The 127,374-nt window shown below is 36.3% G+C and overlaps 4 protein-coding genes and 2 pseudogenes across 6 annotated transcripts; 3 read left to right on the top strand and 3 right to left on the bottom strand.

Moving 5' to 3' along the window:
* Positions 1-32,541: 32,541 nt before the first annotated feature.
* On the top strand, positions 32,542-34,060 carry LOC143563093 (cytochrome P450 94B3 pseudogene; annotated as a pseudogene).
* An 8,583-nt stretch (positions 34,061-42,643) lies between these two features.
* Positions 42,644-46,029, bottom strand: LOC143563084 (SWI/SNF complex component SNF12 homolog). The gene is made up of 2 exons (XM_077050710.1): positions 44,492-46,029; positions 42,644-42,744 (listed from the first exon to the last, which is right to left on the bottom strand). Exons 1-2 carry the CDS (start codon positions 46,027-46,029, stop codon positions 42,672-42,674), a joined length of 1,611 nt encoding a protein of 536 aa, XP_076906825.1. The 3' UTR covers positions 42,644-42,671.
* A 2,270-nt stretch (positions 46,030-48,299) lies between these two features.
* On the bottom strand, positions 48,300-56,883 carry LOC143563085 (putative aspartyl aminopeptidase; annotated as a pseudogene). The gene is made up of 11 exons (XR_013140599.1): positions 56,790-56,883; positions 56,558-56,693; positions 56,399-56,477; positions 51,595-51,797; positions 51,402-51,471; positions 51,224-51,325; positions 50,985-51,140; positions 49,716-49,889; positions 49,550-49,627; positions 49,336-49,476; positions 48,300-48,682 (listed from the first exon to the last, which is right to left on the bottom strand). The product of XR_013140599.1 is annotated as a putative aspartyl aminopeptidase (transcript).
* A 22,339-nt stretch (positions 56,884-79,222) lies between these two features.
* On the top strand, positions 79,223-81,516 carry LOC143563086 (mitochondrial pyruvate carrier 1-like). 2 transcript variants are annotated; one of them, XM_077050712.1, is made up of 4 exons: positions 79,223-79,367; positions 79,501-79,555; positions 80,598-80,733; positions 81,325-81,516. In XM_077050712.1, the coding sequence occupies exons 1-4, from the start codon at positions 79,275-79,277 to the stop codon at positions 81,362-81,364; spliced, it is 324 nt and encodes a 107-aa protein (XP_076906827.1). In that variant the 5' UTR covers positions 79,223-79,274; the 3' UTR covers positions 81,365-81,516. The 2 variants fall into 2 exon arrangements, with proteins under 2 accessions (XP_076906827.1, XP_076906828.1); XM_077050713.1 differs by lacking the exon at positions 81,325-81,516 and having other exon boundaries at positions 80,598-80,737.
* Positions 81,517-99,718: 18,202 nt separating this feature from the next.
* Positions 99,719-104,685, top strand: LOC143563094 (transcription factor GTE10-like). Its single transcript, XM_077050719.1, has 10 exons — positions 99,719-100,840; positions 100,913-100,961; positions 101,016-101,171; positions 101,559-101,614; positions 102,491-102,551; positions 103,012-103,092; positions 103,165-103,277; positions 103,798-103,864; positions 103,987-104,117; positions 104,294-104,685. Exons 1-10 carry the CDS (start codon positions 99,719-99,721, stop codon positions 104,528-104,530), a joined length of 2,073 nt encoding a protein of 690 aa, XP_076906834.1. The 3' UTR covers positions 104,531-104,685.
* A 1,151-nt stretch (positions 104,686-105,836) lies between these two features.
* On the bottom strand, positions 105,837-117,039 carry LOC143563095 (uncharacterized). The gene is made up of 8 exons (XM_077050720.1): positions 116,506-117,039; positions 115,423-115,593; positions 108,821-108,919; positions 108,620-108,721; positions 108,436-108,534; positions 108,172-108,285; positions 106,862-107,134; positions 105,837-106,152 (listed from the first exon to the last, which is right to left on the bottom strand). The coding sequence occupies exons 1-8, from the start codon at positions 117,037-117,039 to the stop codon at positions 105,910-105,912; spliced, it is 1,635 nt and encodes a 544-aa protein (XP_076906835.1). The 3' UTR covers positions 105,837-105,909.
* Positions 117,040-127,374: the final 10,335 nt, after the last annotated feature.

The following is a 127,374-nucleotide window of genomic DNA, read 5'->3' on the forward strand; positions in this document are numbered from 1 at the left end:
TACTCGTGACACTATTTGGGTGTCAATATTTAATAAATACATTTTCATTGCGCACGCGCAGAACACAAATCGTAAAGTAACATAAATCATATCATAACTCAAAATATTCAAATAACATAATTTGTCTTGTTACATTTTAATCTAGGTCCAAAGAAAAAGAAAACATCCTACGTGTCCTTGAGATTCCCAAAAGCAGCTACAGCAAACCTGAACATGTGTTAAAATAAAACGTCAACACTTGCGTGTCGGTGAGAAATCAAGTTTAATAGATATAAATAGATAATAACAAACACTGCGCGCAACATGTGCTTAACTGGGGTTTAACATAGGGTGTAATCAGATTGTGATCAAGCCTAAATAGATCATAGCTCATAGTTCAATCCGTGCTCCCAATCGAGCACAAAAACAAATAATCATACGTGCATGTGTAAACAAAACAAGAAAACCGTAAACGATAGGTCTCCCGTGTTCATCTAATGGATCCATGAAAACTTCGGAATAGGCCGAACAAAGCGGTTAATGATTCACACATACAAATAAACAGCCAAGTAAACGTCCATGACACATGGGGTTTTGCGCACATAAATTTCATAAACAAGTTTAAGACTCAAGTTGTACGAACACATGAACATCCCAAAACGTTAAAAATAAAAGGGGATTAAGTACGAGATTACTCACTTGTAAACGGTGCGTTGAAAGATAATGCAAGAATCCAATTTTTAAACAAGCACAAGTTAACCTATAAATAAGAGGTTATTGGTTTAACGATTGGTTTTTATGTCTTGAATATATGCAGTAAGTATCGATTTTTGCTAGTTAAACAAATAAAAATATATATATTTATATTTACCGAGATTCTGGGCAGAACAGAAGAGAAGACGGAGGCAAAGAGAGGAGTGGCGTCGCTGAAGATCTACGGCAGAGAGCAAAGGGAGAGAGATTTGGGGAGTGTTTAAGTGTAGTGTGTGTAGTGTTAATAAACAAGAAATTAGCTTAATTTATAGGGAAAACCCAAGGGAACACAGTCCCTGGAAAAGGGGAAAAGATCTTATCAAATCAAGCAAAAGATATTAAAAAGCACAAGAAACCAAAAGCAAAAGATATTGAAAGATATGCCGGCAGCTGCAGGGGATGGGGAAAAGCTGACAGGTTACAGATCAAAGTATGGGAGGTGTCAGATAAAGCACTGTTCAAGACATGCAAAAGAAGATTTCAAAAGATTATGTCAGTCACTTTTTCTGTCAACCAATAGGATTGGTGCGCATGCTGCGCCGAAAGTGGCTTTTCGGACAGATGTCTGAACTGACCTACAGTGCTCAAACAAGAGATAAGATATTTCAAAAGCATACAGGCTGACTCAAACTGAAGAAAAGACTTAAGGTCTAGCGCGAGAAGACTCGAGCGCGCGCGAGGGCGAAGGCAGACAGAGAACAATCCTTAGCGCGCCGCGGGAAGAACTACAATCCTTAGCGCGCCGCGGGAAGAACTATAATCCTTAGCGCGTCGCGGGAAGAACTACAATCCTTAGCGCGCCGCGGGAAGAACTACCATTCTTAGCGCGCCGCGGGAAGAACTACCATTCTTAGCGCGCTGCGGGAACAGTTCGCCTCGCGTATCGCAGGAACAGTTGGTCTTCGCGCAGGCTTCCTTGTAAGGAGTCTGGCGCGTAGAGCTGCGCAGACATCCTTATGCGGGAAGAACCAAAGGACAAGCAAAGAGTTAAGAGAAAAAGGGTTCAAGGCTTAAGGGTTAAGCAGAGGGGCGGGACGGCGACAAGAGAGAAAGAGGCGGGACGGCGACAAGAGTGAAAAAGGCGGGACGGCGACAAGAGAGAAGGAGGCGGGACGGCGACAAGAGAGAAAAAGGGACGGCGACAAGAGAGAAAAAGGGACGGGAAGGCGGAAAAGAAATTATTATTATTAGTAAGTAATATAAAAAAATATATATATATATATATATATGATTTATTTAATGTTAAATTTACAAAGATTAATAATCAAATTTTAAATCATAAAAAGAATCGGATTCGAAAACGGGTACCTGGGTCGGGTCGGATTGGGCAGTTGTCACAGTCTCCCCTACTTTAAGAAATTTCATCCCGAAATTTATCTCGAAGTAGGTTGCGCAGAGAAAAGGTGCGGGTACTTGATCTTCAACTGATCTTCCCTTTCCCAAGTGAACTCGGCTCCGCGCTTGGACTGCCAACGAACTTTGAAAACAGGGATGCGACTGCGCTTGGTTTGCTTTACCTCGCGATCCATAATCTCAACAGGCTTCTCAACGAAATGCATAGACTCATCAACTTGAACTTCATCAAGTGGTATGTGGAGGTTCTCGTCAGCTAAACATTTCTTGAGATTGGATACATGGAAAGTTGGATGCACATTGCTGAGCGCGGGCGGCAGGTCCAGTTTGTAGGCAACTTTTCCCACCCTCGCAAGAATCTTGAACGGACCAACATAACGAGGTGCAAGCTTACCTTTCTTCCCAAAGCGGACAACACCCTTCCAGGGCGACACTTTGAGGAGAACAAGATCACCAACTAGAAATTCGAGAGGCTTCCGCCTGCGATCTGCGTAACTCTTCTGTCGGCTTCTGGCAGTCAGCAGATGATCACGGATCTTGGCGATTTTATCGGTTGTCTCTTGAACTAGTTCGGGTCGTGTGATTTGAACTTCACCCACTTCGTTCCAACAAATCGGCGAGCGGCACTTTCGACCGTAAAGTGCTTCAAATGGGGCCATACCGATGCTGGAATGATAGCTGTTATTATAAGAGAACTCGATCAGAGGTAGGTGTGAATCCCAATTACCTCCAAAATCAAGAACACAAGATCGAAGCATATCCTCAAGGGTTTGGATGGTTCGCTCAGACTGTCCGTCAGTCTGAGGATGATATGCAGTACTCATGTCCAAACGAGTTCCTAACGCAGATTGGAGAGATTTCCAAAAGCGAGATATAAAACGGCCATCGCGATCGGATATGATGCTCAAGGGAGTACCATGACGGCAGACAATTTCTTTGACATAAAGATGCGCAAGTTGTTCAACACGGTAGGTTTCACGAATGGGCAGAAAGTGGGCAGACTTGGTCAATCGATCCACTATTACCCAAATGCTATCATGTTTGCTTGCGGTCAAGGGTAACTTGGTGATAAAGTCCATTGCTATACTTTCCCATTTCCACGTAGGAATTTCAAGTTGTTCGAGCAAACCAGATGGGCGTTGATGTTCAGCTTTTACCTTAGAACAAGTTAGGCATTTAGCTACGAACACAGCAATATCCTTTTTCATACCAGGCCACCAAAAAGAAAGGCGCAAATCTTTGTACATTTTGTCAGCACCAGGATGAACGGAATACCGAGTTTTGTGTGCTTCACTCAGTATGACAGAGCGAAGATTCTCATCATTGGGGATCCAGATGCGATTGAGATAACAGAGAATTCCATTCAGGCTAGGGACAAGATGCGCTTCTGCACCACACGCTAACTCGGCGCGTAGGTTGCCTTTGCTGATCGATGCGCGCTGCGCGTCGCGAATGCGCGATTCAAGATCGTTTTGGATCGGCGCGAAATGAAGCTGCGTGCGCGGCAAGATACAGTTGAGTTGACTGGGTTTGCGGCTGAGCGCATTGGCTACCACATTAGCCTTTCCAGGGTGATATCGGATCTCACAATCGTAATCGCTGATGAGTTCGTTCCATCGGCGTTGTCTCATGTTAAGTTCCTTTTGATCAAAAATGTGCTGAAGGCTTTTATGGTCTGTGTAAATGATGCACTTAGTCCCATAGAGGTAGTGTCTCCAGATTTTTAAGGCAAATACAACTGCACCAAGTTCGAGGTCGTGAGTCGTATAATTCTTTTCATGAATTTTGAGTTGCCTAGACGCGTAAGAGATAACCTTGCCTCGTTGCATAAGTACACAACCGAGACCTTGGTTGGAGGCATCACAATAAACGACAAAGTCGTCGGTACCCTCAGGTAACGCTAGAACAGGAGCTTCGCACAACAATTGCTTGAGCGCTTGAAAGGCTTCTTCTTGCTTCGAGCCCCAAATATACGGTTTGCCTTTGTGCGTTAATGCTGTTAAAGGCAAGGCGATTTTTGAGAAGTTCGAAATGAATCGCCGGTAGTAACCAGCTAAGCCCAAAAAGGAACGGATTTCGGTAGGAGTGGTCGGTACAATCCAGTTCTTGATTGCTTCAATTTTGGATGGGTCGACATGAATACCCATCTTGTTTACAACATGACCAAGAAACTGTACTTCATCAGACCAAAATTCACACTTGGAGAGTTTGGCATAGAGTTGTTCGGTTCGAAGCTTTTGCAACACCAACTGAAGATGTTGTTCATGCTCGGCCTTGGTTTTGGAATATACCAGAACGTCATCGATAAACACGATCACGAATCGGTCCAAGAAAGGCCTACACACCCGGTTCATTAGATCCATGAAGACAGCGGGGGCGTTGGTTAAACCGAAGGGCATGACCAAGAATTCAAAATGACCGTAGCGGGTTCGAAAGGCAGTCTTGGGAATATCCTCTTCGCGGATACGCAACTGGTGATAGCCAGAACAAAGATCGATTTTGGAGAAACAAGAGGCACCTTGGAGTTGGTCAAAGAGGTCGTCAATACGCGGTAAGGGATACCGGTTCTTGATGGTGAGCACGTTCAGCTCGCGGTAATCGATACACATGCGAAACGATCCGTCTTTCTTTTTAACGAACAACACCGGAGCACCCCAAGGCGAAGAGCTAGGGCGAATGAATCCTTTATCGGTCAACTCTTGAAGTTGACTTGCAAATTCTTGCATTTCAGCGGGTGCAAGTCGATAAGGAGATTTGGCTACGGGGGATGCACCAGGGACAAGATCAACACGAAACTCGACTTCACGAGCGGGAGGTAAACCAGAAAGATCATCGGGAAAGACTTCAGGAAAGTCACGCACGATGGGAATTTCATGAAGTTTCTTCTTTCCTTCATCGGGTTTGACCACATGAGCTAAGAACGCGACACATTTCTTCCGCAGAAGTCTTCGGGCTTCAGAGCATGTCATAAGTTTAAGACCGTTAGATGGTTTCTCGCCGTAGATATGAAGATCTTGACCATTTTCCCGAGGAATGCGAATCAACTTCTTGGCGCAGATTACTTCGGCGCGATTTTGCGAGAGCCAGTCCATTCCAATAATCACATCAAAACTTCCAAGAGGCATGGGAATGAGGTCGATTAGAAAATCATGTTCATTAAGGTTAAGCATGCAATCTTTGATCACGGAGTTTATTAAAATAGTTTCACCGTTAGCCAATTCAACTGAAAAGTTTTCGTTTAAGTTTACTCACGGTCGCGCAAGTTTTTGTTCAAATGCGCGAGAAATAAAACTCCTATCGGCGCCAGTATCAAAAAGTATAGATGCATATTGCCCGTTAAGTAAAAATGTACCATTAACCACGTCATTATTCGCTTGCGCTTGGTGCGCGGTTATATTAAAAGCTCGTCCGCGCGTCACTTGGTTTGAAATTTGGTTAACCGGATTAGCTTGCGTAATTTGTACTTGCAGTCTCGGGCACGCGTTCCGGAAATGACTGGGGTCACCGCAGTTATAGCACGACCTGGGTCGTGGATTAGGGTATGTTGGTTGTGGGTTTAGCGGGTAAGTTGGTGGTGTTTGCGCGATTGGGTTGGCGGGAAGGACTCTACAGTTCTCAGCAGTGTGACCAGTACGGCCACATCGGTTACATTGTCGACACGGGACTTGAATTGGATGGTGAAGTCTACAAGTTGGGCAAAAGGGTTGGTTTCCTGTGTAAGGTTTCTTAGTTGACGGGGCAGGGAGTGCGGGATTGGTTAAGGCATAGTTATGGACTACAGGGGGTGTTGGGTAGGTTGACAGTGGGTTAGGAGCGTATACTGGGGGTTGGTAGGCGGGTTGCTGGACAACGAGCGGGTTGGTAAGCGCGTAGGCTTGATGATTGGGTTTGCGCCTGCGCTTGAGGTTGTTACGGTTTGAGGGTTCTGGCTTGGTTTCTGTTGGTTCTGGGACAGTCTTGGTGAGTTTGGTCTTCTCGGCTCCCCGCAGGAACAGGGTTCCTGCCCTGACATGGTTGACGCTGAGCACAGCGGCCAACTCGATGGCGTCAGAGAGGGTTGCTGGGTTCCTGGCCCATACAGAATCTTGAATTTCCATGGGGAGACCCCCAAGAAACTTCTCGATGGCTCGGCGGGAAGGGGTAACTAGGTGCGGGACAAGCAAACTTAGTTCGTGGAAGCGCGTAGCGTACTCGCGCGCTTCGCCACTGTACTGCTTCAAGTTCCAAAATTCCTCCTCAAGGCGCTTTATTTCGTTGGGAGGGCAGAATTCTCTAGTCAAAAGTTCCATGAATTCCTCCCAGAGCATGCTAGAAGCAGCCTCTGCGCCACGCGCGTGAGCTACTCCGTTCCACCAAGTAAGCGCCCTTGATTCTAGGACACTTGAGGCGTATAATGTTCGTCGGTCTGGAGGGCATTGGGTATGGAGGAAGGTGTTCTCAATTTTCTCGAGCCATTGGAGCATTACGGTGGCTCCTTCAAGCCCTGTGAATTTCGGAGGGTTACCCGCATTAAAGGATTTAATATTGTATCCAGAGGGGTTGGTATTATTTTGGTTTAAGGCTTGGGCTATTGCGGCGGCCATTTCCTGGGAACGTTGCTGCCTACGTCTGCGCGCGGCTTCTCTCCTTTGATAACGGGCTGATAGCGGAGGCATTCTATAAAAGTTTTAATTTTTTTGTTAATATCTTGGTATGGGAAATCGTTTTAGCGCAAAGTATATCGTCGTAAAGCTTGTTTCGGGGAGTTAATTGCTATCAAATTTTGAAGTAAAATATGAATTTAAATGCAAACTTAATACAGGTAATGAATTCGAATTGAAAATCGACAATTCATGCATCACCATGACTTTCCGAATTCTCAATTTAAAATATCGAGTAAATGAATATTGGAGATTGACAATTCATGTATCACCATGACTTTTCAAATCTTCAATTTAAAACATAAAGTTAATGGGGATTGAAAATCAACTATTCATGTATCACCATGACTTTTTCGGATTTTCAATGCTAAATCCCAACAACAAACGAATATGTAAGTAAAGAAATAAATTGAAATTTAACAATAAAAATCGAAAGATCGTGAATAAAACATGAAATCATGTGCTGCGTATGCGCAAGCATATTTTATAAATATCGAGTAATTAACAATTAGCGCGCAAACATGAGATATTTCTCATGCGCGAGAAGGGACTCTTAGGTATTCTAGGTCGTTACGTCTAACCACCTATCCTAAAGTCACGGAGCTCTGATACCAATCTGTAACACCCCGACCGATGGCGGATTATACATCGGGGCGCCACGTATTTGTTTCATTACTCGTGACACTATTTGGGTGTCAATATTTAATAAATACATTTTCATTGCGCACGCGCAGAACACAAATCGTAAAGTAACATAAATCATATCATAACTCAAAATATTCAAATAACATAATTTGTCTTGTTACATTTTAATCTAGGTCCAAAGAAAAAGAAAACATCCTACGTGTCCTTGAGATTCCCAAAAGCAGCTACAGCAAACCTGAACATGTGTTAAAATAAAACGTCAACACTTGCGTGTCGGTGAGAAATCAAGTTTAATAGATATAAATAGATAATAACAAACACTGCGCGCAACATGTGCTTAACTGGGGTTTAACATAGGGTGTAATCAGATTGTGATCAAGCCTAAATAGATCATAGCTCATAGTTCAATCCGTGCTCCCAATCGAGCACAAAAACAAATAATCATACGTGCATGTGTAAACAAAACAAGAAAACCGTAAACGATAGGTCTCCCGTGTTCATCTAATGGATCCATGAAAACTTCGGAATAGGCCGAACAAAGCGGTTAATGATTCACACATACAAATAAACAGCCAAGTAAACGTCCATGACACATGGGGTTTTGCGCACATAAATTTCATAAACAAGTTTAAGACTCAAGTTGTACGAACACATGAACATCCCAAAACGTTAAAAATAAAAGGGGATTAAGTACGAGATTACTCACTTGTAAACGGTGCGTTGAAAGATAATGCAAGAATCCAATTTTTAAACAAGCACAAGTTAACCTATAAATAAGAGGTTATTGGTTTAACGATTGGTTTTTATGTCTTGAATATATGCAGTAAGTATCGATTTTTGCTAGTTAAACAAATAAAAATATATATATTTATATTTACCGAGATTCTGGGCAGAACAGAAGAGAAGACGGAGGCAAAGAGAGGAGTGGCGTCGCTGAAGATCTACGGCAGAGAGCAAAGGGAGAGAGATTTGGGGAGTGTTTAAGTGTAGTGTGTGTAGTGTTAATAAACAAGAAATTAGCTTAATTTATAAGGAAAACCCAAGGGAACACAATCCCTTGAAAAGGGGAAAAGATCTTATCAAGTCAAGCAAAAGATATTAAAAAGCACAAGAAACCAAAAGCAAAAGATATTGAAAGATATGCCGGCAGCTGCAGGGGATGGGGAAAAGCTGACAGGTTACAGATCAAAGTATGGGAGGTGTCAGATAAAGCACTGTTCAAGACATGCAAAAGAAGATTTCAAAAGATTATGTCAGTCACTTTTTCTGTCAACCAATAGGATTGGTGCGCATGCTGCGCTGAAAGTGGCTTTTCGGACAGATGTCGGAACTGACCTACAGTGCTCAAACAAGAGATAAGATATTTCAAAAGCATACAGGCTGACTCAAACTGAAGAAAAGACTTAAGGTCTAGCGCGAGAAGACTCGAGCGCGCGAGGGCGAAGGCAGACAGAGAACAATCCTTAGCGCGCCGCGGGAAGAACTACAATTCTTAGCGCGCCGCGGGAAGAACTATAATCCTTAGCGCGTCGCGGGAAGAACTACAATCCTTAGCGCGCCGCGGGAAGAACTACCATTCTTAGCGCGCCGCGGGAAGAACTACAATTCTTAGCGCGCTGCGGGAACAGTTCGCCTCGCGTATCGCAGGAACAGTTGGTCTTCGCGCAGGCTTCCTTGTAAGGAGTCTGGCGCGTGGAGCTGCGCAGACATCCTTATGCGAGAAGAACCAAAGGACAAGCAAAGAGTTAAGAGAAAAAGGATTCAAGGCTTAAGGGTTAAGCAGAGGGGCGGGACGGCGACAAGAGAGAAAGAGGCGGGACGGCGACAAGAGAGAAAAAGGCGGGACGGCGACAAGAGAGAAGGAGGCGGGACGGTGACAAGAGAGAAAAAGGGACGGGAAGGCGGAAAAGAAATTATTATTATTAGTAAGTAATATAAAAATATATATATATATGATTTATTTAATGTTAAATTTACAAAGATTAATAATCAAATTTTAAATCATAAAAAGAATCGGATTCGAAAACGGCTACCTGAGTCGGGTCGGATTGGGCAGTTGTCACAATACATTCCCCATCATAACGCGTTTTGGGCGCTTAATGGTAGTGGATGAGAGGAGAACTCCACAGTTAAGCATGCTCAGGTGGAAGTAGTATCAGGATGGGTACCTGGGAAGTCTCCACCTGGGCAACCTAAAGCAAATCCGTGAGGCGATGGTGGTACGTCCCGCCCAAAGCGGACAATATTATGGTGTGGCGGTAGCTGGGCTATTACAATACGTGTATTATATATACAAAAACCACAATCTGCTACCACCACCCACATGCCTCCATCACTACCTCCTCTTATTCCCCGACCCACTTCATCTTTTCTTCTTCCCGGCCACCAACTTCCGGCCACCGTGGATCTGAACACACAATGCCGCCGCATTAACCGTACACACCCACACAAACCCCCATTTCCCATTTTCTTCCATCGGCTTCAACTCTCTTCTTTCCCGTTGCTAGAGTAAAATCAAAATCGCCCTAATGATTTTAAGGTATGATTAAGGGAAGACAGAGATGTGGATGACTATAATTTTGTGATAATCAAACCGCCCACTATCAATTTTGTTTCAATCTGCTCTAATTTCAAAAAATGGAGTCAAAAATTGGAGTGGACAGTCAAAATTATGATATGATTCAACTTTAATAGTAGCGGTAGTTCGATGGATGTGGTGAGGTTGTTGTGGATTTGTGGTGGTCGCGTTTCAAGAAATGGTGGTGTTAGTTGTCACATCCCAACCTAAGGCGGAAATGCTGGGGCGCGATTCGATTGCTCACAGCTCGAAGATACTATCATAAATAAAATGTGAAAATATCTATGAAGTTAATTATTTCCAAATGTACACACAATATCCAAATATAGCAAAACAATTCAAACAAATGTATATAACAAATTTAAATTATATTTGTCTTTGATAAAACCCTAAGGTCTTGCTAAGTGTCCATACTTCAACTTCAATTCAATGGCAACCTGTATATGCGTAAAAAACAGAGCTTGTCAACAACTCATGTTGAGTGAGTTTATCACCAGTAATAAAATAATGTTAATATAATAAATAAGAGAAATAAGCAAAACGTAATAAATGCGGTAATGAAATCAAACCATGAGCAAATAAGTTGTCGATTAAACCATTGCCAAGCGAATCGGGCGTTGGTCAATAATATGAGAACCCTATACAAGGGGATATGCGGGACCTCTCCGAACACGAATGCGGACATAAACAAGTAAGCACATAACAAGTATATTTGATCAATCACATACAATTATACGTTTGTTATTGCTTGATATATATATATATATATATATATATATATAATATGATATACGCATATGTCCTCAAAACATAAGGAAATGATAAAACTCACCTTAGATTAAAGGCAAGTGAATATATTAAGGTTTAAGCGAGTTAATAATTAAGCGAGTCGTCCACTACGCGTCAAACGAGATAAACAATCAGAACCTGAAACTTTGAGATATGGCACTATAAATAAAAATGAACTCGTTGCCGCTGGAATCAATCCAAACGGAACTTTAGAACTCAAGTTATGTTATATTTAAGATTTAAGCAAGATGGTACTGACCAAAATCCGAACAGCGATTCGGAAGTCGGGTTTTGGTCAGTAGCCTTAAAATTTCATTACGAGAATAAAAGTCTTCTGGACCGAACGTTGAATCCGACCAGAAGTATGAGAAAACGTAAAGTCAAACTTGTTGATTGTTTTGCCCTTTAACGGGTTTTAAGCAAATTGACCAGTCAATACCCTTCAACCACTGAAATTGATTGAAGGTTATTGACTAGGAATATGTATGAACGATTTCTATGTTTACAAATTACCCGGAAAAAGAGAAAGGATCAAGAGAAAATCCTAAAGCAAGCAAAGTCAACTGAACAAACTTGTATCTTCAACAAATAGGCAAAAACCAAAGAGCTTATGATGAGCAGAGGCAAGTGATGACTGGGGATGTTTATTTAGGGTTTAGTAAAAGTTTGTGGTAGAGATTAGATGCTTTGTTTATATAGAAAACACTAAAACGAACTAATTAAGGTAACCGAATATGTATGTAATGACTAAATCAATGAAATAGGCTGTAGATTTCGTTCTTGATCAAGGGTTATGTATATGAATATGTATTTTAGTTATATTAGTTTTGTTGGACCTTAATTTACTTGATTTATGCCTAAAATAGGTTATTTAGATGCTAAAAACGAACTAGGAAACAATCAAAGTTAAACGATCTGTGCAGACACCTCGTCGCGCTGCGTGTCCACCTAGGGTGGTTCCCGTCGCGCAGCGCCCCGGGCCACATATGGGATAATTTTCATTTTCATACTTAGTCCCTAAAGTTTGATAATTGGTCATTTATTGAATCTTTTATGAAGTAATTAAGGAATAAACAGTATTGTAACATTTCGGGTTTTCCGTACTTTCGGGTTTTCCATACTTATATTTGTATTTGTTTATCGGGTTACGAACATTATTTGGATCTTTTACGTTAATAAATTTATGCAATTATTATTGAAATAATTATTTTTATCTTAGTTTATAATTCCACAACTTTCAATTATGCAGAATAGCCCTTAAAAACCTTTAAAATCCCTTAAAAACCATTCCATTTTCGGGAACTACAGGGACTAGTTTTGCCAATTCTTTCCTATTTTCGATTAAATTAACGAAACTTAAACTCCAAGAAATGTTATGGCTGGTCCAATTTCGTTTTATTGGTGTCCAAGCCAAATTTTATTAGTGAGGGCGCGTTCGTTTCACAGACTTTTTTTAAAGGAATTGGAATTGAAAATGAAATTAGAATTGGAATGGAATGGAATGTTTGAGAATCCCTATCATGTGTTTGGTTGGTTAATATGTATTGGAATTGAAATCTTCTTCATTCTCGGTTTTTTTTTTTTTTTTTTTTATTTTAAGAACGAGGCAAAGGCGGAAACGTTTTAGTTTTTTTACATTTTTCGTTTTTGATGTATATTTTGAGTTATGATTTTTTTATTAATTTTTTAAATTTTCTTTGGAGGGGTTTTATTGTTAATAAGAAAATCCTTTATTTTCCATAACAATCCTTTAAAATAGGTGGGATTTTAAAATCCCATAAAATGTGGGATTTGATGGGACTTAGTTTCCATTCCCATTCTTTCATTTAATGAAACGAACATATCAATTCATGGGATTTAAAATCCCATTCCTTAGGATTTCTTCCAAATCCTTGAAACGAACAGGACCTTATTGTACAAGATTTTCTCATTAAATAGCTTATTTTGTTTCCTAATTTGTTTTTAGCAACCAAATCGCTTATTTTAGGACATAATCGAGTGAATTAAGGTCCAAGAAGAAGGTATTAACTAAATTTATAAGTCCATACTCTAAAATACTTATCATGAACGAAATCTACAACTTATTTCATTGATTTAATCATTAAATGCATATTCGGTTTCCTAAACGAGTGAATTTACTAAATATAGTTCGTTTTTGTAATCTCTATATAAACACATAATAATTCTCTGCCAGAAACCTGTATCCTAACCCTAGAGAGACCCCCTAGCCATCACCTACCTCTGACCATCACAAAACCCTTCAGTTGTTGCTTATTCGTTGAAGAAACAATGCTTGTTCGTTTGACTTTGCATGCGTATGGACCTTTGACTCATCGTTTCTCTTGATCCTTTCACTTTCCGGGTCAGTTATAAATATAGAAATCGTTCATATATATTCTCTAGTCAATAACCTTAAATCAATTTTGGTGGTTGAAGGGTGTTGACTGGTCACTTCGCTTAAAACCCGTTAAAGGGCAAAACAGTCAACAAGTTTGACTATACGTTTTCTCATACTTCTGATCGGATTCAACGTTTGGTCCAGAAGACTTTTATTCTCGTAACAAAATTTTAAGGCTACTGACCAAAACCTGACTTCCGAATCGATGTTCAGATTCTGGTTAGTACCAGCTCGCTTAAATCTTAAATATAGCATAACTTGAGTTCTAAATGTCCGTTTGGATTGATTCCAGCGGACACTAGTTCGTTTTTACTTATATTATCATATCCTAAAATATTAGATTCTGAATTAATCATAACATTTGACATATAGTGGACGACTCACTTATTCATAGCTCGTTAATTTCAATTATTAATCACTTGTCATTAATCTAAGGTAAGTTTGATCATTCCCCTTTTTATACACTGTTTTCAAACATTTTGGGGGCATATGCGTACCTACTCGTATTTTCTATTCTATATATATACACAAAATCGCAAACATAATCATTGTGTGAATATCATTTGAATGCTATTTGCTAATTGCTACGTGTTTAATTGTTTACTTGACAACATTTGGAGATTCTCATTAGTATGATCATACGACCGTCTTAGTAACCGGAGCCGGATTCACTTGGCGAAGGTAAAACGACAACTTTAGTCATTGTAATCAATGCCCGATCCGCTTGGCAACGATTCATTGGCACACTAGCAAATCTTGGTTTTGTCTTTGGTTGTGTTCATAGTTGATATATGATTTGATTGATACTATCACATGGTTAGTTTGCGCATTTATCACTTATCATTAATCAATTATCTATTATATATATATATATTATTCGTTGTGTTAAAATTGGTGATCATCTCACTCAATATGTGTTGTTGAAAAACTCCATTTTCTACGCATATGCAGGTTGCTTGTATTGAAGATTGAAGTTGGACACTTAGACAAGACCTTAGGATATAAACAAGATAATCATTATTTGAGCTTACATTCATGTATTTAAATTGTTTGTTATATTTGGATATTGTGTGTATTCTTTCAATAAAATAATTAATTAGATATTGTCACCTTTTATGTATGATAGTATCTTCGAGCTGTGAGCAATCGGATCACGCCCCGGCATTTCCGCCTTAGGTTGGGGTGTGACAAGTATATAGAACACGAAGGGCCTAAAGTGAACATTATAAACTTAATTACTTATAAATACTTGATTTGTGATAAATAATAGAGATCAAAAACGCGTCCGGGTCGGGTTATATGCAAACGAATACGGTTTGAAAAATCCGAGATGTTACATTAGTGGTTGCCGCCAGAGGGTGAGGGTGGGGAATACAAAACGTTGGTGGTGTCAAGGGATACATGTCATTGCGACGGCGGATGTGATTAGGGTGGTAGAAATAGGAGATGGTGGGTGGGTGGGCGGTGGTGGAAGAGACTATGGTTAGTGTGTATGTATGTGTGGGGCACATAAGCAGTCAATACTTGTGCCAAATAAGCGGTCCAAGTTAGCAAAAAACTAACGGGGTTAGTGTTCAGTTAGTTTGGGATTGCTATAGGAAAATAAGTTGAAAGTTGGGATTGCCATAAATTATTTTTGAAGTTGGGCTTACTGTAAGGCCCCGAACCGGTAGCCCTACTTTAGCGTCGGATTTACTCATTTACACAGTTCTTGCAATCAGAGTTAATTAAAACTTTCGCGGAAACGTTTACTTGAAGCATTCGTTACAAAACATTCAATCTCTTCTTTGATACTATAAAACAAATCGTTATATTTAAAACATCTTTTCTTCCATCTTAAGATGCCAGCCGTTCAATCCATGCCATGTGCCATCCTCATGCTAGTTCTTTGGTCAAATCACCTGCGTGCATACTAAAAGTCAGCTACGCTGAGTGAGTTCTAGTTAATCAAGCAACTTATCATACAACCACTACATGCATCATATACGTATCTGAAGACACGTAGTCCACTATCTAACCTGCTCACCTTACCACTTAGCCTTTTATTTACACCTACCACCTTGCCACTTTGCCACTTTAATAACGTATAACGTTATGCCACTTTGCCACTTTAATGACGTAGTCACGCATAGGCTTACCCTACCACGTACTATCGTCATGCCACTAACACTCTTACTACACTTTTGCCACTTCTAACACGCTCTACCTCTACTTGTCTGCAACATGCTTCATATCATTTACATAATAAGCAAGTTACATCATAGCATTCATACGCACTAATAACCACTTGGCAATCACTATCCTTGGCGATGCGTGCAATATCCGAAGATCGTTCACGCACCAACAAGTATTATATAATAGCTACCTCGTATAACATCTATAGCATACACTTACCACTTAAGGTAAGTGTATTCACACTTCACATCGAGTATGCACACAGCCCCGAAAACATAACAAGGAAATGGGGCTAGAAACTCACCTGAACTCTGCTTCTTCCTCCGATAGTTGTAAAATCCCTTCTTTAACTGAGCTCGGCTGACTGTATAAGTTATACGTATCAATTAACTATCACTACTCATATCATCTTTCTAGTCTTAATTACTACCCACAACGAACTGGGGTCCGGGGGCAGCGCCCCTGGCAGCGGGGTCTAGGGGCGGCAGCCCCTAGCAGGGTCCAAGGGGCAGAGCCCCTGGCTGGGGTCGAGCTGCCATGTCAGCTTGGAAAAATTTTATTTACATTAACTGTCTTAACACATTTTTCATTAGGTTTTTAATTTATTTTCTAATCGAACTTGACTTTAGGCGAAGTTAAACCTTAGGCGAACTTAGCTTTAGGCGAAGTTAAACCTTAGGCGAACTTAGCTTTAGGCGAAGTTAAACCTTAGGCGAACTTAGCTTTAGGCGAAGTTAAACCTTAGGCGAACTTAGCTTTAGGCGAAGTTGTCATCAGGCGAACTTAGCTTTGCAGGCGAAGTTGTCATCAGGCGAACTTAGCTTTGCAGGCGAAGTTCATCAGGCGAACTTAGCTTGCAGGCAAAGTTTTCGGCTGCAGCTACTGTTAAATCTTAAATCCCTTAATCATCTTCGTTTCTTAACCAAATAACTCGATTTAGGTATCCACGGAATCGTCTGACCAGCGCCTACAAACCCCAACCATCAAATCGACCTAACATCGATGTTTAAAGGGTGCGATTTAGGCATATAGGTTACGGGTTCTTTTATCAATCGATTAACCCATCAAATCATAACCATTTTCAGTAAGTTTAGCTTTGTTGGATTCGTTTTTACCATACAAACACAGATCTATCATTTCTATACTAATCCAAACCTAAACGAACAAGTTCTCGATATAAACGTACCGTAAATGAGTCGAACTACGAACACGAGCTGGTCTTGTTGCTTTGGTTCGTCACGACGATCTAGCACCAACAAGCTCGGGTCCTCGCCTTTGGATCTTGGCTCTGGTCGTGTGTGTTTTGGGTGTGTAGAGATTAGGATGGATAAATGGATGGAATGGAAAGGATTGGGGTTTAAGGGGGTATTTATACTCCCTTAAGCCCATGGACCGAAGGCCCATATTTCCTTTTTGGTCCATATCTAATCCCATCTAATTATCCTACTAAGTCTTCATATTTTGCTATTATTATTATCGTTCCACTAACTCGTTTATTTCACCCGACAAAATAATATATTAAATATTACTTTAGAAATTTCGGGATGTTACACTTACCGTCGGCCAATAGGGCAAAGTTGGAATTATGAAAATCCAATATTCCTTTATTATATGATAGATTTTATTCACTCAAGAGGGTTGCTTTGGCCAATTAATCTTATGGCGAAAACTAATGCAGTCTTAATTTTCTGATATCAAGTATAGAATAATAGAAATCTATTTAATTTGCTTCCGATCTGTATACTTAATCTACCTATACTATTAAAGAAAAACAATTCTTTTATATGTCATTCAACTAGAGTAGCCAACTATGATGCCAAATAATACTATTATCATTTAAAAATTACTAACAAAGTTACCCATTTAACTTTACATGTTGTACTAAATGAGGTTCTTATATATTTATGAATTACAAAATTTTATTTATCATTATTTATATTATATGAAGTCATAAGGATGTTATTACGTATATTATTAAATTTAACTTTTTTGTTGTATTTTTTTAACCAACCGTGTATTAAACGAGCTATATCCTAGTTTGTAGCTAATATAATGATACACTAGGATAGTGTCTGTGTTACACACGGGTGGAACATATTTAAAACGCTATATATATATATGTGTGTGTGTGTGTGTGTCCGTGTGTGTGTATTATAAATTTAGTAAAATGCAAATGTCATATGTATATAAAAAAAAACTTTTATATAAATTATGAGACATTAAATTGTTATTTTTATTCAAATACAAAAACAAACAAAGATTAACATAGATAAATAAAAAGTTAAAACATCTTTATAACTTATAACATGAGTAAAAAAAACACATACTAATTATAACATAATCTTTTAACTAAATGGTACATAATGGTATATAATATTTTATAACTAGGTTTTATCCCCCGTATTATGGGGGTTGTTTTATATTTTTCATTTTTTAATATTTATGTTTGGGATTTTAATTTTCTTTATTGTAAGAAAGTTAATAATATACTTAGGGCGCGTTCGTTTCACAGAATTCGTGGGAATTCAAGGGAATTGGAATTAAATCCTATGACATGGCATGCTCGTTTCGCTAGAATTGGAATCTTAATTCCATTTTTGTTTGTTCGGTCAAAGAATTAGAATTCAATTTCTTCAAACTCCTTTAAATAAATGAATTTCAAATCCTTCCAAAATGTGAAGGAATTCATAGGAATCTTTCCTCGAGTGTTTTTTTTATGAAGACAACGAATAAAACATTTTGTTTTTAATTTATATTTTTAGTTATGAATTTATTATTATTTTTTAGGGTTTTTTCATCTTAATAGAAAACATCTAAAAAATTCAAAGAAATAATAACACAAAATATAAATAAAAAACAAAAAAACTAAAATGTTTTCACCGTTATCATCGTAAAAAAAACGATTTAAATTCATTTGTGTAACATTCGTTACTTTTTAAACCCAAAAACCCGACCCATTTTAAATTTTTTCGGTTTTGATTTTTATATGTTTATATATATTATAATGTTATTAATTAATTTTCGTTGCACGTTTTCTATGTACCATTTTTCATCGATTATACTTTACTTGCTATTATATTATCATCAACGAGTCATTTTATCTAGCGATTTTTTTCTAAAAACGCCACACCAAAAAAAAAAAAACTTTTACATTAAAAGTTTTATTAACTTTTCTAAGCTTTAAGCTAAGGACATTTATTATTATTATAACTTTTCTTTGAGCTATAAAAACATAATGTTTTTTTTTCAATCGATTTTTTTACAAACTTGAACGAATCCCAACAAATCATTTCTTTCAACACCAACGAATTTCGATTAATAAATTACGACACTGCTCCTATAACAACTTTCATACCACAACCCATTCTCGAGAAAACAAGCATCACAAGCTACCTTTTGTTGTTATTTCTTTCTTCTTCATATAGATCTATTGTTCTATATATTATACTGTTTGGGCATTATCGAAATAATTTCATGTATCGATTTCCTTCGAAGATTTGTTCACGAAGTTAATATTGAGTTTGGTCATTCGTTAATTAGCGAACTATTTTCATACATATTGCATTTTGAACCGGCTTACTTTGTTATTTCAATCCGTGGTCAATAATCGATTTCCCATGAACTTAATCGTTTAAGTTGGGACTATGAACATGTTTATATATGTTGAGTTTATTGTTACACGAATCATTTTAATTGTTCGATTTGATCTTATCTTCTCAATGTTTTATGCGAATTGTTTTGTTATTCTTGATTTTAATATTTCATCAAGTTGATCAATGTTTTATGTTGATCTTGAAGTTTCAAGTATTTATTTTTGACTTCAACGTTTTATCAACTTAAGACGAATGTTACACTTTGATCTCGAAGTTTCAATCATTATTTTGTGATTCTCAAAACTCAATGTGGCCTTCATTCACATTGATATTTTATTTACTGGAATTTTCATTTTTTTAACGAGTCATTATTGACTCCAAGAACCTACTCTATACTGATATTTTCGATATTAAAATTTCGTTTATTTATCTTATTCTCGAACCCAATGCTTTACCTACTTTCGTGTTTGTATGTGTTGGCTCAATGCCATTGTTATTTACTTTGTTATTCTCGAAACCAATGTTTCGTTTAATTACAACGGTGTTCGTGACCTTGATGTTTTCATTCATTCTTCTTATTAAGTTACGCTTATTTCGTTTAACAATTCGATAACATTGTTTATTTTGTTTAAATCGCAATGGTTTCACTTATTTATTTGACCTAATGTATTGCTTATTCTTAACCTCAAGGACTTGTTTATATATTCATGTCACTCCCAATCCTTATAATTTATTATTTTTAATTTAAAAGCTTTCATATAAGAATTTATTTTATCTTAACCCACATAATGGGACGGATTATGTGGACCATCCGACAATAAAGGTAATTATGGGTCGACACGTAATTATCCAATTCCTCGCATGGAAGACATAATAAGTACGTTGTGTGCAATAACTCGAAACTTGGAATGATTTTGGAAGACAGGACAAATGCAGTACAATAAGGGCATGGTGGATACGCCGTTGGTACATCCTATATATAAGTGTCCTTGCCATATTCCCATTTGTGGCGTCTTTCGAGTCATTCAAACATCGACGTTATTGTTTTTTCTAATTTAATTATGTATTTGCAAAATTGTTAAAACTTTTTAAACAACTCCATGTGTTAGTTGTTTTCTTTTAAAATTTTATTTTGATTTTAATTTCGGGACGAAATTTCTAAAAGTTGTTAATCCTGTAACATTCGTTACTTTTCAAACCCGAAAACCCGACCCATTTTAAATTTTTTTGGTTTTCTTGGTTTTAAACGTAGACTGGTTTTAAACAATTAGATTCTAGGGTTTTCTTGGGAGGAAGATGAACCGGTTCTTTTTATACTTACATTTCTGTTCTTGTCTTTTAACCAATAATGAAAGCTTGGTCTAGTGGTTTAGTCATATGAATGAAAACCGGAGGACCCGGGTCATGGCATATTTTTTTGGTATTTTATTATTAACCTTTTATAATTCAAAATAAATTATTAAAAAATTATTAAAAATCATATAAAATCATTTTAATTTAAATAAAGTTATTTATAAACTTTTCATCCAAAAACCAAGTTTTCCTTATTGACTAAACGTCGTTAAAACTCGTTAGTATTATTTATTATTAATTCCGTTTCGTTAACTATAACCTCAATCTTGTTAATCTTTATAAATACACTAGCGATATGGTTTTGTGACAAAGTTCAACCGTTAAACCGACGTTCCATAAGCGCTACAATTCTCTTTCTCATATTAGTTGAAATAACATTTAAATAATATTATATTATAATATTATATTTTCTCGCTTTCGCTAACTTTATATTCTTCAAATACGCTAAATCATATTCGGAAATAAAGTTGTATTTTTTTTAAAACGACGCTTCGTTAATATAACTAAATTCCCTTATTAATAATAAATTATTATTTGAAATGATATTTAATTAATATATTTCGTTAAACCGTTAAAATTAGTTTATAAATTCCATCAAGCTAGATTTAATTCATTAACGTTTTCATTTAAATTCGTTAAACTATATTTTGTAGCTTATAATTCGTAAACTTTAAACCCGTTAGAATTATAATTAGTTAGTTTTAATTCGTTAGCATAAATATTCTTCGAGAAGCTTGATCACCATTTAAAAACCATACATTATAATATCGTAACCCTCTCATTAGTATTGAAGCTATAATATAAAACCTTAAAATTTCCGTTAAGACTTAGAATAATTATCCCCGCCTTAAAATACTAAGATATATAGCACGTCATCTTTAAAACCAAATAATTAACCTGTATAATCCCGTTAGCTAGTCTTTAAATTTTTGTATTTATTTTTTAGTTATAGTTTGAGAAGTTCAATCGTTTCGGGTTCTTTAACGCACTTCGGTTGCTTTCGGTTTTCGTTGCAATGTTATCTTCAATTTCAATGTGAGTTTCTCACAACCCCTTTTTTTTAACGTTTTCATATTTTGGGGTGGCATATGTATCCTACAAAACTTCAAGTATTTATGATTTCGATTACAAACTACAGTTCACTATAAGGACTTATCACACCCCAACCAATGAAGGCGGAAACATCGAGGCGCGACATGATTGCTCATTGCACAATGACACTATAAAGTTACAATATTTAAACAACTCATTTAAATCCATATCATCATAAATAACACAACAATTGTTCATACAAAATGCCAAATAGATAGATAAACAAATAACTTGTTCTTTTATTTTCAGATATCTTAAAGCCAAGATAATAAGTTTCTTCAAGTAATCCAATCAAGCTAACATCAAACCTGTAACATTGCATAAAATAGAGTTTGTCAACACGAAGGTTGGTGAGCAATTTTCATAGTTTTGGACAATAAGTATATAGTATGAAATCCACAACTAGTATATGAAAACAATAAATAATAGCAACAATTTAGATAATAAAACCGTCAATAAGAATACATTGACAACAATAATGAAATCGTCAATAAGAATACATTGACGACATCTTTCTATATGGGGATACCATATATACTCGGAATTAACGTATGATCATACTTTGATGAGGCTACCCGCCTTAGCATTCAAGAATTTGCACATAATCATGTAAAGCATATAACACCAAATCGAGCATTTATTTAAGTAAACATATACAATACGTGTTGTGGTTTAAGACTCAAGTATAAATCATTTGAATTTGAATAAGTATGCAATGCCACCCCCAAAATGAAAGATGGAAAACGGGGGATGAAAAGGTACTCACATTAACAAGTAACTTGAAAGATAGTGTCGTGAATAATCGGAGAGATCGGTTTAACGAGCAAGACCTATATTAAACGGGTCTTGTGTTAGTAGGTAGTCTTGGAAGGGTTTAAAATAAAATACATGACAAATAAAGTAAATAAATAAAGTTTAGGATTTAAAATGTAAATATTTGAGAAATTAAAGAAACGAGTTCTGTAAAATAAGTTTACTAGAAACCGGGTCTCGGTATTCTATTCATTAGTTTTTTTCTTTTTTTTTACTCAACCTATGTTAAGTAATAATGTGGGTTAAAATGCGATATTGCAAAACCCTTGGTTATAAGAATACCCAAAACGAGGTTTAAACGAGTGTTCGGGTTTGTCGGTTTGAGACTTGATAATTGACCAAGCTCACAGTTAACTTCCCAAAATAATAAATGTTATGAGATAACTTAATAAAATCAAAATAGACTTAACCAAGTATGTAGTTCTATTGTGAAGAACCTTAACGTTCGTTAAGCGAGTATACGACCTTATCGGTTCGAACTTGTTATAAGATCAAGTTGGTTACCGACATGCCAAGTATGTTTAGAAACTAACTAAAATTGATTTAAAATATAATCTTGAAGAAAAATATGAGTTTTGGTGGCTAAAAACACACTTGTGTGTCTTAAGCGAGTGAACTCGGTTTAGTTCGGTTTTTGGTTCGGTCCTTGACTCGGAATAAGACCGAGGATGGTTACCACATACCCAATTACCATGGAACTTGTAAAATAACTTATAAATAATAATATTCAAGTTTTACATTCAAAAAGTTAACAATAAAGCTTTTAAACAAAAGTTCGGTTTTTGGTTCGGTCCTTGACTCGGAATAAGACCGAGGATGGTTACCACATACCCAATTACCATGGAACTTGTAAAATAACTTATAAATAATAATACTCAAGTTTTACATTCAAAAAGTTAACAATAATGCTTTTAAACAAAAGTTCGGTTTTTGGTTCGGTTCTCAACTCGGGATGAAACCGAGGCTAGTCACCACATACCCAATACCATGGAACTTGAAAAATATGAACAATAAACTAAAATATGTAGAAGTTAAGCAAGTATAACAAGTTATATGGTTAGATTTGTTAAATATATAAACAAGGGCTACAAAGTCCTCCCTTGTAACCTTGCCTTACTAGCCCGACATTTCAACCGGCCGAGACCGGAGAAATGAAAGACCGAAGGTAAACAAGGAGTGTATATTATATATATGTTGTAACATCAAGCTTTAAGTGTTGAGAAGTTAGTTAAAATGAAAGATTAGCTTATGAAGAACAACCTTAGAATTCAAGAATTTGAGAGAGAAATGAAGAAATGAGCAAGCACAAATGAAGAAGATGGGTGTGTATATATAGAGTAAGTTGAATGGGTCTTTCATAAAGGGTGTTTCATGAAAATGGGTTGGTTATAGACCCAAGAAGCACAAACTACAAATGGGTCCTTCAAGTCTCCATTTTGGTAGTTTTAGTCCCTGGAGTTCGTTTTGAGCGTTTTCGGGGAATTTTAAGAACCGAAAAGGGTGTTTTTTTTATCCAACAACTATAAAACAAATATTTAACATACAATTCATCATTTTGATAATATCGAAAGGTTCGGGATACAAAACGGGTCGGGTTTACATTAAGAATACAAGTATAAAATAACCCGAAATTGACAAATGTCACAGGACTTGTGTGCTACTTGATTACTTGCTCATTGGTTTCCTCAATAAGTATGATCATACGCCCCCCTTTGCACTCCGGTCCATTTGTATCGAGTGGAAAAGAGCCTCATTATCCGAGTACGTTGGTTGTTACCAACTGGAAAGGACCTTACTTGCGCGATTTCCCGAGTACGTTGGTTGATACCAACTGGAAAGGACTTTACTTGCTCGTTTATCACTTTTCCATGAATTGTATGATTTTTATGTATGTATATAAAACTGTGGGAACTCACCAGCTATGTTCGTAGCTGACTTTATTTTATACATATGTTACAGGTGTAAAGATACGATGATGAAAGTTAGAAGACACATAGCATGCCTATAGGATATCCAAAAAACAACTTATCATTTATTTATTTGTTGTTTCAACTTGTATTATTTGATAAACTTGTGTTACATGATGATTTAAATGAAATAATGTTATTATGGTCACCTAATAGTGTCACGTGTGTTTGAGCAATCTTTACGTCACACTCAGGCGTTTCGCTTTAGCCGGGGTGTTACAATTTGTAGTGATAGATTATAATTCATTTGTCAAACGAATACATTAAGTATGTAATTGGATTTCAATTCCTTCCAATTCCAATTCCTATTGGAATGTTTAGATTCCAAATTCATTTCTTTCCAATTCCAAATCTTATGCGGATTCCAATTCCAATTCTATTCCATTTTGTGAAACGAATGCGCCTTTATGGTTTGATGATGAAAGGGTTTCACTAATAAATGATATCTTATAACCCCTTTAAAAGTTATCTGGATTTGGTGACCCATGACACTCTCATTTTTGTTTTTTAATATTTATTTTTTGAATTTTAATTTTCTTTATTGTAAGAAAGTTAATAATATACTTAGGATTTGATGATAAAAGGGCTTCACAAATAAATGATATGTTATAACCTGTTTAAAAACTATCTGGATTTTGGTAACCCACGGCTCGCTTATTTTTTTACTATAAAATTGTTTCTTAATTATAAATAATATTTTTTTTTTAAATGGATATTAATATTTAGTATTTTCCTATTTTATAGGATTTTCATATAAAATATTTGGTAAGATTAATTTTTAATTTAATGAGATGTTATAACCCGTTTAAGAGCTATTTGGGTTTGGTGAGACCCATAACCGTGAATTCGGGTCAAATGCATGAGAAGCCTCCATTTATAAATAAAGCAATCTGGTGACTTGAGAGAATTTAGGGAGCAACCAGAGAGCTTTTAAAGCTTAAGTTTATATTTATATATATTATATAAATATGGAATTTATTTGGAATTTCAAAAAAATGATATACAATTGGTTATCGAGAAGGGTTTAGGGTTTTATTTTAGGCATGCATCTTGAAATTTGGACATAATTATTTAGACATAATTAAAAATTGATCAAATTAAAAAAAATTTAAACTTTTTCATAATTTATGTTTTTCTATTATCTTAAATCTTCTTTGAATTTTTTATTTTGGAGATTATATTTGTTTCAATAATGGAAGTTTTTTTTATTATTATGTTGTTAAATTATATAAGTAGGTTTTACAATAATTATATTTAATTGTTAAAAGTAAATATATTTCATATACAAAATTGTTACAATTTTAATTAGACTCTTAAAAATTATTACATTAACTTAATAAATAATGTCTAATCGACATTAGATAATAAAATGAAATTTTTGTTGAAATTGAAGAGTAAGGAAATGCTTAAAAGTTTGTTGCTAATTGGTCAAACTCTGTATTTAATCGGGTTTATATTTGTTATGAATTTAAGCATATATTAAGCAATTATAAATTGGTCAAATAAAATTTGTAAATTTATTGCTATTAACATTTATCATATTTGAAGAAAGTTTTTATTTTTTTAATTTGACCAATTTATATTTATGTATAATATCCAAATAAATGTCTAAACTAAAATTCCACTATAAATTGTTTGAAAAATCAAAAAAACATTCCATTTTTCTGATCAATATATATATATATATATATACATACATACATATATATATATATGACGATTTCTATACTATTTTTTATTTGCATCAGCAACTTTAGTGATTTCAATTTATTCCTTGTACGGATTGTTTGTATTAAAATAATATACATCGATACCTACTATAATTGTTCAAATTTCATATTTAATGGTGTTTAAATATGATATGAATATTAAGCATAAATTAAGCAACAAACCATTGTAAATTAAATAACTCTTTAAACAAAATTATAAAGACTATCTAAATTTTAAATTTAAATAAATAGTTGAAATCATTAATTTGTATTTAAAACGGAATTTTGTAATAATCCAGAAAAATAACTTATGTAAAAACAAAATTAAAAAGAAGCATTCACAAACATAAAAATGTATACATTATTTTTGACATTTAGGCATAATTAGAAAATGATCAAATATTAAAAATGGAAGTAATGTTGAGATTGGAGAGTATTAAAAAAATTTAAAACTTTGTTGCAAGATTGGTTAAATTCCGTTTTAAAAATGGGTATAAATATATTATCAATGTTAAAAATAAATTATTGATATTATATAAAACCGAAATAAACAAATGGGTATTTTATTAAAATGTAAAGTTTGATGATATTGAAAACTATAAAAATCTTTTCAATATCATTAAAATTGGTGAAATAATGTTCTCTGAGATTAAATATAAATTATAATTATTATGTAAATTAATTTGAATTTAAATACAAGATTGATTAGAATGACTATCTTCATTTTAAATTGAAGTATAAAATTATCTAAAAACAGAAATATATAAAAGTGCATTTTATTATATTAAAAATTTTAATTTAACTTTTGTTTTAGTTACATTCATTACTTTTTAGTTTGATGTATTAAATCGAAGGTTAGGGTTCAATTTTATGAATAATAAAAAAAATATCAAAACAATAAAGTTGTGTTCTGCTAATTTTACTAAATAATATAACAACAATTAAAAAAGTTAAAATTAAATTGGTTAATTGGAAAACTTCCAAAAATTATGGAAAGGATTTTGATTTTTGAAACATTAAAATGGGAGGTTTATTTTTATACATTAATTTTGACATTTAGTCATAATTATAAAATGGTAAAATATAAAAAATGGAAAGTTATATTTTATACATTAATTTATACCCGCATTTATTAAATCGAATTTGACCAATAAAGTTGTATTTTAGAAATATATTAAATCAAAATGACCAGCAACAATAGAAGATTGATTATATAAAAATGATTTAAATTACATGAATAGTGTAACATACATAAATAAATAAATAATTATTACTTAACATCTATTGTTGTACAAAAACAACGCCATTTTTACAGCAAATAATCCTTCCTTGAAATTAGCTATTCTATCAAGTTGGGCGGCCATAAGCTGAAATGAAAAATTAAAAATGTATATTTTGGTTTAGTAACAATTAACAATGGATGTACCAAAATAATGTACAGAATAAATCCGATAACAATTGTAATCACAACCTAAATAAACCACTCATTGTATGGAAGATAGAGCAGTGCCGCTATAAGCTGAAATCATTAAGATTAAAAAAACGTTATAAAATATATTATTTTGGCTAAATTAAAAAAATATAAAAGTATAATTTGGTTTAGTAAGAATTACCAATAGATGTAACCGAAATAATTAACAAAATAATTGTATGGAAGATAGAGCAAGTAGATAAACTTCAACATTTCCATTGAATCTTGGATTTTGATGTACAACCTAAATAGATTATATGAAAATCATATATTAATTAAAAATAATACAAACAAAAAACGACAAAGAAAATGAATTGACAATGACTAATGAATATTATATGAGAATCGTCCATCAGAGTAAAAAAACTACCTTACCGGAAAAATGGAATAGATGATCGGCAGAGGCTGGTAATCCGCAAGAGAGAGAGAAATTAAAATGATTATTAGGGTTTCCAAGTTAAAGTTTATACAATCGGTTTTTAATGTTAAGGTTTAAATATTTATTGGTTGATTAAAATTAAAATCGGTTTCAAAAATTTGTGAAAGGAAAATTGTTATGGTCAATTATTAGATTAAATTAAATGGCTAATATGTGAAAATTAGATTTATGAGAAGTTGATGAAGTGACAGCCTAAGTGAATAACCTAGTTGAATACCATGTGTACAAAATTGTGTTGTTTTATTAGGTTAGAAGATTTTTCTAATTTCATATTATGATATACACTACGGTTAAATTTTGTGACTAATTTGTTAATAACAAAAGTTTACATGGTATTTACTCAAATGAATTTGGAATTGACCAACATTCAATCCAAAAATAAATAAAAAAAAATAAGTTTAAAACTAGGGCTCTTTAAAAAGCTCGAGGCTCGAAGCTCGGGCTCGTGGCTCGCTCGAAAAAAGCTCGATTAAACCTAGCTATAAAAAGTTGATTTGAAACATCCTGAGCTGATTTGGATCATTTTTGTAACCGAGCCAAAATCGACTCTGGCTCGGCTCGAGTCATGGCTCGGCTCGTTAACTCGATCTTAAGCTCGTATAACTTCAAAATCAAGCTAGAGCCTAAGTTACCCCGTTTAATTTCGAGCCCGAGCTCAAAAACACCCTAGCTTGACTCGGGCTCGACTCGTGAACAGCCCCATTTAAAACTAATAAGAAAACTGAAAAATCAGATTTATAACAATAGGCTTCCAATTTTTTTTAAAGTCATTTCGAATTATGTGTGATTAAATACATAATTTACGTTACTATGAAGATATAATGTTTTATTAAATAATATTTATAAATTATAAAATTGCAATATGCTCGTTCAAAGTAAAAACTCACAAGTGACAAATAAATTAGCTTTTGAAACATGAATATTTTATGAGTTCCGTCCAAAGTAAAACATTCCTATGTGATTTAACAAAACTGAGATAAACTAAAAAGGATGGATGCAACAGAAGATCATTTGATTAAACGGTAGCTCTATGATTTCTCAAATTTCTTTATGAGAGGTAATAGCTTCGAGTCTCATTTAAAGAATTTTATTCTACATTATGTTTTTCGGATGGAAAAATGACCAATTTGCTAGAATAAATGATGTAGTTTTGGTTTTGGAATTTCCCAGTGTAACTATTTTTTGTTTTTCTTTTGCTTTTTCTTTGCTTTGTTAGTTTTTGTTTCTAGCTTCTTGTTAGTGCGTTCTCAATGGGTTTCTATACCTATCTTTAATTCTAAAATTTTAAAAAATCACCTAAATAACCACTCTATCTCATTCTTTATCTCCAAACTTTATTTCTAAATTTTAGTGTAATGGCACAGGAAGCCTTCAAATTTAAAGCATTGTCACAACACTTCATTTTCAACTACCTTTCTATAAAAATATATTATAAATCAATTTATATTAAAAATGATAATAAGATAAAATAGTTAATAGTTAAAATTATAAATAGAAGAAAGAGAAAAATAATAAAAAAAGAATATAGAGATGAGAATGAAGAATGAGTTAGAGGAAGTTTTAGAAAATGATGTATAAATTAAAGAAATTATGTTTTTTAGTTAAATTTTAAAGATGAAGAACCCATAATTGTTTATGCACCCATAATTTTAAAGAATTTATTATTATTAAATTTTAAAGATGGAAATGAAGAACTTATAATTGTTTATGCACCCAATACAAATTGCCAGGATAATCCTGGGTGTACGGAAGAGATGCACAAATTGGTTTTCAACTCTAACCGGTTCGGATTGGAACCAGACCGATTCGTGGTCAAAATGGTGAGAGCAATTCTTGATGAAACAGGTTCATGTTAAAACCAGTTTTAGACATCTATGAACTTAAACTTGTTAAATAGGTTTGGTTCGGTTTAAACTGGATTTATACAAAAATCAATCTTAAACGGTTTAACTTAAAAAATGGTTAGTGGATATTCATTGGTAGAAAAATAGCAATTATTAGCATTAATTATTGATGGTCAACAAATATTAATTCGATTTCAACTTTCCAAGAATAAATAGTATTATTATCTTAATTATTGATGGCCGACAAATAAATTAACTTCTAAGAGCATTCTAATCCCTTTTTCAATTTTCAAATCCAAAATTACATTAAAACATATTATATTTTTTCTTTTATTCTTAATTAAATAATATTTTTTTTACTTTTATCATTATATTTTCTCTCCTCCACTCTCTTTCTCATTCACTCACAAGCACTTTCAAAATATATTAAAAAATTTATAGAGTGTTACAGAAACTTTTCAAATATACAAAAAAATCACTACATTTTCTCCTCCCAACTCACAACACATTAAACCACTCTTCATATTATAAAAACACCACTCATTAAATTTAATAGACGGATTGTGAATGCTTTAATGCCAGGTAATATATAGTTGGGTGCATAAACAATTATGGATAAGCCTTAATTAAATTAGTATTTATAGTATTCTACGACTAATGCTAGGTAATATATAGTTGGGTGCATCCACATTTCTACAACTATTTTTAGAAAATATTTCGAAAATTACATGGGTGCATAAACAATTATGGATAAGACCTAATTAAATTAAAATTTAAGATAATTTGTTGAGCATTAAATGGATTCTGTTTTTTATTTTTTTTAAAACGCTGACTTTTTTATATCCAGGCTATCACATTCTCTGAATTTATAGACCCCACTCATTAAATTTAATAAACGGATTGTGAATGCTCTATTACCGAGGTAATATATAGTTGGAGTAGATCTGCATTTATAGTAATCTACAACTATATTTAGAAAATATTTCGAAAATTACATGGGTGCATAAACAATTATGGATAAGCCTTAATTTAATTAATATTTGAGATAATTTATTGAGCATTAAATAGATTCTATTTTTTTTAGAACGATGACTTTTTTGTATCCAGACTATCACAATATCTAAATTTGTAGAGCCCTAAGGTTTCACTCTTGCCAGACATTGTTGTCCTACTTGGGTCCACGCTAGCTTTAAAGTTTGGCTTGAGCGATCCTCGGAAAACCATACCGTCAGCTGCTACTTCACAGTCATTATATGGTGGGATGAAAACCCATATGGGCTTGGAATCTGAATTTACAACCTTAAACAAAGTCTAGCTCAAATCCTTCATTTCCAATATCTATTCAAATGAACACAAGTGAGGATTAAGCTTGGTCTCCACTATAAAAGACATTGAATGCATGTTTTATGCGTAAATTATGATTATTATTATTATTATTATTATTGAATTTAATTATACTGCATTTAGTTGTGAAAATTATTATAAATATATTACTTACATAAATAACTTAATGCTAAACAATCAGGTTCAAACTGGTTAAAGCTAACCGAGCCCAACCCGGCAGGTTACAGCGGTTAAACCCAGTTTATGTAAAATCAGGTTAAAACCATTTGGGTTATAATACTTTTGTTTTCAAGTCATTTTTGTGAGTTAATTGCCCGTTTGCCCCCTGTGGTTTGTCAAACTAGCACGTTTGCCCCCAGTGGTTCCGAAATAGCACCATTGCCCCCTGAGGTTGTTTTTTTAGTACCCGGGTGCCCCCAAACATGAACGTCCGTTAGTTTTCACCGTTTGGTGTCAGAAAGTTAGGGTATTTTCGTCTTTTAACTGCATAAAGATGGAGGAATGCTCTTATACTACTACATACCCAGCAGCAGCTTGACCAGCACTTTCACCACCATCCCCAGCAGCACCAAATTAATGTTCCAAATTAATGTTCCAGACCAACTCGTAACCGCCAAACAAACAAGACCCACTTGTTTTCAAACTCTAATTTCGTGCCATAACTTCAATTAATCAGAACCAAAGATTGGGGTAAACGACAACCGCCAACTCCGGCCACCACCATCGGAGCCGCCCGCCGATCTCGCTACCCCCAACCATCAATTCTGGTTCCCCAACACAATTTTCGTCAAATCCAATACCCGAAATCAAAATCAAAATCAACATTCAAGTCCAAATCGTGACGGTGGTAGTTAAATGGTTATAAAATTGCAAATCTATTCCCGATTTTGCACCCCACCACTTAAAGCGTCTCTCTTTAACACGATAATGAAACTCAGGTGGTTCAATCGATCATGGTAGCGAGCATTTGTGTCGGAATCACGTGATGGCAGTTGTTGGCAACTGAGGTGATGGGGCTTTAGCCGGCTGCTGTGGTGATGTGGGTTTCTGGTTTGGTTTATTGATCATGATTCAAAGGTTTGTGGGTGAAGATGGTGGAAGACCGGGAGATGGTGGTGGTGGAGTACTGCAGAGGGGATTAAAATGAGAAAGAGAGTGATTGATGGATTATCATAGTAATTCTAAAAGACGAAAATACCCTAACTTTCTGACACCAAACGGTGAAAACTAACGGACGTTCATGTTTGGGGGCACCCGGGTACTAAAAAAACAACCTCAGGGGGCAATGGTGCTATTTCGGAACCACTGGGGGCAAACGTGCTAGTTTGACAAACCACAGGGGGCAAACGGGCAATTAACTCCATTTTTGTTAAGGACTTTCAATGTTTAAAAAAGGAAAAAAGAAAATCCATATTCACTATTTAGGCACGTTTTTGTAATGGGAAAAACATAAACACCAGATATTGCGGCTTGCATGAAAAACATGTTTTTAATAATAACTTGTCCTTATCAAAACTAAACCACAAGTACTGTAGCACTCTCTCCACTTCACTTCATCATCTATATATATAACCATTCCATTACCACCCTGAACCATAAACCACCACCCACCCTCATCCACCATGTTTCTTCTCTCTCTCCTCCACTTTCTCTCTCTAGTTTCTGCACTTGTCTTCTTGTTCCATTTGCTTCAAATATTAATAACATCCACATCCACCAGCACCACCGATAATGGCCATAAATCATATCCATTCATTGGTTCATTCATTTCCTTCAGCCGGAACAGCCACCGGCTCATCCATTGGTTCACCGACCTCTTATCCGAGTCACCGTCACAAACCATCGTCTTGAATCGGTTCGGTAGCCGAAAGAACCAAATGATCGTCACCGCCAACCCCAAAAACATCGAGCACATTCTAAAAACACAATTCGAAAACTACCCGAAAGGCAAACCGTTTACCGATCTCCTCGGTGACTTTCTCGGGATCGGAATATTCAATGTTGACGGAAAGTTATGGAGCACTCAACGCAAATTAGCGAGCCACGAATTTAGCGCGAAATCGTTGCGCGAGTTCGTGGTTAGTGTACTTGAAGATGAAGTGACCAAAAGGCTTATTCCGTTACTCGAAAACGCGGTTGAGAATGGAGAGATGGTGGATATGCAAGATGTTCTTAGAAGGTTGGCTTTTGATACAATTTGTAAAATATCGCTCGGGTGGGATCCATGTTGTTTGGATTACACCCGAGCTGTCCCGCCACTGGTATCAGCATTTGATGTAGCGGCGGGGGCTAGCGCCATGCGTGGCACGGCGCCAGCGAATTGGGTGTGGAAAGTGAAAAGGTTGTTAAATTTAGGACGGGAACGACACCTTAAAGAAGCAGTTGGTGTCGTTCACCGTGCGGTGGATGAGATAATCCGTGAGCGGCGAGAACATATGGACGAAAGCGAGAATAATAGAGATTTGTTATCGCGGTTTATATCGTCCGGTCATGGGGACGAGCTCGTGCGGGACATGGTAATAAGCTTTTTAATGGCCGGAAGAGACACGACATCTGCAGCGATGACGTGGCTCTTCTGGTTGTTGACACGCTACCCGAGTGTCAAACAAGACATTATAAAAGATGTCACATTTCATGATGGTAAACTAACATTTGAAGATTTGAAAAAAATGGATTATTTAAAAGGGTGTTTATGCGAGGCAATGAGGTTGTACCCGCCCGTGGTGTGGGACTCGAAGCACGCGGCAAAAGCCGACGTGCTGCCAGACGGGACCGCAGTGTACAAGGGGAACCGGGTGATGTACTTCCCATATGGTATGGGGAGGATGGAAACATTGTGGGGAAAAGACTGTTTGGAGTTTAGACCGGACCGGTGGTTTTCTGAACCGGGTGGTTTCAAAATGGAAAGCCCGTATAAATTTCCGGTTTTTCAAGGCGGTCCGAGAGTTTGTTTGGGAAAAGAAATGGCGTTTATTCAGATGAAGTATGTGATGGCTTCGGTTCTAAGCCGGTTTGAGCTTGAACCGGTTAGTTTGAAAGAACCAGTTTTTGTGCCATTGCTCACGGCTCACATGGATGGTGGGCTCAAAGTTAGGGTTCGAAGGAGAAGTGGTTCGGACTTGTAATTTAGGCTTCATATTTTATATCCTTTTCTCTCTTAATTTTATCCAATATTAAAGATATTTAATATATAAGTATTAATGTATCAAACAGTTGTTTAGCTAGATAAAAGGTACATAACTGTATAATGAAGATAATACAGTACTCTGGCGCGTTTGTTATAATACATGATTTTTTAAAGATGTTTCCTGTTTAAATCATGTTTTTATTAGTTTTCTAAAGATCATCTTTTACTATTCTATGACTAGTTTACATATGACATGTGTAAACCGATGTTGGCCCTAACTCAAGGTTCAAACCTGCAAAATCACGAAAACAAAGACGAAAGAAATGGGAATTAAAGAACAAGATTTCAAACAAAAACAAAGTTTTTACCTTGAAACAAAACCTACAATGCTATTTAAAAGTAAACTAAACTAAAACCAAACCTACATGGGCTTTTAACTCTAACAAGATAAACATGCCAACAATTTAAATAAAACTTTTAAACTAATCTAAACTTATTAATTAGATAATTCAAACTCTTAATTAAAAATTAAACTTATATTTATTAAGGAATAACATGTTAAAGAATTAAACTTTTAATTATCTTTTCTCTCTGTTTTACTTACTACCGCTTTCAAAATATGTTAAAAAATTATAGAGTGTGAACAATAACTTCTCAGTTATACATAAAAATCACAATATTTTCTCTATCTTCCACTCACAAAAACCCAAACCGCACCCTATAGGGTGAGCAACCTAATCGCCATAACCGTTAAACCAAACCATAACCGAGATAACCGAACCGATTTAACCGATAACTGACATAAACGGTGGGCCGGTTTAATGAATTTTTAAAAACCGCCAAATACGGGTCGGTTTTGGTTAAAGATAATTCCAAAACCGCTATAACCGAACCAACCTATTTATTTAACCAACAATATGTTTAATATGTTCGGGATTAACTTCCACAAAACATGTTGGATTATATCATTTTGATGTTTTTGGTTCAACGTTTGTTATCAAATTAAGTTGAATTTCATTGTTGGATTATATAATGTCATTATTTTTTGAATATTTGGTATTAATATTGTGGATTATATACCTTTAAGATTATGCCATGTGTTTTTGTAATAACTGGTACCAAACTTTTTGGCTCAATTACATTGTTTTGGTTACGGTTAACCGACCCATAACTGACTCACAATTATCTACAAAACTGATTAACCAAAACCGCCATAGCGAGTCGGTTATGGTCGTGGTTATCCATTAACCGACATATCGGTTATGGTTATGTGTTTTACTCAAAACCGTCCCATACCGACCCATGCACACCTTTACCCTATATTATAAAAACCTTCCTCATAAAATATGAGGGATAAGATGTGAATGCAGTTACAACCATATTCTAAAAATTGAGTACACACTCATATATAAAGTATTTATTGTGAATGCTTTTAACGCATTCTGTGTAAAACATAGTATTGAATTGCACTTTTAATTATTGAGTCATCATTCTTATCTATGCATATTTTATCCTTAGTGTTATTGGGTGTGTGAGATGTGAAACCATTAGCAGGGCTGTAAACGAACCGAACGAACACGAATAAGGTCTTGTTCATGTTCGTTCGTTAAGAAATAATGTGTTTAGGGGGAACGGTTCACGAACACTTACCGAACGAGATTTTATGTTCATGTTTGTTTATTAAAAAAATTAATGTGTTCATGAACGGTTCACGAACACAAACGAACACAAATAATTCGGCAGAACCTATAGATTGAGATCAATGTGAATAATGAAAGCCTATAAACGAATCGAGTGAACACGAACAAAGGCATACTCGTGTTCGTTCATTTAACTTTAAAAGAACACGGACACTTAATCGAACAAATATTTATGTTCATGTTCATTTATATAAAAAGGGACATTTGTGTTCGTTTGTTTAAAAATCTGAACGAACATAACTAAACAAAGATAAACGAACATAAATGAACACAAACAAACATAAATGAAACACTTAAATGAAATCAAATTAACAAATATAAAAACCTTTAATCAGATTACCTATCTAGATAATATTTAATTATATTCTATTAATACATTAACAAACATAAATAAACGAACATAAACGAACGTTCATGAACATAAATGAACGAACAGAACATGTGTTCATGTTCGTTCGTTTAATTAAACGAACACAAATTTTTTGTTCATGTTCGTTCGTTTATTAAATAAACCAACATAAATGAACTTCCCGCCGAACGGTTCACGAATAGTTTCCGAACGTTCGGTTCGTTTAAAGTCCTAACCATTAGATAGTGTCACATTAGAATTAGTGCTTTAATGTTTCACAATATCCTTCAAGGTGTTCTAGAAGGGATTTTCTATACACACTGGCCCTTCTAGGAGGCACCGATCAATACTCCACGAATAGGGCTATCACGAATAGGGCTATCCGTGGCGTATTGAGTGGTGCTTCCTAAAATAGCGTGTTTTTCTTTTGTTTTTTCTATTCTTTTTTGTTTATAATGATTAATTTGTTTTATAAAAAACTATTTTTTTATTGATTTTCGTTACCAACAATATGAATAAAACAATATATATATATATATATATATATATATATATATACACAAAACCATTACAACTTCTTCGTACATATAATAACAAAATGCAAATATCTATCACCACCGTCGTCGTCGCCCACCGCGTGAGCGTTTGACGCTTGGCGTGCTCGCCTCGTGTCAAAACGTGGCGGTGTTAGTCTGTACTCCTCACTAGGCTGCAGGGCGGTCCCCCGCTATCATCCAGGCCATTTGACGCTGGAGGTGTAATATCCCTTGCTCTAGGAACCATAATCGATCATCAGTGGCCGCATCCAAATGCACGGCGTGATATGTACGCTGAACGTGCCTCGGCTCTGACAATTAATATCAACACGATAATTTATTGGCAATAATTAGAATAAACAAACAAATTTAAAGGATAATAAAACGTACCTCAACTGGCTTGTATGGATGCTCAACGTCCTTTGCATCCGCAATGTCCTTGGATCTACATCTCCAGCGCCACCAATGACGGAGGGTCGACAAGTGGGACCGAGGAGTAAGCGGGAGCACCTGAGTAGTCACGAAACGGTCATGCCTGTCAATCCTCCAATTTATGTGCATTCCCGTAGCCCAAAAACAATCCATCTCGCGCGCGGCAATATGTGACATTCGTCATTTTTGGTTGTATTCGTTTTTGTATTTCTATACCTAACCCGAGTTTTGTATTCGAACCCTTTTATTAATAAAATAATGGAATCATGTTTTATCTTATCTAGTTATTGTGTCTTGATGTTATAATATCAGTATAGTGCCTTATATTGCTTAAATCATGCTTGAAATCGCATTCTTGAAAGTTCAGGGGCTAAATCTGTCAAAAATCAAAGTTCTTCTGGATACCCACCCGCTGCTCTATGAGACAGGATCCCCTCAAACTGGTTGCGATACACGACCAGACTGCAGTTCAACAGATTTTCGTTTGTTGTTCGTTTACGATCGTTTAAGCCCCAAACTCGTGTTTCTTCCGTCCAAATCGATCAAGGCCTAACTCATAATTATATATCTGTAACTAAACTAGTTTTCATCTCAAAATATATTAATTTAATTATAAAACTTTAATTGAATTCAAAATCAACCAATAAACCTTTTTGAATGAAATTCTATTGGTCGAGCTTTGCCACTCTCTAAAGTTTATCCCTCCCTGAATATTTGGCCTATAAAAGCAACTCCATTACACCCATTTCAGTTGCTCTTCTACTATAATATTTGGCGATGGTAAAACTCAAATGTTGTCGGTCCCGAGCATTGAGGCGGTAACTCGACACGAATTCGATTACGTTCGTTACGATATAGGAGCTAAAAAATGAGGGGGATGGCCATTGGGTTGGTGTCAGTCGGTAAAGTCATGCGCTAGTAAACCCGAGAGTTTTCGGTTACGGGCGTTGAGGCTGTGAGTCCACACGAATTCCGTCGGCTTACTTCACGTTCGTTACCTTACCGGAATCAAAACAAGCACAAATTCGCATTCGATCTGCGAATTTGGTTGGTTTCCGTCACGTTCGTTACTGTACCGAAACTAAAACAAACAAAAAAAAACACAAAATTAACGTACGATCATCTTTATTATGTTTGTTATGGTACCATAACACCAAGTGGTCCAATCAGGACTTAGCGACACCAAAATCCTCAATTGTATATAGTAATAATTTGTACGAAAATTGGATTTTAATAATTCCAACTTTATGTTATTGACCAATAATAATCCCAACTTTGTTTATTCCCATTAGTGGTCCCAAATTTAAAAAAGTTGGCTCTCAACGGTCCCTCATTAAAAAAACCTAAAGGCGTTAAGTTTTTTTCGAATTTCAAACTGATTTTTTAGGGATTTTTATTGGAAGAATCATACGAGTCGATTGATGTAAAACTTAGCTCGAAACGATACTTCAAGCAGTTTAATGTTTATTAATTTTAAATTCAAACACCCGATTTGAAGCACTAATTAAGCCATTTGAAGCATCATTTCGAGCTAAGTTTTACGTTAATCGACTCGTATCCTCTTTTCGATCAAAAGCCCTAATAAATCAGTTTGAAATTCGGAATAAACTTAACGCCGTTAGGTTTGTTTTAACGAGGGGCCATTGAGAGCCAACTTTTTTCAAAATTTGGGACCACTGGTGGTAATAAACAAAGTTGGGATTATTATTGGCCAATAGCATAAAGTTGGGATTATTAAAATCCAATTTTCCTAATTTGTAATACCTATGAACTAATATCAACTATTATAATAAACAAAAACCTATTTGTGTCACTTGGCACCTAATTAGACTATATTTATGCCACTTAGCAAGTTTACCAATTTTTTTTATTTAAATAAAAGGATAATCAAAATAGTAAATGGTTTCCTAACCAACCTTTTCTTTAAATATGTCTCTCTTATTATGAATTAATTTTTTAGTAATTAATAGCAATAACTAATAATAATGGTGTATCATTGTAAGGTGATGCTATTGCAACTTTTGAGACTCAAAAAATAGAAGTATCTCCACCGGACATGACTCACATGAGTGCATATTATTCTTCCATGTATCATCATTATTATTTAAAAAAACAAGATTAAAGGACTTAGCTTAAAGAATCAGTGCTTGGTTTTTATCATTTCAATATTACAGTAATCTTTATAATGAATCATATTATATATACAAGTGTCCAGTTAAAAACTAATTTGAAATAGAAAATTATGAGAATCGCATACACTTATACATCATGCATTAAAAATATAATCACATGTAGTGAAAGAGAGTATATATGCCTATATTTGTACCACTTTGCAAGTTTTTATTTTCAATCATTAAAACTTTTTTTCTTTAACAAGATCTAAACATGAGGCTTGAGGAGTGGCGAACAACCTTAGAGACAAAAGGTTTAAAGATTAGCCGATCTAAGACGGAGTACCTCCACTGTGATTTTGGTGGGATAAACGACAATGAAGACGCACAGATTACAATTGAAGGGCAGGTGGTCCCGCAGGTAACGAAGTTCAAGTATTTAGGATCATTTGTACAGAGCGATGGGGAATTAGACAGTGATGTGACCCACCGAGTTCAAGTAGGATGGTGTAGATGGAAAGCAGCCACAGGTATATTGTGCGACAAGAGTTTCCCGACTAAACTAAAGGGAAAATTCTATAGGGTGGCAGTTAGACCTGCAATGCTATATGGAACAGATTGTTGGGCCATCAAGAAGGCACAAGTGCGGAAGATAGAGGTAGCAGAAATGAGAATGCTACGTTGGATGTGTGGGCACACAAGGCTAGACCGAATAAGAAACGTTGTGTTTCGCGAGAGATTAGGGGTGGCGAACATAGCAGACAAGATAAGAGAGTGGAGATTGAGATGGTTTGGACATGTAAAGAGAAGACAGACGACGAATCCTGTTAGATCCGTAGAAAACATTACTATAGAGGGGAGGAGGGGTAGAGGACGACCGAAATTGACTTGGGATGAGAGGATTAGGCATGATTTGATAGACCTAAACTTCTCAGAGGACATGGTTGAGGATAGGAATTCGTGGAGAAGTAGAATTAAAGTTAAGGATTTTTAGAGAGAATTGAATACCTTAGGGCTTAGACTTAACTTATTTAGGTCACATACCATAATGGTATTTCCCTTACATATATTATTATTATTATTATTATAATTATTATTAGCTTTTATATAGCTGTTAAACTGTGATCTTATTATTAATATTATTATAATTAGTAGTAGTTTTTATATAACTGTTAAACTTTGATTTCCTTTATTTTGCTTCATACACATGTACTTAGAGCCGAGGGTCTCTCTGGAAGCCACCTCTTTATTCCTTTGGATAGAGGTACGGTGTGCCTACATCCCACCCTCCCCAGACCCTACTTATAGCTTTGCTGTCGGTGAGATTTTACTGGGCATGATTGATTGATTGATTGATTGAAAACTTTTTTTCTTTAAAAAAAATAATCAAAATTGGTAATGGGTATCTCGTAACCAACCCTTTGTTATTAAAAAAATTTATATTAATTTCCATATAATTTATAACACACATGCTGACTTTTCGTGCCTCCCTAAATCATATCTGACATAATTGATTTTCTCCCTAAATGATATCATACACAAAAAATTATAGTTTGAAATCTTATCTAGAGAATAAGAAATCAATCACATAATCTCAAGCTATTCCATCTATCAAATCTCAGGTATGTAGATTTATCTGTAAATATTTTCATGATTTCTCTAAAACTTGATAATAAACCTCTAAGGTTTACGATTTGTTTACCTGTTTGATTTTGGTTGAATTTATGATAATCTAGGTCAACGTCTTAAATATTTTACAATATTATTGAATTTGTTTAATAGTATTTTCTAATTTCTATCAATATATATGTGTTTTTATTGATGATTATGTTGCATCTTCTCATATCAATAGATCTTTGAACCCATCGGGTTTCCATATAATTTTCAAATTGGGGAAAAAGTTGATGAGACTTTACAACATTAATAAATTTAATGTAAATGTTACCCTTATGACTTATTTTGAGAACCGATAATAATGCATTTGTAGAACATATCTACTTTGTTGATATAACTGATAAACTGTGCAATAATTTTTTATTTTTTTTATCATAAATGAAACGGTGCTACAGATCTATGTATTACTTCTTATTTGTGTAACTAACTTATCTGTAAAGTTAACGTACATTATTTCTTGTAAAAATTATATAAGTAAAATAAATAGATATATTCATTTATGAATAATCATATGTATTTCATAGTTTAGCATGAGTAAGTTTCTTTTGGTTAAATATTATATTGGGTTGTTCATTTATCATAATCGTCTGATCATCTTTTTGTAGTTTCTCATATTTTGTTGTAAATCAAACATATATAATTTAATGTTACTAGCATAAGCAAGTACACCTTACAAACTTTTTCAATAGAACCAAGTTTCTTTAGGGTTGTGATGCATCAAGAAATACTTTATATGGAAAACATGTTAGTACATTTTTTATACTATTTATTAATTAAAATATTTGATTAATGATATTATTTTCTTATATAATTCAGGTGTTATTAGCTAGACATGCACAATCATATATAAATATTTTTTTTAGATTTTTGATAATTTTATCATGATTCTTTTTTTCTTTTATAATTTGTAATTTATTCGATTTTATAAATCTTTATATTCAATTATTAAAATCAAAATGTTATCTATCCAACCCGTGTATCACACGGGATACTAACCTAGTTTTATTTTATAATAATTCATCATGAACGGTAATTCCATACTTTTTTTAACAAATTTTTTTTCACTTAAAATCCTTTTAATCTTGTAACTTAAGAATTTGAACTCAAGAGCATACCACTGGTGACCAGACCATGAGGCCATCCTTGATTTTATTAATTTTCTGTAGTCAATGTATTTTAGTAAATACACATCAATTTTTTTTTATTTTAGTGAGGATCAATATATTAATTAAAATTAAGTGCTTTTAAAGATGTTACAAACTAATATTATCGGGTATTCAGTATCAACTAGACAACTACCCACCTACCCCAACTCCAACTCTCCCCAAAATCCTCAAAATTAAACGTCAATGGATTTGGGCCTTTGTGGTTTCAATTAAACAAGGGAAATCGAACAAGTGCGTACAGTACACAACTAAACTAATACAAAAATCATATGGACGTGAAAAAACCAGTCATACACGAACATACCAAATACATGCGCGTACGTGCATACTATAATATGCGCCAACATACATACGACATGATTTAATGTATCTCATAAGATCATCTTTAACGATCCGTTAGTGGTTCAGTTTACACATCAATTTTTAACGTGTCGGGCATCAAACCAAACCATATAATCTGAAACCTGGTTGACATGTTTCGATTTAAACGGTAAAGCACACCCCATATGAACATAATAGGAAATCCCTAAAGACTGGATCAATGAAAGCAAGAAAATAGCATACAAACTCATAGTTTCCCAATCTAATAATAATAAGTTTGACAACATTTGTGACTATCTGAATCTATGGAAACAATGGAACTATGTGCTTCCCGGTGCATTGCTTCCTGTGGTCGGTTTTCTGTTCAAGTAACGAACAACAGCGTCGTCGACCCTGTTAAGTTAAATGCACAAAAGTATGTTACATAAATATATATAGAAGCACGTTAAATACAAAACCACTTTTAAGTAAAGAACTATGGAAACAAAAAAATTCCGAAGTAAAGAAAAATGTTGCATTTTGTTAATATCTTATTTTCAATCTTCAAAAGTTCAAGAAAAAAAGGTAAGAAGATGGGTTAAAAAACTGAAAATTGAGATAAAAATAGATCACCTAACTTTAATCAATTAATTTACTTAAATCTTATTCTAAAACACGCAATAATCACGTTTAAAATGCACACTTTTTATAACCACTTTGCATCATGTGGGATAACTTAAATGCAATTTTGTCATGTGCATCAGCTATATGGAAAGGAACCAGTAGATGTAGGCCTAGGGCTGTAAACAAGCCAAGCCAGGGTGGGCATGGGCTCAGGATCAGCTATTTTACAAATCAAGCCGACCCAGCTCGTTTATTGTAACGAACTGAAATGTTGGCTAGAGCTTGACTCATCAAAAGCTCAAGCCAGCTCGTAACTCATCGAGCCGGCTCGTTAATTTTTTATTTTTTTATTAAATTATACTTTGATAGTTTGACATATGGAAAATCATATTTTTATATTTGAATTCTGGGTTACTATTTTGGATTATATTATAAACATATTAAAATCAGGGATTTACTCTTAGAGGAGAAAAAACGAGAATTTCAATATTAAAAGTCATCATCATCATCATCGTACTCAATATATCCCACCAATAGCAATGCTATGGTAGGGTCTGAGGAGGGTAAGATGTAGACAGCCTTACCTCTATCCCATAGGGATAGAGAGGCTGCTTCCGGTGAGACCCCCGGCTCGATAGTAGTTTTGCATCAAGCCTTGGACATAAGGCACATAGCACTCAATCATCGGGACACCGGCTGATCGGTGCATGAGCCCTTGTCTTTCGGCTATCAACGCCACCACATGATGCCTGATTAACCTTCCGCCACTTTTAACGTTATTTTCACGAGATTAGTAAAATAACGTCAAAATTAGTGCAATTTTACTTTTGCCCACCCAAGGGTTCACACATATATACATTATATGCGCGCACCGCAAGCAGGGCGTATCAATATTAAAAGTATATTCAATATTTTTTATTCTTTTCATTAAAAAAATGTCTTACTGCTTTAATTTGCACGCACACAGACGTACGTGTGTGTGTGTATGCATGCATATGTATATAAACTTGGCCTTTAATTTAAACGAACCAGCGAGCCACAAGCCCAGCCGAGCTTGGCTCATGCTCGGCTCGTTTAAGGATCAGTGTGCTCATTTCAAACGGGCTTGGCTTGTTTATACATGAGCTAATTTCGGGTGAGCTTTTTTCGAGTGAGCCGCGAGCTTTTTAAACCACCCTAGATATGACGGTTTCAACTAATTTACTTATAAATGGAACTATTCGGGTTGCATTTTATGAATTATCTCCAACAGATCAAAAAAGTTGAAGTTGTTCAAAGTGCATGTAAATTGTTATCATTTTCTTATAAAACATTATACAATTACTGAAGTCATATATTTTCCAAATCATGTTGGATAACAAATTTATTTAAAGATCACGAACAAAAGTGTTTCGGGTCAACCCAACTCGCCCATTCCAATGATACAAAACGTACCAATTTTGACCCTTTACCCAACCCGTCAAACCCACCCAATTTCCCGTGCCCACCTCTAATACTTAAATAAATATAAATAAATAGCAGAAACCAAATAGCTCACCATGATTGATTATAAAACTCAGCTCGTTGCTCTTTTTCAGCATTCCGTGTAGCATCACCTGCAGCCGTCTTCAAATCCTTACTCTGTGACTCAACCAACCCATTAATAAACTCACCCGGTGACTCACTAAACCCTAGAAAAAAAGCCTGTCTACGCCTATGTTCATGAATCTTCTTAATAGCCGAGCAAATTACTTCATCACACGCATCAATCTCTTTGTGTTTCTCCAACTTTTCCAAAAAATTAGACACATCTTTATCTAAATTAAAAGGAACATCAACACGAACATCATAACACGTGTTTCCAACCGGATTATTATCACCCGAAAGCTTGATTTTGTGCTCCAAATGTATTGGCCCCGGTTGAGTCAAATGTTGTGAAATCTTTTGTGAAACCATTGAAAACTTCACCTTTTCTTCTCCAAATAGTTTTTTAAGTGGCAGGTCACACGTGAAATATGATGTGTCATCTGAGACTTGAAGGTTTTTGACTTTCACATAATGCCAAATCGCAGAGAGGACTCGTGAACGGGTCTCGATCTCGAGCCCAAGAATCTCACTCAAAGCGGGTGAAAGTTTCAATCTTTCAGGTGTGTAATTCATTTCTAATCGGATAATAGCAGTGAATTCTTTGTCCCCTTTTCGTTTAACGTCAAAACCCTCGTTTAGGTTTAAGGATCTTGAACTATCCCATAATATCACGTGGTTATCCGGGTAAAGTTTTTGATCCAAGTAAATAGTGACTTTCTTGAAAAAAGATGAAAACTTTGGGCTTGTTAAAGACGGGTTTTGCAAAAGGGGTAACGGGTCAGACAAATCCAACCTGTTATCCAATATCTTGCCAGCAATCTTGAGAGACCATGAAGGTGGCTCAAGATTCTCGGATTGTGTGTGTGTTTGGTTCGCAAACGTGTTGAAAACGTAAATCCTAAGCGTTTTCTGCACGTGGGCCGGGTTCTTGACCGATTCTTGAACGTCAACCTTTTTTCTAGCTAACGCAGCATCAACCCGACTCTCGAATTCCAATAACTTAGTGTAAAGCGCCGATTGGGGCAAAAGAGCAGCTACCTTTTCTGGTATTTGGTACTCGGGTGGGGCCCGTTTTCGCCTACGGGGAACGGGTGCAAGCTCCATGGTTTTCAAAGGCGAACTAGCTGCACCACCAGAAGCACTTGAGGGGCGAGAAGACGGTCTTTGACCACCCGATCGTTTCGCATTCATCGGTGTAACCGTTGACGGTGACGAAACACCCACAGTAACACTATTACTATTATTATTGTTATTATTACCAACCCCTCCCATCAAATTCTGCTTCTGGGACTGAGCCAATTGTGCTTGAAACCGAGCATGAGCGGCTCGCGCATGAGCCTGAACCTGTGCCTGCACGTATTGAGACTGCGCTAACGCCTGTGCCTGCGGCTCGGACATCTGGGGATGCTTGACGGGCGGCGGCATAGACTGAAGTTGAGCCTCGGAATTACCAAGCCCACTTGAACCCTCGACGTTTTTCATCAAATTATTATTACTACTTCCTGCCATAATAATCAATTAAAGAAAACCCGTTATATATTTCGACGGATTAATCGAACGGAAGTAAATAAAGAATGGTTTGTGGGTAATCTAAATTAGGTGAAAATCGAGACCCATTTTGAATGGATTAAGGGTTGTGGGTGTGTGAAACTGAAACCCTAGAATTGAGTGAATAATAAAGGGTGAATTTGGGACTTACAGGCAATGGTTGGTGGTGGATTTGCGTTGACAATGAATGAATCTGAATCTTCTTCTTCTCCGGAATCTATTTTTTTCCGTCAGTCTCTTCTTCTTTCGTCGTCTTTTTGGGGTTTCAATAGCACTTGTGAACTTCCTAAACTGCCCTTGTTCCACCCCTGGACCTTTTAAAACAAATTATTCAAAAAATAAACTTATGTAGTTAATAATATCGTGTTGTGTTAAACAGTTTACTATTAATTTTTTAAAATTCACACTCCATCTCTCATCCTTATTGAGATATTTCTATAATTTAATTAAACTACATAATTTTTTAAAGTCTTCTCTTATTTTCCAAAAATTTCCCACATCTCATTCCTCATATCTAACCCAATTCAATTAAACAATACTTGTTTATTCTTAATTACAATTTTTGTCCCTTTAAATTAATAAAATTATGGAATGCGTCATTTTTAAAAATAAGTTTCATTATTTATCATTTATTTGCATATTTTCCTTGGTTTTAGTCCTTTACACTAACGACCACCACCCATTATTTTAGTTAAGTCACCAGCACATGAGAGCATTTTAGTCTTTTTAACCTTTTAAGGGCTATTTATGTAACAAGCTTAAAGATTTCGTTCCAACTCAAAAATAAGAGGGGCCGTATATGTTAAAAATAAAACCCTTCATCTTCATTCGAGTAAAGCCCCTCCCCATCTGTGTTTTTGGCAAGATGACTTGGGCACTCCGGAGAGCGTGTATTATATCCATGGCTAGATTTGAGTTTCGCTGAGTAAAAACCTAATGGAATGCCCCCACTAATAATTATTGTGCAGTATTATAACACACTTACAGCACAAATTGAATTTGAAGGATCAAATTTAAGTCCATCATCTTCATTCACTTGCCGGAAAACCCTAAGTCACCAATTTGTGACATGAGGTTGTATCGGCTTCTGTTTCGTTGGTTAGATATAAACCCTATGTCGTTGATTTGTGACATGAGGTTTTGTTGTGATTCAAAATTGGGTGGGAGGTTGGGTTTTTTTTTTCCGGTTAGATCTAGTAAGTATGGTGGATTTAATCCGGTTCTTACACCTGATTCCATGAATATGTTGAAGTGGTGGTGCAGGAGGTCCTGTTGATAGTGGTGGCCGGTGTTTCTCCTGATCGATGGTGGTGGTCGGCGCTTCTGTCGATGGTGGTGGCCGGCGGCCCTTTAATGGTGGTGGCTGGGGTTGGGAGGAAGGAGGCGTGGCTACAATGAAAAAGAAAGATACATATGATAGGGTTTAGTGGTCACATCATACTTATTATTTTATTAATTTTGGCTTTTTTTAATAATTAATATTTAGAGGTAAAATTACCGCAATACCCTCATATGTCTAGCACATGTCAATACTTAACTGAAATAACGGATGGTCGTTAGTATAAAGGACTAAAACTGAGGATAAAAGATGAAACTTATTTTAAAAAGGACTCGTTCCATAATTTATGTAATTTAAAAAAACAAAAATTGTAATTTTTTCTTTTTCTTTTTATTATTATTATTATTATTATTTATTTTTTTTTTCTCGTTCCTTCATTCACATCCGCTTACAAAAATAACAATTAAAACGATTATGGAGATCCAAAATACTCCTCATATAGGGGAGATGGGCTTGAGTTCCCATAAAAAGATATGGGGTTGGGTGTAGAGATTGGGGATGAGATGGAGTGAATTTTTAAGCTTTTTTGATTTACTATGAAGACGGGGTTTACGATGGAGGAAGGAGTAATGATGAGCAAATGGTATCATGTACTAAATCTGGTATTGTCAATACCGATTTTTTGACGTTTCGAGATCGGTACGATACCAGTATTTTTCCGAATGTTTACCTTTGATACCAGTACCATACACCGGTACCTATATTTGGGAATTTTCGGTGCCAATACTTTTAGTACCAATACTAAGCTCATCCCCAGTATCCTAAGGAGCGTATCCCCTCCACCGTATTCAACCCTATAATTTAACTAAAAATCATATTTTTTAAAATTTATAACTAATTAAAATAAATAAAAAAAAAAGAACACATTTGTTAACAAACTGGTCAAAACTCAAGTTTATTGTCGGGTCAAACCCGTTCATAAGATTGATTTTGATGTTTGTAAGACCAAATGTTACACAAGTTCAAAAGCAAACTACATATTCAAAAACCATGTATCGGATCAGTAACTGAAACAAATGCATTTGAACCATATTCCACTTGATAGATCGACTTCTAAATGTCAACTGCAATTTTGGCATCAAGACGAGTGAATTCTTCATAAAACGCCTTTAAATGCTCACACGAATGCTTCACATCATCAACCGCACACATCTCTCTAATGCTGTGCATCGACAGTTGTGGGGCCCCAATATCAACAGTCCGAATCCCTGTCCCACTTGCCAGAATCGGGCCTATGGTTGAACCGCATGGCATGTCATTCCGAACCACAAAGTCCTGTTATGCATAAACATTCTCTTTATCATTTCATCTTTAAGCTTCAAAAACCCAACCCAAAACTGACCTTTTGTATTATGTTTTTCTTTGAACAAATTTACAGCTAGGTCTTGGCTTTGCATGTACCAAAAAAACCGAACCGGACCATAAAAACCAAACCCGTAAAAACTGAAAAACCGAAATTTTTATTATATTTTATGGATTATATATTTTGTGTTTGAACGTTAAATAATTTATTAAAAAAAAATATAAATGGTGTAACCCAAAAATTTTAGCCCCAAATGTCTAATAGTCAATAAATCATTAATTAACGAAAAAAAATTTAGGCAAAAAGTTTGAGGCCCACAATCATCATTTGATTTTCTCGGCCCAAAAGTTTCAAGTCCAAACAGCAAAACTGGAAAAAAAAAACCAAATTGTTTTCAAAAGCCAAAACCGACCCATACACACACCTAATATAACTTTTTGTAATCTTATTAAATATACATTATCTTAAAAAAGTTCAAAAGTGGACACAAAAACTTGATGGGTTAACCCGATCCTATTACCTACCCAACCTGTTTTAAGTTTTAACGCACTAGTTGCATTTATACAAGTAATAGAGTATTTTAGAAGAATATTAGGTGTCGAGAATGAAGAATTAACGGACAAACCTGAACAGGAAGATTGTGTTTGGCTGCTATTTCCCTGAATATGAAAGCGGTAACAGCATTAGTAGCATATCGTTGATTTGCATTGTGTTTAATCACAAGCCCAGAATGTAACTTCGGTTGATGATTCTCTTCATGTTTGTCCTAAAAAATATTCTGAAAATAAATTAATATGAGAATACGATAAAAAAGAGACTATACAAAAGATAGTTAACACGAACCATTAATTCGGGTGCAAGGCGTGTGCCATGTCAGCAGACACCAAAAAGCTTTTCTGAATTGCTTTTTCTAGTAACTACAGTAAAGACAATGCAATCATTCTTACACCACACTCATTAGAGATTAAAATAATTAGGATATGAAGCTATTATTATTATTTTTACCTGTGGATTTGAAGAGAAAAAGGTTGTAATTCGGGATAGAGCATCAAACATAACTGGAGATCCAGCTCCTTGTGCAGAACTAGATCCTACTTCTTCATGAACAAATAATGCCACCATTCTTACACCACTCTCATCTTCAAGACTTTTTTCTGACACTGTGGCGTCTACTAATGCCTGAAATCAATATCCAAATTATTAGAAAACCGAAAAAGTAAACACGTATAACCATATAAACAGTATACTGCAGTATATATACTACATATATGCAGTATACTGCATACACGTAGCATACATGTAGCATATATGTAGTATGATATGTATGTGTGTGTGTGTGTAGGATCACTTTTTAGTTAGGATCAGGACTTCCAAAAAATATAAGAACTTTATAAACTCTTAACAATCAATCACTTTTTAGTTATTTTATATTAATATTATCTGAGGGTAGTATTGTCATTTATTGTAAGTAACTTTATGAGTACATATATGCTAATTGGTTATTACACATATATGTAATCATGACAAAAATACCCTCAAATAACGTTAAATATATAAAATAGAAAAACAAAATGATTGGTTGTTAGGAGTTCTTGAAGTTCTTAAATTTTGGACTTCTGAAGAGATCCATACCGTATAAGGTTAATGCCATAAAAAAAACAATATAACTTTTCAATTTTCACTAAAAATATCACTCAAACTAACTTTGATATATACTAAAGTCCCGCAACTTGTAAAAGAACACATGAGAAAGGTCAGTAAACTAACTTTTGCATACTAAAGTCCCCAAACTTGTCTAATATGCGCGTGCTTTTGAATTCTTGTTTACTCTTAAACTGGTAAAGAAAACATGGTGTAAACTTTTTTTTCTTTTTTTTGCAAACATGTTGACTGTCACTTTATCAAACTTTAACCAATTTAAGATTTGAAAAGTCATTATTTGTAAAAAAAAACGGAAGTATTGAGTATTTTAGACAAATTTATGGGCTATAAATATGCAAAGATTAATTTAGCGACTTTCAGTGTAACTTTTACAAGTTTAGGTACTTAAATATACAAAAGTAGGTGAATTAGTTTTTTATAGAATCAACCCATATGCCTATTTTGCAACTCTATTCTTCGGGATAGAGGTACAGTTTGCCTGCATCCCACCCTCCCCATACCCTGCTAATAGTTGTGCTATTGGTGGGATTTTATTGGTTATGATTGTTGTTGTTTTGTAGCCCATACGTTTATTTTAGAAACACACACAAAGGGGCAAACAGTAATTCTTACCTTCAAAGAGCAGAAAGACATACAAAGATTATCAAGTCTTCCAGAAAATACAAACTCCTTCATTGCACCAGCAATTACACTTGGTTGTGTATCACATGCTTGTAATTCAAAATCACAAATGTCATCTGGTTTACAGTCAGCATGAGCTGCAAGAAGCTAACAATAGGAAAACAAATAATCAGTATATTAAACTAACTTATGAAAACTAACAAATCAATATAAAAAATAAAGTGCACCACCTGCAACAGAAGAGGATGATGCTTCTGGTTACCAGAAGCATTTGAGCTTTCATTGGGCTTCCCATCTGGCACATTCTCAGCAAGTGCTTTGTTAAGCTCAGCCTATTAAACATATAGTAGCAACTTAACATAAAGTATAAATATTCAATACTATATTTAAATAAACTAATATTATTACCTTAACCGATGTTGCCAAAACTGGAGCCAGATGAGTTTGTGTATTCACCTTAAATCCATCATTAATACCCCTATCCAACCAAAGCCATCAAAACAATCAAAACTGTCAAGGCCCGTTTGCTATAAACAGGTCAAAACTCTATTAAACTGTATTTCAAGTCAAAAGGTCCCAACTTCAAACCATACTAGAATACCTGTCAAGATGGATAGCAAGGGTTGGAATCCGCATAATAGGCTCGTGAATTCTAACGAGCCGGTGCGAGTAAGTTGCAGAGTCACCTTTCCCTTGTTTAATAATCATTCTTCCAGCAATGGTCAAATCACGGTCAAACCATGTGTGCCATAAACCACCTCCATAAGTCTGAACACCAACTTCCAAATAGCCACCTTTTGATACCTAATCAATATGCACCAAACCAAACCTCAAATTCCATCACTGAAACCTATGCAGTCAATATCGCCCGTATATCGGTTATCAGTCCCCATGTGAAATATCGGTCAAAATATCAGTCCCGATAATATCAGCGATATTGACCGATATTGGACCCAAATTTGACTGATATATCACCGATTTTTCCGATATCAGTATTTTAAGTCTTAATTGTCAATTTTTAGTGTTTTAAGTCTTGATCAGTTCCTACTTGCTACAATTGTTAGTGTTAAATTGCTACACACATACACACATATATATATCTATATCTATATTATCTATAAAACAAATAAGGACAAAATGGTAATTGATACTTTTCCGGTGAGACGCCGGTACATTCAATGCTCCGTTAAATTCTCGACGGCCCTCAGGCGACTTTAACTCTGGCATTGACACTCATTCAATTCTCATCTTCTTCAATGACCCCGACGTTTCAACTACATCGACGCACAGGAGTTAGGGCTTCATCAGTTTCAATTCCATCGTTTAATTTATTTAAGGTAATCATTAGTTTGAAACTACTCAATCACTTGCAATTCATTCGCCTCATCCTTGGTGAAGTGTGGTATGACCGAGCAATCCAGGTTAGTCTTTTGCTAAATTCGTCCTTGCATTAGGGAAACTCACAAGGTTATTGTTTTAACATTGTACAATGGATTGAATTTAGGGTTTCTGTTTCAGTATAATCTATCTTTAAATTCATTTTCTGTAGCCAATGAAGGTTGTGTTCTTTTCAATTTCCTGTAACCATATGAATACTTCTATATTTGAATCCAGGTTTAAATGCACACGCAGCCAACCTAGAAGAAGCTGCAGATTCTCATATAATTTGATGAAAGTTTGCAGTATATAATTGCCTTTGCTTTATTTAATCAATGCCTATGCATCTCATATAATTTGATGAAAGTTTGTAGTATATAATTGCCTTCACTTTATTTTAATCAATGCCAAACATCAACTGTAATCTCCTATTCTCCTGGCCGATATGCTCACCCTTTCGGGTCGGTTTCGGTAGCTGTTTAATCGCGATCGCGCAACTCGGATAATGTTTAATCGGGTTGCGTGCTGCTTAGGGTCGGGCTCGGTTGTCGAGTTTGGGTAAGTCAGCTGTTGTTTAATTGAATTACGGGCGACTTTGGGAGTCGATTAGGGTTAAAAATGAAGTAAACAACACCCGAACCGAAACAACGTGCTCACTTATAAATCTTGCATTTACATGTTTCCTTTTACTGCTAACCAAATACTTCCTTTTATCCATTTATCAAGTGTAAAATGTTAATTATGATTTTTGAGGATCTATTCTTTCGGTTTCCAAAGACAAATTTTATTTAGAGAACTAACTTCAGATTCCTTTAATAATTTGCTATCAGGCGTATGATTTTATCTCTTTGATTATACCTAGAGTTGGGAATCAGTTTGTTTAGTTTCTGATGTTGGCTGTCTTTTGACAGATAATACTGAAGAAGTGAAGGAATTATTTGGTTCATTGTTGTATACTTTTACTGCAGCTTCTTTGCTATTTGCATTACAAAGTTACTTAAATTTACTCAATTATGTGTACTTTGCATCTATTAATCACTATTTAGTACTATTTATGTATGTTTTGCTGAATCAGGTTAGAAGGAGAATTAATTAGGAGACACAATCTTGGCTTTTCAACAGATGGTGAAATATTTTGTATAGGTATGCTATTATCTTTCTTGCTCTCATAAAGTTGCTGCCTTTTTCCATCAATGCACAATCTTTTTACAACATTATTATTCCATTTACTTATTGCTCTAAAAAAGTTTCTAGGTTTTTGCAAAGTATACGAGTCAGGTTTTTTCATGCAAAGCAATCACATCTTCTAATTTTGGCTGGAATATATAGGTTCGTCGTTAGGACTATTGAATTAGTGGCTATATATGTTCAATCTTTATCGAGGGTGCAAATCGTTTCTTACTTTTATATGCAGAGTAATATGCATAGTAGCTGCTAAGAACTGTATTCATGCGTCTGCAGTTGTTTGCTTCGTGTCCACTATAACGGTCTATCGATCATTTATCGTACATGTTACTGTTTGAACTTTGTGATGCACAGCGGAATTACAAAAGATAAAAGAATACTTTTAGAAGAAAAGTTGATAAAATTTATGAAAATTTGGTAAAATCTTGTGAATGTCAAATTGACATCATATGATTGAAATTTTATTGTATAATTAAATGTGTGACTTTTATATTGAAAGATTTATGCGTTTTTACAATAAAAATGGAGTAAAATTGCTAAAATGGGCCTTTAGATCGGGGTCAACACATGCCGAGTAGAACCCAAGCTTATAATATGTTTTTACAAGAGCCCGATCTTAACTTGTTTAACTTACTAGAGCTCAAGCTTGGCTCGCGAATAGTTTTCAAAACTCGGTCTCAACTCGTTTATAATTTATTCACTTTTCTCATACATTTGTAATTCTCTGTTATGTCTATTCATAGTTATAAATTTTACACATCATATTTTATATTATTTAGTTATTTTTTGTCATAATTTTATTAATAACAATAATAATTATTAAGTAGATACATATTTAATATATTAGATACATATTATATAAACAATAAAGTTGTTTGTATTCGCGACCCTCCTTTGAATATGCCTGCAGCCGGTTACTCTACATATGAACATACCAACTCTTGTATCAGCTCCGTCTCACTTTATTTTTTATTTTTTTTACTTTCATGAAATTAAGCTTCAAAACCAAAGATCTCTCCTGCGTGATTACGTGCATTACTATCGTGGCTAACTTATGTTTGGAGTTCACATATTATGAATATTTACATCATGTTTCAGGGACCAACAGGAGTACAGGACCATTGGAGATGAACCTTTTTTACAACATATACTTCCTACCATGTGTGTTCAGGTAAACAAGGACGGTCACTTCATATTGTTTGTTTCCATATTTTCTTAATATTATTTTATCAATGTATATTACCAGCAACACTTCTTATGTTTTAAATTATATTTTACAGGCTACATAACTCTTGGTGCCATTGGTTTATTGAGTATTATTCTTCTTTAAAAAAAACGTTTGGATTCAAATCCAGCACAAGAGGTTCGGTTTGAGCCCAAAAATGACCTATACATCGTTTGCCCCGGTTCTTTTTTTAGTTGAACACTTTACCATAACTTATTTGATCTTTGAGAGATGGTGTTGTAAAACATAACACAAGTGGACTCTTTTATTGCTAAACGGATCAAAAGATCCCTTTCTGTTTTTGTTAACGCTCAAGTAATTAAACGATTATGTTCATTAGTGAATGCAGATTGTGATCCCAAAACATAATGATTTCAAGCAGCCCAGAGAGAGATACAGATCATGGGACCCAACCCGGTACATATTGGATCTCTGTTTTTAATAATGGATCTTAGATTCCATTTATTGTCTAAATCTTTCATGTTATTAATACTCTATAGGCAAGAAGATTCATTGTACGAATGGTTTACATACTCTCTGACCCATGGGTTGCCCATGAACTGCAGTATTCGGATCTCATACTGGACACAGGTCTGTACTTGTTTCTGTTAATACAATTTATACATATAACTTCGGTTTGTCTTATTTTATTTAATTACAAAAAAAATTGACGAACAATAACAGAACATCTGAAGATAAGGAAGCTGCTTTCTGATATAAATTTTTGTGACTTAGGATCACGACATAAGTTTCTTAAATAACTAATGCCTTAATTCATGGTTAGAAAAATTATATTGTCACAATCTGTTTTATTTTTTAATAACAACAAATTTAACATGTAATACGATTTTTCTTATTTTGGTACATTTTGGGTGATGTTTCAGGCTAACCAAATCTCTGGAGCAAAAGATAGCATGACGCCTCAGTCTGCTCCCTAAATACTGAATTTAAATGTCTTTATGAGGGGTCTGATTTGAATATCTGATAGCATCACGCCTCAATGTGCTTCCTAAAATACTGAATTAAAATTTCTTAATGAGGGGTTTGATTTGAGTATCCGGTTGAATCAACTTTAATTTTATATGTTATTTAATGTTGCTTTTATTTACTAAGGATTCCCTAAAATCTCTTTTAAGTAGAAATGAGGCATATTAATTTTTCCCATTGTATCAGTAGAGGACCCTTTTGAACAACATGATTGGGAGCATTATGCAAAGATAAAAGCAGAAATCTGGGAGCAGGTTTAAATCGTGATGATCTCCTTGTTTGAGAACATTATACTTTAAATCAATTTTGTTTAGTTTGTTTGAGCAGGTGTATTTCTGTTTAGTTTATTTTAAGAATAAAAAATTGTATTGTAAACCACACCAATTATAAATTTGTTAGAGCAAATGTGGTATCATAACGAGCTGAAATCCGTACCGACCGTATACCCATTGCATCCCCGCCGCAACGCTCGGGCTCTACTACTAGTAGTGTGTGTGTGTGTGCATAATATTAAAATTACCAATATCTCAAATGTCGGTCATAAACCGATATCCGATAATTTTCCGCGTTAACTGCATAGAGTGAAAGAAATAGAAAGCTGATAACATACAAAAGTGAAAGATCCAATTACCTTTGAAACAGGCTTTAATTTGAGACAAGGACTATCAGTATGAGCACCTACTATGTGAAATCCATTTCCAGCAACATACCTAAACAATAAATAATATTTTTTGAAAATTAAAAAACCTAATTATGATAAGCAAGAGTAGGGGTGGAAATGAAGACATACTTTTTGCCAATAGCAAAGGCAACAATGGTGGAGTAATTCCTGGTGAAGAAATACTTGTTTCCGGGTTTTAGATTCCAATCGCCTCGCTCGAAGATCTGCTCGTATCCTGCAGCTTTCAATTGACGCTTCGCTTCGTCTATAGATGAATAAATAAAAACAGTTTTATATGTAGATAATAATTAACACAGGACGGAATGAATTGAAATGGCGAGGTGAGTTGGTTACTACTTACCTACGGCGTGGAATGCGGTGGGAGAGGCGTTAAGGAAGTCGATGAGATCGGCGGCCACTGCGGTTTCTTCCTTGTTAGCAGCCATTGATTTGATCGGAGGAGATGGTGAGTAGCGATACCGATGATAATAATATGATTCTTCGACTTGGGTGGGTTTTTCTTTCACTCAACTTATAGCTTGTTTATTATTTCGTACCCGGGGCTGTTTGCTACATAGAATGGAATTGTAGAGAGATGGAATAGAGAAATGGAATTGCAGAGGAAGGGAATTGGTCTGGAGAATGAGAATTGACTGTTCTGTTTGGTAGTACGGAGATTTCAGTAGAGAAATATAGCTGAGAATCATTTCTCTTGTTTGGTACATAGAAAATAAACAGAGAATTATATCAACTTTATCATTAGCACAAGTATTTTTTTCATAACAAATATTTATTAAAAAATAAAAAACATATAAAAAGATGCATAAATTCCAACCAAAATATGCATTGATCAAACCAATTCACATACAAAACATAGTTTTTAAGCAAAAAACATTAACCATAGTTAAAACCAATTCACATACAAAACATACTTCAACCATACACAACTATCCCATTGAACCATCGGTATACAACTCGACCATCTCAATTTTCTCTTCTATTGTCAACGCAAGAAAAGAACGTCCTAGATCCACATCTTTACCAATCAAATGAGCTGCTTTGAACCGTTTTTTCGTAGTGATACCTGGTAAAGCTATCATGTTGTCTTATCTGCAAATATATAAAGTTTCTTATACAAACAGAACAGGTGTTGAAAGTTAAAGCAGGTTTAGTTTTTATTTTTTAACAAGGAATTGCTAATTATATAAGTTTAAAAACATGGTATAGCGAGAAAGGGAATGACAGGTATCCAATCAACATAAGGCAAATGTTTTCATACCTGGTGGAGTAGAGCAAGTGCATGAAACTGTACAAGTGCAGCCCTTGATTGAACTGCTTATTGTACTTCTTTACTCCATCTTTTTACAATCTCAGGGTTTGTCTAAAATTTCAAATAAAACAAAAGGCAAAATAAGTAAGGACTGTTAAAAAAATATCTTTGAAGATAAATATAGAACACTGCACATAATACAATCTCCCAAATGCTTAGTTGTACCTGGAGTATATGGATACCACTGACTAAAGATGCACTGGCAACCACAGGATTCTTGTCAACAACAGCTTGCTTTAAGTACCTCTCAATTTGAGTAAGAAGTGTTGCATCTGTAATACGGCATAAAACACGGATTGCATTTGCTCGATACACATCAGTTTTGCTATTCATATCCTTCATGAGTGAGCTTGTGACCATTATAACCTTTTTGTGAACAAGAATAACATGTCATTCAAACATTAATATATCAAGATTAAGTGGGCAAAGAAAGGATTACAATAATCCTATAATAACCTCATCAAAAAAATCCTAATAGCAAGAATCATATGAGATGAACAAAACAATCACTTGTGAACACCTCCTTGAATCTAGCTGAGAATCATTGAAGACCCGGGCTTCTTAAAGAACTGCTCCCTTCTCAATTCCAAGAAAGGGAGAGTACTCTGCAGCACATAACAAAGAAATCACATGTCAAATACAAAAAACATAGTTTAAGATCCCATAATTCAATAACTATTAGGTAACTGAGATTGAAAGATCTATATCATCTTCCACTTATTTAAAGTGTGTAAATTATACATGACTATGTCATCTTCCATTTTTTTAAACTGTGTAATTATGCCTACAGGATATGTTTGTAAACTGTGTTTGCCTGGAAGTGCACATATATCATTTCTCTAATATCTTCTCTTCCAGGCTTAAATCACAATGATCTAAAACCTGGATTATAGTTTCATCAATGCTATCTGAATCAGTCGTACAAGAAGACCTAAACCTAAATCATCAAATGCCAATACTGTTACATCCAAACCTGGATTATAGTTTCCAACTAAATGTTAGTTTTTAATATATATATATATATATATATATATATATATATTATGCATTATGCTAAAACAATCCCACCAAATAATTTAAACGAAAAATAAAAAGCAGAAAATAAAGAAATAAACTCTACAATCTGTATGACTATAGCATAAAAATAAAAATCAATCAATGGAAATTTAAACAAATAGCATGACAGAATAATATTATATATCATTAAACATTCCAAGAAAAAAATGAATGTTATTACTCAACAATTTATATTAAAAATAGATGAATTTGTTTGTTACCTAAGCCCTCAAGCATGCGCAAAGAAAACTCCCAGGAGGCAATCGAAGGTGGATCTAAGAAAAAAATAGGTTAAAGTTTCAAGCGACTTACGAATCCATCATTATGGATCTTAGCAGATGAAACCCTAGATCTAAAGCTACACGGACCAAAAATGGTAAAAAAAATCCCCTATACCTTGGCTCCTTCGTTCCAATCATCTCCATGGTTAAGCTTTAAATAAGGTCGGAACTACTAACCTTTAATTCGTAGCTTAGATAAGGTTATTGAAGGAATAGGTGAATGTTGCAACCGATTGGTGAGTGACTGTAGAGATAACGATTAACAGGAGGCAATTGGGTTGCGGTGCTATCCTTGCTGAAGGAGGAAAATAGGAGAAATGAAAAGGAGGAAAATGGGAGAAATGAAACCCTAGAAATCAATTCTCCGCTTTTTGTAGAGAAACAAAATCAGAGAAATGGAAATGGTTTATTTCCATTTCTCACATCTTTCTTTCATAAACAAACAAGAGAATTCTTTCCAATTCCATTTCTCACCCCTCAATTCCCTCTACCAAACACCCCCTAAACATATTTCTTTTGTCACGACACCCAACTTCAAGAATAAACTCAAACTAAACCAATGGAATACATTATTACGTTAACTAGCGCAAATTTGGTTGATATCAGTTTGGTTTCAGGACGATACCATCACTCTGTGTAAAGTGAAGATCCTGACAGTAAAGTGTTGGAATTGATTCAGTTTATTAAAGTATTGATACGGTATCGGCGCTCGGTATAGCAATCGAAAGAGAAAACCTAAAAAATAAAGTTGTGATATGTCCAAGAGAGTTTCGACACACGTTTAGTGTTTTATATCAATCGAAAGCCATACGCAAATATGAGTATCGGCTTTGATAATACCGATATCGATGTTGTTCAGATAATATTGATTTGATTTGTTATGGTGCCGACACTCGTTATAGCTTACGATAACAAAAAAAAGTTATTGTATTGGGAATATAACTCCGTTTTCTATGAAATTTATACTAGAACGTTAAGGGGAAAAAAACAACTACATATTCAAATTTTTTTTTTTTATATTTTAAAAAAAGGTTGAACAAGTCAATTAGTTATTTAAAATTAGCTCAATAAAATATTAAATTGAGCTGCTTACAAGTACAAATATTAAGGTTTATTTTTTAAGAATACAAAATTTTCATCTTATTTGATATGGAAACGTTGAAATGTAAAACACATATGATAAATGATGTGGTAAAACTTAGAAGTTTAGATCAAAACCTTTTTTAGAATATGTAATAACGTATACAACATGTCCTTCTAGTTGGTAAGCTTCAAAAGAATCAAAACTATGATGACGTTATATGTCTACTATTGTCTCCTTTGTTTATTATTAGACAGCTGGTTATCGGACTTTAACACGGCTGATAAAAGTGATGTGGCGTAGTTAATAGGGTTTTAACATCGCGCTTGGGCGTTAGGCTTGGGCAGTAAACAATAAAATAATAACGTGGTAACGGAGCTTCAACAAAGAAATTGTGGGGCTTTAAACCACAATGTTAGTTAAAACAACATGACACTTTGACTTGACGTTTAAAGCACCACCACAACAAATATTCTTATTTTTTGTGTGCCCCTACGTGTATTTGATCGCAGGATCATCTTGGTATGTGACTGTGTGCGTAATCCCAACGAAACTTAAAAAGATTCTACCTCACTTTTCTTTCACTCAACCTATCCCCCAATTAGTTTGTTGATTTCAGATCGGTTTTGCGGTTCCCTAGCTACATGTAAGATTTACAAGATATGATTGTTGTTGTTTTAGAAAGACAATTTACATTTGAGTTGTCTAATGAGTATAGTTGCATAGCTTAAAACATATTGGGGGGGGGGGGTAATGTGCAATGCAAATAGGCCTGTAAATGAACCGAACGTTCGATAAACTATTCGTGAACCGTTCGCGGGAAGTTCATTTATTTAATAAATGAACGAACATGAACAAAAAATTTGTGTTCGTTTAATTAAACGAACGAACATGAACACGTGTTTTGTTCGTTCATTTATGTTTATGAACATTCATTTCTATTCGTCTATGTTTGTTTATTTATGTTCGTTTATGTATTGATAAAGGGATTTTTACATATATCCCCATCCTAACATCACTAATTACATATTTCCCAAAACCTAAACAAACAATTATATATTTCTCCCTTCTGTATCAAATTATTCATTTACCCCTATTTAAAATATTTAAAATATCTCTTGCAACCAATAACAAATTAAACTTGTTATAAACGATAAAAGACAAAGGTATATTAAATCATCTTCTCCGATGGCCAACGTACTTCTGGCAACTTCCCGATCGGCCACTTCATCACCGTCGAAACCATCACCGCTCTTTACCTCTTTTCCAGCGAGTAGAAATACTTATACCAGTTGAACACTTGATACCCATCAATTTACAACAAATACACAATTCGATTGATGGCATACGCTTCTGTAAAGCTTTCAATTAGGTTATTAATAAGATTAATGGTGTGTAGATGAAGAAATATATTGTTTCCTCCACCTAACTCCACCGACGATGTCGATTCAGATCTGAAAAAACGAGTAAATCGTGACTGTAGATGACCAACGGTGATGAAAGTGAGCAAACCAGTGAATCGAGATGGTGGTGGACTGTGTGTGGTGGTGGACTGTGTGTGGTGGTGGTGGCGGGTTGTGTGTGATGGCTCGTCTAGTGAAATAAAGAGAGAAAGATCGAAAATTGTCTTGTCGGAAGTTGTAGGCCTTGTCGGATGTAACATCCCAAGTTTCAAGAGGTATTTAAAAGAATCGAGTATAAATGAATTGTAGAAGATAAGTGTAATTATCTAAAGTATAAGGGGATAGAGTGTCATTAGATGAAAAGTTAAACATAAAACCCTACCCCCTTTCTATAAATATAGCCACCATCTCATTTTATAATCTTATCACCTCCAACGTCCTTCTCAACCAAATTCCCGTTTTTGAGAGAGCAACCCACAAAGATCCAACGATTCCCGGAGATCTAACCGTTGGATCGGTCTCAAATTTTAACTGAGTGTTCATAGAATATAAATGAAGATTTCCACAGATCGGATCTTCGATTAGAGGTCGGGAAGTCTAGTTTTTATCAGCAAAATCGTAACAGTGAAAAATGAAGATTTCCGATGACTGTTTGGGTTTTCCGGCGACTGCGAGCTGATGGGTTCGTAGATCGTGGCAAGACGGTTCCATGGCGGCTTGAATCACCAAAATCGGAGTTCGTTTGATATGGTTTTGGGTTATTCGAGTGATTCGAACATAAAACCTTATAGGTACGTTTTATTAAAAAGTCTTACTTTTTGTGTATGGAATTGCATGAAACTCGGTAGGATGATAGATTGGGCCAAGATTATTGATAAAGTAATGAACTTGAGAGTAAATGGGTAAGTTTGTTATGTTCGAGTAAAACGAGTAGTGTTCGGTTCGTGAGAAGGACAAGTAAACGAAGTCGCTTTTGCACGAAATTTGAAAGGAAAGTAAGTCGGGCCTTAAGGAAGGGCCTCGGAAGAATATGGCTTTAAAATGGTAAAAACTAAGAAAAAGAGATTCTGATCGCACGATACAGAATCGCATCGCATAGCCATGCGATGCGATGCGATGCGAATTGTTTTCCATGCGAATGGTTTGCGTGCAAATGGTTTGCATGCGAATGGATTTCCATGCGAATGGTTTCCATGCAAATGGTTTACATGCAAATGGTTTTGCCATGCGATGCGATTGGTTCGTATATGCATTGCGACTGAAATAGTATCACCATCGGCTAAATTAGCTTAGTTTCTAACTAAGGTGATAAGACTCAGAGAGAAAAGTAATAATTAACACCTAAACCTGTTAAACAGTTAGCCGTGGCCAGCAAGAGAAAGGTGTTACATTCAATTCCGAAGGAAACAGGACCCAGGTGAGTTCTAGCCACCTTTTTCCTTAAATGTTCTGGGGCTGTATGCATACTCAAGAAAGAAGATAAAAGACGGACGAGTTATGTTTTAAGAGATAAAGTAAATGTGTAAATCAGTAATAAAATGATTTAACTACTAATATTAAGAATGCATTACGAAAGTGAGTAAGTCATGATGTGGGCATCAGGAGGGTCATGTAACACCCCGACCGATGGCGGATTATACATCGGGGCGCCACGTATTGTTTCATTACTCGCGACACTATTTGGGTGTCAATATTTAATAAATACATTTCATTGCGCGAGCGCAGAACATGACATAAAGTAACATAAATCATATCATAACTTAAAATATTTAAATAACATAATATGTCTTGTTACATTTTAATCTAGGTCCAAACGAAAAGAAAACATCCTACGCGTCCAAGAGATTCCCAAAAGCTGCTACAGCAAACCTAAACATGTGTTAAAATAAAACGTCAACACTTGCGTGTCGGTGAGAAATCAAGTGTAATACATATAAATAGATAACAATATCTGCGCGCATCATGTGTATAACTGGTGTTCAACAAGGGTGTAATCAGATCGGGATCAAGCCTTAGATCATAGCTCATAGTTCAATCCGTGCTCCCAATTGAGCACAAAAACAAGAAAACTGTGCAAGTGTAAACAAAAGAGAAATCATAAACGATAGTTCTCCCGTGTTCATCTAATGGATCCATGAAAACTGCGGAATAGGCCGACAAGACGGTTAATGATCCACACATACAAATAAACAGCCAAGTCTACGTCCATAACACATGGGGTTTTGCGCGACAAAAGTTCATAAACAAGTTTAAGACTCAAGTTTGTACGAACACATGAACATCCCAAAACATTAAAAATAAAAAGGGATTAAGTACGAGATTACTCACCTGAAAAAGGTGTGTTGAAAGATAATGCAAGAAACAAGCACAAGTTACCCTATAAATAAAAGTTTATTGGTTTAATGATTTGTTTTATGCCTTGAATATATGTTAGCATAGTAATATGTATCCTTAACAAATTATTATATATTATATATTACCGGAAATCTGGGCAGGACAAGAGAAAAGACGAAGGCAGAGAGAGGAGGCGGCTGAGGAACAACGGCAGAGGGCAAGGAGAGTTTAAGTGTTTGTGTGTGTAGTGTTAAATAACAAGAAAATAGTATTATATATAGGGAAACCCTAGGGAACACAATCCCTAAAAAAAGAGGAAAAAGATCTTCTCAAATCAGACAAAAGATATCAAAAGGCAAAAGATTCCAAAAGCAAAAGATATCCAAGATATGCCGGCAGCTGCAGGGGATGGGGGAAAAGCTGACAGATTACAGGTCAAAGCATAGGAGGAGTCAGATAAAGGTACTGGTCAAAGCATACAAAAAGAGATTTCAAAAGATAATGTCAGTCACTTTTTCTGTCAACCAATAGGATTGGTGCGCATGCTGCGCCGAAAGTGGCTTTTCGGACAGATGTCGGAACTGACCTAAAGAGCTCAAACAAAAGATAAGATATCTCAAAAGAATACAGGCTGACCTAAACAGAAGAAAAGACTTAAGGTTTAGCGCGAGAAGACTCGAGCGCGCGCGCGAGGGCGAAGGCAGACAGAGAACAATCCACAGCGCGCCGCGGGAAGAACTAAGATCCTTAGCGCGCCGCGGGAAGAACTACCATTCTTAGCGCGCCGCGGGAAGAACTACAAATCCTTAGCGCGTCGCGGGAAGAACTACCATTCCTAGCGCGTCGCGGGAAGAACTACCGTTCTTAGCGCGCTGCGAGAAGAACTACAATTCTTAGCGCGCTGCGAGAACAGTTCGCCTCGCGTATCGCAGGAACAACTGGTCTTCACGCAGGCTTCCTTGTAAGGTGTCTGGCGCGTGGAGCTGCGCAGACATCCTTAGGCGGGAAGAACCAAAGGACAAGCAAGGAGTTAAGAGAAAAGGGGGGGGTTCAGACTCAAGGGTTAAGCAAAGGGGCGGGACGGCGACAAGGGAGAAAAAGAGGCGGGACGGCGACAAGAGAGAGAAAGAGGCGGGACGGCGGAAGAGAAATTATTATTATTAGTAAGTAATATAAGAATATATATATATATAATTTATTTATTGTTAAATTTACAAAGATTAATAAACAAATTTTAAATCATAAAAAGAAGAATCGGATCAGAAAACGGGTACCTGGGTCGGGTCGGATCGGGCAGTTGTCACAGTCTCCCCTACTTTAAGAAATTTCGTCCCGAAATTTATCTCGAAGTAGGTTGCGCAGAGAAAAGGTGCGGGTACTTGATCTTCATCTGATCTTCCCTTTCCCAAGTGAACTCGGCTCCGCGCTTGGACTGCCAACGAACTTTAACAATAGGGATGCGACTGCGCTTGGTTTGCTTTACCTCGCGATCCATAATCTCAACAGGCTTCTCAATGAAATGCATAGACTCATCAACTTGAACTTCATCAAGTGGTATGTGGAGGTTCTCGTCAGCTAAACATTTCTTGAGATTGGATACATGGAAAGTTGGATGCACATTGCTGAGCGCGGGCGGTAGGTCAAGCTTGTAGGCAACTTTTCCCACCCTCGCAAGAATCTTGAATGGTCCAACATAACGAGGTGCAAGCTTACCTTTCTTCCCAAAGCGGACAACACCCTTCCAGGGCGACACTTTGAGGAGAACAAGATCACCAACTAGAAATTCGAGAGGCTTTCGCCTGCGATCTGCGTAACTCTTCTGTCGGCTTCTGGCAGTCAGCAGATGATCACGGATCTTGGCGATTTTATCGGTTGTCTCTTGAACTAGTTCGGGTCCTGTGATTTGAACTTCACCCACTTCGTTCCAACAAATCGGTGAACGGCACTTTCGACCGTAAAGTGCTTCAAATGGGGCCATACCGATGCTGGAATGATAGCTGTTATTATAAGAGAACTCGATCAGAGGTAGGTGTGAATCCCAATTTCCTCCAAAATCAAGAACACAAGATCGAAGCATATCCTCAAGGGTTTGGATGGTTCGCTCAGACTGTCCGTCAGTCTGAGGATGATATGCAGTACTCATGTCCAAACGAGTTCCTAACGCAGATTGGAGAGATTTCCAAAAGCGAGATATAAAACGGCCATCGCGATCGGATATGATGCTCAAGGGAGTACCATGACGGCAGACAATTTCCTTGACATAAAGATGCGCAAGTTGTTCAACACGGTAGGTTTCACGAATGGGCAGAAAGTGGGCAGACTTGGTCAATCGATCCACTATTACCCAAATGCTATCATGTTTGCTTGCGGTCAAGGGTAACTTGGTGATAAAGTCCATTGCTATACTTTCCCATTTCCACATAGGAATTTCTGGTTGTTCGAGCAAACCAGATGGGCGTTGATGTTCAGCTTTTACCTTAGAACAAGTTAGGCATTTAGCTACGAACACAGCAATATCCTTTTTCATACCAGGCCACCAATAAGAAAGGCGTAAATCTTTGTACATTTTGTCAGCACCAGGATGAACAGAATACCGAGATTTGTGCGCTTCACTCAGTAGGACAGAGCGAAGATTCTCATCATTGGGGATCCAGATGCGATTGAGATAGCAGAGAATTCCACTCAGATTAGGAACAAAATGCGCTTCCGCGCCACACGCTAACTCGGCGCGAAGGTTGCCATTGCTGATGGATGCGCGCTGCGCGTCACGAATGCGTGATTCAAGATTGCTTTGAATCGGCGCGAAGCGAACCTGCAGGCGCGGCAAGATGCAGTTAAGTTGGCTGGGTTTCCGGCTGAGCGCATCGGCTACCACATTAGCCTTACCAGGGTGATACCGGATCTCACAATCGTAATCGCTAATGAGTTCGTTCCATCGGCGTTGTCTCATGTTAAGTTCCTTTTGATCAAAAATGTGCTGAAGGCTTTTATGGTCGGTGTAGATGATGCACTTAGTCCCATAGAGGTAGTGTCTCCAGATTTTTAAGGCAAATACAACTGCACCAAGTTCGAGATCGTGAGTCGTATAATTCTTTTCATGAATTTTAAGTTCCTAGACGCGTAAGCGATAACCTTGCCTCGTTGCATAAGTACACAACCGAGACCTTGGTTGGAGGCATCGCAATACACGACAAAATCATCAGTACCCTCAGGTAACGCTAGAACAGGAGCTTCACACAACAATTGCTTGAGCGTTTGAAAAGCTTCTTCTTGCTTAGAGCCCCAAAGATACGGTTTGCCTTTGTGCGTTAAAGCTGTTAAAGGCAAAGCGATCTTTGAGAAGTTCGAAATAAATCGCCGGTAGTAACCAGCTAAGCCCAAAAAGGAACGGATTTCGGTAGGAGTGGATGGTGTAATCCAGTTCTTGATTGCTTCAATCTTGGATGGGTCAACATGAATACCCATCTTGTTTACAACATGACCAAGAAACTGTACTTCATCCGACCAAAATTCACACTTGGAGAGTTTGGCAAAGAGTTGCTCGGTTCGAAGCTTTTGCAACACCAACCGAAGATGTTGCTCATGCTCGGCCTTGGTTTTGGAATACACCAAAACGTCATCGATAAACACGATCACGAATCGGTCCAAGAAAGGCCTACACACCCGGTTCATTAGATCCATGAAAACAGCGGGTGCGTTGGTTAAACCGAAGGGCATGACCAAGAATTCAAAATGACCATAGCGGGTTCGAAAAGCAGTCTTGGGAATATCCTCTTCGCGGATACGCAACTGGTGATAGCCAGAACGGAGATCGATTTTGGAGAAACAAGAGGCACCTTGGAGTTGGTCAAAGAGGTCGTCAATACGCGGTAAGGGATACCGGTTCTTAATGGTGAGCTTGTTCAGCTCGCGATAATCGATACACATGCGAAACGAACCGTCTTTCTTTTTAACGAACAACACCGGAGCACCCCATGGCGAAGAGCTAGGGCGAATGAATCCTTTATCGGTCAACTCTTGAAGTTGACTTGCCAATTCTTGCATTTCAGCGGGTGCAAGTCGATAAGGAGATTTGGCTACGGGGGAAGCACCAGGGACAAGATCAACACGAAACTCGACTTCCCGAGCGGGAGGTAAACCAGAAAGATCATCGGGAAAGACATCAGGAAAGTCACGCACGATGGGGATTTCAGAAAGTTTCTTCTTTCCTTCATCGGGTTTGACCACATGGGCTAAGAATGCAACACATTTCTTCCGCAAAAGTCTTCGGGCTTCAGAGCATGACATAAGTTTAAGACCGTTAGAGGGTTTCTCGCCGTAGATATGAAGATTTCCACCATTCTCCCGAGGAATGCGAATCAACTTCTTGGCGCAGATAACTTCGGCGCGATTTTGCGAGAGCCAGTCCATACCGATAATAACATCAAAACTTCCAAGCGGCATGGGAATGAGGTCGATTAGAAAATCGTGTTCGTTAAGGTTAAGCGTGCAATCTTTGATCACGGAGTTTATTAAAATAGTTTCACCATTAGCCAATTCAACTGAAAAGTTTTCGCTTAAGTTTACTCGCTGTCGCGCGAGTTTTTGTTCAAATGCGCGAGAAATAAAACTTCTATCGGCGCCAGTATCAAAAAGTACAGATGCATATTGTCCGTTAAGTAAAAATGTACCATTAACCACGTCATTATTCGCTTGCGCTTGGTGCGCGGTTATATTAAAAGCTCGGCCGCGCGCCACTTGGTTCGAAATTTGGTTAACCGGATTAGCTTGGGTAATTTGAACTTGTAGTCTCGGGCACGCGTTCCAGAAATGACTGGGATCACCGCAGTTATAGCACGACCTGGGTCGTGGATTAGGGTATGTTGGTTGTGGGTTCTGCAGGTAGGTTGGTGGTGTTTGCGCAATTGGGTTGGAGGGAAGGACTCTACAGTTTTCCGCATTGTGACCAGCGCGGCCACATCGGTGACAAAGTCGACACGGAACTTGAGGTGGGTGGTGAAGTCTACAGGTTGGGCAAAAGGGTTGGTTTCCTGTGTAGGGTTTCTTAGTTGGCGGGGCAGGGAGTGCTGGATTGGTTAAGGCATAGTTATGGACTACAGGGGGTGTTGGGTAAGTTGACAGTGGGTTAGGAGCGTGTACTAGAGGTTGGTAGGCGGGTTGCTGGACAATGGGTGGGTTGGTAAGCCCATAGGCTTTGCGCCTGCGCTTGAGGTTGTTACGGTTTGAGGGTTCTGGCTTGGTTTCTGTTGGTTCTGGGACAGTCTTGGTGGGTTTGATCTTTTCTGCTCCCCGCAGGAACAGGGTTCCTGCCCTGACATGGTTGTCGCTGAGCACAGCGGCCAACTCGATGGCGTCAGAGAGGGTTGCTGTGTTCCTGGCCCATACGGAATCTTGAATTTCCATGGGAAGACCCCCAAGAAACTTCTCGATGGCTCGGCGGGAAGGGGTAACTAAGTGTGGGACAAGCAAACTTAGTTCATGGAAGCGCATAGCGTACTCGCGCGCTTCGCCACTGTATTGCTTCAAGTTCCAAAATTCCTCCTCAAGGCGCTTAATTTCGTTGGGAGGGCAGAACTCTCTAGTCAACAGTTCCTTGAATTCCTCCCATAGCATGCTAGAAGCAGCCTCTGCGCCACGCGCGTGAGCTACTCCATTCCACCAAGTAAGCGCCCTTGATTCTAGGACACTTGAGGCGTATAAGGTTCGTCGGTCTGGAGGGCATTGGGTATGGAGGAAAGTGTTTTCAATTTTCTCGAGCCACTGGAGCATTACGGTGGCTCCTTCAAGTCCTGTGAATTTCGGAGGGTTACCCGCATTAAAGGATTTAATATTGTATCCGGAGGGGTTGGGATTATTTTGGTTTAAGGCTCGGGCTATCGCGGCGGCCATTTCCTGGGAACGTTGCTGCCTACGTCTGCGAGAGGCTTCTCTCCTCTGAAATCGGCGAGATAGCGGAGGCATTCTATAAAAGTTTTAATTTTTGTTAATATCTTGGTATGGGAAATCGTTTTAGCGCAAAGTATATCGTCCTAAAGCTTGTTTCGCGGAGTTAAATGCTATCAAATTTTGAAGTAAAATATGAATTTAAATGCAAACTTAACACAGGTAATAAATTCGAATTGAAAATCGACAATTCATGCATCACCATGACTTTCCGAATTCTCAATTTAAAATATCGAGTAAACGAGCATTGAAGGTTGACGATTCATGTATCACCATGACTTTTCAAATCTTCAATTTAAAATATCGAGCAAATGAATATTGGAGATTGACAATTCATGTATCACCATGACTTTTCAAATCTTCAATTTAAAACATAAAGTTAATGGTAATTGAAAATCAACTATTCATGTACCACCATGACTTCTCGGATTTTCAATCCCCACAACAAACGAATATGTAAGTAAAGAAATAGATTGAAATTTAACAATAAAAATCGAAAGATCGCGAATAAATCACGAAATCATGTGCTGCATATACGCAAGCATATTTTATAAATATCGAGTAATTAACAATTAGCGCGCAAACATGAGATATTTCTCAAGCGCGAGAAGGGACTCTTAGGTATTCTAGGTCGTTACGTCTAACCACCTATCCTAAAGTCACGGAGCTCTGATACCAATCTGTAACACCCCGACCGATGGCGGATTATACATCGGGGCGCCACGTATTGTTTCATTACTCGCGACACTATTTGGGTGTCAATATTTAATAAATACATTTCATTGCGCGAGCGCAGAACATGACATAAAGTAACATAAATCATATCATAACTTAAAATATTCAAATAACATAATATGTCTTGTTACATTTTAATCTAGGTCCAAACGAAAAGAAAACATCCTACGCGTCCAAGAGATTCCCAAAAGCTGCTACAGCAAACCTAAACATGTGTTAAAATAAAACGTCAACACTTGCGTGTCGGTGAGAAATCAAGTGTAATACATATAAATAGATAACAATATCTGCGCGCATCATGTGTATAACTGGTGTTCAACAAGGGTGTAATCAGATCGGGATCAAGCCTTAGATCATAGCTCATAGTTCAATCCGTGCTCCCAATTGAGCACAAAAACAAGAAAACTGTGCAAGTGTAAACAAAAGAGAAATCATAAACGATAGTTCTCCCGTGTTCATCTAATGGATCCATGAAAACTGCGGAATAGGCCGACAAGACGGTTAATGATCCACACATACAAATAAACAGCCAAGTCTACGTCCATAACACATGGGGTTTTGCGCGACAAAAGTTCATAAACAAGTTTAAGACTCAAGTTTGTACGAACACATGAACATCCCAAAACATTAAAAATAAAAAGGGATTAAGTACGAGATTACTCACCTGAAAAAGGTGTGTTGAAAGATAATGCAAGAAACAAGCACAAGTTACCCTATAAATAAAAGTTTATTGGTTTAATGATTTGTTTTATGCCTTGAATATATGTTAGCATAGTAATATGTATCCTTAACAAATTATTATATATTATATATTACCGGAAATCTGGGCAGGACAAGAGAAAAGACGAAGGCAGAGAGAGGAGGCGGCTGAGGAACAACGGCAGAGGGCAAGGAGAGTTTAAGTGTTTGTGTGTGTAGTGTTAAATAACAAGAAAATAGTATTATATATAGGGAAACCCTAGGGAACACAATCCCTAAAAAAAGAGGAAAAAGATCTTCTCAAATCAGACAAAAGATATCAAAAGGCAAAAGATTCCAAAAGCAAAAGATATCCAAGATATGCCGGCAGCTGCAGGGGATGGGGGAAAAGCTGACAGATTACAGGTCAAAGCATAGGAGGAGTCAGATAAAGGTACTGGTCAAAGCATACAAAAAGAGATTTCAAAAGATAATGTCAGTCACTTTTTCTGTCAACCAATAGGATTGGTGCGCATGCTGCGCCGAAAGTGGCTTTTCGGACAGATGTCGGAACTGACCTAAAGAGCTCAAACAAAAGATAAGATATCTCAAAAGAATACAGGCTGACCTAAACAGAAGAAAAGACTTAAGGTTTAGCGCGCGCGCAAGGGCGAAGGCAGACAGAGAACAATCCACAGCGCGCCGCGGGAAGAACTAAGATCCTTAGCGCGCCGCGGGAAGAACTACCATTCTTAGCGCGCCGCGGGAAGAACTACAAATCCTTAGCGCGTCGCGGGAAGAACTACCATTCCTAGCGCGCTGCAAGAAGAACTACAATTCTTAGCGCGTCGCGGGAAGAACTACCGTTCTTAGCGCGCTGCGAGAAGAACTACAATTCTTAGCGCGCTGCGAGAACAGTTCGCCTCGCGTATCGCATGAACAACTGGTCTTCACGCAGTCTTCCTTGTAAGGTGTCTGGCGCGTGGAGCTGCGCAGACATCCTTAGGCGGGAAGAACCAAAGGACAAGCAAGGAGTTAAGAGAAAAGGGGGGGGGGGTTCAGACTCAAGGGTTAAGCAAATGGGCGGGACGGCGACAAGGGAGAAAAAGAGGCAGGACGGCGACAAGAGAGAGAAAGAGGCGGGACGGCGGAAGAGAAATTATTATTATTAGTAAGTAATATAAGAATATATATATATAATTTATTTAATGTTAAATTTACAAAGATTAATAAACAAATTTTAAATCATAAAAAGAAGAATCGGATCAGAAAACGGGTACCTGGGTCGGGTCGGATCGGGCAGTTGTCACAGGTCATAGTGCCTTATACCTGTCCGCATCACGAGTACTCGGGAGTGGTATGCAGACACGTACGCGATAGACAGATGCTCGTCTTAAGGAATCAACAGAGTTTTATGAACGGGAAAGCACAGACACGAGTACAATAAAGGACTAAAAGCCTATACTGTGTTCGGGCACTTGTTTTGATAGTAACGTGGTCTACTTATAGATACCACGAATTGATTGATTAGAATAATATGTATTATATGGTCCAGATATGGATACAATGATTAGGTGGTCCAGATATAGATACAATGAATAGGTGGTCTAGTTATGGATACAATGAATAGGTGGTCTAGTTATGGATACAACGAATAGTTGGTCCAGTTATGGATACAAGGAATAGGTGGTCCAGTTATGGATACAACGAATAGGTGGTCCAATTATGGATACAATGAATTGGTGGTCTAGTTATGATGAATGGGTGGTCCAGTTATGGATACAATGAATAGGTAGTTGAATGAGGGCTACTAAGTACAGTAGCTATTAATTGTGAGCGTATATGTAGTACGATTGCATGGCATGATAACCTTAAATGCATAGATATACGTTGTGTGAATGTATGGTCCAGCTATGGATACTAGTAGCATGGATAAATTTTGGTGGATAGAGCAGAAAGAAGATAGGGAGCAAGCCCTATTGAATATTTGCATAGAATAATAATATGTATATTGAATGTTTAAAGAATGCGATCTAATTATAAGTCAAAATGAAAAGAAAGAAATGCTAGAACTCACTCAGCGTATAGCTGATTTTTAGTATGCATGCAGGTATTATTGATGACATGGCCGGCTTGGGGTGCGTGCAAGGCTATCCATATTGAAGATCTAGTTAGAGTTAGAAGTATTTTATAAAAGTTTAAATTTCCGCTGCAGTTTGTATAGACTTCCGCTGTAACAAACTATGTTTATGAGTAAATCCAACATCCAATGTAGGGCACCGGGATCGGGGCCTTACAAGTTGGTATCAAAGCAGAAGTTTGAGGGTTTTAGCATCCTTACATGCTTAGACTCAAATAGAGAATGTGACCAAAAAAAGAAAGACAATATGGATAGCCGTATGCCACTCAAGCAAGCTCACAAGTAGAAAAGAATATAAATGATTTGAGATTTAGAATGTATGAAAGAAAGTATGTGTTATGGTAGATGACTAAGTTCATGAGTTAGAATGAGTAGTATGAAATAAATTGTTATGAATGCTAGCTTAATTGCTAGGGATAGGAATGTAGGTTAATTGTATGTTTGCATAATTGAGTAGTAGAAACTAGCACAAGTGAAATCATAAAGGGAAGTATGTAGTACCTGAGGAGTAACGTAAAGAGTTAATTACACTTTGTCACTGTCATTAACTACTTACCTTACAAATCATGTGCTAAATAATTCCTGGAATGATAATATTTGTGTTTCCTTAGAGAAAAGATAGGACGAATGTTGCTAAGAGACGAGCATGAGGACGTCGTACTGGATACTATGATTGGACACGTGCCAACCAGAAACCTTTTGAAGGAATGTGTGACATAATGATATACAAAAGAAGTAGGATTACAACTGCAGAAAGTAATGAAGAAGGATCACACTTGGAGCTTATAATCAAATATACTAAGGGAGTTACTCGACTGTTTCGCATTTCAATGCCAACAAAGCTCACTGAAGCATTAAAGGCTATCCAAATTAGGAATCCAAGTGGAAGAAACATGAAAAAAACAGAGATATGTCAACTGACATGAGCTAAAACATGTAGTATGCCTGCGATAGTTAGTTCCATAAGGGAGCTTGCTGGGATCGTGAATGGCGAAGCGAATGTTGATAAAGTAGAGATGATCGGGGAGTGAGGGTGATTGTCAAGGTACCCTAAATGAATAAGGCATGAAAGGATAAGGCTACGTGGTATAACGAATGCGAAATAAGGACACTAGAAAGAGTGTAGTTCTGTATCTGAGACTTTTATGTAGAGACCACTAGCAATAACCTAGGGGCAGAAGACGGAAAGACATGTAAGGAAGGCGTAGAGATGGTATAGACTTACGATTATCTGAAATGAATCTTAAAACGAATGATTGGTGTTGTGATTGATAATCTTGTGATCATAAGTGAGAAGTCATCTAGAATGGTAACGATAGAATAGTGTTATAAATGTCCATATAAAGGTTAGGACATGCCTAGAAAGGAATATGGTTAAGGTAAATAGCTATGATGTATACTTGATATGCGGCAGCAAACAACAAGGGATTCATAGGACAAGACGAGACTTGATTAGTCAAGAAAAGGAAGATGTATCAACATGGACTTCATGATCAAGCTACCTTGGACAGCTACAACTCATGAACCCTGTGTGTTAGTAAAGAGCTAAACATGGAAGAAAGATTAAATGGTGATTTAAGAAGTTATCTGACAAGTTATGCAAGATTTTGCTCAAGGATTGTAAGAGAGCAATATATTTGCTAAAGGATGTGATTGGACAGAAGGGTCATTCAGTGCCAAGTGTCATGATAGTAAGTGCAATGTTTTACTATGAAGGACAAGGAATAAAAGCATGCTTAAGGAAATGATGCGGACTTGCTAAGGCTGGATAAGGAAGTATACCATCGAGGACTTCATGGACGAGCTACCAAAGACTGTTAAAACTCATGAGCATCACTTGATGATTGTGAGACAAAGGATAAACCGATAAGCCAGGAAGCTAAGACGGCTCAGGAAGGTATATGAATACATGAAGTATTCCTTTTATAATAACTAAGCAGGTTTCGAGGACGAAACCTCTTATAAGGCGGGTAGACTTGTAACATCCCAAGTTTCATGAGGTATTTAAAAGAATCGAGTTTAAATGAATTATAGAAGATAAGTGTAATTATCTAAAGTATAAGGGGATAAAGTGTCATTAGATGAAAAGTTAAACATGAAACCTACCCCCTTCCTATAAATATAGCCACCATCTCATTTTATAATCTTACAACCTCCAACCTCCTTCTCCACCAAATTCCCGTTTTTGATAGAGCAACCCACAAAGATCCAACGATTCCTGGAGATCTAACCGTCGGATCGGTCTCAAATTTTAACTGAGTGTTCATAGAATATAAACAGATCAGATCTTCGATCAAAGGTCGGGAAGTCCAGTTTTTATCAGCAAAACTGTAACAGTGAAAAATGAAGATTTCCGACGACTGTTTGGGTTTTCCGGCGACTGCGAGCTGATGGGTTCGTAGATCGTGGCAAGACGGTTCCATGGCGGCTTGAATCACCAAAATCGGAGTTCGTTTGATATGGTTTTGGGCTATTCGAGTGATTCGAACATAAAACCTTATAGGTACGTTTTATTAAAAAGTCTTACTTTTTGTGTATGGAATTGCATGAAACTCGGTAGGATGATAGATTGGGCCAAGATTATTGATAAAGTAATGAACTTGAGAGTAAATGGGTAAGTTTGTTAGGTTCGGGTAAAACGAGTAGTGTTCGGTTCGTGAGAAGGACAAGTAAACGAAGTCGATTTTGCACGAAATTTGAAAGAAAAGTAAGTCGGGCTTAAAGGAAGGGCCTCTGAAGAATATGGATTTAAAATGGTAAAAACGAAGAAAAAGATATTCTGATCGTACGGTATAGAATCGCATCGCATAGCCATGCGATGCGAATTGTTTTCCATGCGAATGATTTGCACGCGAATGGATTTCCATGCGAATGATTTTGCCATGCGATGCGATTGGTTCGTATATGCGTTGCGACTGAAATAGTAGCACCATTGGTTAAGTTAGCTTAGTTTCTAACCAAGGTGATAAGACTCAGACAGAAAAGTAATAATTAACACCTATACCTGTTAAACAGTTAGCCGTGGCAAGCAAGATTAAGGTGTTACATTCAATTCCGAAGGAAACAGGACCCAGGTGAGTTCTAGCCCCCTTTTTCCTTAAACGTTCTGGGGCTGTATGCATTCTCAAGAAAGAAGATAAAGGACGGACGAGTTATGTTTTAAGAGAGAAAGTAAATGTGTAAATCAGTAATAAAATGCTTTAACTACTAATAGTAAGAATGCATTACGAAGGTGAGTAAGTCATGATGTGGGCATCAGGAGGGTCGTAGTACCTTATACCTGTCCGCATCACGAGTACTCGGGAGTGGTATGCAGACACGTACACGATAGACAGATGCTATTCTTAAGGAAACAACAGAGTTCTACGAACGGGAAAGCACAGACATGAGTACAATAAAGGACTAAAAGCCTATACTGTGTTCGGGCACGTGTTGTGATAGTAATGTGGTCTAGTTATAGATACCACGAATTGATTGATTAGAATAATATGTATAATATGGTCCAGTTATGGATACAATGAATAGGTGGTCCAGTTATGGATACAATGAATAGGTGGTCTAGTTATGATGAATGGGTGGTCCAGTTATGGATACAATGAACAGGTGGTCCAATTAGGGCTACTAAGTACAGTAGGTATTAATTATGAGCGTATATGTAGTACGATTGCATGGCATGATAACCTTAAATGCATAGATATACGTTGTGTGAATGTATGGTCCAGCTATGGATACTAGTAGCATGGGTAAATGTTAGTGTATAGAGCAGAAAGAAGGTAGGGAGCAAGCCCTATTGAATATTTGCATAGAATAATAATATGTATATTGAATGTTTAAAGAATGCGATCTAATTATAAGTCAAAATTTTATGAAAAGAAAGAAACGTTAGAACTCACTCAGCGTGTAGCTGATTTTTAGTATGCATGCAGGTATTATTGATGACGTGGCCGGCTTGGGGTGCGTGCGAGGCTATCCATATTAAAGATCTAGTTAAAGTTAGAAGTATTTTATAAAAGTTTAAATTTCCGCTGCAGTTTGTATAGACTTCCGCTGTAACAAACTATGTTCATGAGTAAATCCAACATCCAATATAGGGTACCGGGATCGGGGCATTACATCGGAGTTCACACCGGAGATGGGGGCTGCCAAATTGAAGAAGAAAACTTCCCTTACAAATATAGAAAAAACAATTTATATGTAATTTTAATTGTTTTTTTTTTTAAATAAAGGGTAAAATAGTATATTAACATTGTAAAATGGATGAATATATGTAATATACATGTTTCAGTAAGGGGAAATATGTAATTGATTTTTAATGGTTGGTGAAATATGTAATAAAAGAGTTTAGGGAAGGATATATGTAAATGCCTCATTAATAAAAAAATAATTAAATATTATTCGGATAGGTTATCTGGTTAAAGGTTTTATATTTGTTAATTTGTGTTCGTTTAAGTTCGTTTATATTTGTGTTCATTTACATTTGTTCATAATGTTCGTTTATCTTTGTTCATTTATGTTCGTTTAGATTTTATACAAACGAACATAAACGTCCATTTTTAAATAAACGAACATGAACATAAATATTTGTTCGATTAAGTGTCCGTGTTCTTTTAAAGTTAGATGAACGAACACGAGCATGCCCTTGTTCGTGTTCATTCGATTCGTTTACATGCTTTCATTATTAATATTGATGAATGCATCGGTCTCAGTCTTTAGGCTCTACCGATTTTATTTGTGTTCGTTTGTGTTTGTGAACCGTTCGTAAACAAATTAAAGTTCTTAACGAACGAACACGAAAATAAAACCTCGTTCGGTACATTAGTTTTCTTAACGAGCGAGCATGAACAAGGTCCTGTTTGTGTTCGTTTACGGCCCTAGATGCAAATATACATTTATTTAATAATAAGAGTAAGTAGAATAGAAAACAAGTTGCAACTAAGTGGTGAGTCTCCTAACATCATATTGATATTGATATTGATATTCCCTGGTTGGTAGGTGGCCTCTGACTAGAAGACGGCGGGTGTTACTTGTTAGTCTCCGGCAACGACGGTAAGCCTGTACTTTAACTCACTGTTCTCCGATCATCTTTACTTTCATTTAATCAATCGATCTTTATTATTAGAAAATCATCATCTACATGTGTGCCATTCGATTATCAAATTAGGGCATCAACTTTCACTGTTTGCATACAGCTCATTGATTCTATACGCATTTGATTATCAATTATGATCTGCTATTTGTCTTCTTTCTGCTTAGAAACTAATTATTATCAAAACTGATGAGTTTGTTTAAGTTTAATCTGCAAATAAGCATCTGATGCAAGCTATTTCCAATATTAGGGCAAGCTTGGATAATCTACTTTCTTGTTGTTCTAATTCGATTGTGCATATACCATTGTTTGTAACTTTGTCTACAGTTCACTGTGATTCTGTATGCATTTTGCAGGTATTGTGTTTTCTAGGGTTTGGTTGGTGATGACATGCTTTAGTAATTAGCTTGATTTGTTGTTCTTTTAGCCTAGAAACGATTCATTCTGGAAGGTGTTGAGTTTCTTTCTGTTTAATATGCAAATAGACATCTATTGCAAGTTGTTTTTGAATTCGTGTAAGCTGTAAATGATTTCATATACGAAAGTAGGAAATCTTTGTCTCTATAATCACATATGTGAGATCTAGGTGATTCATGTAAGAAACTAAGAGCTCTGTATGCTCTTTCTTCTTTTCAATGCTTACCATCTTTTATATCACTGGCTATTGCATCAGTTTTGATCATGTTCAGGGACATTTTTTGGTTATTTGTATGTCTCTATTTGATAAATTTGTTTTATAAATGGATCATTTCAGAGGTGTTTTAATAACAAGATAGCATATGGCTTCGTTTCGAGCATTTCTGAACAGTCCTGTTGGGCCTAAAACCACTCATTTCTGGGGTCCTGTAGCCAACTGGGGATTTGTTGTTGCGGTACGTCTATTTTACTATATAATTAGTAGTTTTACAACAGTGTTCTATAATTTTATGATACTTTAAAGCTTATCTATGTTGTTGTAAGGCAAGAATATTCTAAATAAATTTTTTTTTTGGTAAAATACTGCAGGGGCTGGTGGACATGCAGAAACCTCCAGAGATGATATCTGGAAACATGACTGCAGGTTGGTAATCCTTTGTATTAGACGTGACAACTTTTAACTCGTTGACAGTTGATATGAATGATGAATCCAAACGAGCCCACTTGGTCTAACGGGTTGAAAAGGACCAAGATGTATTCTAATGCATAAAAGTGTAAAACCTTATAAATAATTTAATTAGAAAATTTATGTTATTATTATAATACTATAGTTTCTAATCTTATATGACACACTAATTAACAATAGAAAAGTATTTTTGGGCAAAAAGATGTTACCTGTTTTGACCCATACAAATATAGCTTTTGACCGGTTTTTCAACATGCACACATGCCAATTTTGTCACTCTACATTCATTTGAATGACCATCTTACCCCAACAGTTAAAATAAAATAGGTCAAATTGGTCAAATGAATCTAAACTTGACCAACCAATGTGTATTTTTAATGCATAAAACCTCATAAATTATTGTATTGTAAAAACAGTTTGTTATTGAAATAATATAGCTTTTTGAATCCTATATGACACTATTTATTTAGCCATAAAAAATGGGTAAAAATGTTTTGAACCGTCCTGACCCAACCCATGTTGACAATTTGACCGAAGCATAATTTTACCTGTTTTAACTTGTTACTTCACCTGCACAACCTGCTCATTTTTCCACTATCTCATTTTGAATGAATCTGGCTATCAAGATCATGATATCCATTCAAAATGTCAAATAGATAAAATAAAAAAGCTAAAAAAAAGAAGATTAATTGGTCAACTGAGTTGATCAACGTGTATTTTATTGCATAAAATCTCTTAAATTGTTTTATTGACAAAATTATGTTCGCATCTATTCGACACGCTAAATAGCCATATAAATAATAATTTTGGTCTTTTGGTTAAGAGGTTTTTATTGTTAAATCCGAGCTCTTTTAAACCTTTACAGCGACTTATCTATTTTGACTTGTTACTGAACCCACACCCACACAACTTGCCCTTTTACCTCTATCTCGTTTAAATGATTGTTTATAATTAATAAGATGGCAATTTTTACACTTTTACCCCTAACTTTTTGTTGCAGCGATGTGTGTGTATTCTGGATTATTCATGAGGTTTGCGTGGATGGTGCAGCCTCGTAACTATTTACTTCTAGGATGCCACGCCTCAAATGAAACCGTTCAATTATATCAGTTTTCACGTTGGGCAAAACATCAAGGGTAAGCTACTTTTATGATACAAAAATGCTCTCTAATTCTCTTTTTATTAAATTCTTTTCTTTTTCAATATTTTTGTCTAATGGTAACTATAATGATTTTGGTGCATCATCCCATGAAATTACAATAATCTTTAGTGAGCACCTCACACTTTATTAAAATCAAGTTTCTTACCGGTAGTGGTGTAAACGAGCCAAGCTGAGCCTGAGCTCGTTTAGGCCCGTTTTAGTTTTAGGGGGGGGGGGGGCTCCACTCGTTTATTATTTACTAATTATTTTATTTATGTATGTTTATAATATATATTACTTAATTATTTTAATCATATTTTTATATATAATAATAGTTATTATATAAATATATTAAATAAAAAATATATATGTAAAAAGCATTTGTAGGCTCGCAAGCTCGTTTTCTAAATGAGTCTTTAATAAAAGCTCGAGCTTGGGCTTGAGCTCGTTTAAGCTCAGCTCAATTCGAGTTTTTAAGGAGCCGATCTCAAGTAGCTCACGAGCGGCTCTGCTTGTTTACACTTCTGCTTACTGGGTTGCGCACACCCTGCTTATGTCCTTTTTGTTTATATTTTCTTTAATGAAGGTATTTACAGCCGAAGGAAGACAAGTCTGCATCAACTTGAACCAAATATGTTATTTTCGTTTTTTTGTTTTGTTTGTATCTTTGAATTTAAATGTAATTGCTGATTTGAAAAACTAAGTCAGCTTGGCAGTAGCTGCATTAACCAACTACCTTGATCCCAAATGATGGTGATATCATTATAGTCCAATAAAGATTATTATTTCATGATTCAATCTGTAACTAATAACTAATTGTTGTTTTATTTCCAACGAGTTATAAGCTTTATATTAGATTGTCATCAACCGACATAATGCCATTGTTGAATGACTGATAGTTTTTACTCATAAACTACTCTATACAGTACACCACACCATGTTTTGTAAATTCAGTTAGGGATGTTCAACGAAACCGGTTCCTGGAACCGAACCGGTGGACCCGAACCGGTTCCTACCTGTTTTTTTAGGAACCGGACCCTATCTGATTCAACCCGATGATCCGTGACCGGTTCTTGCATTTCTGAGTGGGGGCGGGTAGGAACCGGAACCGGTTCTGGAACCGAACCATCCGGAACCGGTTCCTAACCGGTTCTAGCCGTTGGATCGAATATAGCCGTTGGAAATCGTTTTTTTGGCCGTTTTTTGACCGTTGGGGTCAAAAATAGCCGTTTTTTGGCTCCCCCAAGCACCCCACTACTAGTATAAATAGGTATTTGGTGTCATGGGTTCATCACAACACTCAAAACGTAAACCCGAACGCAAAAAAATACAAAAAAACGCTATTACAACGTTTTGAGTTCTCTAATCTCTTGTTTTCTCTTCTTCTATATTCATATTTGTTGTTATGGCTGCCTCACAATCATCGGTTGGTCAAGGTTCCAACGTCGAACCAAGTTTCGTTCGTATTGTACCTCATAATCGTAATCAAGAGATTTGGTGCAATTGGGATTTGGTTGAATTGAGTGACCATTCATTGAAGGCTCGGTGCAAGTTTTGTGGGATTTATTTAAACCCACTTTCGAATTCAAATTTGAAGAAACACATCGAAAAACCGTATTGCAAGGCGTTGAAAAAGACGTCGATTCGCAACAAACGCAAATGGATAGTGAAGGCGGAATATTTACATACCAAATTGATCGAGTTCAAGATCGTATGGCGAAGTTTGTGATTCAAGAAGCTTTTCCGTTTAGCCACTTCGACAACCCTCGCTTAACCGCCATGATTCGAGATACGCTTCAACCACAATACACTCACGTAAGTCGTCATACTCTTAAACGTTATTGTTTAAAATTGTGGAAGAAGGCCAAAGAGGTACTAATTGCATATTTTGAAAATATAAATACGGGAATAAACTTAACTAGTGATGTTTGGTCGGCTCCACACGGTCTACCCGAATCTTATCTTTGTGTCACCGCTCATTGGGTAGACCCGTCATCGTGGGAAATGATGAAACGCACCATTGCTTTCGAACTCTTTGAGTATCCACATACGGGAGATAATTTGTTTGAAATTTTAGATTATGTTATAAAAACTTATAAACTAGAAAATAAAATATTTTCAATGGCATTTGATAACGCGTCGAATAATACATCGGCGGTTGATAAATTAAAATTAAAATATACGCCGATTTGCAATGGTGTATTTTTTCACTCAAGGTATGTTGCACATATCATTAATTTAATCGTGCAAGACGGACTTGCTTCGGATGAAGTTACATCGGTTATAAACGATTTTAGACTAATGATACATGAAGTTTTTAAGAAAAGTAAAAAAAAAACAAATAGAATATAGAAAATTTTGTAAAGATACGGGAAGAAAAGCTTTGGGAGCTAATTGGGATGTACCTCATCGATGGAATTCCACTTGCATAATGTTTCAAAGTGCTTTGAAACAAAGAGAAACTTTACAAATGTTTCATTCTAGTCTTGCCGAGAATGATTTGGCAATCCCCTTTTCAAATGAGAAATGGGAAATTATCAATGACTTATCGACTTTTCTTGAAGTTTTTAAAACATCAACTACGAAACTATCGGGAACGTATTATCCGACAAGTCCCTTGGTTCTTTCGGAGTTATTTTTAATCGTTAACAATCTTAAAGAATTTGAAAATAAAAGTCCAATGTTTTCAAACATCATATTACCAATGAAGTTTAAATTAAAAAAAATACTTTCTTGAATTGCCACCGGTTTTTACTTGCGCCGCCGCTTTAAACCCAATGTTAAATGTTACAGGGGTTGAATGTGTGATAGACGAAATTTTTTCAGCCTTAGATATGCATGAAGTTGACCCAAACTTTTCAACAGAGGCAAAAAATGATTTTAACTTGAATTTTAAATTTATGTATGACTTTTATTTAAATAAATATGGGTCAAACATACACATGCCTATGCCCGGGGGGGTCTTCATCAAGTTCAAGTGCTACTAGAGTACGAGATCCCATGATTAGCCTTATGAACACCGTTCGCAACGTAACGGCTAAAAAACAAAGGGGTAACACCCCTTCAAGCGAACTAGGAAGGTATAGTGCAAATGATTACTCTACCGGTTTATCCGAAGAGGAATATGGCACTTTTGATGTTTTGGCTTGGTGGAAGGTAAAGGAAACCGAGTTTCCGATTCTTGCCACCATGGCCCGTGATTACTAACCGTCCAAGCTTCTACGGTAGCTTCGGAATCCGCTTTTTCTCTTAGTGGCAGGGTAATATCGGTGAGAAGAACAAGACTAAATTCGGAGTCGGTGGAGATGTGCATTTGCTTAAAGGATCACTTGGACTCAATCGATCGTATTCAACACGTAACCACTCTCGAAGATGAAACACCACTTGATGTTCGAGTGCACGACGAACAAGAAGGCATTTCTACAAGTAATTCCGAGGAAGAAGTCGCAACTGATTAATGTTCCCACTGATGAGTATTCCTCATCAGTGGCAACCTTCAGTAGTTGTCATCAGTGGCAGCTTTCCCACTGATTCAACTGATGACTGTTCCCACTGATGAGTATTCCTCATCAGTGGCAGCTTTCCCACTGATGAGTATTCCTCATCAGTGGCAGTCTTCAGTAGTTGTGATCAGTGGCAACCTTCAGTAGTTGTCATCAGTGGCAACCTTCAGTAGTTGTCATCAGTGGCAACCTTCAGTAGTTATCATCAGTGGCAACCTTCAGTAGTTGTCAACTTGTCATCAGTGGCAACATTCAGTAGTTGTCTTCAGTGGCAACCTTCAGTAGTTGTCTTCAGTGGCAAACATCTTCAGTAGTTGTATTTTCTTCATCAGTTAATTGTTTATTTTTATGTTAATTGTTTTTTTTATTTTTCATGTTATACAAATACGAATCGTAGTTTATAATCCAAATCGCAAACGAAAAACGAAAAAAAAAAAAAATTTTACACTGTAACCGGTTGGAACCGGTTACGGTACAGGAACCGGGTTAGGAACCGGTAAGAACCGGTTAGATAGGTTAGGGGTCCGAGGGTGGGAGAACCGGTTCGGTTCCCTAACCGGTTCGAGCCTGGAACCGGTTTAAAAGGGGGTTTTGAATATAGGAACCGGTTAGGAACCGGTTCCGGTTCCTAGTCCCAAACCGTTTTGAACATGCCTAAATTCAGTGACAAACTTTAGTGTAAGGCACAACGTTTGTAATGGGCCTCATGACTACATTAAATTTAGATTCCCTCTCATGTGTAGAGTATATACCTTGGCTGTGTGTATTCATTTGTTTATCAATTGAAAAATCCGTTTCAATCTCTGAAAATTGTGAATACTTTTGAGCCTCCTAGTTGTAGCTGTAGAGCCTGCCTTTTGAGGTTTGTGAGTACCTTAGTTGCCTTTGCGGGTCTTCTATGAGTATCCTTTTGAATATCTTTTTGCGAGTGATCCCTGTATCTCATAGCCACTACCAAAGTGTTTAGAATGACCCGATTAGCCCTCCAAAGAGTGCTAAACTGTCCTTGATATTCCCTCTTCGCCGCCTGTTTCTTATCACTTTTAGACTCACAAATCTACTCACTTGTTTCTCATTATTTGAGTTTTACAAGGTGATGCGCAAATGCCAGAAATAATCTTTTGTATCTTGGAAACAAAATGTTATGTCATGTTCAAGTGTTGAATTCGAGTACAAGGTGATGGCAAAACCACGTGAAATTCATTTGGATCCGTAGTTTACTTGGTGAGATAGAGTTTGCTAAAACTAAGCCTATGAAATAATGGTATGACCATTAGGGGGAGTGTTAGGTAACTTATTAACATTGCAAACAGTCCAGTAACAATCATACCAAGTAAATTCCGTACATAGTAAAATTATTAGTAGAGTCTGGGAGGATGGGATATAGGCAAGCCTTACCTCTATCCCTGGAGCATAGAGAGGCTGCTTCCAAGGGACCCCCGGCTCCAAAACAAGCAACATAATAGTAGACTAGTAAATAAAGTATAAAATAGACTATTGGGAAAGTGTAATATTTAGTACTAACGGAAAAAAATGATAAGTAGATAAAATAATTATAATAAATAGCAGTATTAATAGTAAAAATAAACAACGCTAGTAAAAGAAAATTATACTAAGTTGGTAAGGTCATGGCTCTAAGACATGTTTCAAAACCAAAACTATATCATCTCCCTAGAAGTCCTTAACCTTAATCCTACGTCTCCAAGAAGTCCTATCATCAACCATATCCTCGAAGAGATGCATGTATATCAAATCATGCCTAATCGTCTCATCCTAAGTCAATTTGGGTCTACCTCCACCCCTCCTGCCCTATATAGTAATATTTTCTACTGATCTAACAAGATCTGTCATTTGTCTTCTCTTCATGTGTCCAAACCACCCCAACCTCCCCTCCTTTATCTTATCTGATATATTAGCTACCCCTAATCTTTCCCGAAAAACGTCGTTTCTTATTCGGTCAGATCTTGTATTCCCACACATCCACCTCAACATTCTCATCTCTGTTACCTCTAGCTTACATGTGCATGTCTTCTTAATGGTCAAACAATCTGTTCCATACAACATTGCCGGTTGAATGGAAACCCTATAAAATTTCCCCTTTAATTTAGTTGGGAGCCTCTTGTCACACAAAATTCCTATAGTTGTTCCCCATCTACACCAACTACCTGGATGCGATGGCTCACGTCACTATCTATGCCCTCATCACTCTGGAAAAACAACCCTAAATACTTGAACTTTGTTGTCTGCGGAACAGCTTGGCCTTCGATGGTGATTTGGATCTCCTCACTGCCATTTACCCCACTAAAGTCACAGTGGAGATACTCGGTCTTGAAGCGACTAATTCTTAGGCCTTTCCTCTCTAAAGCCCCTCGCCATTCCTCTAGCCTCCTGTTTAGATCTTGTTTACTCTCAGCAACTAGCACAATATCGTCTACGAAGATCATGCACCACAGGATTATCTCTTGGATCGACTTTAACAGCTCGTCTAGGACTACTGCAAAAAGAAAGGGGCTCAACGCTGAACCTTGATAAAGGCCTATCTCCACCAGGAAGGAGGCAGTATCCCCCATAGGTGAACGGACAATTGTTTCAGTCCTAGCATACATATCCCGAACTATGTCTACATATTTCCTGGGTACACCTCTACCCTCAAGGCTATCCCAAAGCAATTGACATGACACATTATCAAACACCTTTTCTAGGTCAATGAACACCATATGCAGATCTCGTTTTTTCTCTCTATAGTTTTCCATCAATCTTCCTAGTATATGTATCGCCTCCGTAGTAGATCGCCCATGCATGAATCCAAACTGGTTTACCGTAACTTGAGTTCCCGCCTAATTCTAGCCTTAATAACTCTTTCCCATAGTTTCATAGTATGGCTTAGCAACTAAGCAGTTAATGCGGAAAATATCGGATATCGGTCGAGGACTGATATTTGAGATATCGGTTATCGCGGTGAGACATCGGTGGGATATCGGTAATTTTAATATCATGCGGAATTTATATATATAACACTTTAACACTAACAATTCAGTATATTCTCCTTCTGTTAACAAATTAACCTTTTGCAACACTAACAATTGTAGCAAGTAGGAACTGATTAAGACTCGAAACACCAACATTAAACACTAAAAGTTGAAAATTAAGACTTAAAACACCGGATATCGTGAATATCGGTGATTTGTCGCTGAAATATCGGTCAATATCACCGATATTATCGGTACCGATATTCTGACCGATATTTTGACCGATATTCCACAATGTGGGCTGATAACCGAGATACCACCGAGATTGACTGCATAGCTTAGCAACTTAATTCCTTTGCAGTTTCCACAACATTGAGCATCTCTTTTGTACTTATAGATGGGGACTACGACACTGCTCCTCCATTGATCTGGCATCTTACCAATATTGGAGATAATATTGAACAAATTAGTTAACCATAAAACTCCTTCCTCTCCCAAACATCTCCACGCTTCTATAGGTATGTTGTCTGGGCCAACCGCCTTTGACCTTCCCGTCTTCCTTATTGCAGTTCTCACCTCTTCCTGTGTGATACGCCAACAGTAGAAAATATTTCGTTGTTGTCTTTGTGTCGTTGTGTTCTCGCTTTTGTAAGGCCCCCATCCCGGGAACCCTACTTTCTCGCTGGTTGGATTTACTCATTCACATAATTCAAAAAATCAGAATTAATTAAAACATTTCGCGGAACATAAACGCCAATCATTCTTACATAACATAATACTTGTCTTAAACAGAAATAACATAAATCTTAAACATAAAACATAAATAACACGTGTCTCTTCTTTTCTTCGATGCCAGTCTTCCTTTATTTGCCACGTTCCCCACTCTAAGCAACCTGCCTCATCCTACTCACCTGCGTGCATACTTAAAGTCAGCTACGCTGAGTGAGTTCTAGTTAATCAATTAACATACAATACATTCACTCCATACTTATACGCATCCGGAGATACGTATCTCGTACTTTACTTGCTATAACTTATTCATATACACTTTACGTACATACGTACATATTTACACACCTTCTTTACTACTTTCCTAAGGTATACCGTAAACTATGCTACTTCTACTATCTCGGATATTATTAGGGTCTGGTCCCTTAATCTCAGATATTTGTAAGGGTCTGGTCCCTTCTATCCCAGATATTAATAGGGTCCGGTCCCTCTAATCTCAGATATTATTAGGGTCTGGTCCCTACTATCTCAGATATTATTAGGGTCTGGTCCATTCTATCACAATCTCAGATATTATTAGGGTCTGGTCCCTTCTATCTCTATCTCAGATATTATTAGGGTCTGGTCCTTTTGTCTCGCTTAACCATACAACCATACATGTCCCATCAGTCGTCCATATGTTTACTTCATATGTTTCCTATCATACGTGCATACTACACATCTTTCAATTACATATATAATAATTATATTTATATACTCACATTCATAAAACATTCAAAAAATATCATACACATATCATACACTTATCACTTAGGATAAGTGTATTAACTATCACATAGGAGTATGCACACAGCCCCGAAAAAACGTCACAGAGAAAGGGGCTAAAACTCACCTGGATCCTGTTGCGTTCATCGTTAATGGTAATTCATTTCTTCAACTGTGCCCGACTAACTGTTAATAATACACATGTATTAATCTCCATATTTGCTTCTTTACTTATTTTATTAAGTTAACGGGATTAACCCTTAAGTTAATTGAACCGGCATGTAACCTTCATGAACCGATCTTATTAATTTAATATACTTATCCTTATTTTATTAACGAACTGACTTCATTAGTTTGCATTCTTATGGATCTTTACTATTATATGTGTATATATATATATAGGCTAAGTATAAAATGAAAACCCACTTGAGTTGTGAAAACGCTAGAAACTCATTCCCAACCACATGTTTTTAATTAATATTTAAATCTTGTGATCCACAATTAAAGTGAATAAAAAATGTAAATATAAATATAACTTTTTCTCTCTCCTGAAAACATATATAAAAATTAGTAAAAAAATGTTAAAAAATAGCAAAACATTTTTTTTTGATGTTTTGTATTAAATGTTACAATATATATAACATGTAACAAAAAAAAAACGATCTTACATAGGGTTTTCGCGGGTTTTCACAACTCAAATGGGTTTTCATTTTAACCTTACCCTATATATATATATATTATACTTATTTCTCTATTATTAGTTTACGTTCTCAACGCGTCTAAGAGTTAACGTTTCTTTAAGCAAGTTCGGGTTCGTGTCGGGTTGATATTTGGCTCTTGCTTGTTTTAAGTTCTCATATCCATATACATACATATATATATATGTATATATATATATATATATGTATATATATATATATATATATATATATATATGTATGTATATGGATATGAGAACTTAAAACAAGCAGGAGCCAAATATGAACCCGACACGAACCCGAACTTGATATATCTTTAATAAGTCAACTACTTATGTAACGAACTCATACCTTCAAGCATCTTTACGAGCTTCATAAGTTGACGGGTTTTTAATAGAATTACTTCTCGTGTTAAGTCTATATCTTTATTTGTTCAGTTTTCATGTTCTTATGATTCATTCATTATATACAAGCCCTTATATTTAAGTATTTCTGAACGGGTCCCGTAAGTCAGCGGCCTAGTATAAGTCGGGTTACGGGTTCTAAACGAGTCGGGTTTCGTTTTAGTCCTCACATTCTTATAATACTTTTATTGCTATTATGCCATATTATAATTATTATTGTTATTATTATTATTATGGGTTAGGTTATAATAGGAAGTATAGTTTTTGTAGGAAGGATAAGAAGTAATCTTGTCCATTGGTTTTAAACATGAAGGGTTGAGATTAGTTTAGGAGGAAATCAAGTGTGAACATAAGGTAAAGGGTATAAAAGAAATAACACATTTGTTGACTTTCTCTTTCCACATGTAAGACACATGCCAAGTTCCCCTATCATTTTTAAACGTCCATAACTTTTTTTACGACGTTTTTATTGAAAAACAAATTCACCATAATAACGAGTGTCTTTGTATCTTTTATATGAGTACCATATTGTTATATAAAAATAAAAAAAATAGTAGGTTTTTTACAAAATTGTGTTTTTCCAAAATTGTGTTTTACAAATTGTGTTATACAATATCATTTTTTATTGTGTTTTTTTCATAGTGTTTTTTCCATTATGTTTTTTGCATTGTGTCATATAATTGTGTTTTTTTATTATGTTTTTATTTTCATTGTGTTTTTTTCCATTGTGTTTTTTACATTGTGTTTTTCATAGTGTTTTCCATTGTGTTTTTTTCGGCAACCGTTTTCCGTTGAATTTTTTTCGGCGACTTTTCAGTGAATTTTTTTAGCGATTTTTCCAGCAAAATTTCTTGGGGATTGTTTTCCGGTGACTTTCCGACGACTTTTCCGGTGAAATTTTCCGGCGAAATTTCCATAAACTTTTCTGGCGAGGTGGTGGCAGTGGGCGGTGGAGTGGTGGTGGTTGTAGGAGATGAGTGAAAATGTAAGTGGGCAGGGGCGGACCTACCCCTTTAGCAGGGGTAGCCTCCGCTACCCTTCAACTTTTCGTTGATAATGTAAAAAATTATTTTTTTGGGCAGGTTTTCGTATTTCGTTACCCCTGAAAAATTATGACGTTACCCCTATTTGTTTAAAGCTCAACCAATTTAAAAGTTCAATCAAAGAAAAGCCCAACCAAAGTTTAAAGCCCGAACCATTTAAAACTCATTAACCATTTTCAAAAATAATACTCGTTGTTTGGAAATTGGAAATTAGACAGACATTAAACAGCGTTGCACCAGACACCGCACTCGACACCATTTTGAGGTTGAAGTTATAATATGGTTTTGGATATGCAAATTTAAGAACATGAAAATAGTTTGTTAGAAAATATGTATGGTTTAAATCCTTTCAATTCATTTAATAAGTTTGATATATCTAAGATAGTGTCATTTTATGAGATGCGTCCGAATGATTTTAGTAATGAAGAAAGATGGTGTATTTCGAGTGATGATCTTACGACCTTTATCACACTTTAAAGGAAGATTATAAATTTGCAAAAATGGGTGTAATGTGTGACCTTGCTCGTGTAATGGTCGAAACGGGAAAGCACACCACTTTTTCTTTAGTTTAACGAATATTAAAGCTAGCGTTGGTTTTACCGATTGGTTGCAACCGTTGAAAGATGTTTTTCTAAAATGAAACTTATCAAGACGGATTTGTGCAACTGAATGGGTGATGAGTATTTAAACAATGCTTTAATTTATGCGGTTGAAAGAGAAACGTTTGATAAAGTAAAAGAAGAGGATGTAAGGTCTCGATTTCAAGCTTTCAAAAACCTATGTGTTTAAATGTATTTATTATCGTGTTTCTATACATCAAGGGCGGCTATGAGGCAGGGTAGGCTGGTCGACCGATCCCGGACCGACACCCGATAGGCCTGAATTTTTTTAATTACATATATATATATATTGAAAAAAATGTGTATTTTAATGTTTAAACCCTATTACTCACTAATTTAAGGGCCAATTTTTTTTTCTCCTTCGGCCTAAAATATTTTCATGATTCTCAGATACGGCCCTGGTTTACATTGTGCGAAATACGATAAAAACTTTTTTTTTAAACGTTACCCATGAAATTGATGTCTAGATCCGCCACTGTAAATGGGTTTTATGTAAGTGGGTTTTTGAAACTAATGTAAGTGGGTTTTGATATTAAAGTGTTAGACAAAAATACCCTCCTTCATAGCCTTCTTAGAAAAATCAAACTTCTTATTTGAAGCTAAGCCTAATTAGTTATAACTTATTATTATAGATTTATTATTATTAATAATAACAATTTACCAAAGTAGCCCTCCCAACCCTACCTATTTATATCTAGACGAGTTAATGGCCATTTTCGTCCCTGTGGTTTGCTACTTTCGCCACTTCAGTCCAACGTTTGAAATTTTGTCAATTTAGTCCTCAAAGTTTTAAAGATTAGCCAATTACGTCCTATCCGTCTAACGACATCCGACTTTGCCGTTAGTTTAAGGGTATTTTTGTCTTTCTTCCTTTTATTTTGAGTTAATGGTCATTTTCGTCCCTGTGGTTTGATATTTTTGCCACTTCAGTCCAAAGTTTGAAATTTTGTTAATTTAATGTCCAGTTCACTTCAGTTTTTTTTTTTATTTTTCTTGTCTATAACTCTAAAGAGGATAATCCAAGCCCAACACCATTGAGCATCAGCCAAACAGGTCTGCATTACTCTTTCAACAACATTAATCATATGCCCTCCGTATTTAGTTTCTAGACGTTTCCTAAACTCTCCCTCATGGTGGAATTCAACGGTAAAGTGGTCAAGGCAACTCCTTGAAACCGAATTGTACAGAAAAAACTAAAAATTATTTCTTTGATTAATGTATAAAAGTTGATTTCGACTCATATGTTGATTTCGACCCAAATGTTCGCTATGATATGTTAATCTCTAAACCCTAATTATTATGCATTCATCAAAGAAACGATTTTTAGTTTGTTCCGGATTCAGAAAATTGTCTTGACCACTTTACCATTAAATTCCACCATGGGTTAGAGTTTAGGAAACGTTTAGAAACTAAATACGAGGGCTGGGGATATGATTACTGTTGTCGACAGTGTAAATGCAGACCTGCTTGGTTGATGCTCGCTGGTTTTGGGCTTGGATTATCCTTTTCAGGGTTATAGAAAAAAAGAAAAAAAATTGAACATTAAATTGATAAAGTTTCAAATTTTGGACTGAAGTGACAAAAGTATCACACCACAGGGACGAAAATGACCATTAACTCAAAATAAAAAGAAGAAAGACAAAAATACCCTTAAAGTAACGGCAAAGCCGGATGCCGTTAGACAGATAGGACGTAATTGGCTAATCTTTAAAACTTTGAGGACTAAATTGACAAAATTTCAAACTTTGGACTGAAGTGGCGAAAGTAGCAAACCACAGGGACGAAAATGGCCATTAACTCTATCTAGACCCACCCATCATCCCTGCCCTTTCTCCAGCCGCCCCCTCCTTCTTCTTCTCCGGCCAACTCCGGCTTCCCTACCTTCGGCCACTATGGCGTCAGCACAGAAGAGTATAGGGTGGAGCCGAGCCTACTCTAATCAACTCACATAGAAACGGGTCGCACAAGGGAACTCGTCGCACAAGACCCAATCGCACGAGGACGAGTCGCACGGGTTTGATTCGCATGCGGGTTTGCTTCGCACGGGGTTGCTTCGCATAACCATGCGAAATTTAAGGATTTCACGTTGAGTTTTGATTTCGCGCGAAATGGGTTCGAATCTGGTTCATACGCGGGTTTGATTCGGTCACGTCTCGGGTTCCGGTGGTTCGAGTTTAGATCTGGATCTCGCTCACTTGAATCGCTCTTCGGGTTTCTCGTAGACCTACTGTTTACCGGAGACGAACACCACCCTCGCCGGAACGCAGATCCAGTCACGAGCTGGGTTTCACACTTCAGTTAATATTTATGCCCATTTGTATATCTGTTTGTTCATAACTGTATGTATACATGTATATATATATATATTTATATATTCCAGATCTTGTTTGCTTGTTTATCCAAGATCCCGTTTTTTATTGGTTCGATTGTTGCTTGTTTATGACGGCTGGGTTCGTTTATATTGGTTCCGTGGGCTCTTTTTTCATTTATTAGATCTTAACGAAAGTAGAACGGAATGAAAATAAACATAATATTTACCTTATGGATTTGATCAGGTCTTGAATATATAGGAAAGATGGATTGTGGAATGTTTGGTGTAAAGGAGGTATTGTGTGTGTATCGGGGTGTGGGTGGTGATTGGGGAATGAATGATGGTGAAATGATAAGGATAAGAATGATTTAGGGTTTTAGGGTTTAAATAGGTAAAGCCTAAAAGCTTTTGGCCTAAATCACTCTTAAGTCCAATAATCCCTCTTAACCTTATCCACTATCTACATGTTATTTAACTAATTAACGACGCCAATCGATACAATAACTAGAATAAAACTCGAACATTTATTTATTTATTTTATTGAAACTAGGACGTTACAGCTTTCGCCATGGTAGGCCCTCCTGTTGTTGAAAAGACCGTGGAAGTAGGTTTGCCATCTCAACTTTATGTCCTGCTCTTTGACTAACACTCGTCCATCCTCCCCCTTTATGAACTTCACAACCTCTAAATCTTGCCTCCTACGCTCCATAGCTTTAGCAATTTTGAACATATGATGCTCTCCTCCTTTGTTTCTAGTCGTTCATTCATCTGTTTATAGGCTGTGTTCTTTGCTTCCGCCACTAGTATAAGAACTAAACAAATAAAAGCCGCTTGTCCGCTCAAGGAAAACTTGAAGATATGACAAATGACAGTCACAATGCCTTGTGTTAGATATGGAAATTAACTAGCTGTTGTTTCTTGGGTTTTAAAAAGTGCGAGCGATTTGCACCTACATGCAAGTCCCACTGCTTATGGACTTGAAAAATAACATGGTGTACAAAAAAACGTGATCAACGCGCACATATAAGTGGCTTGAGGTGCTGTTTGGAGGTTTGCCTTATACACAAAGGATTTTTTGTGCGTCTAGATGTTGTATGTATAACATTTTAGGTTGTATATCTAGTTTGCTTATGTACCAAATCACATATAAAACTTATTTGTAGCTCTATATTGGGTATAACTGTATAATATGCTAAAAATCTATTATAAATGTAAGAAAAGTTACATAAATAACTTTTCAGAAGGGGGTTGCGGTTATAACTTATAACATGAGGAAAAAAACACATATTAATTAAAACTTAATCATCTAATTAAATCAACGTCCAAAATGTAATGTCTCATACACAATAACTGAAATACAACAGAAATAAACATTATGTAAATTCAACACATATACAATAGAAAAAAAATTAACAATTAGTGATAAGGAAATTAATTAATAAAAAGAAAGTTTCTTTATAAACGTAATTGAAGAAAGCATACCTTGATTGTGTTTGCGTTATCCAAAGGAATTTGGAACCAGTGAAATGCCCAAACCTATGAATACAACACCTTAAATTAGTTACAAATTCAAACAATACCACAACTTATATCTTAAATTACTGCAAAATTAATAATAATGAAACCCGTATTTGAATTAGTTCTAAATTAATTTTTTTGTTAATTAGATTGCATTTAGAAGTTGTTTTAAAAGATTTTGATTTTAATAATTTCTATAAATAATTTTAAATGAATAGTAATGAAAGTTTTCATTCTATTGTGAGAAAAATATTTATTTTATGGTAAAACCATTTAAAACTTAATAAGTTAGTCAAACCTATTAAACAGACATTTATTTCAAAAATTCATGGGTTTTAAAAGAACATTTAAACAATTTATAATATTTAAACATTTGTTTCCAAATTTATAAAGTTAATTAATTAGGAGTTTGAACTTTTAAACTTAACATAGTTAGATAAAGTCAGCTATTATAAAATTGAATATTTAATTTTTTAAAATGAATTTTAATTTTTTGTGTGTGTGTTGATTGATAAACATAAATGCTCGTTGAATCAATTATTGTTTGACTAATATTATACCAAATTTGGGAAATTGGGAAATCAATTTATGATTTATGATTTTCAATAATTAAAAACTTTCTAACTTTTAATTAAAAGGCAACATAATAAATTGTGATTGAAGAAGATGACATAACCCTACTTGAAATTATGAATCAATTAATAAAATTAACTAAAATTTAAATACTAAATAAGGGAATGTGTTAAATATAAGTAAACTAATATTAAATATAAGTAACTAATATTTTAATTATTATAATCAGTTAGTTTTCTATCAATGTATAATAAGATTTTCATAATTTGAATTGATAGATCAACAAAATAAATTGTCTTTGAAAGAAAAAAAACTAAATTCAAAATTTGATAGAAAGACATATAATTATATAAAAAAACGTAATAAAAAATGTACAATTTATTATAAAGGATTTTTTATTTTAAATTTTGTTTTATAGACATTTAATGACTTTGTAGTTAGATACATTAAGATTAAATTAGCTAGTTAGTCAACTTTCAAAAATTATGGAAAGGTTTTTGATTTTTGAAATATTAAATGGGGGTTTATTTTAGACATTAGTTTTGACATTTAAACACGATTAAAAAATGGTCAATGGTCAAATATAAGACTATTGAAAACTTTAAAAATTTGTTGCTAATTGATCAAATTATGTATTTAATCGGGTTTAAATACGTTATCAATATTAATCATATTATATTTTCAGTAACATTAAAATTAAAAGAATTATAATGAGAATGCTAATTTGAATTTTGAATACAAGATTGAAATTAATAACCAGTATTTTTTAGCCAATAACCTATGGTTGTTTATATTCTACCAAAAATTCACAAACGATTGTTATCAATTTTCAATAACACTGACAAATGTTAATGGTCAAAATAAAGTTTCAAATAAGTTTGTTGATAAATGGATAAAATTTCATGTTTAAATATGTTATCAATATTAAGCATAAATTAAGCCACAAACCATTGTAAATTAAGTAACACTTTAAAGAAAATTACAATGACTATCTTAATTTGAAATTTAAATAAAAATTTCAAATCATTAATTTGTAACTTAAAAGTGAATTTCATAATTAACTTGAAAAATAAATTATGTGAAAAGAAAATTAAAAAGAAGCATTCAGACACATGTTAACAACTGATAGAAATTTTCTATAAAATTCACATATGCTAACAGTCAAAACAAAGTTTTAAGATATAAAAAAACATTGATTTACATGAATTGTGTAAGCTATATAAATAAATAAATAATCATAAGTTAATAACTAATACACATTTGTCATGACCAAAACAAAATCATTCATATAACAAAGTCATTTTACACCAAATACTTCTTCCAGGCAATTAGCTAATCTACTTAGTTGGAACACCAGAAGCTGAAATGAATAAAATTCAATTAATGTTATATAATATTTTTATAATATATGTGCTAAATTAAGAAATGAAAACACATATTTTGGTTCAATAAGAATTACCAATTGACATAACTGGAATATTGAAGAGATAATTCCGATGACCACCTACATCAACTATATTTAAGAGAACTAGATGGGTGCCCGCGCCATGCAGCGGAAAAGTAGACCTTAGTAATCATGTAATAAGTTTATGAGTGTTTATTGTTTGGTTTTAAACCGTAAAATCATTCAAACCAGTCTTCTGTTTGATTTCACAGGTATTTTTTTTCCTTTAACTTTTGGCCGATTGTTTTCCGTTTTCAAATGTTATGTTTTGGTATTCGACGACAAAAAACCGTTACTGCCGGCTTGGCTCAAGGTTTAATTTAAAACCATCAAAACCATACCGCAAACACCCTTGCATACGTAAAATATTATTTTTTAACTGAAAAAAAAACTATAACAATATCATACTCAAATTAAAGATAAAAATATGCTCGCTTTTATAGTGTAATTTACAAAAAATTAAAGTATGAAAAAGTTATTAATGTTTAAAACTCATGGGGGTAATTGGGTTAAAAGTGAAAATAAAAAAAATATAGGTAAAAGATTAAGGGTCATTATTGTAAATATTCTTTAAATTTACATTTGTTAATTATAGATGAGAGGGCAATATTGTAAATATATTAAATAAAATTCAATAACACCTGAGTTTTAACGTGACAATGATTCTTTTACCCTCATTCAAGTTTGTATCATGTGCAATATTTGCTTGTAAACCCCTTAATGTGAAACGTCTTAATTTGTGGTTTTCTCCTATGCTATATTATATATAGTATAGATAATTGTAATCACCACCTAAATTAACAATTCATTGTTGAGAAGATGGAGCAATTACAAAAATTTCAACATGTCAATTTAACATTGGATTTTAATGTAGAACCTAAATAGATTATACGAACATCAAATTAAGCAACGGTGTAAAAAAAATTTTAAAAACTCAAACAGAAGCAAAAGATATAGTACTTTAATCCATAATCGAACATTGAACAATAATCAATAATACATGAGAATTGAACATTAGCGTAGAAGAAATATTATACCAGTAATAGGGAGATAACCGAAGGGAGAATTGCCTAAACTGCAAGAGAGAGAGAGAGAGAGAGAGAGAGAGAGAGAGAGGAAAACAAAAATGTTTGTTAGGGTTTTTAATGTTAAGGTTTATATAATTAGTTTTTAATGTTAAGGTTTAAATATTTATTGGTTGATTAAAATTAAAATCGGTTACCAAAACTTGTGAAAGGAAAGTTGTTATGGTAACTTATTAGATTAAAATTAAATGGCTAATATGTGAAAATTAGATTTATGGAAAGTTGATTACATGGAAGACTATATGGACAAGCTAGGTGAATGACATGTGTACAAAACTGTGGTGCTTTAATAGGTTAGTAAGATCTTTGATAACAGTAAAAAAAATTATAAGTTAATTTCATATCTATCTAAGAACATCAACAAATAACTTATGCCTCACGTATGAAAAGTAGTGCTTTTTTGGCTATACGCTTTCCACTCTACATCTCGACTTGGGATCTTATCTCTTTGGTACCAGTTGTCTTGGTGCACATAACAAGTTTTAAGACCAAGTTTTCCGGGAATCAACATAAAGATACAAGCAAAGTATAATTAATATTTAATTTATGCTCCAGCTTGAAGTGAAGTATTAGATTGTAAATAGTTAAGACACATCGTATGGTAATAGACTCTACATCTTTACGTCAGTTGAATTGAAACCAAACAAAATAGCGAGTAACAAGTTAACAAAATACAACAACACAAGAAAAAAAAGTAAAATAAAATACAAGACAAAATAAAAGAAAACAACATACCATTGGATGAAGTTGTCATCCCTCTCAGTTTGTAGACCGGATATGCTTTTAATTCACGAACATAGTTGACTTTTAACATCTTGTTTTTAAAATGTCATAGTTCTGTGAAAGCTCAACTTGTTTTAATCATTTCAAATTAAATCAATTTTTCTTTTACTAAACTAATAATAAAAGTATTACAACGAAATGAAGAAGAGATAAATTAATATGCTTTTAGTATAATTATAAAGATGAGTACGATGGATGGGCTAACAACCCACTTTAAATAAATGTGAAATCTTTTACAATCCTCTTCTTTAAATGAAAAAAAGCATTATCCAAAAATAAAATAAACTTATAAACCGCCATTCATTCCCTCTTCAAATAAAACCGGGCCACTACCCATTCAGCCATTCACAATATCTCTAGGGTTTTTAGGGTTTACATTACCCTCTTTCAATCCATTCTACAGTTCCGTTTTCAATCCAATTTTGAACCCCTCACTGTTCAATTCTCTTATTCCGATTCAATTTAGGGTTAGGGTTTGAATTCGTCGATTCAATTGCTGCCAATTAGGGTTCTTGATACTGTTTTATGAGATATTATGGCACCTGCTTTTCCTCTGGACTCTCAGAGGGTGTCCAACAAGTTTTCCCAGAAAAAGATTACTCAGATGAAGGCTAAAACTAGGAACAAGCTTCTTTCAAACCCTCGATCTTTAGCCGTTGACTCCGAAGGCTACGCCAGTTCCAGCCGCGGTTCCGGTGATTCTTGCAAGCCAAGAAACAAGTCGGTTAGTTTGAATTCCGATTCTTTTGGGGTTCCGACGCAGGTTTATTGGTTATCGAAGCTGTCTAGTTTAGAACGGAAACAGTTGGGATCGAGATTGAAGCGTGAGCTTGAACGGGTCAGAGCGTTTTCGAAGAAACATGTCCTTGATGTTTCGCAGTCGGTAAAGAAACGGGCTTTACCACCCGGGGCGAATGGGAAGGCGGGGTTACCTCCTCCGGTTACTGGGAATGCCATGTTGATGAAACAATGTGACGCGCTGTTGAGCCGTTTGATCGGTCATACGCATGGGAGGGTGTTTAGTGAGCTTGTTGATGTGGTGAAGTATAACATTCCGGATTATCATACGGTGATCAAGCACCCTATGGATTTGGGGACGGTTAAGACGAAGCTGAATTCGGGGAAGTATGTGGATCCGTGTGGGTTTGCAGCTGATGTTAGGTTGACGTTTTCAAATGCGATGACTTACAATCCGCATGGAAACCATGTGCACGCAATGGCTGAAATATTGAGCAAGTTTTTTGAGGTTAGATGGAAAGTAATTGAGAAGAAACTGTCAGTTGTTACGGAATCTTTGGTTCCTTTGAGACGGAACGTTATAGAAACTGAACCTACTGCTTTTATGCCTCCTTTAAAGAAGAAAACGATTACATCTTTTGGGAATGAAAAGCAAGAACCTGTGAAGAAGATTATGTCGGGTGCTGAAAAGCACAAACTGAGCTGTGATTTGGAGGCCTCGCTGTCTGATTTACCCGAAACCATTATTGATTTTCTTAAACATAACAGCTCGAATGGGAATGCAACAATGGATGATGAGGTCGAGATTGATATTGATGCTTTAAGTAATGAAACATTATTCAAGTTGAGGAAGCTTCTAGATGATTTTTTGGTTAATAAGCAGAAAAATATGATACAAGCTGAAACTTGTGAAGTTGAGGTACAAATTTATCGTCAATAGGCGATATTCGATTGCATAATGATTTTTGTTTAATTTTACGTGTTGTTGCAGATTCGTAACGAGTCGGGACCTAGCAATTCATCCATGCAAGCAGTCAAAGGTTGTATTACATGATTTTTTAGTATTTGGTAGTTGGTTTCTCATTTGGTGTTAGTTTCAGTTGATGTGAATGAAGATGTGGATATTGGTGGAGATGAGCTGCCTGTAACAAGCTTTCCACCAATAGAGATTGAGAAAGATACAGCTGCTAAGAACAGTAACTGCAGTAGTTCAAGTAGCTCCAGTAGCGATTCTGGATCATCATCTAGTGGTTTGTGTTACTTTTAGCTTTTTATAGTTTGTATTTTTGAATCTTTAATGGGTTGCTTTCTTATTGTCTTTATGCTGTTAAATTTTGAAATTTTCACTGTGTATGGTTAGCTTTTGAGATCTTTTCTCACGTTTAACCTGTCTTGTTGATCATGAACTTACCACAGTTTCAATGGCTTCTTCTTTCTTGGCTTTTTCTTTATTTTTATTATTGATTTTAGTTTTATTTTGATATAAAGTTAGTATTACTTAGCGATATATGCATCACTAGGGATTTTTATATCTTTTTTACATTTGTGATGTTGCTTTTAAGTATTATTATTTTGTAGGATATTTGATTCTGCTCTGAAAGAAGTTTTTATTTCTTTGCATGTTATTACTGAATCAGATTCAGACAGCGAATCAGATGATGCAAATATTTCAGCCATTGTGAACAACATTAAGGTAGTGTTTGGTATGCGGTATTCTACTTTCACACACACACTCAATATATATATATATATTGTGTGTGTGTGTGTGTGCATATACATATTGTATGTGTGTCTATATTCGTCTATACATGAGTGTTCATGGTGATTTTATTTGAGATTTTTTTCGTTAAATTGATATGAAAAACTACTTATGAGAATATCTAAAAATAGAAGCATTTTAGAAAATGATAAATCTGGAAATGAGTATGGGTTGAAACCGGCCATTCTAAAAAACATAAAGTTATTTCTGTTGAAAGAAATAAAAACATATGTAAAAGAACATGGTTGTGTCAACTCCACCGGCAAAACCCTCGTTCACATCGTGCTTCTCTGGATAGAGCGTGATGTGAACGAAAGGGGTTGAGGCGGCATGACTGTCTTCTTCTGTTGCTTATGGTGTCTATTTTTTTTTTCAAAATAACACTATTCAACCACCTTTTTTATTATTGCCTGTGTCCTTTATAAATTTTTAAATGTAGTTTATAAATTTGTCTTAAACTTGAGCAGCCACATCTTGTGTTCTAACCTTTTCCCATAGCCCATTCTAACCCGATTATATATGAGTTGTTTTAATTCAGCCCAGAATAACCCAGCTACAACGTAATTTTACGACTGTCTTTTTTTATTAGAGACAGATTTTGGATAATTTTGTCTATTAATTTATTGAATAATCTGATTTGCCTTATGTGATTATCGTCAAACTATTACAATTTCAACAGAAGCACATATAAACGCTTATCTTCTGCAATCTTGATTTAATTCACCCTTTCATCTGAATTTGATTATGTAACCTTCAAAACTCGCATCCAATTAACCCTTATGTGCTTACATGCTGTTCTATTACGTATAGGACACATTGGACTCTGATGTTAATCCAGAGCAAACATCGGCTGTTCCCCGTGATGCAGAAGGTGAATATTGCGTTATTCTACACAAAAACTACTTTATTCTTTATTTTGTTATGTATACTAAAGGTGGCATTGTAATGTTATGACTAAAAGATCTATCAATCTAGTGTTTAAAAGATTGGATTTTGCTATTCCAAAAGGTCTTGCGGCGAAGCTTGTTGCCCGTTGGCCTTCTGTTTTGTTGTAAACACTATTTTTTTTATATAATTAAAGAAGTTGGATATATTTTGAGCCGTTTATTAAAAATATGTCGATTTTTGTTGTGTTTTATGTCACACAGGTTAAACTTGTCATATTTGAAAAATGGGCTAATACAGCTTGCTAAACTTTTTTTTTTGATTAGATTATTTTTGTAGTAATGTTGTTATGTGTAGTCATAGGTAACACGTTTGTAATTTATAAAAAGTAAAAGATGAAAGTTTTTATTTGATATTCTTTTTAAGGTTATATATGTTTTTTACAGATTCTGTAAAACGAGTGGGCCAAGTTGATCAGAAATCTGAATCAGTCTCTATTTCTTGTGAAGTTGATGGATGTCAAGAGGGTAAGCAAATTAATTATGAATATTGCTGTCATAATAATAATAGTAATAATAATAATAAAATCATTATTGTAGGTATGGGTGCCCCAAATGAGAGGCGAGTGTCTCCTGATAGGCTTTATCGTTCAGCTTTATTGAGAGACCGTTATGCTGACCTCATATCCAAAGCTGAGAATATCACTGGAAAGGTATAAGTGAGCCCCCAACTCCATGTTAATGGTGCATGATTATGTCTAAAGGGTGGCAAGATGCACGATTATGTAATGGTCAAAAGGCAAAACAAAGTCATATTGAAACGGTTTTGTGCCATTTTTAATATTGGTTACAAAACTTAATAGGGCAATTTCAAATATATTTTTCTGATATGTGTCCTACGTTTTGTATCAATACATTTGCCGATCTCAACCGCTCAACGTTATAACTGAAGTTAGTTATGCCACTTGGTTTCACTGATTAAATGAAGGGTATTATGGGCCTGATATAATTTTACAATACTATTTGTTTATTCAGTGAAATAGTCTATTATAAGCAATTGATTTATATTTACCAAAGATCGGCTAAATAGGATATCTTTCAGTGTTTTCAAAGGGTAATATGATATTATTACTTTTGACATTTTGACTCGTCTGTAATAAATTACAAAGCCAGATCCACCTATTTATTTGTAACTGGGTTTAAATTGGAATTACTGAATACGTAAATTTTCAGGTTGACCAGCAAGATAGGGAGAGGTTGAGGCTTGAGAAGGAGGAGCTAGAAAGGCGAAGAAAAGAAGGTTTTTTAACACACTGTTTATATTACATATTAATATCAAACAAAGCAAATTCCACTTGGGAAGGATCCTTCATACATTATGGGGTATTTTTTTAAAATTGAAATAACGGTTTATTTATACAGAAAAAGGTCGACTGCAAGCAGAAGCAAAGGCTGCAGAAGAAGCAAACCGAAAAGCAGTGTTAGAAGCAGCTGCTGAAGCCAAAAGAAAACGGGAACTCGAGAGGGAAGCAGCACGCCAAGCTCTACAAAAGGTACACACACATTAGGGCTAATTGTACACACATGAGCCTGAACAATCTCGTGTTCCACTGAATTTGAAATCTAAAGTTTTATTAAGTTGGTTACTTGTTTATTAGAATTGCTCTTTTTGTATGGGATGGGGGGTTTAGTATTAACACTTTTACTTGCGGTTTTTTTTTATTGTTAGATGGAAAAGAATGTTGAAATAAATGACAGTTCTCGGTTTCTTGAAGATCTAGAAATGCTTAGCGTAGCCCCCACCGACCCTTTAATAGACGAGAACAGTGTGGATGGTTACCAAGATCCTTTAGGGAGCTTTGACATGAACCGAAAAGGGAATCCGTTGGAGCGACTTGGATTATACATGAAGAATGATGACGAAGATGAAGAAGATGGTGACTCCGAGGAAGGCGAGTTCGATTGAATGCTTTTAGATGAAAGGAGGATAGTTTGGGTATTACATTTATTGGTAGTAGGTAGGTTAAAAAAAGTGCAAATTTTGAGTGAGGAAGTGCACTTGTAAAAATTACAAGATGCTCAGTTGGAGGCTATAGTTTTGGAAACACATTGATGAACTTTTAAAGATTTTTGAATGACAAATTTTGAAAAGAAAGAAGGAAGAAATGGTGTGTTAGTGTTTTGTTGTCTTAATGCTTGATAAAGGCTAGTGTTTTCTAACCAACTAAACTTGATTTTAGAATTCCTTAAGGTCCTATGACATTTTGCAGAATTGGAGAACATTTGGTGAGTTTTTGAATCATGTGACATTTTTCTATTTGAAGGTCAATTTTTGACTGCTTCTTATTAGTCATTTAGAAGTTGTTTCTTTATGACTTTTGTTAATCTTTGAGAGATAATGCTCATTATTACTTTGCTTTTTAAAACATGTGATATATCACATGGGTTATACATATTTAAGTTCTGACATCTTTTGTCGACTCTTGACAATTCTTTTAAAAATTGTCTTTTTGATATTTTATTGTTCTTTGGTCAACAAGGTTATATTGTCTGAATAAAAAGTTTATGTGGTTTGACACGGTGGCCTCGTATGTCTGGGGGGAGGGGGGGTTTCTTCCTTTTGCTTTTGTGTGTATGATTAGTCCTATGTTTCTAAACAAGTATTTTGATCATTTGAAATATGCAAACAGAATCTTTAACTGCCAAACTTTTTAGTAAAGAGTAATAGCAACTTTATATTTTATAACTTACTATTCATTGATCTCTAAACTTGTTACGAGTGTATAACAAAAATATAATAATAAAATAAATGTTTTGAGTAAGATGAAGATAGAAATAAATAATGGGACGTGAGAGGTTTTTAAAAAATAAATAAAATTTAAAGAAAAATATGTTTATTAGTTAAATTATATAGAGAGAGAGATGAAAACATGATGTAACTACTCTTAGTATTGACCAAAACTTTAACCACATACGCCAAAAACGCATCTATTACTCCTGAATTTCAATAGAAGTATTTTACTAATTTTACACAAACCGAACAAGATCTTTAATTGTAAACTTTAATAGAAGTTAGTGTTAACCAAAACAACGTACACCAAAAATGCATATTTATAAACTTTGACCCCAAATGTGCAACTACCGTCAAACCATAAAACCATTACAAGCGTACCCGATCTTTCTCATAGTAAGCTATTGGTAGGGTCTTGAAAAATAGGATGGAGAAACATTTCCTCAAACCATTAACCAACTCAGTAAAATAAAGCTACAAAGAAACGAAATCGAGCCGATAACGAAAAACCCCTAAGGCCCAGCATACAATAAGTCAATCAGGGACTAAACATGTCAGCAAGGTTTCAGAAGGGGGCAACAAACCAATAGACCACCAGACCTAATTACACTTCTTTCCCTCCAACTATCCAATAATAGCTCTTCAGTCCTCTCGAGTTCTAAATACTTAGCCATGTCGAATCCCGGGCTTCTATTTTCTTTAAATTTATTTCCTTTTACATTTGTTGAATTTGCAGATGCATATTCAGGGTTCCAACTTCCATGGCTACTGCCATGCTCTCGGATCAATTCCAAATCCTACACGCAAATCATAAATATCGAATTTAACATCACACATTCATGGGTTTGAGTTTAGTCCCGGTTTTGGGTTGAACCCACAAACACGTTTGGCTAAACAAGCTGGGTTCGGTTGACCAGGCAGGTTTGCGGGTTGACCTGTTTATTTCAAAAAATGTTTAATGCCATTACTTTAAATCATCTCCATCTACATAAAAAACACATTTTTCTCTAAACTTTGTTTATTTATTTAAAAACCTCACACATTTGATTCTCCATATCTATCATTATCTTACTCACAAAACACTTATTTGTCTTGGGTTTTCTCGATTTTATTGTAAATTTGTACTTTTAAAGTATTAATATAAAAAAAAGCTAATAAATACAACTTCATGTTCATGTCAATCAACTAATATTTGTGTCGTGCTCTGGTTCATGCGTCACAAAATTTTCAAGTTCGTGTCACTCAACCCGCCAACCTACGAACACGACCCGCTTAACAATCCCGTGTGGCAATTTGACCCAATTTATTGAATGGGCAGAATTCGAGTTATGTAAACATAAAATGACCTAAATCACTTTTTCACTAAATTAAATTATTAATAAAAAATACATTGTGATCTAATTTGATAACTATAATTGTTCATTAAACGAACTGACCTATTCATTTTTTTCAAATATCATTTGAAGTTCTCCATAAAGACAGAAAATAAGGGCAATAAACAAGTACCTTTGACGGGTCCCACAATTTCGGTTTTGGAGTTGTAGGATTGTTAGCACCATCATTGTCATCCCATTTTAACCAAGGTAGATTAACACCTTCCATTTCAACAGGGACACTATTTTGTTTAGTTGCACTTCCAACTAAAGTCGAACTCGTGTCACTTCTTTCCCCATCAAAAGAAGAAAAATCTGTATCTTCAACGTTTGATATAAAATCTTCAAAATACTTTTCAGCTTCTTCGTCTAATCGCTTAGACATTCGGTTCCTATCGTTGCTCCTCTGAAAATTATAGACAATCATCATTTAAAGGGTTACACCTATAATGTGGCAGTTTCACGCAGTCAGTAATGGGTCAAAACGTGTAGTTTGGGCCAAGCCCAAACACACTTTGACCATTTTTAGAACTTTAACTATAAATATTGCACTAAATATGACTGCAAAAACTATATTGTTAAACATAAATGTTTAAATTTTCAGAAAAAGCTGATTAAGAAGGGATATGTGCATTTAAATAAACTTCCAACGAGTTTGAGCCCGTTTGACTAGGTTGACAGGTTTAACCGTTCAGCCCATTCAACCCTTTCATTTTTAGTTAAATCACTTAAGACATAACCTGTAGGCCTGTAAACGAGCCGTACAAACACAAACGGGGAATGTTCATGCTCGTTTGTTTAACTTTACCGAACAGACAATCAAACATGGACAACTAAATAAAAGGGGTTTTCTTGTTTGTGTTTGTTAAGAAAATGAATGTGTCATGTTTGCTTGTTAAAAGTATAAATGAACGGCTCACATACGTAAACGGACGAACATAACTGAACATAGATGAGCGCACATAACTGAGCGAACACCAATTAAAAGTATATGTGATTATCAATCTGTTGGGCCTAAAAAGTCAGTAAAACCAGGCTAATTTTGTAATGTCAGATACTTTAATTTCAATAAAACGACACTAAATTGTAATGAACCTAAAAATTATAAATAAAATGCATAAACGAATGAACTTAAACGATCCTAAACTAAGGGACATAAATGAACGTAAACGAACGTTCACAGACATAAACAAACGAGCAACACATGTGTTTATGTTCGTTCGTTTATTAAATAAACAAACATAAACAAACTTCCTGTCAAACAGTTCATCAAACTTTGTTCATTTACACGCTTAATAACCTATTCAACCCTTCTCATTTTTAGTTAGATCACTTAAGACATAACCGCTTCGTTTGAGATAAAACATAAACTACATCTACCCTCGTTTAAACAAACCAACATGAATTCCACCTGTACTAGATTAAAGGTTTATGGAGCCAAACCTTTCGGGTGTACGAGACTGTTTGTGATTTAACATTACTTCTCAACTTGGGAACCACCTCCCGAACAATCTTGTATTCATCCCGAGCCTGTTGCTCCTCGAGTGCCCTCTCGGTCTTTAATTCAAAAAATATTAATATGCAAAGCCAAGAAATTATCATAAAACGGTAACATAATGAATCAAGATTTTAAAAAGATTAAATTTATAAAAAATGTATCCAACTAATAAAGACGGAAATATCTAAATAACATGATTACATCCTCACCTGGTTTAACTGTGTTGTATGGTTATTTCTTGTAGCGTCTGATTTGTTTAAATACAATCTATCATGGACCGATAATGCAGAAGGCTTTCTTCCCATTGTCTGGATTAATTATTTGAAAATTTCAGTAGTCAGAAAATATATAAAAGTTATATAAAGCATTATAATTTTAAAAATAGTATTAGACCTGTTCACGTTCCATCATTAATTCATTGACGGCAGATCTAACCTCTTTTCTCATTGCTTCATAAATTTCATTGTTAGTATCATCCCCGGTAGGGTGTTCCATCTACAACATAAGATTGCAGTAAACATGCAGAAATAAGCACGTTTAGAAATCATTAAGTAATACCCTACAAGCAGTTATAGTTTAGGGGGAGAAACAAACCTTTCTTTGTGCATACACAGCTCGAATAGTCTTCTCGGTTTCATTTCTTCCATAACGAGCATCTCTTAAATCATCATCAGTAAATGCTGATGAGTGGCTCTGAAAGTGATTGTGATATTGAATAATCAGAATGATTAGTTGTAAACTTATAGTGTTTGGATGTGCTTCTGCCATTTTAAAGCTGTGATTATCAAGTAACCGAGTGTTTAATTGCTATAAGAATTCTGATTATTTACCAAAAGTTACATTGTTGTCGAAAAAATTAGATGGTTTGTGAAATAGAATAAAGTTCTTTCAACATAGGTTGTGGAATGGACTAAAATTCTTTCAATTTAGTATGAAACCGATCATATGACACTTCAATGTAGGAGACTACATATTGCGTAACAACGAGGCTTCAAACCAAGAGCGCCCAGGAAAACTGGCACCGGTCTGGGAAGGACCGTACATTATCAAAGAAGTTTTGGGAAAGGGCGCATACCGGCTCGAAAGGCTCGATGGCACTCCCATCCCAAGAACGTGGAACGGAGCTCAATTACGCAAATGTTACATGTAGATCAATTCCAAACTTGTAAAGAAAAGGCCTAGAGCCACTTCTAATGGAAATGATTCTCCTTTATCACATTGTGTTGATAGCCTTACCTTTATACTTATGAACTTCCCACACTGATGCCGGTATTCACCGCATAAATATGGGAAGAAGTAAGTCGTTGCGTGTGGAAGGCGGCAAAACCCACATAAACACATAAAACGGTAAAAATTTCTAAGGAAAAGATAAGGAAAACTTTCACGCAGGTCAGTTATAGGTGAAGTTTGGTCATCCCACTAAATGAAAGTGACGGTCCTACCCGCACAATCATGATAGAGGAAACTAAACATTAACCTATTGACAACCGCGCGTCGAAAGGTTAACTTATTCAAAATACTTAGAAAACTTCTAAGGAAAAGATGAGGAAAACCTCCACGCAGGTCAGATATAGGTAAAGTTTAGCCATCCTACTAAGTGAAAGTGACGGTCTTACCCGCACAATCACGAAAGAGGAAGCAAAACTTTAACTTATTATTTGCCACGTTGAAAAGTTAACTTATCCAAGTACTCAAGAAATTGCTAAGTTAAACCAAAATATGCGTGAAATAAACAAGGCAAGGCATTAACAAATAATCTTTATTCCATCAAAATTCAAATATTACAAGAATTGCTGGGTACATACCCGCATACAAGATTAGAAATCTATACAAACATCAAAATCTACTCTAACGGTGGAAAGGGATCTAAAGGATCAAGCTTCAGAACCACTCCCACTTGGACCCGCACCATCAGTAGAGTGTGGTGGTTCAAGGAAGGCCTTGAGGATAGCTAGCCCATCATCAGCAGCACTAATCTCGTTCACCTTCTCCACCACCGGATGCGGGAAGGCAGCATACTGATTCACTGCTTGGTTATAAGCAGCTTCAGTATCCACATCGTAAAGAGGGAAGTTGGAAGGCGGGATGCCTTGTTCAACAAACCCTAGACCAAGCAGGAAGCCAGCCTTTTCTCCATCCTCATGAGAAGCGTTGAGGGCTGCGCTCATCGCATCGTCATATAATGTGTTCGTAAAGACCCGATGCACAACCTACAAAACAGAAGTATATCAAAAACTCTTCTAAGTATAAGGAAAAGCGTAAACAAATTGTAAAACTGCGCATACCTGAGACAACGCTTCTCGAAGAAGCCATTCCTTGATAACCAGAGCCTCCTGGAGGGCAGCTTGAGCTTCATTACGGGCGCGTTCGGCTTCGTTCTTTGTAAGGTTGGCAAGCAACACATCTTTAGCCGCAGCCTCTTCGACGCCCTTTAGCTTACGCTCAGTGTGGTCAAGCACCCCCCTCTGGTCCAAGATCTCTTGGAGCTTCTTGGCATCTTCCATGGCCAAGGCATCATGAGCCTGCTGGAGCCTCTCTAATTTGGCTTTAAGTTCCTCATTCTCAATGCGTAGAGGCTCAGCAACAGCTTCAGCCTTGGTGGCCCTCTCGGTTGCGTTCCGTGCAGTTTCCTTGGCCAGCCGAAGCTGTTCATTAACAGCTTGGGCAGCCTTGGAACGGGCCTCGAGCCGGGCCTGAACTTCAACCTCGAGGGCCTTGAAGGCCTTCTCCTTTTCCGCAGCAACGACGGCAAGCTTCGCATTCTCCTCCCGGATAGCCCGCGCCTGAGCCACTTCCAGGCTGCGCGCCGTCTTTAACTTGTCATTTTCACGACAAAGTAGCTCGAGGCGCTGCTGCATCCGGGCAAGGAGGATTCGGAGCTCGTTGGACAGCCTACCCTCCTGGTAGCTGGCCATGGCCTCCCCCAGCGCCCCGCTTGGGGCAGCGTGGCGCGCCCATTCGACGCACTCCTCAGCAGTCCGGAGGGTCGTTCCCTGGCGGATATTCCACCGAGGAGCGTACACCTCGTTGGAATCACGAACTGCAATAAAACAACAAACAGTTAGCAAAAGAAATGATAAAAGGGATACAGGCCAAAATAACCCTACGCACCTGTAGGGTCGACAACAGGCCGATAGCCACCAAACCCATCACCTGAACCTAAGGGATATCCATCCAAAAGGTCAAGAAGACGGGAAGGAGGCAAGGATTTGCTAGACGCCCCAACCCCGAACGTACCTGAAAGACCGGCCATAGTCGTCGGCGCTGGAGGAGGCATGGTGGAGACTGCCGCGGTGGAAACCAACAGAGGTGAACTCACCGGAGGTGAACTCACAACCGTGGCCGCGGCTGCGGAAGAATCCACAGAAAAACTCACCGCCGGCTCAGTGAAGGAGTCAGTGAATATGGCACTGACAGCCGGCGGAGACGTCGTCACAGTAGGAACAGTTGCCTCAACCGAACCAACACTTGAAGCAGGCGCAGCCGCCTGGGTCATCGCCTCGGGTAGGTTGACCAAACCTACCGTCATGGGTCCAGAGGTGCTCCTCCCCGCTCCACCCTGGAATGCAGTAGCATCCACGCCTGCAAGAAGACAAGATATATAAGTAATGACGGAAAGATATGAAGTTAAAGTTAAGTTTACACTTACGAGTCCTTTTGAGCTTGAAGGTGCGAACAGGCGGGGACGAACCCGATGGAGCCGGCCTCTTCGTACCGGTCACCGTCGTCGTCCTGGGCTGCTCGGAGGTGACAACCGTCTCAGCCTCCGGAGCAGTGGTCTCACCACCACCTGGGTTCCCCGCCGCCTCTTCACTCTCGGTCTCCGACTCGGACCGGTTCCTCTGTTCGGCTGTGGAGGCAACCTTCGCCTTGTCCTTCCCGCCAGCAGCCTTCCTCTTCCGCGCGAGGAAAGGACCATCTGCGGATTCCTCAGAAGATGACAAGATTAGAGGAATTCCAGCAGAGGTTTGAGCATTCAGAGGGCGAGGGTTAAATAATCTTTTACCTGGCCGCGTGGCGCTCAGTATCTCGTGGCCTAGCGGGTAGGCCTCCACAAACCGATCCGACGTCTGCGCAAGGATTGGCAACTCGTTCTCGTCAAGAGCACGAGTACCCAACCGAGCGGGACCGTCAGCCTCCCGCGGATGCAGGAGCGATTGCACGTCATTCCCCTCTGAAATAAAAAGAAAAACAGTTAGAAGAAACCCCAAAATCAACAAAGAAGACGGAGCATACCGTAAGGGATAAAGTTCAAACCGTATTCAAGTACGATGGGAATCTGTGGCGCCTCCACCCCAGCATCCTTCCACACCCGGCTCATACCGAGCATCACCATCCCGGACTCCGGAAAGCGGTAAACCGGAGTCTGGATCCGGGAAATCTTGGAAAACCATTCCGCCTCCTGGTAGTTGGAAGCGTGAAGGCTGGGGAGTGCTCTCCCGTTTTTGAATGTCATCGCTATGGGGACGACACGGGCAGAGATGTAAAAGAACTCCCGCTTCCAAGACCGAAGACTGCGCTCAGTAGCGCAGATTTTCAAACCCTTGATCCGGGTGACCAGGGTGTACCAGCCTTGGATACACCTCCAGGAGTAGAAGGTCATCAGGCGGTCGACATGGGGCTCCACGCCAAGAATGAGGCACACCCACTCAAAATGGCGGATCTTGGCGATCGCCATTGGGTGTACCTCCGTGTCTATCCAGAACACGGTATACAAACTTCGTCAATGGGAACCTGAGATTCTCATAGACGAAGAAGGCGGCATATACCCCTATTTTGCCCTTGGGGGCATCATACACCGTCTGGTGAGGCTCAGGAAACTCAAGCTCGAACGGCTCTAGCATGAACTTCCTGACGATGTATTGATAAAGCTCGATGGGAAGAGCACACTGGCATTCGCCAGCAGTGCTCTTATCGTCTTTATCAGACGTAGACGTCGGGTTCTCGACGTACACGTCAGACTCCTCGGCGGTAGCTTCTAGATCATGAGTAGACGACATGTTTTGGAGGTAAAGAACGATTTCAGGAGAATGCTCGACAGAAAGTTAGAGTATTCGTCGGAAATCGCTTAGAAGAAGAAGAAAGAAATGAAAGTGTGGATTAACATGAACCCTCTCCCTCTTTATACTCATCGCAATGAATGCGATGAATTTAATGCGGAGGAGAGAGAAGAGCAGGTGCAATGAAACTATGACACGTGGAAAAAGCAAGCTGGCAACAGCTGTTGACAGGACGCGCGCCGTAAAATCCGCACCCACGTGCCCGAAAACTCGCGCCCACGAGCCTGAAAAAGCGTCTGGAATGACCATATACTGTCACGTCGTCATAACTTCCTGCACGTCCTGAAACTGTCAGAAGAAACCGTCGGACACTAACGTCCCTTCAACAGTTTGGACTGTTCTTATCCTTTCACCAACTCTTCGAATTTCAAAGAAATTCAAAAAGATTCAAAGATTCAAAAATAAGAGGGAATATACCCCTTACCTTGGTAACCAAAAAACCGTAGGACAGGTGCGGGTTCAGCGTCAAGGCGAAACCCTTCACATACCTAGCACCTGCAGGGAATTGAAGCCAAGAATACCTTGGAAGTAAAGTAACCATAAGACGAGTGCGGGTACAGTGTCAAGGCGAAACCCTTCACATACTTAGCACTCGCAGGGAATTGAAACCAAGAAGGATCTTCTGGGCCATGCTTGCGGAAAGGGAAATAACATCCCCGCATAGCGGGAACGTTGAGAACTAGATTGTTTGAAGCTCCAAGATGGAATTGGTTGTTTAACATAATTGATCACTATGTTTGAAATTACCAAAACCTCGTGGAGAATCTACACAAGTGAAACTCAAACGCTCCTGACTTGCGAGGAGGCTACACACCTACCCACATCATACCCAAAGACCAAGCAGAAAAGTCGGGAATTTCTGCACGTGACATTAGGGAAACCGCGGGAAGAATCCCCACGGACAACCTTAAAACTAAAAACCCTCTTTCAAAACCCCTTGTTTAAGTCCAAAAGTTCACCTCACTTATTAACAATTCATGAGAAGAACATTGGACTGGGGGGACTTGAAGAGGTAGGTCCCAGCAGAGCCCAGTTGGACCCGCAAGACTCACCTTGAAGAGGGACCTCTGCGCAAGGACCAACTGGTTCCGCAGGACCCACCATGCTCAGAGATGAAGACCTTACGCGCAGTACGCCAGCTGTTCCCGCAGGAAAAGCCTCCCAATGGTGAAGTACTCCGCCTGTTCCCGCAGCTGCGGATACAAGCCATCAGGGAAGGCTACCCGCACTAATAGCAAGGCTACACGCACAAGGCACTAACTCAATAATTCAGTGTCACCTGAAGGAATGAGCAAGGCGGGAATACTCCCGCCCAAATGAGCCAGTCCGTACGCTTCTGGAAGATCTTTTGTACTATACCTACCAAGGTATGGACAAAATAGACAAGATCTGACCAAAGCAGCCCATGAACCAACCACAGGGTGACAGCTCACCGACAACAGTACGAGGAGGAGCACGCTCTAGTACTGTTTGTCACTATTAGCCGCTGCCTACTCACCAACCCTTGTCGTGGCACGCACATAGCCTGCAGTTGGTGGAAAAGGAATAGTACACAGCCGGCGGAAAAGGAACAGTACACACTATCAGCCGCTGCCTACCCACCAACCACTGGCATGGCACGTGCGTAACCCACAGTTGGTAGAACAGGAATATTATACAGCTAGCTGTACCTGCTTGGAAACCTACCTTCGGCTATAAATACTCCAACACCTTGGAACGGTATTATTATCTTGTATCTTACCTTCACTAGCGATTTCTCTCAATATACACTTATATTCAGAGCAATCTAGTCTGATTCTCACGCCGGAGGGTGGTCACAAGGAGGAACCCCCCCCCCCCCCCCCCCCCGTTCTCAGTGACGAGCTCACGGTGTCTGTTTTGCAGGTCATCTGAAGAACATCCATCTTTGCCGGACCTAACCCTCGTGGGAAACATTACTTAACCCCCAGATTATCCATAATCTGCCCGGGGTCACTTAGTGTTTCTTCACACCTATATAAACATAAGCATGCACTGTTTTATCCAAACATTAAAAGCTAATTATTGTGACTTGAAATCACAATAATCAAAGTATCAAACAATTGTAAGAAATATCCTAACAAAGCACCAATTCAAACTTTAGGAAGTGTTGGTTACCGAGTAGCCATCACGTGAGCTCAATTGAGGAGTTTGGCTCATAGACCTAGTGAGCCTTCGATGACTTGAAGCAGTGGGCCTTTGAAAAGAAGCAACCCAACTATTATTGCCATTATTCATGCTCCTGGAATTTGATTGACTAGCAGAACTCCGAGAAAAATCAATATCACTCTGTCAATCACACAAACAATTCGATCAGCTACGAAATAAAAATATGAATCCACTTATCCACCAATCCTAGAAAACCATAAAAAAAATCTAAATTCAAAGTTGGATGCATACAAGATTGTAAGTTTTAGTTGGGACACACCACAACACAGCTAGAAACAAAAAAAAAAGAAAGAAAAAATATATAGTCCAACTTTATAAACTTGTAAAGTATCTCTGTTTGATATAGGCCTGACAATGGGTACAAAGAAACATTGAGGTTTACTGAACTTTCATATAAAAAAGTTAGATTAAAATCGGAAACATAGTTTGCTTAATGCTCTTCCCTAACTATATTATAATTAATGCCAAAGCAGGTTTACATGAATCTGTTTGTCTTCTAATATTTCATGCTTTCGGAACCTAAACAACTCAGAGAGCCTCGGGCTTTCTAAAACCAATATTCCATGATATGATATCACAATGAACAATGAAATACTTTCAAATTTATATGCCTATGTCACTGGTTCTATATTTAGAACATGTTTGGGATTGAGTTTGAAAAATGCTTATTGGATTGTTGGTGTTTTTAAAAAGCCAATAAGTTAAAATGTGTTTGGCAATCACAAAAACTTTTTTATTTTAGCTTTTTGAAATGTTTAAAAAGAAGTTTTCCAAAAGCCCCAAATCTTGGCTTTTTAAAATGGCTTTTTGAAAAAGCCAATAAACCAATAAGTATTTTTCAAACTCAATCCCAAACATGCTCTTAGTCTTCAGTCTTCACAAACAAACTCTTAACTGAAAATCTCTGCTTCTTAGCTAGTCCTTCTATTCATGGCATTTTTCATTTTCATTGAGCCGAAAAACAGTAAGCAAATAGAACTCATTTCAGCTAAATGTCATGTAAAACACAAGAACAACATACAATGATTGTACCTCAGAGTCACTAATCTGATGCCTCGCCACCGAAACCGAGCGCCTCCTCCTTGAATCACCGTTCGCAACAACCCTAGTCAGACCACCAGCATTAGCACCACTACCATTCCCATCGTTCCGCCTAGACACCGACCTCCCACGCCTCTGAGAAGCCGAATTCGCACCAGCAACACCTAAACCAGCACCGTTACTGTTACGATGCCTCGAGACAGACCTCGAACGTGGCTTATCCTCAACCTTCAAGCGATCAAGCCGACTAGTCCTACTACCTACACTCTCATCTTCTAGTTCACTACCGTTATTGGAGAAAAACTCGATAGCGAGGTCATCGAGGCTGATTTCGGGATAATCGGAGCCTCGGGCGATGTTGACGAACCTGCGTGTTGGCGTTTCAGGTGGAATTGGGCGGGAGAATCTGCTTAAGCTTCTAGAACGTCGGTGGTGAGATTTGGAGGATGGTGAGTCGTCGGTGGACGGTGACTGAGTGGTAATTGGAGTTCTTCTGGTGTTGGATTTGAACGCCGATGTAGCCATCGGTGATCAGACAGGGGTTTGGTGGACTTGAAATTGGGGCGGATTATTATATGTGAGGAGGATTTTGTCTCTTATTTTTAAATTTTTGAATTTTATTTTTGGATAGCTGATTCATACTTCCGACAGTGGTTAGTGTAAAAATAGATAGATATATGATAATTTAAAAACAATTATAAAATGATTTTAATAATAATTAAAACTATTGATTACGTTAATAATAATTCATTTTAGCAATGTGATCATACCGTTTTAATTTTCAATTTCATTGTTTAGTGAAAAAGTGAGTTAATATGACCTCAACTGTTTTTTATGTCGTTTCAATATAATTTACAACATTCTCATCATAATAAAAATAAGTCGGTTGATCTTTTGAGCGAAGGAAAAAGGAGAGTGACATAAAACATAAAGATGCATTTTGTTTATTTTACACTCTTAAACATTTATGTCAATTATCATCTATGCTACGTTTAAGTTAGATATTGAATTTTTACTTAACTTTTGGTAAAAAAACCATAATGCAATTATACCATATAAACTATTCGTGTTCTAATAAATATTATTAAAAATTTATGATATATTAGTTAAACTTTTAGTGGAATATTTATTTTAAAATACAAAAACTAAATTAAAAAAGAAAATCGAGGACACAATATTAGAAAAAAGTCGGGGGTGAGTCACATGATACAAAGGAAAGTCACATAAATGGGACATTAATTAGGACCGTTTGTTATGAATTTTGATTATGGGTAGGCAGGTAACCCGTGCAACTCTTCAAACATTTTCAACTAAAATAAATTAATACAATGGTGTCCATCGGGTTAGGCTGAAGAGTTAACGCCACACGTAATCTCAGGGGCCTAGCCATGTGATCAATAGCTGGTAAACTTATTAAAGTTTAGTTACGCAATCATAAAATATTTACTTCATAGCATAAATAATAAAAAACTCTTTTTCGTTTACAAAATAACTTGCTTGAAAAATAAGTTCGCATATGCTTCGTCTACAAAATTAGTTGAGCAATCAGCTATATTCTATGCATAGGGATCCGGGCATTTTCTCTTTTATGTCTTACTCCTGGTTACCTGAAAACACTTTTAAGAATACGTCAACTATATGCTGGTGAATAATACTAACTCAATAAAAGGTTTTCATATTTCGTTATGACACAACACCAATAGCGTTGGGTCTTAGTCACATCTCATCGAAACTAAATATATGCACAAACTACTTCAGTGACGGTTACGAGCCCCATGGCCAGTATGTTTGTAGTGTGCCCACTACAATTCATATATGTAAAGATCCAGACATGTGTATTTTAGCCTGAGTGTTTAATTACTACATTATATTAAAACATTTTTTAGAGGATCTGAACCAACTCTCATGTAAATTCTTTTCTGACTCTTTAAAGATGGATAAGTATCCATATTTTTAAAAGAGTAAATACTTTGTGAAAAGGTAGACGTATTCACGTCGTAAAGAAAACTTAAACATATAAAAAGGTTGAACGTATTCACCATTTTAGTTCTCTAATATTCACTCGTCGATAACATTGACACTTGATTATGTTCCTTGACCTCTTAACGCTGGTAACTTAACTCGACTATTCAAGTTTGAGATGAATGAAGATGAACTTTATAGTTTTCTATATATAGTATTAGCAAGCTTAATAACTAAGCACAATGTATTATTAGAATTAGACATGTGTCGTTCTTTGTGATGACTCTCGTTTATTATGCGCTGACACGTGATATTCGATGCTGATCAGCAATAATCAACATGTCACTTCGTGAGGATACGTGTCATTCGGTGTTGGCATGTGTCATTCCATACCGATTAGTTATCAGCCACATGTCGCTTCGTGAGTCTTTTATATTTTTATTTTAGCTAAATGACTAATTGGTCCCTCAACTTCATGAATTGTCAAAATTGAAAATGGAAATTTTCGAAATATTACAGTTGAGTCAGTAAACCTAAGATGGCGTTTGGTATGCTGAAATGACAAGGGGAATGGAATGACTCATTGCGTGGGAATGAAAAAATTGTGTTTGGTTGCTCGATGGAATGAAACCATCCATTACACATGGAATCCCATTCTATCAAAACCATTCCTTCCCACCCCCTTTCTTTTTTTTATTCCATTCCTCCTTCACCCTACTTTCTCAACAACAGCATCACCTAACAACCACCACCACAACTACCATCGCACCACCACCACTTCCACTGTCGCCGCCACCACCAGCAGCGATACCACCGCCATCGCCGCTGCCAACAACGTCATCGCAATCACCGCAATCGTTGTCACCGTCGTTTCTTGACTATCACCGCCACCACCACCGTCGTTGCCTGACCACCACCACAATACGATTGTCATCACTACCAATGCTACCACCGCTTGACCACCACCACCACGACCATTTTTGTCGTCTGAGATACCACCGTCGCCATTATAGTTTTTTTTTTTTTTTTTGTACAAAGTATAGTGTTAATATTATTTCCATTTCATTTATACGGTTTTTTTTTAATACCAAATAACATAAAGTAATAATTCATTTTATTCCCACAAGTTAACCAAACAAGACGAATGAATGTAATGATCAATTTCATTCATTTGTCAATTCCATTCCCTCTTTATTCCATTACCTCTAACCAAACATACCCTAAATATTATTATGTTTTAGTTAGACATACCATTCTTAACTCAAGCACACTTAAAATCAAATAATCCAAACACGCTTCAATTCTTCATTTCATCTAAACAAGTCAAACAACTCAGTGAGCTTATGAAGTTAAATGCATTAAACGGGGTGAAGGATTTTCATAAACGAGATAAACAAGTCGAAAATAGGTTGACAAGCCAATCTATATCAATCCAGATCCGTTTCATTAAAAAGGGTTAATATTTTAAGGGAAAAATCTCAAAATAAACATTTATGAAAACAAATTTCTAGTTTTAGGTATGGTTGTTCAAAAAGATCGAGACTCGAAGTTCAGGCCCGTGGCTCGCTCGAAAAAAGCTTGATTAAAACTAGCTATAAAATGTTGATTTGAAACATCCTAAGCTGATTTGTATCATTTTTGTAACCGAGCCAAAATCGACTCTGGCTCGGCTCGAGTCGTGGCTCGGCTTGTTGGCTCGATCTTAAGCTCGTTTAACTTCAAAATGAAGCTAGAGCCTAACTAAGTTACCTCGTTTAATTTCGAGCCCGAGCTCGAAAACACCCTAGCTCGACTCGGGCTCGACTCGTGAACACCCCTAGTTTTAGGTATCATTTGCAAAAAATTTCATAAATAAGTATTATAAACTAGTCGTGACGAGTAGTTTGTAGAACCAATTAAAACTTGCAGTGTGTCCTTAAACTAACTGTGACGAGCACATTCACTTATCATTTACTCGTCACGACTAAATAAGTTTTACGCCTTGTAATCAACGACCACGAGTAATTCATGAGTCATTTAGTCGCGACGACTAGCTTACCCGGTTTACCTTCTCAACACGAGTAATTTATTAGTAGTTAACTCGCCGAGACTAGTTTAACCTTATAATCTACTCATCGCAGCTAAAGGACTTATGAATTACTCGTGGGCATTGATTACGGAGGCATAAAACTTATTTAGTCGTGACGAGTAAATGATTAATGAATGTGCTCATTACGGTTAGTTTTAAGGACACGTGGGAAGTTGTAATTGGTTTCTATAAAATACTTGTCACGACTAGTTTATAATACCTATTTTTAAAATTTTTTACAAACGGTACCTAAAACATAGGATTTGTTTTTATAAATGTTTATTCTGGGAATTTTCCCGTATTTTAATTCTATCCATTAAACACGTAAAATTGACATGACAAACCTAGATTGATGACATAATAATAAAAGAACAAGATTTTATAACTATAAAAAAATATTATTTAAAGACAGAATATAGCATTAATGAATCCAATTCAAATTATAAATTATTTGAAACTAATGAATGAATTATAAAACAATTAATACGAAATTCGTGAGAAGCCATTTGAGGAGAGCTTGAGATGTGCACCGGACTCTTTCTTCTTCATCGTCTTCTTGAACCGCCTCGACGCTGCTTTCAACACCTTCGTCCACCCCTGCTTCAACTTCATCAAATCACTCTAATTTTATTTTAAAAATCACACTAATTCAAATCAACAACAATTAGAGGTATAAACAAGCCGAGCCGCTTGTGAGCTACTCAAATCTGCTCATGAAAAACTCAAATTGAACCGATCTTAAACAGGCTTGAGCCCGAGCTTTTAATAAGGCTCGCCTAATAATCGACCTCGAGCCCAAACTTCACATATCAAGCTTGAGCCGACTTGAAGGCCTAATAGAACTCTTTATTGATATGACTTTTTATTAAATATATTTGTATACTATTATATTATATATAAAATTGTGATAAAATATATAAATATAATAATTAAATAAGTAAAAAGTAATAACCAGGTCAAGCCCAAACCGAGTTTGAGTTTTAAAACCTACACATAAAATGAATTGTGCTTGTGCTTGAGCTTGAAAAACTACTTACGAGCTGAGCTTGAGCTCAAGTCAGTCATCTTAAGTTAACAGCCATAACAAAAATCAAAATGCACCTTTACCTTAATCTGAATCGGAGAATGACATACCGGATCCGGCTTCACACTCCCCGAATTCGACCCGAATTGATCAAACCCTCTGAAACTGCTCCTCTTCCTCTTCTTATTGCTGAACTTATGATCAATTTTGAAGCAATTAAACACACACGAATAATTAGCCTTGAACTTATAGTTCCTATCGTCTTCTTCGTCATAGGAAAGCTTCCTCTGCATCTCGGGCTGGGGCGATTGCGGCCTTGACGGGTGGGGGACCAAGGGGGACCAAATGGAGCTCTGCGTGTAGTCGAAATCGAAGGCGGAGTTATCGGGGAACTTGTGTAAAAGCTCCTTAGACATTGAGGATAACATGTATTCCACCACCTTCACTGTTTCAACTCCATTGCCGTAGTAACTGTTGTTGATTATGAGGCTTTTTGTCTCTTCTTCTTCTTCTTGGTTGATTTGTTGGGTGTGGTTGGACTCCATTGTTGGGTTGGGTGAATGCTGGTGGGTGTTTGGCTGTTCGCAGATCGAATGTTGGTGGAAATCCGAGGATAAAAGTAGCCGGTACGAGGTACATGACAAAAACTAGCCGTTGGAGGAATAATCTAAGAAACTGTGTTGACTGGATAAAAGTCAAATTTAGAGATAATGGGCCTGTTAAGGATTAGTTATGGGCTTATGGAGGCCTGAGAGGGTGTTTTTGTGCTGGCCCAACTTTCCAGAATTGTAAATTTGTATTTAGAAATTAGAATTTCTTTTATTTTTTTTATAGGCTAAGTGTAGCATACTTTAAAATTTAATCAAATTCTGCATCTTTGTCCACAGTAAGACTCGAATCCTTACCACTTGGGAGGAAACACCCTGATATCAATAGGCTACAATAATGGTTATAAATTTAGTTATCAAAGTTGTAATAATTATGTGGATTTTAGATCTAGTCATAAATATTCTTTTTGTCTAACAAGCCCTTAGATACATGAATATATACGGGACTACAGTTGAATATGTGTATGTAATATGTATGGCGTAAAAAGTCGGCAACGAAAGGTATAACTTACAACCAAAATCCGTCTTTGGTGGTAGAAGCACAAAGCTTATAATTATTTTATCTTAAATATAATGAAACCTTTAAAAGCTCTTTGGTTGCTTCACACCTCATTTCAAGCCATCAGATTGCTTTATTTTTTTATTTTTATATAACAATATGATACTCATATTAAAGATAAAAAAACGCTTGTTATTATGGTGAATTTTTAAAAAAAAATAATGTTGCATGAAAAAATTATGGACGTTTTAAAATGATGGGAGAATTGACATGTGCCATGCATGTGGAGAGAGAAAGTCAACAAAAGTGGGTTATTACCTTTATGTCATTCTCATTAATTTATTTTCTTAAATTAATCTCCACCATTCAAATCTAATATCAATGGATTAGGTTCCTTTTCACCCTTCTCATTTTTGTTGTCCTTTGTATTTTAACTTTACCCTTATATCATATTATTATTTGTAAGATTATTTATATATTTGTATCAAAATTTTATTTTATATCACTTTATTCCTTTTTAAATCATCTCTTTCATTTCCAAACAAAATCATCCTAAATGTTGAAAATGCCTTTTAACTTTTGTTTTAAAGCAATAACCTAACATATAATATGCTTGATACTCGTTCTCCTTAAAAAGGTAATATAGGTCATTTCCATTACTTATTACAATTTTAATAAAAATTAGTATAAATGACATAAGTTACATTGTAGGAGATGTATATAATATATGTTAAGAAAAAAAAAAGTTATTACTACACGTCTACACTAATTTAGTATATCATTAACTTGTATACATGTGTTTGGCTTTGTGTATTGAAAATATATTTATTATATGATAGCACTATACAACAATTTCAAGTAACACTTAGAAACTAATTATTGTACATTAATTTGTACCACCTCCAATGAAGCAACGTATGACTATATGGGAGCGTCCTTAACTCCTTATAACTAAAGGAAAGGCTGCACTGGAGCTCTCAGCATTTTGATTTCAAATTATTTAAAATATAGAAGTTAGGTAAAATAATAAAAATACGTATTGTTTCAATTTTTAAAAATATTGATTTATGTAAATTTTACACTAATTTGTTTATTATATACGGCATTTGAAATTATATAGATTCTGACAAAGTATTTGTTAATTATGGTAAGTTAATTAATGTTTATATATATTTGATTTGGTATAAATAATTTAGTTATGAAAAATAAATGTAAGAATTTGCAAGACTAGAGAGAAAATATGTATTTTGAAAGTTATGTGAGACTTGATTGTATGCTTATTTGAATGTTTTTAGGAGTGATATGCCATCAATAATAATAGTTACACATATACACTAATAATGATGATTGTTATCAGCGTTATTGGTATTTCATAAGAAATTTATTAAACAAGTTAACTTGGTAACATGGATAAGTTCCATGCATAATGGCAATCATTTAGCCAACCAAGCAAACTAAACTAGGACGACAAAGATCCAGTCCACAACCTAGTTGCATATGGTTGTCCTACGGAGCAACTAACCATAATGTGTCCAAACTAAATTATTTCCCCAACTTATTAAGATTCTCAATATTATAAATACTATTTACATGAGTCTTAGGAAAATAAATCATTACAGGAATATCATTTAGAGCATGTTTGAGATTGAGTTTGAAAACAACTTATTGGCTTATTTAAAAAGTCATTTTGAAAATCCAGAATTTAAGATTTGAGGCTTTTATAAAACTGTTTTTTTATCATTTCAAAAAGCTAAAATAAAAAGAATTTTTATAATGACCACACACTTTTTAATTTACTGGCTTTTTAAAAAAGTCAATAAGTCAATAAGCTGTTTTCAAACTCAATCCCAAACATACTCTTAAACTAGATTATAAAGCATATCAAGATCTTTTTTTCTATTTATGGCAATTTGCTTTTTTAATTAACGAATGATAACATAGGGCTAGTGAGCTTCGAATTAACAAATTTGAAACCACAAACTACATATAAGGGAAAACACATGTCCTCCGTCCGAAACCAGGGACCAGATGGATCACACATGGAGTTATGAGCTCCAGATAATCATAACCTGACAAATGAGGCGACACGGCCCAACTACAAGTCTACAACATAGGGGCCGTCTTCAAGATGTGTTAAAAAATTTTGGGTCGAAAACGAAAAAAAATTTTGGGCCTTAACTAAAAAGGTTTTTTTTTCTTAGCATTTAAATTTTTAAATAGATAAACTTGGTTTTGATTTAGGTTGTGCAAAAAAAAATATGTCTCAGGAGAGACTAGAACATGTACATTTGTCACCATACCAAGCTAGTGGTTATGTAATTGTGTTTAAACATTAAAATGACATATTTATTTACATAAAGATATATATAATTTAAAAAAAAATCCGAGCCTAGCATGGTGTCAGGCTGGAGGCGGTCGACCCCTGTAAGGCCCCGAACCTCGGGAACCCCACAGTTGGTAATCATTCAAAACACTCGTAAAATCAAATAAACTCAAAAACCGTTTCTTCCATTAAAACAAACATTTCAGAGTATCAATTTTGCGGAAAACATGAAAAATGAAATAAGTTCCCGAAACCCGGGAATTTTGCCCAAAATCCAAAGTAAGTATAACTTCTATAAGTTTCCTTGAAATAAAACATTTATAACAATTCTTCCTTCCAGTATGCCCTTCACCATCCAAGTAGCTCCGTGCACGTCCAAGCGATAAGGCATCCTCTTCCGAATCCTGAAACTTACACTAACATGCACACAAAGTCAGCTTGAGCTGAGTGAGTTCAAGTTTTAAGTAAAAGATATCAGTAGTAAAATCATGATAGTCATATCAAAGGTTTTCTAAAAGTAAAAGGGTACATCCATCTAATCATCATTACCGAACTTAAACATCTTCATACATACATATACAAAATGTATATGTAAACATCCATTCAATAACATCCCTATATACATAACAGTATATATATATATATATATATCATCCACGTATAACATCAGGGTCGAGCAAACGTACAACCCAAACACGTAACATCAGTGTATGCAAACACAAAGTATGCATACGCAACATCAGTAGTCGAAACGACTACAACATCGCCAAATAGAGGCCAAGAAATAATGTATATACACATATATATATTTAACATCCCAAGGCTTACCATATACTAGCAAGCCTATATAAAATCATTTTAAAAACATTTCATCAAGTAAGAAAACATTTAGGTGCGCATGCTAGCCCAAAAGTAAAATGAGTAAAAAGGGCATCATGAACTCACCTGAGATCGATCGAATACTTGCAACGAGCTAGGAAGTTCCTAAGGGCAAAATCACAAGCAAGGGCCTGTAAATTATACATAATGCGTTACTAAACTAGACTGTAGGAACACTCTAGCCTAATGGGCCGTACAAGCCCAACACTTTGGCCCAAGGCCCAACAACTTGGCCCAAGGCCCAACAACTTGGCCCAAGGCCCAAAGATAGTCAAATCGGGTCGAATGCGCGTGAAATAATCCTTAAAACCATTTGTTAACCGAATCAGCCCCGAATGGACCAAATTCCGTCTTAAACCTTTTCATTCATCATAAATATGTCACCCGAGTTGATAGGGTTGACGGTTCCTTTTTACAACACTTACTTTAACATTTAAACAAAAATTCGCGCACCGCCGACTCGGAAGCACTAACCCCGACAGCCCCGAGCACCAAAAAAATAATTTTTCCACAACCCTTAAACCTCCCTAGGGCTGCACAAACTGAATCGGTCGGTCATCCAATCAACTAACGCATCAAGCTCAACAATTTGCAATTCTACACCCGGTAAACCCTAGTTTTCGAACTAAAATCGATTGACCGACCTAAACACGTCCAATGACCATGAAATTATAATATGATGAACATGTCATACCTAGTGGGATTTTGATGCGAAAACCTCACTCAAAACAGCCCCGGAAACGCTCAATTGGGCAGCCACCCGGTTAGCCTACAACAAGACGTTTTTCGATCAATACGCGCAATATGAGGGTCAATTAACGTGAAAAAGACTTGGGGAATCATAGTACATACCTTGAATTGAAATTCTAAAGCTTAGAATTGGCTGCACAAGAAAAAAAAACGTGGGTCTTGGTCTTGAAGAAGCTGCCGATCGCACAGCTAGTGTGGCTAGGGTTTTTATTTTTTATTTTTTGTTATAACTTAAGATATTACACTCTAGTCCTTCTAGATTCAAGTGTAAGGCAAAATGAAAGGAATGGTTATGTTCTTTAATGTACCGCGATGACGTGAAGGCTTCCGAGAACGTCGGTTAAGTCCCGAGAGTTATACATACTCTACAAGTTTTAGTTCTTAAAACAGGAGTTAACGGGTGTTACAACCCCCCCCCCCCCCCATTAGGGTAGGGTTGGCCCAGCTCCAACAACTAGCAGGTGTGCGGCAAAGATAATGCAAGCGGTATTACCAATAGGTAATGTTCGGACTAATAGCAGGCCCGAACATAACCTGCAATATAGAAATTATCAAACAACCACACGATCCTTGGTACGGAGCATGTGTTTTGGGATCGCATGTCACTTAGGCAGAAAAGTCAATTCTTTGGTATAAATACATTATTACCCGAAAGGAGCAAAGGGTTAGACATTCTCGCAATTCTCTTACACTCGATGTTCACTCTCACTCTTGTAGTTTGATAATGGGGAGTTGGGGAGAACTCCC

This window comes from Bidens hawaiensis, unplaced genomic scaffold (genome assembly GCF_021521415.1).
Source record: "Bidens hawaiensis isolate Kalapana, Puna unplaced genomic scaffold, B.hawaiensis_p1.1 tig00021268_1, whole genome shotgun sequence".
NCBI classification, from domain to species: domain Eukaryota; kingdom Viridiplantae; phylum Streptophyta; class Magnoliopsida; order Asterales; family Asteraceae; genus Bidens; species Bidens hawaiensis.

Bases quoted from the DNA above. Each gene is read 5' to 3' on its own strand.
- LOC143563095 (XM_077050720.1), bottom strand. From the start codon at position 117,039: ATGGCTACATCGGCGTTCAAATCCAACACCAGAAGAACTCCAATTACC. The intron at 115,594-116,505 runs GTACAATCATTG...TGTGATTGACAG, and splicing joins ATCAGATTAGTGACTCTGAG to AGTGATATTGATTTTTCTCG. The intron at 108,722-108,820 runs GTTTGTTTCTCC...CTTATGTTGTAG, and splicing joins CTGTGTATGCACAAAGAAAG to ATGGAACACCCTACCGGGGA.
- LOC143563084 (XM_077050710.1), bottom strand. From the start codon at position 46,029: ATGGCAGGAAGTAGTAATAATAATTTGATGAAAAACGTCGAGGGTTCA. The intron at 42,745-44,491 runs GTGAGCTATTTG...TTAACTTAACAG, and splicing joins GAGTTTTATAATCAATCATG to GGTCGACGACGCTGTTGTTC.
- LOC143563086 (XM_077050712.1), top strand. From the start codon at position 79,275: ATGGCTTCGTTTCGAGCATTTCTGAACAGTCCTGTTGGGCCTAAAACC. The intron at 79,368-79,500 runs GTACGTCTATTT...AAAATACTGCAG, and splicing joins ACTGGGGATTTGTTGTTGCG to GGGCTGGTGGACATGCAGAA. The intron at 80,734-81,324 runs GTAAGCTACTTT...TCTTTAATGAAG, and splicing joins CGTTGGGCAAAACATCAAGG to GTATTTACAGCCGAAGGAAG.
- LOC143563094 (XM_077050719.1), top strand. From the start codon at position 99,719: ATGGCACCTGCTTTTCCTCTGGACTCTCAGAGGGTGTCCAACAAGTTT. The intron at 100,962-101,015 runs GTTGTATTACAT...ATTTGGTGTTAG, and splicing joins ATCCATGCAAGCAGTCAAAG to TTTCAGTTGATGTGAATGAA. The intron at 103,865-103,986 runs GTTTTTTAACAC...TTATTTATACAG, and splicing joins AGAAAGGCGAAGAAAAGAAG to AAAAAGGTCGACTGCAAGCA.